This window comes from Atractosteus spatula, chromosome 14, assembly GCF_055471065.1.
Source record: "Atractosteus spatula isolate fAtrSpa1 chromosome 14, fAtrSpa1.hap1, whole genome shotgun sequence".
NCBI classification, from domain to species: Eukaryota; Metazoa; Chordata; class Actinopteri; order Semionotiformes; family Lepisosteidae; genus Atractosteus; species Atractosteus spatula.
In genome coordinates, this window is record NC_142719.1 from 31,371,371 (window position 1) to 31,510,432 (window position 139,062).

The 139,062-nt window shown below is 53.2% G+C and overlaps 8 protein-coding genes, 2 long non-coding RNA genes and 1 other non-coding gene across 20 annotated transcripts in view; 7 read left to right on the top strand and 4 right to left on the bottom strand.

Moving 5' to 3' along the window:
- The first annotated feature begins 7,453 nt into the window (after positions 1–7,453).
- Positions 7,454–25,436, top strand: cdc23 (CDC23 (cell division cycle 23, yeast, homolog)). 3 transcript variants are annotated; one of them, XM_088932091.1, is made up of 16 exons: positions 7,454–7,638; positions 8,108–8,180; positions 8,433–8,570; positions 9,458–9,500; positions 9,609–9,714; positions 11,510–11,642; positions 20,441–20,618; positions 20,809–20,906; positions 21,111–21,192; positions 21,330–21,483; positions 22,331–22,450; positions 22,530–22,605; positions 23,115–23,176; positions 23,694–23,772; positions 24,008–24,127; positions 24,514–25,436. In XM_088932091.1, exons 2-16 carry the CDS (start codon positions 8,145–8,147, stop codon positions 24,679–24,681), a joined length of 1,593 nt encoding a protein of 530 aa, XP_088788217.1. In that variant the 5' UTR covers positions 7,454–7,638; positions 8,108–8,144; the 3' UTR covers positions 24,682–25,436. The 3 variants fall into 3 exon arrangements, with proteins under 3 accessions (XP_088788217.1, XP_088788215.1, XP_088788216.1); XM_088932089.1 differs by having other exon boundaries at positions 7,460–7,607; XM_088932090.1 differs by having other exon boundaries at positions 7,468–7,767.
- A 286-nt stretch (positions 25,437–25,722) lies between these two features.
- On the bottom strand, positions 25,723–38,668 carry kif20a (kinesin family member 20A). The gene is made up of 19 exons (XM_088932092.1): positions 38,598–38,668; positions 35,901–36,067; positions 35,011–35,100; positions 34,798–34,917; positions 34,033–34,171; positions 33,769–33,944; positions 33,011–33,116; positions 32,330–32,536; positions 31,610–31,721; positions 31,147–31,221; positions 30,842–30,985; positions 30,088–30,256; positions 29,684–29,854; positions 29,463–29,602; positions 29,165–29,267; positions 28,776–28,965; positions 28,598–28,689; positions 27,684–27,821; positions 25,723–27,173 (listed from the first exon to the last, which is right to left on the bottom strand). The coding sequence occupies exons 2-19, from the start codon at positions 36,057–36,059 to the stop codon at positions 26,844–26,846; spliced, it is 2,661 nt and encodes an 886-aa protein (XP_088788218.1). The 5' UTR covers positions 36,060–36,067; positions 38,598–38,668; the 3' UTR covers positions 25,723–26,843.
- A 1,323-nt stretch (positions 38,669–39,991) lies between these two features.
- Positions 39,992–40,064, bottom strand: trnaa-agc (transfer RNA alanine (anticodon AGC)). The gene has a single exon. It is a non-coding gene; the product is annotated as a tRNA-Ala (tRNA).
- A 249-nt stretch (positions 40,065–40,313) lies between these two features.
- Positions 40,314–57,528, top strand: brd8a (bromodomain containing 8a). 8 transcript variants are annotated; one of them, XM_088931574.1, is made up of 23 exons: positions 40,318–40,358; positions 41,367–41,463; positions 41,775–41,844; positions 41,944–41,993; positions 42,273–42,395; positions 42,613–42,693; positions 42,869–42,933; positions 43,426–43,562; positions 43,702–43,893; positions 45,364–45,469; positions 46,970–47,143; positions 47,369–47,529; positions 48,072–48,506; positions 49,108–49,201; positions 49,513–49,559; positions 49,846–50,153; positions 51,595–51,687; positions 52,312–52,380; positions 52,559–52,736; positions 53,562–53,666; positions 54,268–54,312; positions 55,402–55,564; positions 56,258–57,518. In XM_088931574.1, exons 1-23 carry the CDS (start codon positions 40,340–40,342, stop codon positions 56,290–56,292), a joined length of 2,847 nt encoding a protein of 948 aa, XP_088787700.1. In that variant the 5' UTR covers positions 40,318–40,339; the 3' UTR covers positions 56,293–57,518. The 8 variants fall into 8 exon arrangements, with proteins under 8 accessions (XP_088787695.1, XP_088787692.1, XP_088787700.1 ...); XM_088931569.1 differs by lacking the exon at positions 55,402–55,564 and having other exon boundaries at positions 40,314–40,358; positions 49,948–50,153; positions 56,258–57,528; XM_088931566.1 differs by lacking the exon at positions 55,402–55,564 and having other exon boundaries at positions 40,316–40,358; positions 56,258–57,528.
- Positions 57,529–58,298: 770 nt separating this feature from the next.
- On the top strand, positions 58,299–65,180 carry nhp2 (NHP2 ribonucleoprotein homolog (yeast)). Its single transcript, XM_088933315.1, has 4 exons — positions 58,299–58,586; positions 59,084–59,153; positions 61,492–61,597; positions 64,418–65,180. The coding sequence occupies exons 1-4, from the start codon at positions 58,439–58,441 to the stop codon at positions 64,541–64,543; spliced, it is 450 nt and encodes a 149-aa protein (XP_088789441.1). The 5' UTR covers positions 58,299–58,438; the 3' UTR covers positions 64,544–65,180.
- A 2,796-nt stretch (positions 65,181–67,976) lies between these two features.
- On the top strand, positions 67,977–72,494 carry LOC148821094 (uncharacterized). The gene is made up of 3 exons (XR_016094147.1): positions 67,977–68,734; positions 70,848–71,294; positions 72,140–72,494. It is a non-coding gene; the product is annotated as an uncharacterized LOC148821094 (long non-coding RNA).
- A 12,109-nt stretch (positions 72,495–84,603) lies between these two features.
- Positions 84,604–88,081, bottom strand: foxi3a (forkhead box I3a). Its single transcript, XM_088932025.1, has 2 exons — positions 86,739–88,081; positions 84,604–85,993 (listed from the first exon to the last, which is right to left on the bottom strand). The coding sequence occupies exons 1-2, from the start codon at positions 87,316–87,318 to the stop codon at positions 85,410–85,412; spliced, it is 1,164 nt and encodes a 387-aa protein (XP_088788151.1). The 5' UTR covers positions 87,319–88,081; the 3' UTR covers positions 84,604–85,409.
- Positions 88,082–93,693: 5,612 nt separating this feature from the next.
- On the top strand, positions 93,694–94,472 carry syce3 (synaptonemal complex central element protein 3). The gene is made up of 2 exons (XM_088933520.1): positions 93,694–93,802; positions 94,267–94,472. The coding sequence occupies exons 1-2, from the start codon at positions 93,694–93,696 to the stop codon at positions 94,470–94,472; spliced, it is 315 nt and encodes a 104-aa protein (XP_088789646.1).
- A 483-nt stretch (positions 94,473–94,955) lies between these two features.
- LOC148821097 (uncharacterized) lies at positions 94,956–96,698 on the top strand. Its single transcript, XR_016094134.1, has 3 exons — positions 94,956–95,002; positions 95,088–95,175; positions 96,467–96,698. It is a non-coding gene; the product is annotated as an uncharacterized LOC148821097 (long non-coding RNA).
- A 461-nt stretch (positions 96,699–97,159) lies between these two features.
- lcp2a (lymphocyte cytosolic protein 2a) lies at positions 97,160–119,518 on the bottom strand. Its single transcript, XM_088932240.1, has 22 exons — positions 118,785–119,518; positions 113,017–113,079; positions 112,340–112,386; positions 110,444–110,509; positions 109,077–109,105; positions 108,597–108,643; positions 107,829–108,027; positions 107,293–107,393; positions 106,731–106,794; positions 106,165–106,281; positions 105,820–105,836; positions 105,344–105,363; positions 104,075–104,188; positions 103,795–103,822; positions 103,099–103,111; positions 102,514–102,625; positions 101,555–101,620; positions 100,260–100,300; positions 99,594–99,709; positions 98,223–98,297; positions 97,957–98,112; positions 97,160–97,743 (listed from the first exon to the last, which is right to left on the bottom strand). The coding sequence occupies exons 1-22, from the start codon at positions 118,860–118,862 to the stop codon at positions 97,618–97,620; spliced, it is 1,695 nt and encodes a 564-aa protein (XP_088788366.1). The 5' UTR covers positions 118,863–119,518; the 3' UTR covers positions 97,160–97,617.
- A 1,905-nt stretch (positions 119,519–121,423) lies between these two features.
- Positions 121,424–139,062, top strand: part of LOC148821099 (putative ammonium transporter 1) — a 19,724-nt gene continuing 2,085 nt past the window's right edge. The window contains exons 1-9 of the mRNA XM_088931641.1: positions 121,424–121,490; positions 122,236–122,325; positions 129,422–129,643; positions 130,637–130,719; positions 132,359–132,484; positions 134,633–134,857; positions 137,679–137,817; positions 138,391–138,470; positions 138,743–138,872. Coding sequence (XP_088787767.1) covers positions 121,424–121,490; positions 122,236–122,325; positions 129,422–129,643; positions 130,637–130,719; positions 132,359–132,484; positions 134,633–134,857; positions 137,679–137,817; positions 138,391–138,470; positions 138,743–138,872 — 1,162 coding nt within the window. The remainder of the gene's footprint in view (positions 121,491–122,235; positions 122,326–129,421; positions 129,644–130,636; positions 130,720–132,358; positions 132,485–134,632; positions 134,858–137,678; positions 137,818–138,390; positions 138,471–138,742; positions 138,873–139,062) is intronic.

Consider the following 139,062-nt stretch of genomic DNA (forward strand, 5'->3'; position numbering starts at 1 on the left):
TCTGCAAAGATCAAGCAGTCGGCACCTTGGGTTTTTATTTTAATTTGATATTTCCTCTGAATGAGCCATATGGAGCTCTGACTGATCAGTCTGCAGGCATTTTCAAACAATTCGCTCGCTTTCGTCCAAGTTTAACAAGAAAAACACATTCAAATGACAATAAAAAATTGATGAATTCAACTTATTCACAGATTCGTGGTTTATGAAACCATCAAAGTCAAAGGCCCCCTCTTCCCCACGCGGCAGTGAGATGGGCTGTTTGCAATGACCCACTTTCCTCACGGAGACGGGAGGCGGAGAACGGAAGCATGTGGCGATGATGGCGTGGAGACAGGAAGGAAGAGAACAGGCCCACCGTGGGAAAGATCCGTCCATTATCCAGAGGCTGCTTATTCCCGGTGAGCTGGAGCCCTTCCAGGGAAAACAGGGCGCAAGGTGGGACCGTCTGTCAGGCGATACCTGGGACAGGCCGGAAACGCCAACGAGCCCACCGGAGCATCTGGGAAGAACCCATGGGACACAGGACCATACAAACTCCACACAGAAGGACACCAGGTCACAATCAAACCCGGGACCCAGGAGCCGTGAGCTGGCAGTGCTACCTCATTGCGGCGCAGGCTGGTACTTGTGCCCCGGTCCCAGTTTCCAGCGCCAGCGCAGAGCCCAGGTGGGCCCGTGAGAGAAATAATCTTAACGAGACCAGAATCAGTAGCTGGCCTTAATTAGGAGATGACATCAGCCGCTGCACAGCTGAGCGCCCACAGCTGAGACCCGCTGCTCTGATCCCTGTGGGGGGGGGAGGGGCAGGGGGGCGTGGGGGTAGTGATTTTGGGAGATGTAGACCAGGTTAGTAACAGGCTGGGCTGTACAGGCACAGATACACACATATTTACACAAGCAGACACACTCACTCAAACACAAAGATACACACACACAGACCCTCACGTTCACTCACACAAAGTCACACTTGCAGAAACACACTCACACAGACACACACTCACACAAGTGCCCCTGTACTGTATGGACCCTTGCCCATGCCCGCTCTCCTCAGACACACCCTCCAGTCCTGTGCCATCAGTCGCCTGGCTGCTCTGGAGCTCTCTGGCACCGCCTGGAGGCACGAGCCCTGCTCTGAGAACAGAGGCAGCAGTGTGGAGTGATGGTCGGAGCTCCGGGCTTATATCCAGGAAGGGGTTTGCAGGTTCAAATCCTACATGGGGGCACAGCTGTTGCACCCTTGACCAAGGTCCTCGCTCAGACTGCCCCAGTAAAATGCCCAGCTGCACAGCTGTAAATCACTGTGGATAAAGACAAATTAAGTGTTAACAATGATATGAACAGTAATTCATTCATTCTGTTAATGGCATGCTGCTAACAGGGGAACCCAGACTGGCTTGTACTAGTGACATCCGGCCCAAGGGGCTCTGTCTGTGCTACAGGCAAACCTCTGCACCAGCTGATCCGCTGGGATTCCTGGAGCGGGCAGCGCTGACTTTCTGCGGATCAGTGTGGACTGGAGCAGATCGCAGGTCACCCGCAGGACCGATCCCAGGCCGTCTGGACAGAGCTAGGCTCGGAGAGGGAGGGAGGCCGCATGTGATCAGATCTGGTCAGCAGGGTGCTGAGTGGAGATCCCCTGTGTGTGTGTTTAGTGCGGGTTTGCACCCGTGTCTGTGTAAGGCTGTACATGCGCGCAGATCTGTGTCGTGTGTGTGTGTGTGTGTGTGTGAGCAAGCAGGCCCGTGGGGAGGGGGTGTGTGTGTGTGTGAGCAGACCCGTGGGGAGGGAGGGTGTGTGTGTGTGAGCAGGCCCATGCGGAGGGGGTGTGTGAGAGTGGGGAGTGATGAGCCGGGTGAGATATTTATTGCTCTGCGAGGAGTGATGAGCTGGGAGCAGGCAGGGGGAGGAGAGGGCGGCTGTGCCAGTGGAGCTGTCACCGTGCTCTCAGGCTCCTGGGTAATGTTCCCTCTCCAGGGCCGGCAGGGGAGAGGCGGGGAGCTGTAATGGTGTGTTGTTCTTATTAATTGCACAGTTGTAATAAATGACTCTGTGCTGGCAGTCCGCGCCCGCCGCTCTCTCGCCGCGAGCTGCGCGCTCTTGAGCTCCCTCACTAGAGCGTCAGAAAGAGGCGCCTCCTCCGTGAATCAGCTTGCTCTGACACGCGGCCTCCGCGACACTTAAAACCACCGCTCTGCCTCGAGAGTCCGCCCAGGTCCGCAGCCGTGTTTCTTAAAGGGCTTGATCGAGTCCTCCCCTGCTGGGTGTCGGGGTGCAAGGCTGAGTGAGAGGAGGTGACCTCTCCTCTGGTCCCTCTTGCTGTTTTACACATTTTGTCCACCTGCGCATCATGGCTGTTCCAGTTCACAGGTTTTACTCTCAGTCCTTGTTTTAGTGCATGAGCGCACAGTGCCCTCTGGTGGCGGAGGGACGTCATTGCGCCGGTGCAGAGCCTGTTCTCACGCACTGCACCCTGAGACCCACGCCTGCAAGGGAGAGGGAGGGACTGAAGAGCTGCTTCCCCAGTGTGAACAACAGCACAGTCACAGGGGAGTGTCACCGACAGGCTGGAGGAACTCAATCTCCGCAGCCTTGAACAACAGCGAAGACTTCGAGGGGACCCGATACAAGTGTTCAAAATCCCCAAAGACACTGACAGAGTCACCAGAGGACTTCTTCAGAGCCAACAGTGAAACACTAACCAGAGGACACCAGTGGAAACTCCAGGGAAGAGTATTTAACACAGAGAACAGGAGGCACTTCTTTACACAAAGGGTGGTGGGAGTGTGGAACAAGCTTCCTAGCCCCATAGCCCTGGTTGAAGCTGGATGGGCTAGCCAGCTCCTCTAGTCTGTGACTTGTCTGCTGTTCCTCCTCTGAAGTTCTTACTTCAGTCCTGTTTGCATGTCAGGAGCAGGACCAGAGCCCCGACACCTGCAGCTTCTCTGCAGCCTTGGGGTCCCCATGGGAGGAGGTTGTGGGCTTTCCAGGAGGGGGGGGGGTATCTGTCTCCCACACGCTCCCCACTTTTCCCTCTCGCCTGCACTGTCTGGACTCATCTGTTCCCCAGCCCCCCCACTCTGCTTCAAGCACACAGCCCACAGGGAACCCTGTCAGCGCCTGTGCACCCCCACTTTCCCAGCCCCCCTCGGGGAGGACCACCGCGCTAACAGACCACCGGAAGACAGGAGACGGGGGGGGGTCAGAGGGTTGAGCTCAGCTAATGAGAAACAGCTGAAATCCTGATTAACCTCGTTAATCAGCAGCGGACTGACAGCTCAGGAAAGAGGGAGGGGAAACGGAGAGACAGACTGAGGGAGAAGCTCAGTAACGTGTCCTGGTTTACATGTTTACATGTTGTATGTAAATGTCCTGTAACAGGTGTGTAAATGTTCTGTGTATTGTATCTGTCTTGGCAGCACTGTAATTCATCAGTCATCGGAGGAACAGAGAGAGACAGAGGGGTACAGAGAGAGGGGAGATACAGAGAGAGAGTGGGGTACAGTGGGAGAGTGGGGGTACAGTGAGAGAGGGGGGTACAGAGAGAGGGGAGCTACAAAGAGAGAGTGGGGGTACGGTGAGAGAGGGGGGTACAGAGAGAGGGGGAGTATACAGAAAGGGAGAGGGAGAAAAAGGAAATGAGAGAGCAGACACACAAATACTTTTTCTTCTGAGATGTACTGTAAATCCTTTTTACTAAAAACTTCAGAAGAGCAATAAAACTCTTACCTCATCCCTCGGAAACATCAGTCTTCAGAGTGTAGTGGGGGCAGACAGAGAGAGAGGAGAGAAGCTCTGTGACTTTAAATTGGACTTTATTAAGACAGAAAAAAGATGAAAACAGAGAGGAAAGAGAGACACAGGCTAACCAGTGACCACAGCCTGGCCATAGAAACTGGACACAGACAGACCTGACTGTCCAGAGAGGACAGGCTCAGTGACCACAGCCTGGCCATAGAAACTGGACACAGACAGACCTGACTGTCCAGAGAGGACAGGCTCAGTGACCACAGCCTGGCCGTAGAAACTGGACCCAGACAGACCTGACTGCCCAGAGAGGACAGGCTCAGTGACCACAGCCTGGCTGTAGAAACTGGACACAGACAGACCTGACTGTCCAGAGAGGACAGGCTCAGTGACCACAGCCTGGCCATAGAAACTGGACACAGACAGACCTGGCTGTCCAGAGAGGACAGGCTGTACTCTTAATGCCAGCAGGGAGAAGCAGAGACAAAGATGCACTTTCTGCTGCTCTGTGAGGAATACTCTGGGATCAGACAAACATTCTTCCCTAAAATAACAAATCTAATCCCAGAATTCCCACTCCTGCCAGAACCAGAACAGCTTCTGTTCCTACTGGGAGAGGAAACTCAATAGAGCTGCAGCCCAGCGTGTGATGTCCTGGCACAGCCTGATGAACAGAGAGAGAGAGTCTCTTTCATAATATGTTTTATGTGGGACATGTATAATATTAGTATGTTTTGCTGTAAGTGTGGTGTTCATTTGTATCTGCTCTGGCAACACTATAACTCTTGAATTTCTGGAGGGGAGAGGGGCAGAGAGGATGAGAGAGAGTGTGAGAGGGAGAGAGGGAGAGAGATATCAGTGCAGGGTCAGGCTGAGATCAGCGCTCACAGCAAGCAGGAGGTGAGACTGGTGAATTTTGAGCCGGAGGCCCCAGTGCAGCAGGCAGCTGTGTTGTCTTTAGGGAGCAGACAGGAGCTGGGGCACACTGAACCAGTAGACAGACTGCCAGTGACCCTGCTAGGCCCCAGGAGTGACACATCTCGGATTCTTTCTCCTCTTCCTGTGTGCTTTCACTCGGCTTGAAATAAAACTGTTGGCTCAGCTGCATTTACTCCACATCTCAAGGGCTGAAGAGATTAAGTTCCTTCAGCCCCTCGTTGGTTTTTCAGCAAGAGCCCCGACTGCGTTAAAAGCATTTCATTGCCGACAACCACCGCTGTATGCGCTATTGTTGTGCACCTGATAAATAAACCTTGATTGATTGATTGACTCACATGATGCAGCCCAGGGGCAGCCTGGTGCTGCATTAGTTACCATTGCTGCCTTACAGCGCTGGGTGCTGTCTGTGTGGAGTTCGTATGTTCTCCCCGTGTTTGTGTGGCTTTCCTCTGGGTGCTCTGGTTTCCTTCCACAGTCCAAAGACAAACTGGTAAGGTACTGGCTTCTGGGAAAACTGGCCCAGGTGTGTGTGTGTCTGCCCAGTGTTGGACCGGTGTCCTGTGCAGGGTGTATCCTGCCTTGTGCCTGGTGCCTTTCAGGATAGGCTCCAGCTTCCCCATGATCCTGGATTTGGTATTTGGAAAATTCATGGATGGGTGAATTGCTATTCATACTCTTTTTAATGGACACGGAAGAATTTCTGAAAACTGCAGCATCAATCTGTCGGTCTGCCCAGTCGTGGAACTTGCATTCGGCACACAAACGGCATGTCCTGGACACCTCCCCCTGCCTTGCAAACGACAACACTGACTTTTAAATCTTTTCCCGGACGCTTCTGGAAAAGTATCAGAACCACCACAGATCACATGAGTATGCAGTTCATGGAAATTCTATGGAGTTCAGTTAATTCCTGAAAGCGAATTCACAGACGTTAAGCGGAGCAACTGGAGCTAAATCCTTCTCATGCCTGAAGTGTGGTAAACAGCGCCCCCTGCTGCCTGACTTATGTATGTTCCTCGAGAATCCTCACCCGCAGGGAGCAGCAGGGAATTGGAGGCCAGCTGATCACAGGGCTGGGGCTTTGCACTTTTACTGTTTTACTTTTACGCTTTACTGTTTAACAGGGGAACAGCCCCCTGTGTGTCTAACACAGACGTGCAATTGAGCAAGGGTGTGTTTGAGAAAGGTGGGGGGAGGCAGGGGCCCCCCCCGTGGAGCCGCTGCAGGGGACGCAGAGGACATGAGGGCGGGTCAGGAGAGCCGGGAGGGAAGAGGATGTCAGCTCTGTCACAGAGCAGTGCATCCAATGTACAACACCAGCGCAGCACAGTCAGCTCTAAGCCACGCCGGAGAGGTACGAGGACCGAGACCGGGCTGGCCGGGTTTCACGCAGAAGAGGTACGAGGACCGAGACCAGGCCGGCCGGGTTTCACGCCGAAGAGGTACGAGGACCGAGACCGGGCTGGCTGGGTTTCACGCAGAAGAGGTACGAGGACCGAGACCGATCCGGCTGGGTTTCATATTGAAGAGGTACGAGGACCTAGACAGGGCTGGCTGGGTTTCACGCAGAAGAGGTACGAGGACCGAGACCGATCCGGCTGGGTTTCATATTGAAGAGGTACGAGGACCTAGACAGGGCCGGCCGGGTTTCACACTGAAGAGGTACGAGGACCGAGACCGGGCCGGCCGGGTTTCATACTGAAGAGGTACGAGGACCGAGACCGGGCCGGCCGGGTTTCACACTGAAGAGGTACGAGGACCGAGACCGGGCCGGCCGGGTTTCACACAGGAGAGGTACGAGCTCTTAAAACCAGTCAGTGGAGCTCTGGTAAAGAAAGGATACTGCTCATAAGAGTAGGATCTTTGGGGGCTCACCAAGTTGTGTTCAGATACTGGGAGAAACCCATGCACAGACAGGGGTCTGATCTTGGACAAACAATACAGACCATTGGGTCTTACTGTGGTCACAACTCAAGCTATGGTTAAATACAGTGCGAATGGATTAATTTTGATTGGCGATATTAATGTCTCTAGGGAATAGGCAGATCCTGTTTAAGCAACATGACAATGATAGACGTTAGTGTTGCTGAATGAGAGCCTCAGATCAGTTGTTTAAAACTTTACTCAGAGGGTGGTGGGAGTGTGGAACAAGCTGCCCAGTAAAATTGGCTTCTTTCAAGAAACAGCTGGATGAGACCCTCGGACTCAGATTTAAAACACAGAAGCTGTCTGAAACAAGCTGCCCAGCCATGTCATTGAGGACACATCTCAAGGAATCTTCAACAAACAGCTGGATCAATAGACACTCGTGTATCTATAAGCTGTTATCTATATAGCAGCGACCAAATGAGTGCACTGGGTCGAAAGGCTGAGTTCTCGTTTAGAGTTTTCTGATGGTCTTATTAGCACTCAATTCAATTTTTAATTCAAACAGCTTTATTGGCATGACCAATGAATTAGAGTGCAGCCAAAGCAAACACAATTAACAAAACATCTACAGGCATTTACAACACAAACACATCATAAGGCTTTTACGTAAAACATCGAGCATTATTAAGAGATAGGCTCACTGTTCCTCAGGCTGTACCAGGAGTTCACTTTCTAGGCTGCCAGTGCAAGCGAGTTCCTTCCCCCCTCTGATTCTGATCTGATTCTGGCAGGTGTACAGTACTCCTTCACCAACATGGCGGCACGCTGACTTCATTTGTCGTTGCTGCGTGGTGATTGGACACTCCCCGACGAGGGACGGCCTATCGCAGTCTGCGTTGCTGGGACGTGGCGGGCTCGCGGGTAGTGGAACAGTGTGTTTATGGAAAGATGGAGACGCTGAGCTGCGATTTCAACGATTTAGTGAAGATAAAGAAGGACCTGATCGCCGTGGTCGCCCTGTGCCGGGAGAGAGGGCTGGCGCACAGCGTGAAATGGTGAAGGCGGTTCGGCCGGGGTGTCTGTGAGGTGACGGAGGGGCTCCGGCACTGGTCGTTATTGCGGCATGTTATTATTTTATTTCCACGTTCTTTCCGTGAGCGGAACTAGAGCCAAGGAAAGTGCCAGTTTGTTCTGCGAGGTTGTGTGGAGGCAGAGGTGGGCTTGTGTCGCGTCCTGTTGCTGTTTGCATAAACTGTTCTTGTTTCCAGTCGGAAGTCGAGGCTACATCTTGTTGCCTCCGAACAGAGCTCATGCACTTAACTTATTCTCTTCTCGTTTCTGTTCCTTAAGAGCTGTTGGAAAAAGAGCGTGAATCAGTGGTCCGTTTTGCTGTTTGCCTTGCTGCTTTCTGTTCGTGGTCTGTCACTCGGGTCTTCTCAAGCAAAGACCTGGAGACAATTACTGACCAGCAGCGACCCTGGAATCTCTTCCTTCTTCTCCTCCTCCTGTCTGTCTTCCGGACCCTGACACTGCTGTCTGTCTCTGTGGGTTTCAGGGCGTCGGAGCTGGCCTTTGCCCTGAGCCCCCTCCCCATGAGTGAGCTGCCCCCACCGCCCCCCTTCACAGAGGTGGGTCTCTATGTGCGTCTCTCTCTGTGTCTGTCTGACTGTGTGTGCGTCTCTCTCTGTGTCTGTCTGACTGTGTGTGCGTCTCTCTCTGTGTGCGTCTCTCTCTGTGTCTCTCTGACTGACAGTTTGTGTGTGTCTCTCTCTGATTGACTGTGTGCGCGTCTCTCTCTGTGACATGTCCCCTGTGGTCGTGCTCTCTGTCCGTGGCCCCGGGTCCCTGGTTTCATCAGTGGCGCTGTCTCCTCTCTGCAGGAGGACGCCCAGGACCTGGACACCTACGCCCTGGCCAAGTCCTACTTCGACCTGAAGGAGTATGACCGCGCCGCCTACTTCCTGCGCGGCTGCCGCAGCCAGAAGGCCTACTTCCTGTACATGTACTCCCGCTACCTGGTGAGGCGGAGCGCCCTCCTTCTGGCTCCTGCCCTTATCGCGGGATTGAGATTGGGATTGAGCCCTAGGGTTGAAAGATGGGGGCAAGGACAGGAGACGGAGCAGCTCCTGGCTGTGTGTTTATCCTGTGTCCAGGAGCTGAAGGACAGGAGACGGAGCAGCTCCTGGCTGTGTGTTTATCCTGTGTCCAGGAGCTGAAGGACAGGAGACGGAGCAGCTCCTGGCTGTGTGTTTATCTTGTGTCCAGGAGCTGAAGGACAGGAGACGGAGCAGCTCCTGGCTGTGTGTTTATCCTGTGTCCAGGGGCTGAAGGACAGGGGACGGAGCAGCTCCTGGCTGTGTGTTTATCCTGTGCCCTGGGGCTGATAGACGGGAGCAGGGATAGGAGACGGAGCAGCTCCTGGCTGTGTGTTTATCCTGTGCCCTGGGGCTGATAGACGGGAGCAGGGATAGGAGACGGAGCAGCTCCTGGCTGTGTGTTTATCCTGTGCCCTGGGGCTGATAGACGGGAGCAGGGATAGGAGACGGAGCAGCTCCTGGCTTTGTGTTTATTCTGCACCTGGGGGTGACAGACGGGAGCAGGGATAGGAGCTGTGTGTGCCGCAGGCAGTAGAATCTCAGGCACAGTGGGGCAATCAGGAAGTCTCCGATGCAGCTGCCCCCCTGCTGCAGTTTCTGAGCTCTCCCTGTGCTGTGTATCCATTCCTGTGGCCTGTATCCATAGGGAGAAGCCGCTGGTAATGTGGCACCTGCGCAGAGCCCGTCTCTCGCAGGTACAGACGGCCTGCGCTATCCTGACTGCACCGACAGGCAGGAGGAAGCCAGCCTCTCGGGGCCGTGAGGGAGGGTCCTCTAATACAGTCCAGCTGTCTCTTCTTTCTCCGCAGTCCGGGGAGAAGAAGAAGGACGACGAGACCGTGGACAGTCTGGGTGAGGGGATCCGCCGCTGTGCCTCCCTCTGCCGTGTCCGGCTTGGCTGGTGTGGTGGCCCCCGGCTCAAGGCTGCGTGTGTGTGTGTGTGTGTGCTGTGATTCGCAGGGCCGCTGGAGAAGGGTCAGGTGCGGAACGAGGTCCTCAGGGAGCTGCGAGTGGAGCTGAGCAAGAAACACAGAGCAGGAGAGCTGGACGGGTTCACTCTGTACCTGTGAGTAACACTGTACTACTGTAATACCGTGCAGCAGTAACACTGTAGCTCAGAGGAACAGCAGGAGAGCTGGACGGGTTCACTCTGTACCTGTGAGTAACACTGTACTACTGTAATACTGTGCAGCAGTGACACTGTAGCTCAGAGGAACAGCAGGAGAGCTGGACGGGTTCACTCTGTACCTGTGAGTAACACTGTACTACTGTAATACTGTGCAGCAGTGACACTGTAGCTCAGAGGAACAGCAGGAGAGCTGGACGGGTTCACTCTGTACCTGTGAGTAACACCGTACTACTGTAATACTGTGCAGCAGTGACACTGTAGCTCAGAGGAACAGCAGGAGAGCTGGACGGGTTCACACTGTACCTGTGAGTAACACTGTACTACTGTAATACTGTGCAGCAGTGACACTGTAGCTCAGAGGAACAGCAGGAGAGCTGGACGGGTTCACACTGTACCTGTGAGTAACACTGTACTACTGTAATACTGTGCAGCAGTGACACTGTAGCTCAGAGGAACAGCAGGAGAGCTGGACGGGTTCACACTGTACCTGTGAGTAACACTGTACTACTGTAATACTGTGCAGCAGTGACACTGTAGCTCAGAGGAACAGCAGGAGAGCTGGACGGGTTCACACTGTACCTGTGAGTAACACTGTACTACTGTAATACTGTGCAGCAGTGACACTGTAGCTCAGAGGAACAGCAGGAGAGCTGGACGGGTTCACTCTGTACCTGTGAGTAACACTGTACTACTGTAATACTGTGCAGCAGTGACACTGTAGCTCAGAGGAACAGCAGGAGAGCTGGACGGGTTCACTCTGTACCTGTGAGTAACACTGTACTACTGTAATACTGTGCAGCAGTGACACTGTAGCTCAGAGGAACAGCAGGAGAGCTGGACGGGTTCACACTGTACCTGTGAGTAACACTGTACTACTGTAATACTGTGTAGCAGTGACACTGTAGCTCAGAGGAACAGCAGGAGAGCTGGACGGGTTCACACTGTACCTGTGAGTAACACTGTACTACTGTAATACCGTGCAGCAGTGACACTGTAGCTCAGAGGAACAGCAGGAGAGCTGGACGGGTTCACACTGTACCTGTGAGTAACACTGTACTACTGTAATACCGTGCAGCAGTGACACTGTAGCTCAGAGGAACAGCAGGAGAGCTGGACGGGTTCACATACCTGTGAGTAACACTGTACTACTGTAATACTGTGCAGCAGTGACACTGTAGCTCAGACGAACAGCAGGAGAGCTTGAGGGGTTCACTCTGTACCTGTGAGTAACACCGTACTACTGTAATACTGTGCAGCAGTGACACTGTAGCTCAGACGAACAGCAGGAGAGCTGGACGGGTTCACACTGTACCTGTGAGTAACACTGTACTACTGTAATACTGTGCAGCAGTGACACTGTAGCTCAGAGGAACAGCAGGAGAGCTGGACGGGTTCACTCTGTACCTGTGAGTAACACTGTACTACTGTAATACTGTGCAGCAGTGACACTGTAGCTCAGAGGAACAGCAGGAGAGCTGGACGGGTTCACACTGTACCTGTGAGTAACACTGTACTACTGTAATACTGTGCAGCAGTGACACTTTAGCTCAGAGAAGCAGCAGGTGAGCTGGACAGGTTCACACTACTACGCTGTCCTGCTGTAATACTGTGGAGCAGGTACTGTGTACACAGTGATTACTGGCTGATATTGATTCCCTGTGATCCTCTGTAAGTAGGTATTCTCTGTGCACAGGGATTACAGGGTCATGTTGATAATTGTCCCTCTCTGCAGGTATGGGGTGGTTCTGCGGAAGCTGGATCTGCTGAAGGAGGCTGTGGAGGTGTTTGTGGAGGCAACTCACTGTCTCCCTCTGCACTGGGGCGCCTGGCTGGAGCTGTGCAACCTCGTCACCAGCATAGAGATGGTACATTACTGGAGCACACTCGGACTGCAGTACACACACTGGCACAGTCCTGCAGCACACTCAGACTGTAATACACACACTGGCACAGTCCTGCAGCACACTCAGACTGTAATACACACCCTGGCACAGTCCTGCAGCACACTCGGACTGTAATACACACCCTGGCACAGTCCTGCAGCACACTCGGACTGTAATACACACACTGGCACAGTCCTGCAGCACACTCGGACTGTAATACACACCCTGGCACAGTCCTGCAGCACACTCGGACTGTAATACACACCCTGGCACAGTCCTGCAGCACACTCGGACTGTAATACACACCCTGGCACAGTCCTGCAGCACACTCGGACTGTAATACACACACTGGCACAGTCCTGCAGCACACTCGGACTGTAATACACACCCTGGCACAGTCCTGCAGCACACTCAGACTGTAATACACACACTGGCACAGTCCTGCAGCACACTCGGACTGCAATACACACCCTGACGCGGTCCTGCAGCACACTCAGACTGTAATACACACCCTGACGCGGTCCTGCAGCACACTCGGACTGTAATACACACCCTGGCACAGTCCTGCAGCACACTCGGACTGTAATACACACCCCGGCGCGGTCCTGCAGCACACTCAGACTGTAATACACACACTGGCGCAGTCCTGCAGCACACTCAGACTGTAATACACACACTGGCGCGGTCCTGCAGCACACTCAGACTGTAATACACACCCTGGAACAGTCCTGCAGCACACTCAGACTGTAATACACACACTGGCACAGTCCTGCAGCACACTCAGACTGTAATACACACCCTGGCACAGTCCTGCAGCACACTCGGACTGTAATACACACCCTGGCACAGTCCTGCAGCACACTCGGACTGTAATACACACCCTGGCACAGTCCTGCAGCACACTCGGACTGCAATACACACCCCGGCGCGGTCCTGCAGCACACTCAGACTGTAATACACACCCCGGCGCGGTCCTGCAGCACACTCAGACTGTAATACACACCCTGGAACAGTCCTGCAGCACACTCAGACTGTAATACACACACTGGCACAGTCCTGCAGCACACTCAGACTGTAATACACACCCTGGCACAGTCCTGCAGCACACTCGGACTGTAATACACACCCTGGCACAGTCCTGCAGCACACTCGGACTGTAATACACACCCTGGCACAGTCCTGCAGCACACTCAGACTGTAATACACACCCTGACTGTAATACACACCCTGGCACAGTCCTGCAGCACACTCGGACTGTAATACACACCCTGGCACAGTCCTGCAGCACACTCAGACTGTAATACACACACTGGCGCAGTCCTGCAGCACACTCGGACTGCAATACACACCCTGGCACAGTCCTGCAGCACACTCGGACTGTAATACACACCCTGGCACAGTCCTGCAGCACACTCAGACTGTAATACACACCCTGACTGTAATACAACCCTGGCACAGTCCTGCAGCACACTCAGACTGTAATACACACCCTGGCACAGTCCTGCAGCACACTCGGACTGTAATACACACCCTGGCACGGTCCTGCAGCACACTCAGACTGTAATACACACCCCGGCGCGGTCCTGCAGCACACTCAGACTGTAATACACACACTGGCACAGTCCTGCAGCACACTCGGACTGTAATACACACACTGGCACAGTCCTGCAGCACACTCGGACTGTAATACACACCCTGGCACAGTCCTGCAGCACACTCGGACTGTAATACACACCCTGGCACAGTCCTGCAGCACACTCGGACTGTAATACACACCCTGACACAGTCCTGCAGCACACTCGGACTGTAATACACACCCTGACACAGTCCTGCAGCACACTCGGACTGTAATACACACACTGGCACAGTCCTGCAGCACACTCGGACTGTAATACACACCCCGGCACAGTCCTGCAGCACACTCGGACTGTAATACACACCCTGGCGTGGTCCTGCAGCACACTCGGACTGTAATACACACCCCGACACAGTCCTGCAGCACACTCGGACTGTAATACACACCCCGACACAGTCCTGCAGCACACTCGGACTGTAATACACACCCCGACACGGTCCTGCAGCACACTCGGACTGCAATACACACCCCGGCACGGTCCTGCAGCACACTCGGACTGTAATACACACCCCGGCACGGTCCTGCAGCACACTCGGACTGTAATACACACCCTGGCACGGTCCTGCAGCACACTCGGACTGCAATACACACACTGGCACGGTCCTGCAGCACACCCTGACTGTAATACACACACTGGCACAGTCCTGCAGCACACTCGGACTGTAATACACACCCTGGCACAGTCCTGCAGCACACTCGGACTGTAATACACACCCTGGCACAGTCCTGCAGCACACTCGGACTGTAATACACACCCTGGCACAGTCCTGCAGCACACTCGGACTGCAATACACACACTGGCACAGTCCTGCAGCACACTCAGACTGTAATACACACCCTGGCACGGTCCTGCAGCACACTCGGACTGTAATACACACCCTGGCACAGTCCTGCAGCACACTCGGACTGTAATACACACCCTGACTGTAATACACACCCTGGCACAGTCCTGCAGCACACTCAGACTGTAATACACACCCCGGCACGGTCCTGCAGCACACTCAGACTGTAATACACACACTGGCACAGTCCTGCAGCACACTCGGACTGTAATACACACACTGGCACAGTCCTGCAGCACACTCAGACTGTAATACACACCCTGGCACAGTCCTGCAGCACACTCGGACTGTAATACACACCCTGGCACAGTCCTGCAGCACACTCGGACTGTAATACACACCCCGGCACAGTCCTGCAGCACACTCGGACTGTAATACACACCCCGGCACGGTCCTGCAGCACACTCGGACTGTAATACACACCCCGGCACGGTCCTGCAGCACACTCGGACTGTAATACACACACTGGCACGGTCCTGCAGCACACTCGGACTGTAATACACACCCTGGCACGGTCCTGCAGCACACTCGGACTGTAATACACACACTGGCACGGTCCTGCAGCACACTCGGACTGTAATACACACCCCGGCACGGTCCTGCAGCACACTCGGACTGTAATACACACCCCGGCACGGTCCTGCAGCACACTCGGACTGTAATACACACCCCGGCACGGTCCTGCAGCACACTCGGACTGTAATACACACCCCGGCACGGTCCTGCAGCACACTCGGACTGTAATACACACCCTGGCGCGGTCCTGCAGCACACTCGGACTGCAATACACACCCTGGCGCGGTCCTGCAGCACACTCGGACTGTAATACACACCCTGGCACGGTCCTGCAGCACACTCGGACTGTAATACACACCCTGGCACGGTCCTGCAGCACACTCAGACTGTAATACACACCCTGGCACGGTCCTGCAGCACACTCAGACTGTAATACACACCCCGGCACAGTCCTGCAGCACACTCAGACTGTAATACACACCCCGGCACAGTCCTGCAGCACACTCAGACTGTAATACACACCCCGGCACAGTCCTGCAGCACACTCAGACTGTAATACACACCCCGGCGCGGTCCTGCAGCACACTCAGACTGTAATACACACCCCGGCGCGGTCCTGCAGCACACTCAGACTGTAATACACACCCCGGCGCGGTCCTGCAGCACACTCAGACTGTAATACACACCCTGTCACAGTCCTGCAGCACACTCAGACTGTAATACACACCCCGGCGCGGTCCTGCAGCACACTCAGACTGTAATACACACCCTGGCACAGTCCTGCAGCACACTCAGACTGTAATACACACCCTGGCACGGTCCTGCAGCACACTCGGACTGTAATACACACCCTGGCGCGGTCCTGCAGCACACTCGGACTGTAATACACACCCTGGCACAGTCCTGCAGCACACTCGGACTGTAATACACACCCCGGCGCGGTCCTGCAGCACACTCAGACTGTAATACACACACTGGCACAGTCCTGCAGCACACTCGGACTGTAATACACACCCTGGCACAGTCCTGCAGCACACCCTGACTGTAATACACACCCTGACGTGGTCCTGCAGCACACCCTGACTGTAATACACACCCTGGCACAGTCCTGCAGCACACTCAGACTGTAATACACACTCTGGCACAGTCCTGCAGCACACTCAGACTGTAATACACACACTGGCACAGTCCTGCAGCACACTCGGACTGTAATACACACCCTGGCACAGTCCTGCAGCACACTCGGACTGTAATACACACCCTGGCACAGTCCTGCAGCACACTCAGACTGTAATACACACCCTGACTGTAATACACACCCTGGCACAGTCCTGCAGCACACTCAGACTGTAATACACACCCTGGCACAGTCCTGCAGCACACTCAGACTGTAATACACACCCTGACGTGGTCCTGTAGCACACTCGGACTGCAATACACACCCTGGCACAGTCCTGCAGCACACTCGGACTGTAATACACACACTGGCACAGTCCTGCAGCACACTCGGACTGTAATACACACCCTGGCACAGTCCTGCAGCACACTCAGACTGTAATACACACCCTGACGTGGTCCTGTAGCACACTCGGACTGCAATACACACCCTGGCACAGTCCTGCAGCACACTCGGACTGTAATACACACACTGGCACAGTCCTGCAGCACACTCGGACTGTAATACACACCCTGGCACGGTCCTGCAGCACACTCGGACTGTAATACACACCCTGGCACGGTCCTGCAGCACACTCGGACTGTAATACTCACCCTGGCACGGTCCTGCAGCACACTCGGACTGTAATACACACACTGGCACGGTCCTGCAGCACACTCGGACTGTAATACACACCCTGGCACGGTCCTGCAGCACACTCGGACTGTAATACACACCATGGCACAGTCCTGCAGCACACTCGGACTGTAATACACACCCTGGCACAGTCCTGCAGCACACTCGGACTGCAATACACACCCTGGCACAGTCCTGCAGCACACTCGGACTGCAATACACACCCTGGCACAGTCCTGCAGCACACTCGGACTGCAATACACACCCTGGCACAGTCCTGCAGCACACTCGGACTGCAATACACACCCTGGCACAGTCCTGCAGCACACTCGGACTGCAATACACACCCTGGCACAGTCCTGCAGCACACTCGGACTGCAATACACACCCCGACGTGGTCCTGCAGCACACTCGGACTGTAATACACACCCCGGCACGGTCCTGCAGCACACTCGGACTGTAATACACACCCCGGCACGGTCCTGCAGCACACTCGGACTGTAATACACACCCTGGCACGGTCCTGCAGCACACTCGGACTGTAATACACACCCTGGCACGGTCCTGCAGCACACTCGGACTGTAATACACACCCTGGCACGGTCCTGCAGCACACTCGGACTGTAATACACACACTGGCACGGTCCTGCAGCACACCCTGACTGTAATACACACCCTGGGACGGTCCTGCAGCACACTCGGACTGTAATACACACCCTGGGACGGTCCTGCAGCACACTCGGACTGTAATACACACCCTGGCACGGTCCTGCAGCACACTCGGACTGTAATACACACCCTGGCACGGTCCTGCAGCACACTCGGACTGCAGTACACACACTGGCACGGTCCTGCAGCACACTCGGACTGTAATACACACCCTGGCACAGTCCTGCAGCACACCCTGACTGTAATACACACACTGGCGCGGTCCTGCAGCACACTCGGACTGTAATACACACCCTGGCACAGTCCTGCAGCACACTCGGACTGTAATACACACCCTGGCACAGTCCTGCAGCACACTCAGACTGTAATACACACCCTGACGTGGTCCTGCAGCACACTCAGACTGTAATACACACCCTGACTGTAATACACACACTGGCACAGTCCTGCAGCACACTCGGACTGTAATACACACACTGGCACAGTCCTGCAGCACACTCGGACTGTAATACACACACTGGCACAGTCCTGCAGCACACTCGGACTGTAATACACACACTGGCACAGTCCTGCAGCACACTCGGACTGTAATACACACACTGGCACAGTCCTGCAGCACACTCGGACTGTAATACACACCCTGGCGCGGTCCTGCAGCACACTCAGACTGTAATACACACCCTGACTGTAATACACACACTGGCACAGTCCTGCAGCACACTCGGACTGTAATACACACCCCGGCACAGTCCTGCAGCACACTCAGACTGTAATACACACCCTGGCACGGTCCTGCAGCACACTCGGACTGTAATACACACCCTGGCGCGGTCCTGCAGCACACTCGGACTGTAATACACACACTGGCACAGTCCTGCAGCACACTCGGACTGTAATACACACCCTGGCACAGTCCTGCAGCACACTCGGACTGTAATACACACCCTGACTGTAATACACACCCTGACTGTAATACACACACTGGCACAGTCCTGCAGCACACTCGGACTGTAATACACACCCTGGCACAGTCCTGCAGCACACTCGGACTGTAATACACACACTGGCACAGTCCTGCAGCACACTCGGACTGCAATACACACCCTGGCACAGTCCTGCAGCACACTCGGACTGTAATACACACACTGGCACAGTCCTGCAGCACACTCGGACTGTAATACACACCCTGGCGCGGTCCTGCAGCACACTCAGACTGTAATACACACCCTGACTGTAATACACACACTGGCACAGTCCTGCAGCACACTCGGACTGTAATACACACACTGGCACAGTCCTGCAGCACACTCGGACTGTAATACACACCCTGGCACGGTCCTGCAGCACACTCGGACTGTAATACACACCCTGGCACAGTCCTGCAGCACACTCGGACTGTAATACACACCCTGGCACGGTCCTGCAGCACACTCGGACTGTAATACACACCCTGGCACGGTCCTGCAGCACACTCGGACTGTAATACACACCCTGGCACAGTCCTGCAGCACACTCGGACTGTAATACACACCCTGGCACGGTCCTGCAGCACACTCGGACTGTAATACACACCCTGGCACGGTCCTGCAGCACACTCGGACTGTAATACACACCCTGGCACAGTCCTGCAGCACACTCGGACTGTAATACACACCCTGACTGTAATACACACCCTGACTGTAATACACACACTGGCACAGTCCTGCAGCACACTCGGACTGTAATACACACCCTGGCACAGTCCTGCAGCACACTCGGACTGTAATACACACACTGGCACAGTCCTGCAGCACACTCGGACTGTAATACACACACTGGCACAGTCCTGCAGCACACTCGGACTGTAATACACACACTGGCACAGTCCTGCAGCACACTCAGACTGTAATACACACCCTGGCGCGGTCCTGCAGCACACCCTGACTGTAATACACACCCTGACTGTAATACACACCCTGGCACAGTCCTGCAGCACACTCGGACTGTAATACACACCCTGGCACAGTCCTGCAGCACACTCGGACTGTAATACACACACTGGCACAGTCCTGCAGCACACTCGGACTGTAATACACACCCTGGCACAGTCCTGCAGCACACTCGGACTGCAATACACACCCTGGCACAGTCCTGCAGCACACTCGGACTGTAATACACACCCTGGCACAGTCCTGCAGCACACTCGGACTGTAATACACACCCTGGCACAGTCCTGCAGCACACTCAGACTGTAATACACACCCTGGCGCGGTCCTGCAGCACACTCAGACTGTAATACACACCCTGACTGTAATACACACCCTGACTGTAATACACACACTGGCACAGTCCTGCAGCACACTCGGACTGTAATACACACCCTGGCACAGTCCTGCAGCACACTCGGACTGTAATACACACACTGGCACAGTCCTGCAGCACACTCGGACTGTAATACACACACTGGCACAGTCCTGCAGCACACTCGGACTGTAATACACACCCTGGCACAGTCCTGCAGCACACTCGGACTGCAATACACACCCTGGCACAGTCCTGCAGCACACTCGGACTGTAATACACACCCTGGCGCGGTCCTGCAGCACACTCGGACTGTAATACACACCCTGGCACAGTCCTGCAGCACACTCAGACTGTAATACACACACTGGCACAGTCCTGCAGCACACTCGGACTGTAATACACACCCTGGCGCAGTCCTGTAGCACACTCGGACTGCAATACACACCCTGGCACGGTCCTGCAGCACACTCGGACTGTAATACACACCCTGGCGCGGTCCTGCAGCACACTCGGACTGTAATACACACCCTGGCGCGGTCCTGCAGCACACTCGGACTGTAATACACACCCTGGCGCGGTCCTGCAGCACACTCGGACTGTAATACACACCCTGGCACGGTCCTGCAGCACACTCGGACTGCAATACACACACTGGCACGGTCCTGCAGCACACTCGGACTGTAATACACACCCTGGCACAGTCCTGCAGCACACTCGGACTGTAATACACACCCTGGCACAGTCCTGCAGCACACTCGGACTGTAATACACACCCTGGCACAGTCCTGCAGCACACTCGGACTGTAATACACACCCTGGCACAGTCCTGCAGCACACTCGGACTGTAGTAATAGTAGTGGTGCACTCTGATACAGTAGTCATGTGGTAGTGATGCACTCTTGATAAAGTAGTCATGTGGTTGTGGTGCACTCTAATACAGTGGGTATATGGTAGTGGTGCACTCTTGATATAGTAGTCATGTGGTAGTGGTGCACACTGAAACAGTAGCCATGTAATGCACACTCCCTGGTTCCCTCTGCAGCTGAAGACCCTCTCTCTCCCAGACTGCTGGATCAAGGACTTCTTCCTGGCCCACATGTACACAGAGCTGCAGATGATCACAGAGGCCCTGCAGAAATACCAGAGCCTGATTGACATCGGCTTCTCCAAGAGCACCTACATCATCTCCCAGATCGCCGTTGCCTACCACAACATCCGTGGTAAGGACTGTGAGCGCTCGCCCTCTCCCTCGCTCCGCCTCTCTCCTCTTCTCACTCCCTGATAGTTAATCTGTTCATCTGTGTGAGCTCCTGTCTGTCTGTCTCCTCTCACACATACCGACCAGGCTCTGTCTGTGTTTAATGTCTAGTTCATCTGTGTGAGCCCCTGTCTGTCTGTCTCCTCTCCCAGATATTGACCAAGCGCTGTCTGTGTTCAATGAGCTGAGAGAGCAGGACCCCTATCGCATCGAGAACATGGACACCTTCTCCAACCTGCTGTACGTCAGGGTGAGGCTCCTTAGCGTTCAGTTTTATTTTTCCTTACAGCCTCATCACTTTTAACACCAGACTCTACTGTCTGCAGCATGAAAGACCAGAATGTGCCCCGCGGGGGCTCCTCTCCCTGCCCCGGTGTTGTTGTCGTTACTGTTATTAATTGCTTTCACTGTCAGGGTCGGAACCTTCTTATCCTTCTCTTTTCCCTTCTGCCAGAGTATGAAACCAGAGCTGAGCTATCTGGCTCACAACCTGTGTGAGATCGACAAGTACCGTGTGGAGACCTGCTGTGTCATCGGTGAGTGTGCTCCAGAGAACACCCAGGGCTGGTCTGGACAGGTGTGAGGGAGAGAGGGCAAGGTTCACTGTAGCCCTGCACACGGGTCTAGGTGGTGGGATTCATTGAGGGTCCTGACAGTGCTCTCTTGCTCTCAGGTAACTACTACAGTCTGCGCTCACAGCATGAAAAGGCTGCGCTGTACTTCCAGAGAGCACTGAAGTTGAACCCACGCTGCCTGGGTGCCTGGACACTCATGGGTCATGAGTACATGGAGATGAAGAACACGTCTGCAGCCATACAGGCCTACAGGTAATACACACCTGGAGTCCAGGTAATACACTACAGCACACCTCTAATACAGGTAATACACACGTACAGGTAATATACTACAGCACACCTCTAATACAGGTAATAGACACCTGGAGTACAGGTAATATACTACAGCACACCTCTAATACAGGTAATACACACCTGGAGTACAGGTAATACTGTACAGCACACCTCTAATACAGGTAATACACACCTGGAGTACAGGTAATATACTACAGCACACCTCTAATACAGGTAATACACACCTGGAGTACAGGTAATACTGTACAGCACACCTCTAATACAGGTAATACACACCTTCAGTACAGGTAATATACTACAGCACACCTCTAATACAGGTAATATACACCTGCAGTACAGGTAATATACTACAGCACACCTCTAATACAGGTAATACACACCTGGTGTCCAGGTAATACTGTACAGCACACCTATAAAACAGACCCACATATCACACATGTTACTTAACAGATAGAACTCTGCACACATCTGTGTGGAGTTTGAATGTTCTTCCCATGTTCACTTGGCTTTCCTCCAGGTGCTCCCTCAGTCTGAAGACATGCTTGTAGGTTAATTGGCTTCTGGAAAAATTAGCCCTGGTGTGAGAGTGCACGGGTCTGTGTCTGTGTGTGTGCCCTGCGATGGACTGGCGTCCCATCCAGGGTGTTCCCAGGCTTGCTCCTGTTGCCTGCTGGGATAGGCTCCAGCTACCCTGCGACCCTGCGCTGCATGAGGTGATTAGAAGAGGGGTGGCTGGGTGGATAGCTCCCCTGTCCTGAGGGTGACGTCAGTGCGCACCTGTACAACGGCGTGCTGATTTTTGCAGGCATGCGATCGAGGTGAACAAGAGGGATTACCGGGCCTGGTATGGGCTGGGACAGACCTACGAGATCCTCAAGATGCCCTTCTACTGCCTGTACTACTACCGCCGAGCGCACCAGCTGAGGTCAGTCTGCGCGCCCGTGTGGGCCGGCCGCCTCGCGCCCTGTAACTCTGCGTCCTGTCACAGTGCGTCTGTCCCGCAGGCCCAACGACTCGCGGATGCTGGTGGCGCTGGGGGAGTGCTACGAGAAGCTGTCGCAGCACGTGGAGGCCAAGAAGGTACTGGGCCGTGTGTTCGACCAGGCGGTGGCGCTGTGCTGGGGTTTACAGGCAGGAGCGCTGCTCGCTCCAGAGTCAGTGGGACAGCCCTGGGGAGGTCTGTGTCCCAGTGGCATGATGGGGTGTGCAGGTTTCAGACTGTGTTTACAGGCAGGAGCGCTCACTCCAGAGTCAGTGGGACAGCCCTGGGGAGGTCTGTGTCCCAGTGGCATGATGGGGTGTGCAGGTTTCAGACTGTGTTTACGGGCAGGAGCACTGCTCTCTCCAGAGTCAGTGGGACAGCCCTGGGGAGGTCTGTGTCCCAGTGGCATGATGGGGTGTGCAGGTTTCAGACTGTGTTTACAGGCAGGAGCACTGCTCTCTCCAGAGTCAGTGGGACAGCCCTGGGGGAGGTCTGTGAGGTCTGTGTCCCAGTGGCACGATGGGGTGTGCAGGTTTCAGACTGTGGCTGCAGTCTGGAGCTCATTGCTAGCGGTGGTGGTAACGTGTTTCTGTACTCTGTGTGCCAGTGTTACTGGAGGGCGCACTCGGTGGGAGACGTGGAGAGGATGGCCCTGCTCAAGCTGGCTAAGTGAGTACCTGTCCGTCACGCCCCGTCTCTGCCTGTGTCTCCTTGTCGTAGTCTTCGTCTGCACCCTTGTCTCTCCGTCTTCCCGAGCTTTCATCCTGCGTGGTACAGTACATGGAGGGGTGTGTCTACTGCACATGTGTCTGCGACAAGGCGTTTGTTCCACTGAACACAGTGTTGCACTACAGTGTACAATACAGCTGCAGTACAGTGCAGTGTGCGTCTGCAGTGCGGTGTGTGCGTGGTACGATGTGCAGTGTGTGTGGTGCAGTTCAGTGTGTGCATGTGGTACGATGTTCAGTGTGTGCGTGTGGTACAATGTGCGGTGTGTTCAGTTCGGTGTGTGCGTGTGGTACGATGTGCAGTGTGTGCGTGTGGTACAATGTGCGGTGTGTTCAGTTCGGTGTGTGCGTGTGGTACGATGTGCAGTGTGTGCGTGTGGTACAATGTGCGGTGTGTTCAGTTCGGTGTGTGCGTGTGGTACGATGTGCAGTGTGCACTACATTGTGGCTTTTTTCAGGCTTCATGAGCAGCTGAACGAGTCTGACCAGGCAGCTCAGTGCTACGTCATTTACATCCAGGATATCTTCTCCTGTGGGGTGAGTCTGCGCTGCCTATTTCCTGCACAACCACACGTGCTGCACGGTACGGCATTTGTGCACAGCTGTACAACTGCACAACCCTTCTTCACAGCTAATACACGCCTACTGCACAGTATAAGCACACAAAGCAATGCAATGCAGTTTTGAATGCACGTTTTCATTAGATGATCAGATCACAATTGCTGCGTGAGGACAATGTCCTAACCTGTCACTACGCATTTCCTTTCCGTAGGAGCAGCTGGAGCATGTGGAGCTGAGCACGGCGTTCAGGTATCTGGGCCAGTACTACTTCAAGAACAAGCGCTACGACGAGGCCTCTCTCTGTGCCCAGCGCTGTTGCGACTACAATGACGTGAGTCAGCCTGCGACCCGTGTCCTTCCCAGCATTCCTCAGAGTCGCGCGCAGTGTCCAGTCCATGGGGACTGTGTCAGCAGAATGGACTTAATGGGCATCACCCATGTCCGTATCGTAATGACCAGCATCTTCCTAGTCTGAAATCTCACACGATGCCGTGTGATAGATATTCACGCTGTGGCCGGTGTGTCGCGGTGCAGTGTGGTAAATATTTTATACCGCGGCCAGTGTGTCGTGGTGCTGTGTGCTAAACATTGCCTGTTTTGGCAGTAGCTGTGATATTTAAGTAGTGGTGGCTTCTGGCTGGCTGCAGCTCAGATTAAACTAACGACCCGTGTCACGTAATTGTGTGTAATTAACAGCCGTGATGTCATTTTCCCCAGGCCCGGGAGGATGGGAAGGCACTCCTGCGCCAGATCTCTCAGGTCAGAGGTCAGGGCGAGGCCCCGTCCTCTGACCTCCCTCTGCCATTTGTCTTCGGGCCACTGTCCAACAACAACACCCCTGTCCGAAGAGTGTCTCCCCTCAACCTATCCTCCGTCACCCCCTGATGGCATGACGGTATCCTCCGCCTCCCCCCCACTCCCCCCCCCCCAGCGACACCCCCACATAGCAGTGCCCCCTGGGGTGCCTGTGATGAGCCAGGCTGTGCCCTTGGTGGCTTAGGCCCCGTCTTTCCTCCCCATGTGTTTTCTGCTGTTGTGCTGGTCCTCTGTGGGGGCAGCAGCCAGGCCTACCCGAACAGCCCCCCGTCCTTCCAGTAAAGCCCCTCTGGACAGCTGTGGCGCTGGGGGCCGGCGCTTTCACTGGCTTCTCCCAGCTTTTACCAAGAAGAGTACAGCCACTCACAACTGCAACAGCCTGGTGTGCTTCTTCCCCTGAAGTACTGATCCTCTGAGGCACTCCTTCCTTCAGGTCAGGATGAGGTTCTGGATCAGAACACAGCCCCGATCTCCCACCTGCGGCCGGGACTTGAACACGGCCCCGATCTCCAGACTGCGGCCTGGATCAGAACACAGACTCTGAGTGGAGCAGATCTATTTAGGACTTGTAACCTGGGGCTGGAGCCCCTCTGTGCCCATCGACTGCCTAAACAACCACCGGGCTCCAGATCACTTCTGTAATTAAGGAGTAGCTGGAGAAAAGACTTGTAATGGGCAGGAGTCCGGGGGCCAAGCTTAACCACTGCTCCCATTTTAGTCTGTCCTTGTTCTCACACAGCAGTGCCAATTAACCAGGTAAAGTCATGGGGTCTTCCCATAATCACAGTTCAGTTGTGGACATTAAAAAAAAAAATATTTAGTGATTTTCTGAATTTCAGGATGTCTGTTTTTTTTCTTCTAATATTAACTTTACACCCAAGAGGCACTGGTTGGGGAAACGGGAGATCATGACAGAGATAAAAAAAGCACCAGTGCTTACTGAGCTGATGTTCAGTGCAGGCTCTGAGATACCAGTCCCAGCTGCCAGGAGAATCAGCAAGGCTGGATTCCTGCTGCTCTCCCCCTGCACGAGAATGTGAGTAGAGAACACCCTCCTGCTCACAGGGTGGACGGGGTGTCACACTGAGTAACAAAGGCACAACATCAGGGTGAGGGTTTGCACTCTCATTGTTTTATTTGCAGTTAGAATATTGCACAACGCCGTGAACATGCATAGGAGAACAGAACACAGCTGGAGCCGCCTCCCCCAGCAGGCGAACCAGACACTGGTGTAGACATGTCACACACACACGTATACAGAACAGCACAATACTGGTGCAGAGCATTTATAGACACTGCAGCAACACCAGCCCTCCACATCCTGCTCCCTGCTAGGCTGCACCAGAACTCTGGACCCACAGAGAAAACACAACCCTTAACTCAGGTATCATTCAAGCTGGCCTGCATTAATATCTTGCCTTCAGTTGGACACTGATCAATGGTGTCAGATCTCACCCATATGGCCATCACCATGCTGGTGCTACACAGGGCCCAGGCTCACAGACGCAAGCGCTAGCTGGTCACCATGGCGATGTGCTGGGGTCAGCCGGATCTGTCCGTTAGTGTTCGGAATCTACCCAGTCCCCTTCTCGACAGCAAACCCACATGACTCCCCAACATCCCACAGCTGGAGGGACAAGTGTGCCTGCAGAGGTCCACAGTATTAAAAAAAAAATACATAAAAAACACCAATAAAAAGAGGAGCAGGTACATAAAAACTCCCATAAAAATAAAGCTACAAATGTGATATAAAAGTGTATAAAAGATACCGTCTTATTAAATTGCAAAGGCTGTGCTCTGTGTAACAAGACCTGCCCAAAAAAAGAGCTGAATTGTCCAGTTATGCCCACAGTCCCTAGCCTGTGCCCAGCTTGCATGCCCCAGCTGCAGTGCTGTGGGGTTGGAGCCTGCTCATTTCTGTGCCAGGTTGTGTGCTGGCACAGCTCTGGAGAAGAATCCTGAATGGTTTCCTCTCGGAATACAAGCAGGGATCTTCGGGGGTCCCTGGCCGAAGTCGTTTGGCGATCACCAGGCACCTGCGTCTGGGTTAATTAAGCGCAGCGAGAGCTGCCTGGCAAGGAAGGGAACCCAGAGGAGCCGAAACTCAAGCCCCCGCATGCAGGAGGGGGCCTGCAGGCACTCGGGCCTCATGGGAGCAGAGAGGTTTGGACTGGCGGGACTGGTGGAAGAAGGGATCAGAACCAGAACTGGAAGGCGTCCGGCCCGGGGCTTCACAGCTTCAAACGGTACTTGCTGGGGGTGGCCAGGGTGGGCGTCTGCTGGCGCGAGCGCAGGATGCAGCTGTAGGGCGTGCTGGGGGTTTGGGGTGTGGGGGTGTTGCGCTTGTGGAACAGGCCGTGCAGCAGGGGCCGCTTCTGGGGGCGCACGTTCTCCAGGTCTGCCACCCCACAACCCCTCCTCTTGCAGGAGCTCGCAGTACCAGAGGCAGCCAGAGGGGGGTACTGTCCACTGCGCTGGAGCTCTGCCAGGCTCTCAGCTTTCCTCTTGAGGTCCATCTTGACCAGGAGCATGTTGTTCTGCAGGTCCGCCAGCGTCTGATCCTGCAAAGAGAGATGGGGGGACAGCAGGTCAGTACGACACCAAGTACAGGACAGTAGAACAGTGTATAGTGGAGAGACACACACTCCAGTACAGTACAGTGTATAGTCCAGTGTGAGAGAGAGAGAGAGACAGACACACACTCCAGTACAGTACAGTGTATAGTCCAGTGTGAGAGAGAGAGAGACACAGACATTCCAGTACAGGACAGTGTATAGTCAAGTGTGAGAGAGAGACACACTCCAGTACGGGATAGTAGGACAGTGTCTAGTCCAGTGTGAGACGGAGAGAGACACACTCCAGTGTGGGACAACAGGACAGTGTCTAGTCCAGTGTGAGAGAGAGACACTCCAGTATGGGACAGTAGGACAGTGTCTAGTCCAGTGTGAGACAGAGAGAGAGACACTCCAGTGTGGGACAACAGGACAGTGTCTAGTCCAGTGTGAGAGAGAGAGACACTCCAGTATGGGACAGTAGGACAGTGTCTAGTCCAGCCAGGTCAGGTAGAGTACCTGTTTGGCCAAGATGCTGTCGCAGGCCTCCAGTGCGAGTCTCAGCTTCTCTCCAGCCGTGTTGTGACAGCAGGCTCTCTCTGCGGACTGCAGTCCTGTCCCCAGCGTGGACAGCTCCTGGCGCAGCAGCCGGACATTCTGCAAGCACAGCACAGTCCACACCGCTGCCGGACACTGCGGTCAGCACCACACAGTCCACACCCGTCACACCGCTGGCGGACACAGCGGTCAGCACTGCACAGTCCACACCCGTCACACCGCTGCCGGACACAGCGGTCAGCACAGCACAGTCCACACCGCTGCCGGACACTGCAGTCAGCACCACACAGTCCACACCCGTCACACCGCTTCTCTCCAGCCGTGTTGTGACAGCAGGCTCTCTCTGCGGACTGCAGTCCTGTCCCCAGCGTGGACAGCTCCTGGCGCAGCAGCCGGACATTCTGCAAGCACAGCACAGTCCACACCGCTGCCGGACACTGCGGTCAGCACCACACAGTCCACACCCGTCACACCGCTGGCGGACACAGCGGTCAGCACTGCACAGTCCACACCCGTCACACCGCTGCCGGACACAGCGGTCAGCACAGCACAGTCCACACCGCTGCCGGACACTGCAGTCAGCACCACACAGTCCACACCCGTCACACCGCTGCCGGACACAGCGGTCAGCACCGCACAGTCCACACCCGTCACACCGCTGCCGGACACAGCGGTCAGCACAGCACAGTCCACACCCGTCACACCGCTGCCGGACACAGCGGTTAGCACAGCACAGTCCACACCGCTGCCGGACACTGCAGTCAGCACCACACAGTCCACACCCGTCACACCGCTGCCGGACACAGCGGTCAGCACCGCACAGTCCACACCCGTCACACCGCTGCCGGACACAGCGGACCCTAGCCCTCGCTCACCCTCTGGCTCTCCTCCAGCTTCCTGTCCACCCTGGCGGTCAGCGTGGTCTCGGTGGGGGCCAGCCGGACCAGGTCGTGGTACTGCTGCAGCTCTGGGGAGAGAGGGCGCACCCGTGGGTCAGTCACCCAGTCGGCCAGGCCGCGGCTCCGAGCCCCCCCCCCGCCGGCCCCCCCTCACCCTTCGTCTTCTGCTCCAGCTCGGCCCGGCTCTGCTCCAGCTCGGCCTGCAGGCGGCGCTGCTCCGGCCCCTGGGAGGCCAGGCGCTGGGAGCGCCGCAGCGCCAGGGGGGGCGGGCTGGGGGCCGGGGGCTCCTTCTTCTCCGCCTCCTGCAGGGCTGCGGTGATCTCCTCGATCTGCTCGTCCCGCTCCTGAGAGAGAGAGGGAGGGACTCAGTCGTGCTCTGCTTTATTCACCTGTCTTTCTCCTTTAGATTCCACTGCACCCCCCAGTCGAGAGAAGGGCCCCCACTGCACCCCCCAGTCCAGAGAGCACCAGGTCTCCCACCACACCCCCACACTGGAGAGTGCCTCCTCCACCCAGGCTGGAACCCGAGCTCGGAGAGCTCACCTGGATCTCCCGGCTGTAGTATCTCTTCAGAGACTCCTGCAGGTTCTGGATCTTGTCCTCGTACTGCTCCTCCAGCAGCTCGCGCTCGCTCTGCAGCGTCTCGCTGTGCGGATAGGGGAGCGTCAGGGCAGGGGGCCGCGGGCTGCCAGCCCCCCGGTCACTACACGCAAAAAGTGGTCCCCAACACTCCAGTCTCCCCCACTCTCCCTGTACCCAAAGTCCTCCCCTCTCCCCCCTCCCTCAAATCCTCCTCTCTCCCCCCTCTCCCTCCACCTGAAGTCCTCCCCTCTCCTGGTACCTGAAGTCCTCCTCCCTGCGGTTCAGGAGCTCCATCATCTCGGACACCACCTGCTCCCGGATGTTGGCCTCCAGCGCAGCCCTCTCTCTCCTCTCGCCCAGCAGCGTCTGCTTCAGCACCTCCACCGCGCGCAGCAGCGCCTGCAGCCCAGGGACAGAGCGTCAGGGAGGGCCTGCGGATACGCGCCAGCACAGGCGAGGACAGGCGAGGCGGACACTGACCTTCGTGTCGAACATAGCGATCTCCTCCTCCTCCTCCTCGCTCTCCTCTTCCGTCGCCCCGCCCTCCTCCTCCTCCTCCTCGCATTTGCTCTCATTGATCTTCATCCCGTGCTCCCTCAGCAGCGACTGGATGTAGGCCACTCTGGTCCTGGTGGGGGGGGCGTGGACAAGCTGGAGGAGAGAAACAAGGTATGCCACATATATGGGCAAGAGGGGAACTACACTGGACCAAAATGAAAAGTCTGTCCACGTCTGGGTTTAACGGTGCATTGTGGGAAAGAAGGGAGGATGGGAAGGAGCTCATACAAGACGGAAGATGGATGGCCAGGCAGAGGAGGGAGACGAGGGAGGAGAGGTGGAACGAGGGGTAAAGGGGCTTGAGATAGGCAGAGGGCGAGCCCCACCTGCGTCGCGATGGCGGAGAACTTCAGCGCCTGCAGCGTCTCATCGTAGGTGGAGGCGCAGGGGTTGATGTTGACGATCATGCAGGAGCGCCCACGGCCGCAGAAGAAGGACTGGAAGACGCGGGTCAGCTTGCTGTCTCGGAACGGGACCACCTTCGGGGGCTTCGACCTGCAGCGGGCAGAGGCACAGGAGAGAGTCAGAGCGAGAGAGAGCGAGAGAGTCAGCCATCAGCCACATGGGGAGGGAGAGGGAGAGGGAGAGGGAGAACTGAGCTCAACAAAGAGCCCTGTGAGCCAGCTGGTTCTGAAGCTCACTGGCCCGAGCCACACCGACACCAGCCAGCCTCAGGACAGCACTGCTAGAGCATCACAACTCAACCACATCACAGCACAGATCAAACAGCAATCTCTCACACACTGGGACACACACACAAACTGGAATGCTACAGAACCCTAAATAGACAATACACACTAGTCGAATATCTAACCAAGATAAATAACAGCAAACAGAAACAGAACCCTCAGGCTCAGTGACCTCAGCCTGGCCATAGAAACTGGACACAGACAGACCTGACTGTCCAGAGAGGACAGTAGATTTTTTTTATGTCAATTGTATTTGTTTTGCTTTGGCAACACTGATTGTGCTCATCAGTCATGCCAATAAAGAACCTTGGATTGAATTGAATAGAGAGGAGGAGGGACAGGAGAGAGAGGGGTAGAGAGGAGGAGGAGGAGGGACAGGAGAGAGGGGTACCTGTGGGCCTGGTTGTGCCGCAGGGCGGCGATGCAGCGCCCCAGTGTGTGCAGGGAGGTGTTGATGTTGTTGGCCTCCTTCATCCTCTCCCCACAGCGCTGCTCCTTACAGCGCTCCGACCCCGCCAGGTCACACAGGGACAGCCTGGGGACAGAGCAGGACAGGTCAGGCTGGCAGTGTGGGACAGATCAGGGCAGGACAGGTCAGGGCGGGCTGGCAATGTGGGACAGGGCAGGACAGGTCAGGCTGGCAGAGTGCGGCGACACCAGCCGCGATCGCGATCGCGAGAGGTGAGCGACACTCACTCGCTGATCCGCGCTCCCTGTCCGTCCGGGGCGTCCGGGTTGATGTGCAGGATCCGGATGGAGAAGATGCTGTGACTGCAGAGGGACAGACAGTCAGCGAGAGAGGCCAGGTGCTGCGCAGTCTAGAACTCCCCCCCCCCCGAACACCGGACTGGACCGGGCCAGCTCCCCTACTCCCCTCTCCCACGCTGAACTGGGCCGAACTGAGCCACCTCCCCTCCCCCACACCGGACCAGACTGGGCCGAGCTGAGCCCACTCCCCCGCTGGACTGGACCGGGCCAGCTCCCCTACTCCCCTCTCCCACGCTGAACTGGGCCGAACTGAGCCACCTCCCCTACTCCCTTCCCCCACACCGGACCAGACTGGGCCGAGCTGAGCCCACTCCCCCCCTGGACTGGACCAGACCGGACCGAGCAGCCTCTTTCTCCCCCTCCCCCACGAGACCGGGCCGGGCCCCAGTACCTGCGGCTGGAGGCCTGGTTCAGGTGGGTGCTGGCGAAGCTCTGGTTCCTGCGGCCCACCTGCAGCACGCGCCACGCCTCCTCCGCGCTGCGCACGTTCACCCAGGTCAGGTCTGAGACACACGGACAGAGAGCCAATCAGAGCGCCGGCACGGTGACCATCCACCAATCAGGAGCAGCCTCCCATCTGCCACGCTGGCACCGCATACAGTCAACACAGACACACAGCCTGGACACTCTGGGCATCAAAAAACACAAAGACCTCAAAGGCACCAGGCCATTCAGCCCATCTGGCAGTTTATCGACAAATCGTAGCTTCATTTCAGCCAGGCTCTTCCTGGAACTCAGTGGTAAGGCCTCAACAGCCTGGCTGGGATGGCTGTTCCAGACACCCGCAGCTCTCTAGGTACAGAGGCGCTTCCTCCTCTCCGTCCTAAACAGATTCCCTCTACTTTTCCAGCAGTGGCTCTTCAGCAGAGCCCTGATCCCTCGCCCTCCGCCTTCTGCGCTCCTCCTGCAAGCTGCCTCTTTCTGAAACGCCACCCTTTCCTTCGCTCTGCCCTGCCCCCCCCAAACTGTACGTCCACCCTCACCCCCGTGACTGCGGCACCCTCAGACTGACGCAGGGAGGGCCTTTCCTGCCCCAAACAGGACCAGCTTGCTGCCTGCCCCCCCCCCCCACCCCGATCCCAGCTGTCAGTGCTGCTCAGCGCCCCCGCACCCTTGACGTAGGGGTTCCCGTGGCGGTCGTCGCACAGCCTCAGGGTGGCCCTCTTGCGGAGCTGGCCGGGCGGCGTGTTGAGCAGGTCGTACAGGAACTCGTTGTAGATCTCGAAGAAGGAGACCCAGACGGAGTACCGCACGCCCTCGGCGCCGGCGCTGCTGTCCAGGGACAGGCCGTCGAAGTCCAGACAGACGCTGTCCGGCTCTGGAGAGAGGAGAGAATCAGAAAGTGCGGAAAGGGCCATCTGACATGAGTAGCTGCTGCCTGCAGAATTAAGGGTGGTGCCGTTTCCCTAGTGGGCTAGAAGACACTGAGAAGGTGGGGTTCGGTCCGCCCTGGTCAGTGCTGGGAAGGTTGGGGAGACCTCAGAGGAGCACCAGGTTAGTCAGTGGAACAGTAGGTGGCGCTCTTTGCCCATGTGGAATGGGATGAGTTTCCAGTCTCTTGCCCCAGTTTGAGCACTGGGTACATTGAGCTGCAAGAGACTTGTACAAGAATCAGAATGACACAAGCTCCCATTGCCAGCTTCCAAACTAAGAGGCACATCTAAACGAGGGTGCCCATATCCCCCTAACCTGGGCCCTAGGTGCCTTCAGGAGGGGGGTCCCCTCACAGAAAATGGGGGTGAGGTCTTTTTCCGAGGGGACACAGTGCGTCACTAGGGCTGCCCTCACTCACCGTCCAGCCGGGTGGCACTGCAGCTGTTGGCAGAGAGGCTACCGATGCCGCTGTCGTAACTGGTCACCCCTCGAACCCGGGACCGCTGGGGTGTCTGGCATTCATCCTAGGAGGGAAGAGACAGTGTAAGGCCCTGGCTCGCTCGTGGTATCCACACCCAGGACAGCTGTGAGCACGCCGTGGCAACGGCTCACACCCGATCGTGCCAGTGGGCAGCAAAGCCCACACCCCAGAAACCACATGATCCCCCATAGCTCCGCCCATACCACCCACTTGTCCCCCCCAGAACCCCACCCCTGCCACCCACATGCCACACCCAGAACCCCACCCCTGTCACCCACATGCCACACCCCAGAAACCATGTGACCCGCCCATAGCTCTGCCCATACCCCCCACTTGTCCCACCCAGAACCCCACCCCTGTCACCCACATGCCACACCCAGAACCCCACCCCTGTCACCCACATGCCACACCCCAGAAACCATGTGACCCGCCCATAGCTCTGCCCATACCCCCCACTTGTCCCACCCAGAACCCCACCCCTGTCACCCACATGCCACACCCCAGAAACCATGTGACCCGCCCATACCCCCCACTTGTCCCACCCAGAACCCCACCCCTGCCACCCACATGCCACACCCCAGAAACCATGTGACCCGCCCATAGCTCCGCCCATACCCCCCACTTGTCCCACCCAGAACCCCACCCCTGCCACCCACCTACCCCCTCCTACTCCCCCTGCGCCCCACCCCCCTCACCTCCTGCAGCAGGGCTGCGCGCCTCAGCTCCTCGATCCGCACCTCGGCGCTGTCCAGCCAGCGCACCTGCTGGCACAGGACCGGCTTCAGGTCCAGGGAGGGGTACAGCCGGCCCTGCAGGCTGCCGAACACGGTCGCCAGGGAGCGGGGCAGCAGCCCGCCGTCGCTGCCCACACCTGGGGGAGGGAGAGAGGCCGTTACCGCCGTTACCGCAGGGGACCCCCGCAGGTCCACCCCCCCCAGGCGCCCCGCCGGGCCTCTCACCCTGGACTGTGTAGGTCTTGCCGGAGTTGGTGACCCCGTAGGTGTAGACCAGCCAGCTCTCGCCCCTCAGCACATCCCTCACCGTCTCCCTCATCGTGTGCTCGAAGAACTCCTTCTGGCTCGTGTCGGGACGGCAGATCTGCACCGTGCAGAGCAGGAGGCCGTCACTGCCCGCCCCTGCCCCTCTCCCCGCCACCCCCGGCGTCCCCGCGCCTCACCTGCGTGAAGGTGAACCTGTGCACGGCCTGGCCCTGCCCCTGCCCCTCTCCCCCCACCCCCGGCGTCCCCGCGCCTCACCTGCGTGAAGGTGAACCTGTACACGGCCTGGCCCTGCCCCTGCCCCTCTCCCCCCACCCCCGGCGTCCCCGCGCCTCACCTGCGTGAAGGTGAACCTGTACACGGCCTGGCCCTGCCCCTGCCCCTCTCCCCCCACCCCCGGCGTCCCCGCGCCTCACCTGCGTGAAAGTGAACCTGTGCACGGCCTGGCCCTGCCCCTGCCCCTCTCCCCCCACCCCCGGCGTCCCCGCGCCTCACCTGCGTGAAAGTGAACCTGTGCACGGCCTGGCCCTGCCCCTGCCCCTCTCCCCCCACCCCCGGCGTCCCCGTGCCTCACCTGCGTGAAAGTGAACCTGTGCACAGCCTGGCCCTGCCCCTGCCCCTCTCCCCCCACCCCCGTCGTCCCCACGCCTCACCTGCGTGAAGGTGACCCTGTGCACGGCCCACCCCCGCCCCTCTCCCCCCACCCCCGGCGTCCCCGCGCCTCACCTGCGTGAAGGTGAACCTGTGCACGGCCTGGCCCACGCCCCGCTCCGTGTTCCTCATGGCGGCGGAGTCCTGGGGGGCCCGCAGGAGCAGGGTGTCCTCGCCCTCCACGCTCACGCAGCACTGGGGAGGGGGAGAGGGTTCGCACCCGTTTCAAACACACAGAGAGGGAGCAGAAACCCCCCACCCAGAACCCCTGGCCGGCCGGCGGCTGACCTGGTCTTCCCCTCGCTCCCGCTCCGCTTCTGTCAGCGGCCGGATCCGCAGGAACACCTTCACCTTCTCCACGCCGGCGTCCGCGCTCAGCTGGGGACCAGGAAGAGGACCAGGTTTTAATACTCACCTGCGTGTGTGCGTGTGTGCGTGTGTGCGTGTTAATTTAGTCGATGGAAATCTAGACGAAAATGTTCCCTGACAACCTGTTTTTTGGTTTTAGTTAATGAAGTTGAGAGGCTCATGAAAATAGCCCGCAATGACGATGACGAGGACTAAATCGCTTTGCATTTTTGAGTGCAATTGACCAAAACTCATAACGGCAGCGAAGTTCGTCCGTTTGCACTTTTACTTTCTGTCTGGCATATGGCTGGCTAACACTGGTGTCAGGATTAGAGAGAGGGAGAGAGAGAAAGAGCGCCTGAGATGAGGAGGAGGGAGCATGCCCAGGAGCAAGAGAGTGGGGGGAGAGTGCGTGCGTGCCGCAAGCATGCCAGAGAGAGTGCACGCACAGTAGAGCGAGTGCAGGTGAGAGGGGAAAGCAAAACAGCATACACCACGAGTGTGCGAGAGAGTGCACGAGAGCAGGAGAGCGTGCTCTGAGTGTGCAAGAGCACGCCCAGGAGCAAAAGAGAGGGAGAGTTCACACGAGGGCAGGAGAGCGTGATGTGAGTGTGCGAGAGAGCACACCCAGGAGCAAGAGAGAGGGAGAGTTCACACGAGAGCAGGAGAGCGTGCTCTGAGTGTGCGAGAGAGGGAGAGTTCACACGAGAGCAGGAGAGCGTGCTCTGAGTGTGCGAGAGAGGGAGAGTTCACACGAGAGCGTGCACACGCTGCGAGGGGTTTGATATCCCAGTACGGCTCCGCCTGCGCTGCCCCGTCACCTGTCTCACCGGCGCGGGGGCGTCCGCTCCAGGGGAGATGACGGACAGCTCGGCAAGGCGATGACCCCCTCTCTGCCCGCCGCCGGTCTCGGCCGCCGTCGACTCGAACACCGCAGCCTCCTCCTCGTCCGACAGCAGGCCGCGCGGTGAGGCCCCATAAGTCGCCATGACAACCACTGCGAAAGCAGCAGACAGCCTCAGGTTAGAGGGGTGACACCTAACCATCTCCCAGACCCACTACACCTGCAGCCACTGCCCACTGAAGGGACACACACCCACACCCACTCACACAACCTCTCGGTCCCTGAGCCCCCTACACCTGCAGCCACTGCCCACTGAAGGGACAGACACCCACACCCACTCACACACCCCTCGGTCCCTGAGCCCCCTACTTCTGCAGCCACTGCCCACTGAACGGACACACACTGGTCCATGTACCCACAAACAGCAGGGAGACTGAAGCTATTTTTAAATAAATGAAAATCAGCAGTATAACAACAGAGCAGACAGCTAGTGATGATTTTACAATAAAGCTAATAACTCCAGGCTTTACAGTGCTGTCAGTCACAGTCCCAGTGCACAGCAGTCTGATCCACTCCAGGCTTTACAGTGCTGTCAGTCTGACTCCCAGTGCACAGCAGTACGAGTCTCACGCCAACAAGTTTCGCTCCAACAAATAGGAATAATAGCAAAGCATCAGTCCAGAAAAATAGCTCTAAACCTCTGGCTCAAACTCCGAGCTTCTATTGTTTACTGGGTCCTGTTTGTGTTCCATCAGTAGCACATAAGGAGGCGAGAGACCTGATTCTCCATAGGCAATTAGCAGAACTCTTCCAAATAAGTCGCTCAGGCACAGAAAGGGCACAAAACGGAGGCAAGTCATCACAGAGCAAGAAATCTTACTTATGCTTCAGATCAATGTTAACACCTACTACAACTACGCCAGACAAGTGTCTCTGCGAGACTCTCAGAAAAGGTGAGTCTTGTTCAGCTGGGCAGAGCTACAACAGTAACAGACAGCACCCAGCATGGGATACATGGGGTCTCGGTAGATGCATAACCCCACTGCTGGCAGCAGGTATTCATGGATGTGTTGGGATTGGGAACTGGTCAATGGGCAGGGCGCTCAGGATGGCGGATGTAATCAGTGCAGCACCACAGGGATCTGTACCGGGACCCCTGCTCTTCAGAACTCACAAGTATTTGCCCAGTCCTGAATGCTGTCTAAATCTTTAGAATCCTCCGAGTTCTCAAGTTTAATTCCTCGTTGTTACAGTCCGTCTATCGGCTTTTCAAAACCTTATGAAAACTCCTGTGTCCAATTTCGAAAAGGAATTAGATTAATGAATGGACTACAGAGGGCGCAAGGCCCCGCAGGAGCCCAGTTAGAGGTCTGGGACAGTGTCACGGGGGTCAAGTGCAGGTAGGTGTTTGAGAAAGCTGGAAGGAGCCATCAGCCTGCAGGGCACAGGGCTGCCTCACTGAACACAGACCAGCTTCAGAGCTGCCTCCCTCTCTCTCAGCAATGGAGGTAAATTCCACAGGTAACTGCTAATCCCAGCGAGAGAGCTGGACACGGGGGTAAAACAGAAACTCCAAGGGGACAAGCTCGTCCCACACCCCCTCTACACAAAGAGAGCCCTAGAACAAGCTGCCCGGCCAGTCAGGACAGGAGGCACGTCTGTACACAAAGAGTGGTGGGGGTGATGTACAAGCTGTCCCGCCACGTTGTGGAAGCCGGTACCCTGGTTTCTTACAAGAAACAGCTGATCACTGATCCCGGGATCAATTAGCTACTATCGATCAAAGCGGTCAGACGGGCTCTCCTCTCGGTTGTTAGACCTGCGCGGTCTGGAGTGAAAAACCGCATCAGACCCGGGACTCTCCGGGTCCAGGAATTAACACCAGTGTTGGTATTGCGGTGCTGCAGGTTGTTCCTAAGTTGCAAGCCTGTGAGTGAAGCTGTTCGAGTGTGAAGCACTCGCGATTCCCGGAAGCTCACTTTCACGAGGATAAACAAGTCAGGCGAGCACGCCTCCCCCCCCCCACGAGAAAGGAAACCCTTCCAGGGATAGTCTGTGGAGAACCCGGCCGTTTCAAACCAGTTCCGCGGGTGGACAACCCACTCAGACCGGCCACGGCACTCTCTCTGCGGACGAGCAGGCTGGTTCAATTTCAATGCCGAGAAGCGAAGAACATGCTGACCCGCGGTCAGACGCACGCGTCCTTTTAAAAAGTGTTTTTGCCTACCTCGCAGTCTGATCCTCTCGATTCTGTTCTATAACCGCTTCAATGCAGGGCTTTCTTTAGTCAGTTCACATAAGCCATGCAATAAAAACTGTAAGTACACAATATACAATCATATTTAGAAATAATAGGAACACTGGGGTGTTTATAGCAGCTGTATCTTACCAGGTGGAAAGTCTGTTTACGGCAGAAAGAGCGCACGCAGTCGGAGGGACCTACAGATTAATTTACGCGACCACACTGTCCGCAGTTATTTTAAGGTTTCGCTCTCGTGGTCTTTTTTAAATTTACTGAGGTTTACTGGCGTGACCGACGAATTACTGTTGTAATACTTCATACAGTAACAGCAATCGTGTGTATGTCTTCGAGCGGCGTTTTCTCAATATGAGATTACCCACATTCATTAACGAGAGAAAACACGCAACCTAATTTAGTTCAAAGACAAAACAAAACACTAACCTTCTTTAAATACAAACGCAGGTTTTTCCGTAAAGTTCTGACGTCTTCTGACTGCGTGTCCTCTCTAGAAGTTTAAATAGAGGCACATTAAAAGTCCTATAAACCCTTTCCTCTGTCGACTAAACTAAAATTAACAACCGCGCTGAACTAAGAACTCTGGGACCAGCGCTCGGCCCCTCAACAAACCGATTCAAACGTCGCGCCCCGGAGGGATAGCCAATCACCTTCCGAGTGCCGCCCGCAGCCGCCCAATGGCAGCGCTCGGAATGCGAGGGCCGCGGCTCCAGCCAATCGGGCGGCACGCTGAACCCTCGCCCAAGGCGCAGGCGGAGAAAGGGCGCGGCGGCGTGCCTCTGTGAAGGAGAAATAGAGTGCAGCCAATGGAAACTGGCTCCATGTTGGCTCAAAAAAAGAAGCACAGTAACGAGCTGAGCCAACATGGCGATCTACCACAGCTGGTGGGTGCTCGTTCCCACTTCAGCTTACTGATTATAGCATGGTACGGCTCCACGGCCGAAACGTTGTGTTTTTCTTCTCTTTTCAGCACGGAATAAACCTTTAGTTGTTCCTTTGCATCACTACAGAGTAGCCTCTAAGAGCTACGTCTTCTTGTTCACATCGGCTTTGTTACCACATGAGTAGATATTTTACTTATCTACTTGAATAAACCTGCTGTGTGAATTTATTTGAGAGAAGCCAGCATTTCTCGCCCCTTACAAATATGTTATTCTTCCTGTGCTAATAGATTATCTAAACAGCATGCCATCTTTAGACAGCCGTGCAAATTCGTTTAGTGTGTGGGCAAGTACCTCTTTCCCTCGGGGACTGAACAATAAATGTGAACAGTATTCACTTCGGCGGTACTAAAGAAGCACTGATGTGAACCCACATCGATTTGATAAACATCTGGACCGCCTGTCCCACACAAACGGCACATTGTTGGCAGCTGAGGGGCCGCAGGGCACAGCGGGTCACGTGGTTCGGCCGGTCGGGAGTTTGCACTTCCCAGCACGGCCGCCAGGAGTCGCTGTTGTCGCTCCCCGTCTGTGCCGCGTCTTGCCTTGATGGCGCTGATCAGCGGGCGAAGTTTGTCCCGGCTCGTCGTGTTAGGAAAGGCGCCTTTGATTGTGGGACACTAGGGCCTGCAAATAGACGCCTGTTAGAAGTGTAAACTCAAATTAACGTAGGAAGAGGTATCCAAATATAGGACACAGCTTAGAAGTATGTAGTATTATAGAAACAAATATAGGTAGTAATGTAAAACACCTAATCGTGTAGACACGCGAACACGGATGATACTGTAGAAGGTTGAATGTAGATGATTTTGCAGAATTACAGTATATAACGCCCCAGAAATGCAAATATAGGTGATACTGCAGTGTAGAAAAAGTCTTTGGAGGATGCGGGCATCGATCCCGCTACCTCTCGCATGCTAAGCGAGCGCTCTACCATTTGAGCTAATCCCCCTTTCTTATTGGACCAGACCTGAAGTCTGTATATAAACTGTAACTACTACAGTACAGTTTACATAAACAAAGACTTTAGAAAGTACAATATTCCCACCTTATTTGTATTTCTATACATAAAGTGTATTTTCCATGAGCGATGTATAAATTGGTCATACTGTACATGTCCCTCCAAAGCCAAAGACTTCATTTCCCAGGCAGCATCGGGGCTAGAAAAGCACTTTGACCTGGAAGTCCAAGTGCTCAGTGGCGGTGTGGGAGGGGAAAGGAGTCAAGATGGCGGGCGGCATAGGGAGTAGGTGTTGTTTATATTTTAATTGTGTCTTTGTACTTTTATCAGTGTTTCGGAGTTGTTTCTGTGTTTTTGTGTGTCTGTTCTGCGCGATGAACGGATGTTTCTCCTTACTCCTTATGTAAGGTTACCGTGACTTTCCCCAGAAATAAGTGGTATTCTGGTAACGGACGGACGGTTTTTAACGTAACATTAGGAGGAACGTAACGCAGACACAAAGACTGTAGTTCAGGATTTGGCCCGGGGTGTATGAGAGCGTCTCAGTTTTCGGTCTGTGTGTCATACAGAGTCTGAACCTGAAAGAAAGTTAAGAGAAACCACGCTGGTAGCTGTACTAACGCTTGATAGCGGCTGTCTGTTACTGGCTACGACACCGCCAGGCGTACGCGTATCACTTGTGTGTTTATTACTGAACACTCCCCACGTTTTTGGTACCATTTAGTACTAACTATCCATGATCGGTAGCCGGGTAAATATCCTTTAGAAATATTCTCGCCGTGGCCGGTTGAATATCTTTTAGACCAGTGGTCCCCTGTCCTGTAGAGAATATTCCTAGAGCCCGAACACTTGCTGCCTTTTATTCCAGCCAGCTCTCAGGTACACGGTCCAGCTCTTAACTGACTTTGAACCAGGTTTGACTCGGGCTGTTTGTTCTCAGCAGGCGGCATGGTGGCACAGTTGTTATCATTTCCTCAGCGTCAGTGACTCCTTTTGTGATTAAAGAGACAGGTTTCAGTGTCTGGTACAGTGAGAGGGAGACTGTCATTTCGCTGTCACACATACAGTTTATCTGTTTTAATATGACCTTTCTCTCTCTCCCTCCTCTCCTGTCTTCTCTCTGCCCTGTCCCCTGTCCTCTCCCTCCTCTCCTGTCTTCTCTCTGCTCTGTCCCCTGTCCTCTCCCTCCTCTCCTATCCTCTCTCTGCCCTGTCCCCTGTCCTCTCCTATCTTCTCTCTTCCCTGTCCCCGGTCCTCTCCCTCCTCTCCTGTCTTCTCCCCGACTTTCTCCAGAGCACAAGCTGATGTCGCTGGGCCCCACAGAGCCCTGGTCTGTGAGGGAGAAGCTGTGTTTGGCCTCGTCTGTGATGAGGAGTGGAGACCAGAACTGGTAAGAGGGGCTCTTTCTTCCTGTCTCTCTGTCCGGCGCTCCTGGCTGCCAGACAGTTTCCCTCCAGAACTGTCCCCTCTTGCTCCTCTCCCTTCTCTCTCCTTTGCCTGTGTCCCCGTCTCTCTCCTCTCATTCTCTCAGTTTCCATCTGTCCCCCCTCTCCTCTCCGTCCGTCTCCATGTCTCTCCTCATCCTCTCTCTCTCCCAGCCTATCAGATTCAAAGAGCTTCACTGGCGTGACCGATCAGCTGCAGTGTTCACAAGGCAGGTACAGTTAACTGCACAGTAACAGATACATCTCCCTCTGCCAGGGTGTCGGTCAGCAGAGCCATCAAGCCCTTCGCAGAGGCAGGCCGCCCTCCGGACTGGTTCTCACAGAAGGTAGGAGACACAGTGATGCTCGTTCTCATGTGGTGTGTCCTCGACCTCTTCAGCGCCATGACGGTAGTGTTTTTCCTCCTTCCTGTCTGTCTCTCTCAGCACTGTGCCTCCCAGTACTCAGAGCTGCTGGAGACCACAGAGACGCCCAAGTGAGTGCAGCTCCCCATTCCTTGTTCTTATATTGTGTTGTGTCTCTGGTGTGAGCAGGTGGGGTGGGGGAGAGAGAATGCAGTGTTGTGCTGTTGTGTTGTGTCTCGGGTGTGAACAGGGTGAGGTGGTGGGAGAGAGTGCGTTGTTGTGTTGTGTCTGGTGTGTGAGCAGGGTGAGGTGGGGGAGAGAGAGTGCAGTGTTGTGCTGTTGTGTTGTGTCTCGGGGGAGGTGGTGGGGAGACAGTGTAGGAGTGTTGTGTAATGTTGTGTCTCTCTCAGGCGGAAGAGGGGAGAGAAGGGTGAGGTGGTGGAGACTGTGGAGGACGTGATTGTGCGCAGACTGACAGCAGAGAGGATAGATGAGCTCAAGAGGCTGATCAAAGACACTCAGGAACTGCACAGGTACTATTTTGTCCTGTTACTCTATCCTGTGTCCTACAGTATTGTCCTGGTAACCTGAACTGTTGTGTAATGTTACTCTACACTGTTTCCTACAGTATTGTCCTGGTAGCCTGTGCTGTTGTGTACTGTTACTCTACCCTGTGTCCCTGTATGGTGTGCTGTGTTGTAACCTAATGGCCCTCACTGTAGTCCACTCTTACTGCGTCTCTCCCTGCAGGAAGCTGAAGAAGGAGGCAGAACTAATCCAGGCTGGACATCTGGACAACAAGCTGGAGGAGCTGTGGGGGGAGATCGTCCTGTGAGTCTGTCCATCTCCCAGTGTCTGTGAAAGGCTGCCTGTCTTTCTGTGTACTTGCCTGGGTCTCATTGTCTGTGCGTCTGGCTCAGGAGATGTCTGTGATTTGATGTGTGGTTGTAGCGCGGTCGGCAGGTGGTGGCGGCGTTGCTGATGCGGTTACTGTTCCCGCCTCCAGGAAGAAGAAACAGGACGAGGAAGAGGCGGAGCTGAAGCGGAAGGCCACAGATGCAGCCTATCAGGGTACAGTACAGGGACACGCCCACTGTCACTCCTGCTACAGCAGGGGACCCCAGTCCTGGTCCTGCTGGTGATGTAGAGCTCATCCCTGCTGGTTTCCAGCCCAGCGCTCAGTTGCTCAGCTGAACCGTTAGTCGACTTAGGATCAAATTAAACCGCTTGAACGTGTTCAACTCTTAAACATGCTGGAGAGTTCATTTTCTCCTTTGCATTTCATAAGTAAGATCAAATCCCAAACGTCTGAGTATATATAAAAAAAGCCTTTCCAGCGTTCTGCTCGAGTGTCTGGTTGGTTCAGTGAAGCTTCAGTGAAGTGATTAAGCCGGGCTGGAATGAGAGCCAGCAGGAACGTGGGCCAGCAGGACCGGGATTGGGATGGCTGACCCGCCAGCCAGCACCTGCCCCAACTATCCTCAGACCTCTGCCAACCTGGAATAGGAGGCGCTCGGTCCTCCTCTCCCTGACTCCTGTCTCCACCTCTGTGTGTGTCTGCAGCCCGGCAGGCAGTGAAGAACACCCCTAAGCGCGTCCCCAGCGTGACGGTTCGCTCTCCGCTGGGCTCCAGCTCCCCAGGCCTGGACTTTCCCATGGCCGACCCCCCCCAGCCGGCCCCCGAGGAGGCCGGTGCCAGCGTGAGTCTGTCCCCTGCCCCCTTCCTCCTGTCTCTCTCACCCGCGCCCCCTCTCTCTTTCCCTGTTTCCCCTCCTCTTCTTGCATTCTGTCTCCAGATATGATTACAACTGCTAATCCTGCCTCCCTGCCCCCCCACAGACCCCTGGGGCGCCGGTCTTCATGCCCCTGACAGAGTCAGCAGGCCCCGGGCCCCTGGAGCCCAGCCTGGGGCCTCTCCTAGATGACTCCCCGCAGAAGAAGGTCCTGGGGCAGAAGGTCACCCCGCCCCCCTCCCCCCTGCTCTCCGAGCTGCTGAAGAAAGGCAGCCTGTTGCCAACCAGCCCCAGACTGGTGAGTGGTGTGGGGAGGTGGGATAGAGGCAGTCGTGATGCTTTCAGGATCCCGAATAATCCCGAATCAGGGCTCCGTCCAAACATTTCTGTTCCTAACGAGTAGAGAAACACAAGCAAGAGGACCCCAGTGCAAACTACAGCAGGCGCATTGAAAATAGGAGGCACTTCTTTACATAAAGGATAGTGGGGGTGTGGAACAAGTTGCCAAGCCACGTGGTTGAAGCTGATATGCTGTTCTAACAAGAAACAGCTGGATGAGATCCTCCAGTCAGAACAGGAAGCACTTCTTTACACAAATGGAGATGAGGGTGTGGAACGAGTTGGATAGGATAGTCAGATCAAATTTCTACTGAGTAACTACAGTAGCTTGGTAGTTAACTACAAGCAAACAGGCTGGGTGAGGGATCTGGCCATCATCTCTTCTGTAATCTTTATGTATATAATCAGTGCCTTCACAGGGCCTGTCAGAGCTGCTCTCTGTAGCATCAAAGAAAGACAGCATTTTTGACTGTTTTTTTTAAAGAAAGTATTCATGTTTTGGAAATTGATTAAATGATAGGTTTGTCATTTTGTTTAATTAATGATACACTCTCTCATGTCTCTGGCTGGTGCGTGAGCTCTGAATGACCTCACGGGTGGAGGAGTGGACTGGGCGCAGGTAATGGGGGGGATTCTGCCTGCCAAATGTCACGCCTGGTGAACAGATATGTCCCAGTTTTCAAGAGAATAGCACGTTCGTGCCATTCGTTTCTGGGAGGCCGGACCTCAGGTGGACTGGGCATTAGTGGAGCTCAGTCCTCTGTGAAGATGAGCCAGGCTTGTGTGTTGACCGCCCTGATGGACATCAGTAAGTGTGGCACAGATCTGCTAACTGTAGAGTACAGCTGACCACCGACAGGGAGGTTCTAGTGTGAACATTTGGGCAGGAGTGTCTGGTCCCCACCAAAACCCCACCTGTAGTGATCAAGAGCAACTTGAGGGCTGGGCGCTATATTGATCAAGTCCTGGGACTCGCACAATGGCCCAGGGTAGGAGAGAGTCCCACAACACAACATCTTTAACCTGACACAAAGCATGAGTCACAGAACCTACAGCTTGAGCTGATTCCAGCAGGAGCCACGCGCTGCCATTTTCACAGCAGGGAGCCCCTGCTGATCATCACTGCTGTGACATGATAACCTGCCATGCCTGTTCAATAGCACCTGGTACAAAAGACTGATTTTCCTGATAATAATAGTAAATGTGCTGTAGGCACGAGCGATACTTTTCTTCTGATGCTCAGTCTCGTCTGCCTCCTGTCTGAGCTCCTGGAGGAGGGCTAGTGGCAGAACATGGCTGGCGAGTGAGGAGGTGAGCGAGGAAGAGGAGGAGTGGGTCGACGGGGAAGATTGAAGAGGGTCACTAGCGCAGGCTGGCGGTCCTGCTCTCTCTGTTCTTGGTGGGATATTACCATGTGCTCGTTCCGCAGGTGGGGGACGGAGACGTACCTGCGGGTCACATGACTGGAGCAGGTGTGCATGGGGCAGAGCTTCAGCACAGCGGTCCCGCTATCCCAGCATCCCAGGCAGCCACAGGTAACCACGCCAACGACGCCATTCCTTCACAGCTGGTACACCCGAGCTCCACACACTGCTGTCCACACTAAATCTACACCATCAGAATTTTGGAAACCTTGATTCTAAAAGTGCAAAGTCCAATTCAGCAGTGTGATGCAGAATTACATGATAAACATGTCAGCAATTAAAAAGGTCAACCTTGAAATGTGTGATCCAGGCCAGAATCTGTTTTAGCATAATACAGAAGACGTGGCTCCAACGACCCACAGCGACGCGATGATTTCAGACAATACTCAGCTAACTCCAACCAAGAAAATACCGCTTTAAAATCCCACCAAATCAGCCGTTCACCATCTGGTTGGGGTCAGAACCTGTTTCTCCACAAAAGAGCACAGAACAGACTATGCTCCCACAAAGCTGTCAGTGAGAGCTGTCTCTTCTCCGGTCAGTGCTGACTCTGCTGTGATCCTGCAGTGCTGTAAGTGAGAGCTGTCTCTTCTCCGGTCAGTGCTGACTCTACTGTGATCCTGCAGTGCTGTCAGGGAGAGCTGTCTCTCCTCCGGTCAGTGCTGACTCTACTGTGATCCTGCAGTGCTGTCAGTGAGAGCTGTCTCTCCTCCGGTCAGTGCTGACTCTACTGTGATCCTGCAGTGCTGTCAGTGAGAGCTGTCTCTCCTCCGGTCAGTGCTGACTCTACTGTGATCCTGCAGTGCTGTCAGGGAGAGCTGTCTCTCCTCCGGTCAATGCTGACTCTACTGTGATCCTGCAGTGCTGTCAGGGAGAGCTGTCTCTCCTCCGGTCAGTGCTGACTCTACTGTGATCCTGCAGTGCTGTCAGTGAGAGCTGTCTCTCCTCCGGTCAGTGCTGACTCTACTGTGATCCTGCAGTGCTGTCAGGGAGAGCTGTCTCTCCTCCGGTCAGTGCTGACTCTACTGTGATCCTGCAGTGCTGTCAGGGAGAGCTGTCTCTCCTCCAGTCAGTGCTGACTCTACTGTGATCCTGCAGTGCTGTCAGGGAGAGCTGTCTCTCCTCCGGTCAGTGCTGACTCTACTGTGATCCTGCAGTGCTGTCAGTGAGAGCTGTCTCTCCTCCGGTCAGTGCTGACTCTACTGTGATCCTGCAGTGCTGTCAGTGAGAGCTGTCTCTCCTCCGGTCAGTGCTGACTCTACTGTGATCCTGCAGTGCTGTCAGTGAGAGCTGTCTCTCCTCCGGTCAGTGCTGACTCTACTGTGATCCTGCAGTGCTGTCAGTGAGAGCTGTCTCTCCTCCGGTCAGTGCTGACTCTACTGTGATCCTGCAGTGCTGTCAGAGAGAGCTGTCTCTCCTCCGGTCAGTGCTGACTCTGCTGTGATCCAGCCAACCTCCTGGTTGCTGAGACTGCTGTCATTGTGCCTGCGCGCCATCTTGCTCTTCTGCATGCTAACTAGAATCACTGCTGTCTTGTGTAGCTGTGTTGTTGTGTCAGTTGCGTGTGTGTGTGTTGCTGGCCTGCTGACTGCTTGCTCTGCTCTGTGTCAGGTGCTCCCACGCTGTCTCGGCTGCTGGAGGCCGGCCCCACCCACTTCACCGTGCAGCTCGGCTCCACCCTGCCCACCAGCGCCGAGCCCCCCGGCGCTGCCAGCGCTGTGCCCTCGCTGCCGCAGCCGGACCCCTCCGCCCACCTTGCGGACGCCCCCGAGATGCGCGCCACAGGTCTCCGTCAGCCTTGTCTGGGTGCCTGCTCCCTGTGTCTTTCCCTGTCTCCCCCATCTGTCTGTCCGTCTGCGCCCTCCCTCTGTTTCTGGCGTGGACCGGGCTCAGGGCTCGACGAGTTACTCGCTGTCCCAGTTTGGCTGTCGGGGTGCCCGTCCCCGAACGGGCCTCAGCGGAGGCCAGGCCGGGGCAGTGCCAGTGACGGCATGTATTGTGTGGGTGCAGGTGCTGACGAGGGGGCCAGTGGGCAGCTCCAGGGCAGCCCCACCCCGGGCGAGGTCAAGGGCGAGCTGGGCGAGGAGGAGGACCTGGTGGCCGTGTCCTACATGGGGGACGAGCTGGACCTGGAGACGGTGGGGGACATCATCGCCATCATCGAGGAGAAGGTGGGTGAGGAGGTCCTGCGTGCTTGCTCTGAGATGTAATGGAGTCGGGCTGCATGGAGACAAACTCACACTTTCTTCCCATTGCTTCCCCTTTCCCTTCTTTTCTGTTCTCCTGCTGTCTTTCTCCGCCCTCTCCTCTTTTGCCTCTTTCGTCGGCTTAAACTTCTTCTGCTCTTCCCTGCCCTCCTCTCTTGCCCTGCTCTCCTCTCCTCCTCTCCTGTCCTGACCTGCTCTCCTATCCTGCCTTGCTCTCCTCTCCTCCTCTCCTGCCCTGCCCTCCTCTCCTGACTTGCTCTCCTCTCCTGCCCTCCTTTCCTGTCCTGCCCTGCCCTGCCCTGCTCTCCTCTCCTCCTCTCCTGCTCTCCTCTCCTCCTCTCCTGCCCTGCCCTCCTCTCCTGCCTTGCTCTCTTCTTCTCCTCTCCTCTCCTCTCCTCTCCTCTCCTCTCCTGCCCTTCCCTGCTCTCCTCTCCTCATGCCCTGCTCTCCTCTCCTCCTGCCCTGCTCTCCTCTTCTCCTGCCCTGCTCTCCTCTCCTTTCTCCAGGTTGATGACAATGCTGAGGCCCTGGATGCTGCAGCAGTGGAGGCGGCCCTGTCTCTGTGTGAAGAGGCTGCTGACTCCCACTCCCTCTCAGGCCCCTGGGAGCCCTCCTTCAAGGCCCCCGACCCTGCCACGGCGCCCCCCGTTGGGCCTTCCGTGCACAGCAGCTTGGAGGTCAAGAAAGAGCTGATTGAGGAGGAGGTGGGAAGGGAGGCAGGGGCTGGGAGCAGGACGCTCAGCTCTCCCCCTCCCTCGCAGATAGCCCAGCCTCCTCCAGCTCAGGACAGCACGGCCTCCACCACAGCCCCCTCTCTCCCTCTGCCTCCCCCTGTCACCCCTGATAATCCCCTCGCCTCCTCTGTTGTCTCGGGCAGCGACCCAGAGACACTTCACAGAGCTGAGAGCCAGGAGGCAGCCGAGCGTCTCGTCAGAGAGGAGGTAAAGAATATCTCTCCACCCTGTCTGATCATATTTCTACGCACTGAACGGCCCTGTCCTGTCCTGTGCTGTCTGGAGCGCACTGCTACACACTGAACAGCCCTGTCCTGTCCTGTGCTGTCTGGAGCACACTCCTACACACTGAACAGCCCTTTCCTGTGCTGTCTGGATACACTGCTACACACTGAACGGCCCTGTCCTGTCCTGTGCTGTCTGGAGCACACTACTACACACAGAACAGCCCTTTCCTGTGCTGTCTGGATACACTGCTACACACTGAAATGCCCTGTCCTGTCCTGTGCTGTGTGCAGCACACTGCTACACACTGAACAGCCCTGTACTGTGCTGTCTGGAGCACACTGCTACACACTGAATAACCCTGTGCTGTGCTGTCTGGAGCACACTGCTACACACTGAACAGCCCTGTGCTGTGCTGTCTGGAGCACACTGCTACACACTGAACAGCCCTGTGCTGTACTCTCTGGAGCACACTGCTACACACTAAATAACCCTGTGCTGTGCTGTCTGGAGCACACTGCTACACACTGAACAGCCCTGTGCTGTAGCATCGTGTTGAATGGTCTGTCTGTCTGTTCCACAGGTCTCTCCCAGAGCCCATTCCCCCATAGTCAACATCAAGTGTGAGAGTGAGGACTGGACACAGCCTGGACCCGAGACACACTCCCACTGTGCAGGTGAGTGTAGGACTCTTGACACACTGGCACAGTCTGCGACCTGCTTACGGACACTTAGATACCGTGTCTGACGCAGAATCCCTAGCACAGTCACAGGCACAGCAAAACTTTGGGGTTACACAGCGTCTGACACGGTGATACCCCTGGGGTTACACAGCGTCTGACACAGAGACACCCCTGGGGCTACACAGCGTCTGACACCCCTGGAGCTAAAACAGTGTCTAACTCGTCTCAGAAGCACACTGACAGGACTGACCACCATCCTCTGTCCCCCACTGTGTGAACATGAACGCTGTGTTTGTCTCTCGTAGAAACTGTGACAGAGGACAGCTCGGCATCTGGAAAGGAGCATGCAAAAGTAATGCACTCTTCCTCCATCTATTCCTCCCTCTTCCATCTCCCCATTCCTCTATCTCATTCTCCTCCTCCATTTCTTTATCCTCCTTTCTCTTCATCCCTCTATTGCTTCATAGTTCCATTGCCTATCCCTCCATCTCCTCATCCCTCCATCTCATCCTCTTCCTCCTCTCTTCATTCTTCCTTTGCCCATCCCTCCATCTCATCCTCCCCCTACTCCATCTATTCGTTCTTTCATTGCTCATCTCTCCATTTGATCTCCCCATCCCTGTTTCCCCAATTGCCAGAGTCCTCATCCATCCATCTCCCCTCATCGTCGTACTCCTCATTCCTCGGCCCCTGTCCTGACTTGGCCGCCTCTCACGCGTGGCTCTCGCTCTCCTGTGCAGGAGGTGAAGGAGGAGGATGGCGGGAGTGAGGCCGAGGGCAGCGTGTCAGAGATGAAGGAGAGTGAGGGCGGGGAGGCGTACCTGTCGGAGGCGGAGATGGAGCGGGCGGAAGGCGAGAGCGAGGATGGCTACAGTGTCCACAACACCTCGCTGCAGCTGCACACGACAGCGGACTCCATCCCCAGCAGCCCGGCCTCCTCTCAGTTGTGAGTCATTGTCTCTCCTTCTCCTCTTCACTGCACGGTCACTGTCTCTCCCTGATACTGTGCAGTCAGTTCCTGCACACGTGCTCTGTCTCTGCCTGGCTGACACGCACTGTCAGGTCCTGACTCTGTGCTCTGACACTCTGCTCTTCCACACACTGTCAGGACCTGAGTCTGTGTTCTGACACTGTGCTCTTCCACACACTGTCAGGACCTGAGTCTGTGCTCTGACACTCTGCTCTTCCACACACTGTCAGGACCTGAGTCTGTGCTCTGACACTCTGCTCTTCCACACACTGTCAGGACTTGAGTCTGTGTTCTGACACTGTGCTCTTCCACACACTGTCAGGACCTGACACTGTGCTCTTCCACACACTGTCAGGACCTGACACTGTGCTCTTCCACACACTGTCAGGACCTGACACTGTGCTCTTCCACACACTGTCAGGACCTGACACTGTGCTCTTCCACACACTGTCAGGACCTGAGTCTGTGTTCTGACACTCTGCTCTTCCACACACTGTCAGGACCTGAGTCTGTGCTCTGACACTCTGCTCTTCCACACACTGTCAGGACCTGAGTCTGTGCTCTGACACTCTGCTCTTCCACACACTGTCAGGACCTGAGTCTGTGTTCTGACACTGTGCTCTTCCACACACTGTCAGGACCTGACACTGTGCTCTTCCACACACTGTCAGGACCTGACACTGTGCTCTTCCACACACTGTCAGGACCTGACACTGTGCTCTTCCACACACTGTCAGGACCTGAGTCTGTGTTCTGACACTGCTCTTCCACACACTGTCAGGACCTGAGTCTGTGTTCTGACACTGTGCTCTTCCACACACTGTCAGGACCTGACACTGTGCTCTTCCACACACTGTCAGGACCTGACACTGTGCTCTTCCACACACTGTCAGGACCTGACACTGTGCTCTTCCACACACTGTCAGGACCTGACACTGTGCTCTGACACTCTGCTCTTCCACACACTGTTAGGACCTGAGTCTGTGCTCTGACACTGTGCTCTTCCACACACTGATAGCTCCCGACTGTGGTCTGAAATGTGCTCTTCCACACACTGTCAGATCCTGATTCTGGGCACACGGTTAGTCCCTGACCCTGTTCACATGCTCTGTCGCGCTTTGACACTGTGTTCTGACACACACTATTAGTTCTTGACTCTGTACATACGCTCTGTCACTCCCTGACTCTGGGTTCTGACACTGTGCTCTTCAACACATTGATAGTTCCTGGCTGTGTGCTCTGACACACACCATCAGTGACACGCTCTGACACGTGCTGTTAGTTCCTGATGACTAGTAGCTGAAGATTTAAAATTGTTAGATTTTATTTTTATTCTTCTAATTCATATTTTTCCCATAGTTGAATTTTTAGATGTATCTCTCATATCTGCTAACCTCTGCAAATATCCCTCTCTCAGTTCCATGTGCAGTGAGGATCAGGAGGCAATCCAGGCCCAGAAAATCTGGAAGAAATCCATCATGCTGGTGTGGCGAGCTGCAGCCAATCACAGGTGAGCGCTGTCTCTTGTGTCCACCCTCTGCTGTACTGGGACTGTCCGACTGCACTGGGACTGTAGCTCCTATTGTAACAGGACTGTCCGACTGCACTGGAACTGTAGCTCCTATTGTATCAGGACTGTTCTACTGTACTGGGACTGTAGCCCCTATTGTAACGGGACTGTTCTACTGAACTGGGACTGTAGCCCCTATTGTAACAGGACTGTTCTACTGTACTGGGACTGTAGCCCCTATTGTAACAGGACTGTTCTACTGTACTGGACTGTAGCTCCTATTGTAACAGGACTGTTCTACTGTACTGGGACTGTAGCTCCTATTGTAACAGGACTGTTCTACTGTACTGGGACTGTAGCTCCTATTGTAACAGAACTGTTCTACTGTACTGGGACTGTAGCTCTTATTGTAACAGGACAGTTCTACTGCACTGGGACTGTAGCTCCTATTGTAACAGGACTGTTCTACTGTACTGGGACTGTAGCTCCTATTGTAACAGGACTGTTCTACTGTACTGGACTGTAGCTCCTATTGTAACAGGACTGTTCTACTGCACTGGGACTGCTGCCTCTATTGTAGCTGTTTCCACTTTGAGTGATTTCTGTGTATTTCTCCATGCCCAGGTATGCCAACGTGTTTCTCCAGCCTGTGACGGATGACATTGCGCCAGGATACCACAGCATTGTGCACAGGTTGGTCCGGCTGACTGCCTGTTACCTGGGAGGAGAGTGAAAACAGTTGCTTAGTGGGGAGAGGAGACAAATGCTGTGTGAATATGAGATTGACCACTGCATGTGAACGAATGCACTGAGAGCATTCGTTGTTGGTGTTCCTGAATGTGAATGCACGCGTGTCTTTCTCTGTCTCCAGACCGATGGACCTGTCCACGATCAAGAAGAACATCGAAAACGGGCTCATCCGGACCACGGCCGAGTTCCAGCGGGACATCATGCTGATGTTCCAGAACGCGGTGATGTACAACAGCTCCGACCACGACGTCTACCATATGGCGCTGGAGATGCAGAGGGACGTGCTGGAGCAGATACAGGTACACGGTGACCCCAGAGAGGTCACAGGTCACGGGGGCCCTTTGGCCCCTCTTGTCAGTGTGGCCATTAGGAGCTCGTTAATCTAAGAATCTCATCCAGCTCTGTCTTGCATGAAGCCAGGTGTCGGCTTCAACCACATGGCCTGGCAGCTTGCCCCACCCTCCCACCTCCCATGGTGTAAAATAGTGCCTCCTGTTCTCAGTGTTAAATGCTCCTCTGGTTCGCGTTTCACTGTTGATTCTGGAGAAGACCTCTGGTCTAACTGCGCCCATGAGGATTGTGAAGACTTGTATCGGGTCCTCCTGCAGTCTTCTCTGCTCAAGACTAAAGAAGTTTCAGCCTGTCACTCCCTTAAAACTGGGATCGCACCTGGGTGGTCTTCTCTGCAGTCGTTCCAGAGGAGAAAGTTTTTGCAATGTGGAGACTATTATTTTACAGTGTATTCAGGAGGCGTGCTGAGCAAATATTTATATCACACTTTTGTGTTCATTTAAAAATGCATTTGAAGTGACCAAATAAAAGTCACTGTAGAGGGGAAGGGGGGGGTTACAAGTGTTGTGGGGGACATGATTCTGGGGGGACTGAAGTAGTGGTACAGGGGATAAGACCCTTATATAGCAATTTCCTAACGTCTCCTACCTGACCAGTGACAGATTGAGAGTGCTGCCTCGTGCTGTGTCCCAGTGCTTCTGCTCTCTCTGCCTGCCCCTATCTCTCCCCTCTTCCTCTGTCTGTCCATCCCCTCCTCTCTCTGCCTGCCCCCATCTCTCCCCTCTTCCTCTCTCCTTCCCTGCATGATCGGCCTTGCCCTCTGTCTCGTGCAGCAATTCCTGGCCACTCAGCTGATCATGCAGACCTCGGAGTCGGGGATCAGCGCCAAGAGCCTGAGAGGGCGGGACTCCACGCGGAAGCAGGACTCATCCGACAAGGTGAGCGCGGAAGACGAGAGAACGGCCACATCTGTGTGTATGTGCATACACGAGTGTTCCCATGCAGCGCTTTAAATTTGCGTTTCCCATTCATCCGGTTTCCGAGCCCCGAAGTCCGAATGGCCGAGTCCCCCCCTGTGGCTTGTGGCCGTGTGTGTCCGTCGGCCCAGTCTGGCCCACGCGGTGATCTGCACTGAGGCCCGTCCACACTCACCGCTGCCGTGCGGGCAGTGCCCCACACATTTCACGCCGCACTGCCCTCCATCCCAGGCATCTTCCCCTCCTCCTCATCCCCCTTGCCATCAGCACACCCCCATGCATGGATTCTCCGGCCCTGCGGGATGTCCCCCTTCCCTGTCGGGAGCGACGAGGGGGACCTTCGGTCTGCATGCCCGTTGGTGCTCTGCCTGTGGGACGTCAGGACGCGTCACTGTGTCACCAGGCGTGTCGGTTTGCGTCAGTGCATCAGGGTGTTTTCAGTGTGTGTCCTTGTGTGTATCATTGTCTCACTGCGTTTCAGTGAGTATCCATGTGTTCCAGCGTGTGTGTGTGCTGTATCAGTGTATTTCCAGCTCTGACTGTGTCGTTTGTCCTCTCACAGGACAGTGTGCCCATGGCCTCTCCTGCCTTCCTTCTCTCTCTCTTTGTAAGTATCACTCTGTATGCACAGCCCATTGTACTGACTGCAGCCTTCAGTGTGATACAACACAGCGCAGAGACCGTTTCCCCGACACAGCGCAGCACAGAGCCCTTCCCTCTCGCACAGCGCGGCGCAGAGCCCTTCCCTCTCGCACAGTGCGGCGCAGAGCCCTTCCCTCTCGCACAGTGCGGCGCAGAGCCCTTCCCTCTCGCACAGCGCGCCGCAGTGCCCATTGCCCCGTAGAGCCCGTTGCCCCGACACAGCGCGGCACAGAACCTTCCCTCTCGCACAGCGCGGCGCAGAGCCCGTCTCCCCAACACAGCGCGGCGCAGAGCCCATTGCCCCAAAGAGCCCGTTGCCCTGACACAGCACGGCGCAGAGCCCGTTGCCCCAAAGAGCCCGTCTCCCCAACACAGCGCGGCGCAGAGCCCGTCGCCCCGACACCAGTAAGAGTCTGTACTCCAGCTGTGTGTCTCTGTACAGAGTCTCCAGTAAGAGTCTGTACTCCAGCTGTGTGTCTATACAGAGTCTCCAGTAAGAGTCTGTACTCCAGCTGTGTGTCTCTGTACAGAGTCTCCAGGAAGAGTCTGTACTCCAGCTGTGTGTCTCTGTACAGAGTCTCCAGTAAGAGTCTGTACTCCAGCTGTGTGTCTCTGTACAGAGTCTCCAGGAAGAGTCTGTACTCCAGCTGTGTGTCTCTGTACAGAGTCTCCAGGAAGAGTCTGTACTCCAGCTGTGTGTCTCTGTACAGAGTCTCCAGGAAGAGTCTGTACTCCAGCTGTGTGTCTCTGTACAGAGTCTCCAGTAAGAGTCTGTACTCCAGCTGTGTGTCTCTGTACAGAGTCTCCAGGAAGAGTCTGTACTCCAGCTGTGTCTCTCTGTACAGAGTCTCCAGTAAGAGTCTGTACTCCAGCTGTGTGTCTCTGTACAGAGTCTCCAGTAAGAGTTTGTACTCCAGCTGTGTGTCTCTGTACAGTCTCCAGTAAGAGTCTGTAATCCAGCTATACGTACATATGGCGTAGGTATTAGAGGAAGATCGACAAACATTCCCTGACCATCCTTCCCTCCTGTTTGTGTTCTGTTTACCCGGGTCAGTGTCCCTGGAAGAGACGGGGGTCATTAGATCCGTCTCTGTGGAAAGGCAGGGTAGAGGTGGGACAGAGCAGGAGCTCTGCCTTGATCAGAAAGAGGGACAGACAGCAGGCAGGGCAGCAGCAGTCTTCAGGACAGGGTCAGCACAGACAGAGGGGCAGGAGAGGTATGTACCTCCAGTCGGAGAGCCAGTCAGTTAGGATAGGAAACCTTCATACTTATGAACATGTATGGCCTGTAAAAGCCATCCACTTTAAACTTCTTCTTATTATGGAATTTGGACATTACACAGTCACAAAAAACAACTCCAAAAACATTTTCTGTCATTAAAGCACTTGATGTGGCTGAGTCTCTAGTCTCTTTTGGGTTGGTGCTCCACAGCTTTGGGGTACAGCGACACGAGGCCCTGCACCCACAGAGTGGTGACGCGTAAGGGTCACACGGTTAACCCAAGTCAGCCGAGCAAAGGTCAGGTGGAGGGTAGTGAACGGATCCGGGGGAGACCAGGCATGTGAAGCCTTGAATATAAGCAGAGGGATCTCGAAATCAGTTCAAAACCTGACAGGAAGCCGGTGCAGGGATTCCAGGAGAGGAGTGGTGTGATCACTTGCACATGGCAAGGCTAAATGCCAGATTCCGCACATAATGCGAGTAAGTTTTAGAGAGTCCTGCAAGTGGCGTGTTGCTGCTCTCACTCCTTGACAAGCCAGCGTGTCAGTCGATCAGTCTAGGTCCGGGTGTGAGGGACTCAGACATCATGTGAATTTCAGCTGGTCACTGTTTCAGCCCTTGTGCACCGCAGGGTGGCAAAGCCGTTCAGACAGCAGGCTCAGATTTCCTTCTTCTCTGCCCTGTTCAGGACGGAGGAACCAGGGGCCGGAGGTGTGCCATTGAAGCTGACATGAAAATGAAGAAATGAGAGTGGGCGGGGAGGAGAGAGAGGCGGAGGGGCGCCGGCGGGCCGTTCGAACAGTGTTGCTCTGGGGGAGAACGCTCCTCGCACGAGTCTCTCTGCCCCCCTCTCGCTCTCCTCTGGCCTGGGCCCCGACTGGGACATGCAGTTTTCTCTCCAATTCCCTGTTTCGCTTTGTTTTTTAAGTGACTTATTTTTGTTTCTTCCTCTCTGTCCCCTTGCTCCTTCACTCTCTCCCGGGACATCTCCCTGACTGACTCCCTCCATTCCTTGCTCTGTCCCGGGACGTCTCCCTGCTCCCTACCTCGCTCTGTCCCAGGACATCTCCTCCCTGACTGACTCCCTCCACTCCTCGCTCTGTCCCGGGACATCTCCTCCCTGACTCCCTCCACTCCTCGCTCTGTCCCGGGACATCTCCTCCCTGACTCCCTCCACTCCTCGCTCTGTCCCGGGACATCTCCTCCCTGACTCCCTCCACTCCTCGCTCTGTCCCGGGACATCTCCTCCCTGACTCCCTCCACTCCTCGCTCTGTCCCAGGACATCTCCTCCCTGACTGACTCCCTTTACTCCTCGCTCTGTCCCAGGACGTCTCCCTGCTCCCTACCTCGCTCTGTCCCAGGACATCTTCTCCCTGACTGACTCCCTCCACTCCTCGCTCTGTCCCAGGACGTCTCCCTGCTCCCTACCTCGCTCTGTCCCAGGACGTCTCCCTGCTCCCTACCTCGCTCTGTCCCAGGACATCTCCTCCCTGACTGACTCCCTCCACTCCTCGCTCTGTCCCAGGACTTCTCCCTGCTCCCTACCTCGCTCTGTCCCAGGACATCTCCTCCCTGACTGACTCCCTCCACTCCTCGTTCTGTCCCAGGACATCTCCTCCCTGACTGACTCCCTCCACTCCTCGCTCTGTCCTGGGACGTCTCCCTGCTCCCTCCCTCGCTCTGTCCCAGGACATCTACTCCCTCACTGACTTCCCTCCACTCCTCGCTCTGTCCCAGGACATCTCCCTGCTCCCTCCCTCGCTCTGTCCCGGGATGTCTCCTCCCTCTGTTGTGTTGTTGTTGTGTGATTGTAGGAGTGCAGAGAAATTTGTCCTGTTGGCACAAGTGTGTGCACAGACCATACTGCCCTTGTGTACATATTTTCAATTTTCATTTTTTTTTTGCTAATGTACTACTGAATGTTGTAATAAAGAAATATTAAAAATGTTCTTTCTATATGACCTGTGTGGTTTGAGCTGTCCCATGTGAGAGCTAGGATCTGGTACTCCTATTGTAACAGGACTGTTCTACTGTACTGGACTGTAGCTCCTATTGTAACAGGACTGTTCTACTGCACTGGGACTGTAGCTCCTATTGTAACAGGACTGTTCTACTGTACTGGGACTGTAGCTCCTATTGTAACAGGACTGTTCTACTGCACTGGGACTGTAGCCCCTATTGTAACAGGACTGTTCTACTGCACTGGACTGTAGCTCCTATTGTAACAGGACTGTTCTACTGCACTGGGACTGTAGCTCCTATTGTAACAGGACTGTTCTACTGCACTGGACTGTAGCTCCTATTGTAACAGGACTGTTCTACTGCACTGGGACTGTAGCTCCTATTGTAACAAGACTGTTCTACTGCAATGGGACTGTAGCTCCTATTGTAACAGGACTGTTCTCCTGTACTGGACTGTAGCTTCTATTGTAACAGGACTGTTCTACTGTACTGGACTGTAGCTCCTATTGTAACAGGACTGTTCTCCTGTACTGGGACTGTAGCTCCTATTGTAACAAAACTGTTCACTGTACTAAGACTGGGCACTGGAACTGTAGCCCCTGTCATAACGTGTTCTGCTGTACAGGGACTGTAAATGTAATTGTAAAACGCTATGGTAAAAGCTGTTCAGTGAATGGTTCACCTCGAGAAAGTCTGTTTCATGTTCAATACTCCTCCGTAGCACCAGAGGGCGCGAGTATCCCTCGGGCCACATGGCGAGTTACAAATCAAGCAGGAAAGGGAAGTGACGTCACGGATTCAGTATCCACACGTGTTGTGTCTGTAGACCGCGTCTCTAAAGCCAGAAGGCTGAATTTCGGGCGCAATTCACGCGAGTAAAAGAATAAGCAGAAGAAATTTAAAAAAATGACCAAAGCGAAAAAGGAGAAGGCGGAGGAGGAGAGCGGCAGCACGGAGAACACGTATCAGGACCTCATCGCCAATATCAACGCCATTGCCCAGCCGCTGGCGTCTCGGAAGCTCACGAAGAAACTGTACAAGTGCGTCAAGAAGGGTAGGAGCACTGCCGCCTTACTGCTGCTGTTAACACGAGTGTGGACGCCTCTCTCCGGGCCGAGACGGGGTACCGTGCACGTCGGAGTTAATGCGCTGTTCATTAAAGCTGTGCTGCATGTCTCTCCATAAACAGCTACTGGCGATAAGGAGCAGACTGGTTATTTTGCTCGCTTTTCGATGCCCTCTCCTTTCTCTCTCCCTCCCCAACTCTTCTCCGTCTTCCCCTCTTTTCTCTCCCCCCTCTCATTCCTCCTACATTCAAACAGCTTTATTGGCGGGGCCGATGAGTTACAGTGATGCCAAAGCACATACAACTAACACGTTTACAGACATTTAAATACGGAGTATCATTGAGAGACGGGATCACTGTCTGTTCCTCAGGCTGTGCCAGGAGATCACACGCTGGGCTGCAGCTCTATTGAGTTTCCTCTCCCAGTAGCAGCGGAAGCTACAATTGTGTAATTCAAGAGTATTTACTCTCTCACTCTATCCCAGCCTCCAAGCAGAAGCAGATCCGTAGAGGGGTGAAGGAGGTCCAGAAGTTCATCAACAAGGGGGAGAAGGGGTGAGTCAGAGGCGACTTTGGTGTGAGTGTGTCAGGTTGCATCAGTTGTGTTGCTGTGTGTGTGGGTCAGGTGGGGAGTGTTGCCGTGCAGGACTGTGGTGATGATGTGTGTGTGGGTCAGGTGGAGAGTGTTGTTGTGCAGGACTGTGGTGATGCTGTGTGTGTGGGTCAGGTGGGGAGTGTTGCCGTGCAGGACTGTGGTGATGCTGTGTGTGTGGGTCAGGTGGGGAGTGTTGCCGTGCAGGACTGTGGTGATGCTGTGTGTGTGGGTCAGGTGGAGAGTGTTGTTGTGCAGGACTGTGGTGATGCTGTGTGTGTGGGTCAGGTGGGGAGTGTTGTTGTGCAGGACTGTGGTGATGTTGTGTGTGTGGGTCAGGTGGGGAGTGTTGCCGTGCAGGACTGTGGTGATGCTGTGTGTGGGTCAGGTGGGGGGTGTTGTACAGGACTGTGGTGATGCTGTGTGTGTGGGTCAGGTGGGGAGTGTTGCCGTGCAGGACTGTGGTGATGCTGTGTGTGGGTCAGGTGGGGGGTGTTGTACAGGACTGTGGTGATGCTGTGTGTGGGTCAGGTGGGGGGTGTTGTTGTACAGGACTGTGGTGATGCTGTGTGTGTGGGTCAGGTGGGGAGTGTTGCCGTGCAGGACTGTGGTGATGCCGTGTGTGTGGGTCAGGTGGGGAGTGTTGCTGTGCAGGACTGTGGTGATGCCGTGTGTGTGGGTCAGGTGGGGGGTGTTGTACAGGACTGTGGTGATGCTGTGTGTGTGGGTCAGGTGGGGGGTGTTGTTGTGCAGGACTGTGGTGATGCTGTGTGTGTGGGTCAGGTGGGGAGTGTTGCCGTGCAGGACTGTGGTGATGCTGTGTGTGTGGGTCAGGTGGGGAGTGTTGCCGTGCAGGACTGTGGTGATGCTGTGTGTGGGTCAGGTGGGGGGTGTTGTACAGGACTGTGGTGATGCTGTGTGTGTGGGTCAGGTGGGGAGTGTTGCCGTGCAGGACTGTGGTGATGCTGTGTGTGTGGGTCAGGTGGGGAGTGTTGCTGTGCAGGACTGTGGTGATGCTGTGTGTGTGGGTCAGGTGGGGAGTGTTGTTGTGCAGGACTGTGGTGATGCTGTGTGTGTGGGTCAGGTGGGGAGTGTTGCTGTGCAGGACTGTGGTGATGCTGTGTGTGTGGGTCAGGTGGGGAGTGTTGCTGTGCAGGACTGTGGTGATGCTATGTGTGTGGGTCAGGTGGGGAGTGTTGCTGTGCAGGACTGTGGTGATGCTGTGTGTGTGGGTCAGGTGGGGGGTGTTGTACAGGACTGTGGTGATGCTGTGTGTGTGGGTCAGGTGGGGAGTGTTGTTGTGCAGGACTGTGGTGATGCTGTGTGTGTGGGTCAGGTGGGGAGTGTTGCCGTACAGGACTGTGGTGATGCTGTGTGTGGGTCAGGTGGGGGGTGTTGTACAGGACTGTGGCGATGCCGTGTGTGTGGGTCAGGTGGGGGGTGTTGTTGTGCAGGACTGTGGTGATGCCGTGTGTGTGGGTCAGGTGGGGAGTGTTGCCGTGCAGGACTGTGGTGATGCGGTGTGTGTGGGTCAGGTGGGGAGTGTTGCCGTGTGCAGGACTGTGGTGATGCCGTGTGTGTGGGTCAGGTGGGGAGTGTTGCCATGTGCAGGACTGTGGTGATGCGGTGTGTGTGGGTCAGGTGGGGAGTGTTGCCGTGTGCAGGACTGTGGTGATGCCGTGTGTGTGGGTCAGGTGGGGAGTGTTGCCATGTGCAGGACTGTGGTGATGCCGTGTGTGTGGGTCAGGTGGGGAGTGTTGCCGTGTGCAGGACTGTGGTGATGCCGTGTGTGGGTCAGGTGGGGAGTGTTGCCGTGTGCAGGACTGTGGTGATGCCGTGTGTGTGGGTCAGGTGGGGAGTGTTGCCGTGCAGGACTGTGGTGATGCCGTGTGTGTGGGTCAGGTGGGGAGTGTTGCCGTGCAGGACTGTGGTGATGCCGTGTGTGTGGGTCAGGTGGGGAGTGTTGCTGTGCAGGACTGTGGTGATGCTGTGTGTGTGGGTCAGGTGGGGAGTGTTGCTGTGCAGGACTGTGGTGATGCTGTGTGTGGGTCAGGTGGGGGGTGTTGTACAGGACTGTGGTGATGCCGTGTGTGTGGGTCAGGTGGGGAGTGTTGCTGTGCAGGACTGTGGTGATGCCGTGTGTGTGGGTCGGGTGGGGAGTGTTGTTGTGCAGGACTGTGGTGATGCTGTGTGTGTGGGTCAGGTGGGGAGTGTTGCTGTGCAGGACTGTGGTGATGCTGTGTGTGTGGTTCAGGTGGAGAGTGAGTGATGCTGTGTTCCTGACTTCTTGTCACTGTGCAGGATTGTGGTGTTGGCTGGGGACACACTGCCTATCGATGTGTACTGTCACATCCCTGTCATGTGTGAGGACCGCAGCCTGCCCTACGCCTACGTCCCTTCTAAAGTGGTGAGAATCCCTCGTTATGCCATCATTACACCCTCCTCAACGCAGTCCTCCAGATTGTACCATCTGTATGGTTCTAGTGTTGAAGCCAACACTAAATGCTGCAGATAGTCCCTGAGGAGTCCAGTACACTGACACAGCCCAGTCACAGGCTCTAGACTCTTCTAGTTCCTGTGGAGTCCAGTACACTGACACTGCCCAGTCACAGGCTCTAGACTCTTCTAGTCCCTGTGGAGTCCAGCACACTGACACAGACCAGTCACAGGGCTCTAGACTCTTCTAGTCCCTGTGGAGTCCAGGACACTGACACAGCCCAGTCACAGGCTCTAGACTCTTCTAGTCCCTGTGGAGTCCAGTACACTGACACAGCCCAGTCACAGGCTCTAGACTCTTCTAGTCCCTGTGGAGTCCAGTACACTGACACAGCCCAGTCACAGGGCTCTAGACTCTTCCAGTCCCTGTGGAGTCCAGTTCACTGACACAGCCCAGTCACAGGCTCTAGACTCTTCTAGTCCCTGTGGAGTCCAGGACACTGACACGGCCCAGTCACAGGCTCTAGACTCTTCTAGTCCCTGTGGAGTCCAGTACACTGACACAGCCCAGTCACAGGCTCTAGACTCTTCTAGTCCCTGTGGAGTCCAGCACACTGACACAGCCCAGTCACAGGCTCTAGACTCTTCCAGTCCCTGTGGAGTCCAGTACACTGACACAGACCAGTCACAGGGCTCTAGACTCTTCCAGTCCCTCTGGAGTCCAGTACACTGAAGCGGCCCAGTCACAGGCTCTAGACTCTTCTAGTCCCTGTGGAGTCCAGTACACTGACACAGCCCAGTCACAGGCTCTAGACTCTTCCAGTACACTGACACAGCCCAGTCACAGGCTCTAGACTCTTCTAGTCCCTGTGGAGTCCAGTACACTGACACAGCCCAGTCACAGGCTCTAGACTCTTCTAGTCCCTGTGGAGTCCAGTACACTGACACAGCCCAGTCACAGGCTCTAGACTCTTCCAGTACACTGACACAGCCCAGTCACAGGCTCTAGACTCTTCTAGTCCCTGTGGAGTCCAGTACACTGACATAGCCCAGTCACAGGGCTCTAGACTCTTCCAGTCCCTGTGGAGTCCAGTACACTGACACAGCCCAGTCACAGGCTCTAGACTCTTCCAGTACACTGACACAGCCCAGTCACAGGCTCTAGACTCTTCTAGTCCCTGTGGAGTCCAGTACACTGACACAGCCCAGTCACAGGCTCTAGACTCTTCTAGTCCCTGTGGAGTCCAGTACACTGACACAGCCCAGTCACAGGCTCTAGACTCTTCCAGTACACTGACACAGCCCAGTCACAGGCTCTAGACTCTTCTAGTCCCTGTGGAGTCCAGTACACTGACATAGCCCAGTCACAGGGCTCTAGACTCTTCCAGTCCCTGTGGAGTCCAGTACACTGACACAGACCAGTCACAGGGCTCTAGACTCTTCTAGTCCCTGTGGAGTCCAGGACACTGACACAGCCCAGTCACAGGCTCTAGACTCTTCTAGTCCCTGTGGAGTCCAGGACACTGACACAGCCCAGTCACAGGCTCTAGACTCTTCCAGTCCCTGTGGAGTCCAGTACACTGACACAGCCCAGTCACAGGGCTCTAGACTCTTCCAGTCCCTGTGGAGTCCAGGACACTGACACAGCCCAGTCACAGGCTCTAGACTCTTCTAGTCCCTGTGGAGTCCAGGACACTGACACAGCCCAGTCACAGGCTCTAGACTCTTCTAGTCCCTGTGGAGTCCAGTACACTGACACAGCCCAGTCACAGGGCTCTAGACTCTTCCAGTCCCTGTGGAGTCCAGTACACTGACACAGCCCAGTCACAGGGCTCTAGACTCTTCCAGTCCCTGTGGAGTCCAGTTCACTGACACAGCCCAGTCACAGGCTCTAGACTCTTCTAGTCCCTGTGGAGTCCAGGACACTGACACGGCCCAGTCACAGGCTCTAGACTCTTCTAGTCCCTGTGGAGTCCAGTACACTGACACAGCCCAGTCACAGGGCTCTAGACTCTTCCAGTCCCTGTGGAGTCCAGGACACTGACACAGCCCAGTCACAGGGCTCTAGACTCTTCTAGTCCCTGTGGAGTCCAGGACACTGACACAGCCCAGTCACAGGCTCTAGACTCTTCTAGTCCCTGTGGAGTCCAGGACACTGACACAGCCCAGTCACAGGCTCTAGACTCTTCCAGTACACTGACACAGCCCGGTCACAGGGCTCTAGACTCTTCCAGTCCCTGTGGAGTCCAGGACACTGACACAGCCCAGTCACAGGCTCTAGACTCTTCCAGTACACTGACACAGCCCAGTCACAGGGCTCTAGACTCTTCCGGTCCCTGTGGAGTCCAGTACACTGACACAGCCCAGTCACAGGGCTCTAGACTCTTCTAGTCCCTGTGGAGTCCAGGACACTGACACGGCCCAGTCACAGGCTCTAGACTCTTCTAGTCCCTGTGGAGTCCAGGACACTGACACAGCCCAGTCACAGGCTCTAGACTCTTCTAGTCCCTGTGGAGTCCAGGACACTGACACGGCCCAGTCACGGGGCTCTAGACTCTTCAAGTCCCTGTGGAGTCCAGGACACTGACACAGCCCAGTCACAGGCTCTAGACTCTTCTAGTCCCTGTGGAGTCCAGGACACTGACACAGCCCAGTCACAGGCTCTAGACTCTTCTAGTCCCTGTGGAGTCCAGGACACTGACACAGCCCAGTCACAGGCTCTAGACTCTTCCAGTCCCTGTGGAGCCCAGGACACTTGTGGGTATTCAAGCCTGTGTTTCTCTCTCTGCAGGATCTGGGCACCTCAGCTGGCTCCAAGCGCCCAACCTGTGTGATAATGATCAAACCCCACGAGGACTACCAGGAGGCCTATGACGAGTGCCTGGAGGAGGTGACCTCTCTTCCTGCGCCTCTCTGACCGCGCCACACCCCTCAGTAGCCTGCCCGGGACACGCCCTGCCCCCCCCCCCCCTCCCTTCCCCTAGCTGTTGCGATTCGGTCCAGGTTCTCTCTGTGAGACAGTGGTTTGTGCACAGAGACCACAGCTGTGGCACAACACCAAGCACGCGAAGGAGCAGACCCCAACACTGCAGCGGTGTCCTGTGTGCTTTTCACAGGGCCTGACAAGGATGCTCTTGAGGAGTGCGGAAAGCCAGACCGTTCGCGTTATCACCAGTCTTATAAAATTCCTGTCCCCTGCGCGTGGCTGGCTGGTGGTGAACAGCAGCAGCATCTCCCACCTCTTTCTGTCCCCTTTTCCTTCTCCATTCCGGGCGGGATGCCTGTCTGTGCCTGTCCCGGTGCAGCCGGGTGCAGGGCTCCGTTCCCGGACCGGAATCCAGGCATGAAGCTCCTTCGGGATTCAAGTTCTGTAACTGGACACTCAGAGCAATAGGAACTTCAGTACCCTTCTGCACTCTGCTGGCCGCTATGAGGAACTGCGGCTCTGCCCCCCTGTATGTGTGTTCATGAGCAAGTGTTGGACAGCATTTAACCGTTTCCTAACTTTTTTAAAATTCCTTCCTGCACAATAAAGATCCAGTGTTTAGTCTTTGTACTGTTGTTGAAGACTTGGTGTTTATTTTGACTCTGCTGCTGAAGCCATAACCAATGTTAGGGTATAAAGTTAAAAATAAGGTCTCTTGCAACATTGGAAGAAGTAAAGGTTTATTCCAATGCTGCAAAGAGAAGAAAGAAAACACAACGTTTCGGCTGTGGAGTCTTCTTCAGGTGTGAGAGAGACAGGGCAGTCAGCAAAGATAATAAAGCACAGGAAAACACAAGCCAGGAGAGAGGAGGAGGCGGGAGCAGAGGGGAGGCAGAGTGGCCACTCAGGTGGTGCGAGGTCGAGAGAGAGGTGAGGAGAGGGGTGGAAGAAAACAAGTCTGTTGTTGAGAGAAGGGGGAAGTGTGAGCCAAGTTTCAGGATCATTTTAGTTTCTGATGTCTTTCTGCGATGGGAGTCAAGAAACCCTTTTGAGAACGCAGACGGAGAGATTAGAGTGGTCATGGCTGTCTGAGGTGAAATGAGAAACTATGGGCTTGGAGAGATTTTAATCTTCGCAGCCCTAACGTCCTCTGAAGCGGTCTCCGAGTCTCTTTCCGGTTTCCCCAGTGTAGACGGCTGGGCATTTACTGCAAGAGATACAGTAAATGAGGTTGCTGGAGGTACAAGATGTCATCCGAGTGATCAGGAATTGTCCTGAGGTGGAACTGCGCCACCCGGGCCCAAGAAAGTTCTGGGGAAAAAATCCAGCACTGAGCTTAAATATTGTCTAAGTAGTTTGTGGATGCTAACCCTAACCCTACCTCGGGTGTCAACTGAGCATTTCTGCGATCCATATCTGAGCCTCTCTGGGCATCGGATTTTGCCTTGTTCCCCAAACCTAAAGGTAAGAGTGGGAAACGATCAAGACTGTTGATCAAAGCTCTTCAGTTATGCTTGGTGACAATTTTTAACCCAAACGACTCAGTTTCGGGATACAACTACCGTGCGGTGTCCTGCACAAACCCAGGCCCCAGAGAGTTTCTGAAAAACAAATGTGAAAATGAGTGTGGTGTTATTTATGTACTTGCAGGTGATACAGCGAGCTCTGTTGCAGGGGAAAATGCAGCCTACGCATGCTGACGCGGCTAACTACCTGAACTACTCTTGCAGCATTTATGCTTTTTCCACTAGCACACAAGGATCGTGAATGTCAAATTGCACTTGTTTTTAAGAAAAAACACGCATGTTTTGTCTATTTCCTCTTCTAATCCATTATTAGTCAGAAATCCAGTTTTAATGCATGATCATTCTAAGGGTCTCATCCAGCTGTTTCTCAGAATCTGTTCAGGGTATCTGCTTTAATAACATGGTTGGACATCTTGTTCCACACTCCCACCACTCTCTGTGTAAAGAAGAGCCTCCTGTTCTGACTGGAGGATCTCATCCAGCTGATTGCTGAAGGAAGCCAGGCTATCAGCTTCAACATCTTGTTCCACACTCCCACCACTCTCTGTGTAAAGAAGAGCCTCCTGTTCTGACTGGAGGATCTCATCCAGCTGATTGCTGAAGGAAGCCAGGCTATCAGCTTCAACATCTTGTTCCACACTCCCACCACTCTCTGTGTAAAGAAGAGCCTCCTGGTCTGACTGGAGGATCTCATCCAGCTGATTGCTGAGGGAAGCCAGGCTATCAGCTTCAACATCTTGTTCCACACTCCCACCACTCTCTGTGTAAAGAAGAGCCTCCTGTTCTGACTGGAGGATCTCATCCAGCTGATTGCTGAGGGAAGCCAGGCTATCAGCTACAACATCTTGTTCCACACTCCCACCACTCTCTGTGTAAAGAAGAGCCTCCTGTTCTGACTGGAGGATCTCATCCAGCTGATTGCTGAGGGAAGCCAGGCTATCAGCTTCAACATCTTGTTCCACACTCCCACCGTCCATTAAACCAGGTTAATTCTGTAAAATCTCGGTTGATGCCCAGTTTAACCAGCTACATTCAGTTGAGTGAGAACGTTTTTGTAAAACTGAAAACACAACACATTAGTATAGCAGGCCCTTTAATGCAGCCTCGGAGAAGCAACTTGCCCAATGGTACAACATGCTTCAGCCTGGGGTTCGAGCCTGGGACCCTCTGGACCAGAGGCTCGAGCACTGACCCCTGGTGCAGTCTGCTAGTCACGCTGGGGTCACTGCGTGAGCAGGACTGTTCTGGCTTGAGAAACTGTCACAGGACAGGTGGACCGGTGGAAACCGGCAAATGAAAAGAGGAGACGTGGGGTCTTAATGTACATTAAGGGCTTCTGTAAAATGAGCTGCACTGCGGGAGCCTCCCGTGAGCATTCCTGGTCACTCGGCAGCAGGTGGTGCAGTTCCAGTTTTCTACCACTGGGTGGCAGTGGCGTCCCACCTGCAAGCAAGCACCGCCTGTTTGCGCTCACCGGCCATGTCCGTCCACAAGAGGGCGCTGTTCTTCTGAATTCCCCTGAAAAAGGTTTGATTTTTTTTTTTAAAGCAGCCGCCTTTTCTCAACATCTTGCCTGCACTCTCCTTATATCACTCTGTGGCTCTGCTTTTCTGTCTCCTTGGTTCTGCCTGTGCCCAGGCTCCTGTATTTAGTGAAGAAACACCCAGTGTTAGCTGTTGAAACTGATAAACAGTTGGTACCACTGACACTGCCAGCATCCAGCTGGCTTCTGTGTCCCATTCGGCACAGCTCTCCTCATCCACACCAAGGCCAGGGCTGTGAAAATTGTTTATTCGATGTTGACATCTCAAATATTTTATGGTCAAATAGGATTTTTTCTTGTTTGTTGTGTTTTTCCCTCAATCTTGTATATAAGCCCGAGAGAGAGTGGGCTCTGCAGCGCAGATCTGCTCAGGAAAGGGAGAGCAGGGACTGGAGTCGGACTGGAGGGTCTGCTGGGATTCCCTTTCGGAAAACCCTGGAGTCCGGCGTGGCTGGAAAACTGGGGATTCTCCTCCCCTCGGGAATCTGGGCGTCCACCAGGGGTTCGATCCGGGGACGCCTCCTGTGCTGTGTTCCCCTGAACTGGGACCGCCTGGGGAGAGTTCAGAGGTCATGCCCTGCTGTCTCCATGGGCCTGTGGACTCCGACAGGACAGGACTGCAGCCAGCTCGTGCCAGACATCTGGAAACCCCCAGGACAGTTTGTTCAGGTGTTCCTCATTCCTAGCTCTTCCTGTGACCTTCCGGATTCGGGCTGTCTGCTGAGGTGAGCTGAGCAGAGGTCACGCAGCAGGGCTGAGGAGGAGCCGGATCTTCCCAGGCCTGAGGTGGGATTCCAGACAGTTTTCCGGGATGTTCACTCATCCCAGTCGCCAGCAGCGGAGGGGTTCTCCGGGTCCTTGTGGGTGGGCAGTGACCGACAGAGGGGTCTCAGATCATGGGGTGACAAATGGTGTTTGTTGTATCTCCCCCTCCTGTGTGCAGGAGACCCCCCCCCCCTGGGGCTCCCCAGAAACCCCTCCTCAATGAGAGGTGCAGGTTTTATGCAGAAATGACAGGCCTGCCAGCCTGCACTGGGAGAGCTTGACTGTCCAGCCAGGGGACCCTGCAGGACTGCGCTGCTCCAGCTCGCAGAGAGGCGGAGGAGGAGACTGGTGAGTGTCTGCCCAGGGCGAGAGACAGCGAAGAGCAACAGACCTGACAGGCTCAGTGACCATAGAAACTGGACACAGACAGACCTGACTGTCCAGAGAGGACAGGCTCAGTGACCACAGCCTGGCCATGGAAACTGGACACAGACAGACCTGACTGTCCAGAGAGGACAGGCTCAGTGACCACAGCCTGGCCATAGAAACTGGACACAGACAGACCTGACTGTCCAGAGAGGATAGGCTCAGTGACCACAGCCTGGCCATAGAAACTGGACACAGACAGACTTGGCTGTCCAGAGAGGACAGGCTCAGTGACCACAGCCTGGCCATAGAAACTGGACACAGACAGACCTGACTGTCCGGAGATGACAGGCTCAGTGACCACAGCCTGGCCATAGAAACTGGACACAGACAGACCTGACTGTCCAGAGAGGACAGGCTCAGTGACCACAGCCTGGCCATAGAAACTGGACACAGACAGACCTGACTGTCCAGAGAGGACAGGCTCAGTGACCACAGCCTGGCCATAGAAACTGGACACAGACAGACCTGACTGTCCAGAGAGGACAGGCTCAGTGACCACAGCCTGGCCATAGAAACTGGACACAGACAGACCTGACTGTCCAGAGAGGACAGGCTCAGTGACCACAGCCTGGCCATAGAAACGGAGACAGACAGACCTGACTGTCCAGAGAGGACAGGCTCAGTGACCACAGCCTGGCCATAGAAACTGGACACAGACAGACCTGACTGTCCAGAGAGGACAGGCTCAGTGACCACAGCCTGGCCATAGAAACGGAGACAGAGATGCACATTCTGCTGCTCTGTGAGAAACTCTGTAATCAGACAAACATTCTTCCCTAAAATAACAAATCTAATCCCAGAATTCCCACACCTGCCAGAATCAGAACAGCTTCTGATCCTACTGGGAGAGTGAGAGGAGAGGAGAGAGGACGGGAGCTGTGCGTGCTCTCGGGGGCAGCCTGGCTGTCCCTGACGCGCTCGGTTGCGTGTGTCTGTGTTTACACACAACGCGGCGTGTGGTCAGGGCCAAGCCCAGGGCCCCCGGTCTGCCTGTCGCATGGCCTGACGTCTAAGCTCCGCTCAGTTTACTAAACACAGTGCGGGCGAGCTGGGGTTGGAGGGGAGTGTTGGGTAAACAGCTCGGCGCGAGCAGCGTGTGTTTGTGTTTTGGGTTGGCGGCCCAGCCTCTACCAGGAACTCGCTCCTCTTTCTCCGAGGAGAAACACTGGGAGGAGCAGGACCGACTGGAGGGCTTGTCTCCGCTGGTGCCAGCCAGAACGACACGGGGCCTCCTCTCCCCTGTCTCCGGAGGTCAAGGGCGCAGAAGAGAACCCAGATCCAACACCAGAGTCAAAAGGGTTCATTTTAATACTGGAGTCAGGGCTCTAGTTAAGAGAAAAGGGTTCATATTTAATACTGGAGTCAGGGCTCTAGTTTAGAGAAAAGGGTTCATATTTAATACTGGAGTCAGGGCTCTAGTTAAGAGAAAAGAGTTCATATTTAATACTGGAGTCAGGGCTCTAGTTAAGAGAAAAGAGTTCATATTTAATACTGGAGTCAGGGCTCTAGTTAAGAGAAAAGGGTTCATATTTAATACTGGAGTCAGGGCTCTAGTTAAGAGAAAAGGGTTCATATTTAATACTGGAGTCAGGGCTCTAGTTTAGAGAAAATGGTTCATATTTAATACTGGAGTCAGGGCTCTAGTTTAGAGAAAAGGGTTCATATTTAATACTGGAGTCAGGGCTCTAGTTTAGAGAAAAGGGTTCATATTTAATACTGGAGTCAGGGCTCTAGTTTAGAGAAAAGGGTTCATATTTAATACTGGAGTCATGGCTCTAGTTTAGAGAAAAGAGTTCATATTTAATACTGGAGTCAGGGCTCTAGTTTAGAGAAAAGGGTTCATATTTAATACTGGAGTCAGGGCTCTAGTTAACAGAAAAGGGGGCTTTGAGTAACACAGAAGGGGCTGTGCACAGCCGGGCCCGGTCCATGTGTATCAGAAATCTGACAGCTCCAGAACCCCTTTCGAACAGCCTGAGCTGCAGGGGCAACCCAGGAGCTGCCTGTGCTCTCTCCTCTCTTCCCATCTCAGCTCCTCCTGCAGGAGGCGTCCAAGACAGAGTGGGACCCCTGGACTAGTTCTGTTGCCTTGCACTGGGGGAAAGCTGTTTTTGGGTGTCTTGGAAGAGGCTCACTGCAGCTGATCTGGGAGGAGGTGCGCTGCCCCCCAGGTCACCCTGGACCCGGGTTCGAGTCCCAGCTGGCCCTGCCTCGGGGTGCGAGTGTCCCCCCTGAGTCCTGTGCTCAGCCCCGGACCCTGCACGCCCTCTGGACTAGAGCCCTGGCAGAGCCCGGCACTCTGATTACATCTCCGCACAGGGCCTTTAAAGTTAATGACCCTCCCCAGCCAGGGGCCTCCGCTGAGCCAGGCCAGGTTCCAGGCAGCGCAGTTCGGCGGGAACGGGCCCGGGTCCAGACGCGCCTCCGGCACTAGAACCGCGCTCTCCCAGGCAGATCGGAGCGCCTCTCTCTCTGCCAGGTACATCGCTCTCCCTGTGCTCACACACCGTGGTCACACTATGTTCACCCTCAGCTTTACTGCGCTGGTCTGTGCTTCTACCCTGATCTCACTGGGCTTTACTACACTGTACTGTGCTTCTACCCTGATCTCATGGGCTGTACTGCACTGTACTGTGCTTCTACCCTGATCTCACTGGGCTTTACTGCGCTGTACTGTGCTTCTACCCTGATCTCACTGGGCTTTACTGCACTGTACTGTGTTTTTACTCTGATATCACTGGGCTGTACTGCACTATTCTGTGCTTCTACCCTGATCTCACTGGGCATTATTGCGCTGTACTGTGCTTCTACCCTGATCTCATGGGCTTTACTGCGCTGGTCTGTGCTTCTACCCTGATCTCACTGGGCTTTACTGCGCTGTACTGTGCTTCTACCCTGATCTCACTGGGCTTTACTGCACTGTACTGTGTTTTTACTCTGATATCACTGGGCTGTACTGCACTATTCTGTGCTTCTACCCTGATCTCACTGGGCTTTACTGCGCTGTACTGTGCTTCTACCCTGATCTCACTGGGCATTATTGCACTGTACTGTGCTTTTATCTGATCTCACCTTGATCTCACTGGACAGTCCGTCAGCTCTGCTCATGCAGTGCCAGCAGGCTGCCCTCCCTGTGACACTCCAGCAGGACAGAGCAGAGCAGTGTGGAGACGCCTGTGGGGGGTGTAGTAGTGTAGAGATCTGAGAGATAGCAGGAATCCCAAGATGTTAATGTACCCACAGCAGCAAAGACCGTAGAGAGAGCGATAATCGACACAGCAATAATACCAATCGACTCCTCCATCTTCTATCCACTCTATCCAGTACAGGGTCGCGTGGGAGCCGGAGTCAGTCCCAGCAAGCAACGGGCACAAAGCAGTCCACCATTACAATAATAATAAGTATTAGAATAATAATAATTAACAGGAGGATGTGCTCCAGATCAGAGAATAGAATATTTAGCACTCTCCAGGAGTGAGAGCCTCAACCCAGGGAGCAGGAGAGCGGAGATCACCTCACACCACAGCCTGGGGCTCCCTGAGGGACCCCGTTACCCTGGGTGTCCTGGGCACCACCCCAGCCTGTCCAGGAACCCCAGAGCAGAGCAGGGGGGTGTCTGCCAGGCCGGGGGGCACACGGCCCTGATTGTGTCACCGAATAAAGGAGAAACCTTCCTGGAGCTCCTCCGTGTTCATTCTTGAGTCCTGTGTGTGTGTGTGTGTGGGGGGGGTGTTTGAGGGGTGCTGGTGGATTGATCCCCAGTGGGCATCGTGTCTCGGGCTCTGGCGCCGCGTTGTTACCCCACCTCGGCGGATTCTGGACCCGCGGACAAGCCGTGCAGGGCTGTTCCCTGAGGCTCAGAGCCCCCCTCCGCTGCGCCGCTGGTCAGGTCTGGGAGCGACGCACTGTGAGCTACAGTGTGGACCAAGCAGATTCAATGAACACATCTCCAGACACTGACGGTACAGCCACCTGTCTCCCCTCCTCTCTCTCCTCTCACCACTCAAATTCACATTCAGCTTCAAAGAGTTTTAAAGCAAATAGAATCAACACAAAATCTACAGACATTTACAGCTCCAACATATTATGCAAGATTTACATACAGCACGTAGAGCAGTATTGAGAGACGGGCTCACTGTCTTCCTCAGGCTGTGCCAGGAGATCACACGCTGGGCTGCAGCTCTATTGAGTTTCCTCTCCCAGTAGGAACAGAAGCTGATTCTGGCAGGAATGGGAATTCTGGGATTAGATTTTCCAGATCCCAGATTCCCAGATTAGATGGGTTATTTTAGGGAGGAGTGTTTGTGTAATTCCAGAGTATTTCTCACAGTGCAGCAGAAAGTGTATCTCTGTCTCTGCTTCTCCCTGCTGGCAGTGAGAACACAGGCTGTCCTCTCTGGACAGTCAGGTCTGTCTGTGTCCAGTTTCTATGGCCAGGCTGTGGTCACTGAGCCTGTCCTCTCTGGACAGTCAGGTCTGTCTGTGTCCAGTTTCTATGGCCAGGCTGTGGTCACTGAGCCTGTCCTCTCTGGACAGCCAGGTCTGTCTGTGTCCAGTTTCTATGGCCAGGCTGTGGGCACTGAGCCTGTCCTCTCTGGACAGTCAGGTCTGTCTGTGTCCAGTTTCTATGGCCAGGCTGTGGTCACTGAGCCTGTGCTTCATCAGGGTCTGTTTCTCTTTGCTGTTTCTTGGTCTGGTATTGTCTGATTGTCTGATTGACAGCAATCAGGTTTGTATGGTGTTTCTGTGTGTGTGAGGTAGTGTTGTGTGTTTGTCCCAGTGGGTAAGGTAGTGGTGTGTGTGTGTCCCAGTGTGTGAGGTAGTGGTGTGTGTGTGTGTGTGTGTGGGTGAGGTAGTGGTGTGTGTGTGTGTCCCAGTGTGTGAGGTAGTGGTGTGTGTGTGTGTATGTCCCAGTGGGTGAGGTAGTGGTGTGTGTGTCCCAGTGGGTGAGGTAGTGGTGTGTGTGTGTCCCAGGGGGTGAGGTAGTGGTGTTTGGCTTGTGCTTTGATTTGGTTGACTTTGCCTTTCTCTCCTCTCTCTCTCCTCTCTCCCCTCTCTCTCGTCTATCCTCTCTCCTCTCTCCCCTCTCTCCCCTCTCTCCTCTCTTTCTCGTCTCTTTCTCCTCTGTCTCTCTCCTCTCTCTCCTCTCTCCCCTCTCTCTTGTCTCTTTCTCCTCTGTCTCTCTCCTCTCTCCCCTCTCTCCTCTCTCTCTTGTCTCTTTCTCCTCTGTCTCTCTTCTCTCTCCTCTCTCCTCTCTCTCTGAAGGTTTCCTCCTGCTGCTGAGGAGCAGGAAGTGGGGAGGCTGCAGGCCCTGAGCTGGCGTGCCGTGTGCTTCAGATGGAGGTGATAAAGCTGTTGATATTCACAACAGAGGGCCAGGTGGGGGGGGCAGGTGATGGGGTTCTGGGGGATGGCACGCCTCTCGCTGTGTTTTGGGCTGGCGCAGACCGCCGCTGTGTTTACCCTGTCAACAGCGGCCTGCCGCCTCACGCCCCGGGCACACTCCACCTGCAGTCCCGTTATTCCCAAGCCATTCCCGAGTCCCGAGAGGGCAGGGCACCCACGCCTGGGGTTGACTCACCGGGGCGGGTGACCTGGCCGTCTGACCCAGGCTGAGAGGGGGCGCCTCCACCCCAACTAAACGAAATGAGCTGCAGGGACACAGCTCCACAGCTCCGGGCGTTCAGAGCATTGTGGGTAACCGGAGGGGCGGCTGTCCTGAGACCACACTGCCACTACAACTACTGTCCTGAGACCACACTGTCACTACAACTACTACTGCCACTACAACTACTGTCCTGAGACCACACTGCCACTACAACTACTACTGCCACTACAACTACTGTCCTGAGACCACACTGCCACTACAACTACTGTCCTGAGACCACACTGTCACTACAACTACTACTGCCACTACAACTACTGTCCTGAGACCACACTGCCACTACAACTACTGTCCTGAGACCACACTGTCACTACAACTACTACTGCCACTACAACTACTGTCCTGAGACCACACTGCCACTACAACTACTACTGCCACTACAACTACTGTCCTGAGACCACACTGCCACTACAACTACTGTCCTGAGACCACACTGCCACTACAACTACTACTGCCACTACAATTACTGTCCTGACACCACACTGCCACTACAACTACTACAACTACTGTCCTGAGACCACACTGCCACTACAACTACTGTCCTGAGACCACACTGTCACTACAACTACTACTGCCACTACAACTACTGTCCTGAGACCACACTGCCACTACAACTACTACTGCCACTACAACTACTGTCCTGAAACCACACTGCCACTACAACTACTGTCCTGAGACCACACTGCCACTACAACTACTGTCCTGAGACCACACTGTCACTACAACTACTACTGCCACTACAACTACTGTCCTGAGACCACACTGCCACTACAACTACTACTGCCACTACAACTACTGTCCTGAGACCACACTGCCACTACAACTACTGTCCTGAGACCACACTGCCACTATAACTACTACTGCTTCAGGAAGCAGGGGTCTGTCTGTCTCCCCTGTCTGTGTCTGTCTGCTCCTGTCTCTTCCTGTCTCTTTTTGTCTCTCGCCTCTCTGTCTGTGTTTGTCTCCCCGTCTTCTCCTGTCTCTCTGTCTCTCTCGGGCTCAGCCCGTCTCTCCTGTCTCCTCCTGTCTCTTTCTGTCTCTGGCCTCTCTGTCTGTCTCTGTCTTCTCCTGTCTCCTCTGTCTCTCCCTGTTCCCCGTCTCTCCTGTCTCCCCCTCGCTCTCTCTGTCTCTCTCTTTTCCCCGTCTCTCACTCTCTGACAGTCAGTCTGTGACATTCTGTGACACTCTGACACTCTGACTCTCTGACTCTCTGACACTTTGACACTCTGACTCTGTGACACTCTGACACTCTGACTCTCTGACTCTCTGACACTCTGACACTCTGATTCTGTGACACTATGACTCTCTGACTCTGTGACACTCTGACACTGACTCTGTGACACTCTGATATTCTGACTCTGTGTCACTCTGACACTCTGACTCTGTGACGCTCTGATATTCTGACTCTGTGACACTCTGACTCTGTGACACTCTGACACTCTGACTCTGTGACACTCTGACATGCTGACTCTCTGACTCTCTGACACTCTGACTCTGTGACGCTCTGATATTCTGACTCTCTGACTCTGTGACACTCTGACACTCTGACTCTGTGACGCTCTGATATTCTGACTCTGTGCCCCAGTGACCCTGTGACTCTGACTCTCCAGAACCCACGCTGTCTGGGTGAAGGCAGTTCGGTGGGAGCAGGTGTATGGCAGGCTGCCATGGCCCTGAGAGCAGGTGTACCTGTAGATTGATTGATTGCAATCGCACCGAGTTGAGCAATATTCCCAGCGCCTCGGGCTGTGGCGCTCTGCCCCTGACATGCCGGCCTCATGATTGATCATGTTTTTCTTTTCAGAAAAGAAAGTGAGCGCAGTGTGTGTGTTTATAAATCCATTACATTCAGCCCCACTCCCTGGGGCATTCGGTGTCTGTGTCTTTATCCTGCTCCTTCAGAGGACTGACAAACTCGCCTCATCGAGGACAAAACGATGTTTCCATAGAGGGACAGAGCAGAGTGCAGCTGAGGATGTGAAAGAACAGGAGGCACAGACGCACAGCTTGTCTCTCTCGCTGTGCCTCAGAGTCCAGACGTGAAGTTTTTCATTTCTCTTCAGTGTGTCGTGTTTGTGTCAGAGCGTGTGTCAGTGTAGGTGTACCCGTGTGAGTCAGAGTGTGTGTCTGTGTGTGTTTGTCAGAGCGTATGGCAGTGTGTGTGTCTGTGTGAGTCCGTGTGTGTGTCTTTGTGGGTCTGTGTGTGTCACAGTGTGTCTCTGTGTGAGTCTCTGTGTGTTTGTCAGAGCGTGTGGGTCTGTGTGTGTTTGTGTCAGACTGTGTATCAATGTGTGTCTGTGTGTATTTGTCAGAGCATGTCTCAGTGTGTGTGTGTGTGTGTGTGTCTGTGTCAGTGTGTGAGTCTGTGTGTGTTTGTCAGTGTGTGTGCATGTGTCACTGTCAGTGTGGGCCAGCGTGCTCACGTGCCTGTGTGTGCGTGTGATATCAGGCTCAAACACTCTACAACTCCCAGCCAGCAGCCCACTGAAGCTCAGCAGGTGTGAGCCTGGTCAGTACCTGGATGGGAGACCACCTGGGAAAAACTAAGGCTGCTGCTGGAAGAGGTGTAAGTGAGACCAGTAGGGGGCGATCACCCTGCGGTCTGTGTGGGTCCTAATGCCCCAGTATAGTGACAAGGACACAATACTGTAAAAAAGGCGCCATCTGTCAGATGAGATGTAAAACTGAGGTCCTGACTCTGTGGTCATTAAAAATCCCAGGGCGTTTCTCAAAAAAAGTGTAACCCCAGCTTCCTGGCCAAATTTCCCCCTGGCCTTTACCCATCATGGCCTCCTGATAATCCCCATCTCTGAGCTGGCTTCATCACTCTGCTCTCCTCCCCACTGAGAGCTGGTGTGTGGTGAGAGTACTGGAGCATCATCCAGGTGGGGCTGCACACTGGTGGTGGTGGAGGGGATCCCCCTTACCTGTAGAGCACCTTGAGTGCAGTGTCCAAGAAAGTGGTATGTAAGTCTGAGGATATTATTATGTGGCAGAGTGCCTGCGAGCAGGTGCATGTGTGTGCGTGTGTGTCGGTGTGTGTTGAGCAATGCAGGGAGCTGTGTGTGGCAGTCTGGTGTCAGCAGGCTTGCCTCAGGCAATGTGTGTCCTCTCCATCTCTCACAACCTGCAGTGACTTGTCTTCGCTCCATGGGACAGATTACCTCTGCGTACATAAACGTCTGTCTATTACAACAGCTTACAGCTTAAATTTCCGGTTAGGATTGGAGATAAAAATTGGTCTTTCATTCAAACGGGGACCAACTGTCAATCCGCAGGAGAGCTCTGATAAGACTGAGCTGCTGCAGTCTGGGGGCCCAGGGCAGGAGAGACACACGTGTGAGGGACAGGGGGACAGGGAGAGGGAGAGAGAAGGACAGAGGGACAGAGGAGAGAGGGAGAGGGAGAGAGAAGGACAGAGGGGTGAGGGACAGGGAGAAGGAGAGAGACAGAGGGACAGAGGGAGAGGGATAGGGGGAGAGAAAGACAGAGGGGTGAGGGACAGGGGGAAGGAGAGAGGGAGAAAGAGAGAGAAGGACAGACAGATAGAGGTATAGAGGAAAAGAGAGGTGGGGAGAGAGGGAGAGAGGGAAGGCACAGTCATCCTTGAGCCAGAATCTAGGAGAGAGGCTGGAAAGACACATCAAGATTTTACAGCATGCTTCACTGAACACCAATGGAAAAAACACCAAGAGACAGTGAATTAGAAAACCACTGGTTACCATCTGTCAGCGCCTGATCCTATCAATGCAGTGAGCTGCCTCTCACCTTGACTGAGTGTGCTCTTTCCCCAACTGCTCAGATCACCTCTTTAGGTAATTAATTTCACATACAGTGTCTCACACACAAGAGAGGATCCACTTCATCCCCACTCCCATTTAACACCTGCAGCCCCACGACACACAGATCAGGGGAGGAGAGAGAAACTGTACAAGACCAGAGTGGGGTTCAGTCCTCCTGCAGCCTCACAGCACACAGATCAGGGGAGGAGAGAGAAACTGGACAAGACCAGAGTGGGGTTCAGTCCTCCTGCAGCCCCACGACACACAGATCAGGGGAGGAGAGAGAAACTGTACAAGACCAGAGTGGGGTTCAGTCCTCCTGCAGCCCCACGACACACAGATCAGGGGAGGAGAGAGAAGCTGCTTCACAAGGTGTATTAAAACTCCACTGCACCTCCAACATGCCTGTTCTTGCTGTCAGCTAGTACTCAAGTTTCACGCAGACTTTCACTAGCACTGCAGGGAAGAGGACATCAAAGATCTTATTTGACTGCTCCTTCTTCCCTACAATTACAATTAGCCAGGAGGGGAATTTCTGTCGTGCCCTTTGTGAAACAGACCCCTAACATATAAACAGACCAACCTGGGCCTTGGCCCCTGACCCTTAACCTTTGCCCTTTGTAACTTGATTATTGACTGTTGGAACACAGGTGCAGCCACCACACACAGCTGCCATTCCCGACACGATACGAAGCACTTAACGGACCTGCCCCCAGACTCTCGCGCAGAGACCGATGTCCCAGCGGGCACAGAGTCGCAGCAGACGAGGACAGGGTGTTGCAAGGAGGGAACACAAAGTAAGGGACATGCCAAGCTGGGAGAGGCTGCTTGTGAGACTGGGTGAGGTGTGGGGTTGACACATCGTGGTCATCTGCCGGACACTGAGGAAGCGAGGAAACAGGCCAGCAGAGAGAGGACGCAGGGTCAACAGCGCAGGATCCAAACCAAGTCAAACCCTGTCAAAACTGTGTCACACTCCAGCAAGACCTCACTGAGAGCCGAGGACAGTTGAAGCCGATAGCCTGGCTTCTTTCTAGAAACAGCAGGATGAGATCTGGGATCAATGAGCTAGCAGCAACCCCAAAGGCAGGGCCAGGCAGATCTGGGGGGGCCACAGCTCCAGTCCTGGAGGGGCACAGGAGGTGACCAGTGGAGTTGACCCCTCAAATTCATTTTCAGCTCCAGATAAGTCACAGATTTCTAGCTGCTGAAGAGTATTTCTCAGTGAGGTGACAGCTCTGACAGCCTGTCACAGTGAAAACTTTATTAAAGCTCTTGCCTTTTACATCCCCAGTAAGCTGAGTCATAGTTTACTGCCAGTCAGTTACCTAGACCATGGAGTCTGGGACAAGACAGGAAGCAGCACAATTCTTCTGCCCCTGTGCATTCACCCCTGCTGTCTCAATAAAAGCATCAGCAAGCTGGGGGTGCTTGGGCACACAAAGCACCCACAGAACTGGTACCTGTGGAGAACTAGTTAATGTCTCTGGGAGGTGGGAGGAAACACATGGGCACAGAGAGGACATGCAGACTGCACACAGATCTGCCACACCATGTGGTGGGTTCATGCATGTGGGCTGCTCTTCAGTCAAGCCACACTCTCATGATCATGACTAAGTTCAGAGACAGAGACAGAGACAGAGACAGGCAGAAAGACACACAGACAGACAATCAGGCAGGACAGATGCACAGTCAGAGACACACAGACAGTCAGAGACAGGTAGGCAGACAGACACACAGACAGTCAAACAGAGACAGGCAGGGACAGACAGACACACAGACAGACAATCAGACAGGACAGATGCACAGTCAGACACACACAGACAGTCAAACAGAGACAGGCAGGGACAGACAGACACAGACAGACAATCAGACAGGACAGATGCACAGTCAGACACACACAGACAGTCAAACAGAGACAGGCAGACAGTACAGATGCGCAGTCAGACACACACAGACAGTCAAACAGAGACAGGCAGGGACGGACACACACAGACAGTCAGAGACAGATTGGCAGACAGAGACAGGCAGGGACAGACAGACACACAGACAGTCAAACAGAGACAGGCACGGAGATAGACACACACCAGACGGAGTCACACATTGGTGTAAAGGACTGGGTCTGCTGTATGTGCAGTCATGTCTCTATAAGTTCTTCTGAAAGGCTCTGAGCACTGATACTCCCCACACTGGCAAGATGGACTGTATTGTTGACCTTCAAGAAAAAACTCAGCTCGATTTACATTGAGCGCTTTTCCAAAGCTGTGTGTGTTTGTGTGCACGGTCTTTAACTCTGCGGTTTCGGAGAGAGCTGGCAGGCCTCAGAGGGGATAAGGGCTGTGCTGACAGGGCGTCTTCCCTGGACAGGTTCAGACAGGACTGGGGCTCCTGTCACTGTCACTCTGCACATAGGGGCTGGAGGAGCAGGACAGATTCAGCCAGCATGTGTCTGTGTCCCTCTCTTTCTCTCCTTGTCTCCCTCTCTTCCAGCTCTGCCTGTTTCTCCCGGTTTCTATGGCCAGGCTGTGGTCACTGAGCCTGTCCTCTCTGGACAGTCACTTCTGTCTGTGTCCAGTTTCTATGGCCAGGCTGTGGTCACTGAGCCTGTCCTCTCTGGGCAGTCAGGTCTGTCTGTGTCCAGTTTCTATGTTCAGGCTGTGGTCACTGAACCTGTCCTCTCTGGGCAGTCAGGTCTGTCAGTGTCACCCAGTTGTGGATTAGGGAAGCAGTGGGCACAGAGGATATTCCCCGAGGAAAGCCCAGGGTGGGACAGAGGCGGTTTGGCTCCAGAGCTAGATGACTTAGTGCTAACCCCACACCCTGGAACCGTCACTACTGCTGAGCTCGGCTCAGAGACGGTGCAGCTAAGCTGTGTAATTTGACTGTCAGTTGAGCTGTTTATTGCTGTTAAGGTTTTGCAGACAGAATGGGATTAATGTGCTGAGTCCTGAGGTATTGGGTATCAACTAGAGCCATTAGAGAGCTGGCAGGAGACATGACTGCTGACAGACTCTGTGAAGGTGTACATGTGTGAGAGATTTCACGCATGCAGTGATATACACACACTGACACACACTCACACACACTGACACACTTGTGAGATACACTGACACTGACACAAGCTCACACTCACTGACACAGACACAAGCTCACACTCACACTCACACTGACACACTGACACACTGACACACTGACACTGACACAGACACAAGCTCACACTCACACTGACCCACCCTGACACAAGCTCACACTCACACTCACACTGACACAAGCTCACACCCATTGACACACTGACACACACACAAGCTCACACTCACACTGATACACACTGACACTGACACAAGCTCACACTCACACTGACACTGACACAAGCTCACACTGACACACACTGACACAAGCTCACACTCACACTGACACGGACACTGACACAAGCTCACACTCACAGTGACACACTGACACTGACACAAGCTCACACGCACACTGACACACACTGACACTGACACAAGCTCACACTCACACTGACACTCACACTCACACTGACACAAGCTCACACACTGACACTGACACAAGCTCACACTCACACTGACACAGACACACACGGACACAGACACAAGCTCACGCTCACACTCACAGTGACACACACTGACACTGACACAAGCTCACACTCACACTGACACTGACACAAGCTCACACTCACACTGACACTCACACTCACACTGACACACTGACACTGACACAAGCTCACACTCACACTGACACTCACACTGACACAGACACACACGGACACAGACACAAGCTCACGCTCACACTCACACTGACACTGACACAAGCTCACACTGACACTGACACAAGCTCACAGTCACACTGACACACACAGGTCTGCCCATTGGTTTCCATTCTGTGTCAGCACACTGGTCCCTGCTCAGATCTACAGGTCCACACTGACACACACTCTCTCACCACACAGGGACAGACACGCACCTGGCAAACCCTAACGAGCCCTATCGTGCCGGTACACCACTGCAGTACAAAATAGCGTTACAGGGAACAAGACAGCCTGCAGGGCTGTGGCCCCAGGAAACATCCACATTCCCTGGAAGTTTCCTGCAGTTCCATCAGAATTGTTTTTCTGGGAAAGGAGCCATGCAGGATCTTCCCTGTGGAGTTTCTGAGGCTCTCCAGCTGTATGTGTGCAGGCCTGGGGTTTGACTCCTGTCTGCCCCACCCTCTGCTCAAATCCCAACAGTCTTCTGGGCTGTGTTACTGTGTACATGACCTCTGCTGCGAGCTGGGGCTCTGACCACACCTGTCCTTTTACTGTGCTTTAGCTTTATCAGGGTCTATACTGCGCTGTACTGTGCTTCTACCCAGATCTCACTGAGCTTCACTGCACTGCACTGTGCTTTTACCCTGATCTCACTGTGCTTTACTGCGAAGTACTGTGCTTTTACCCTGATCTCACTGAGCTTCACTGCGCTGTACTGTGCTTTTACCCCGATCTCACTGGGCCTTACTGCGCTGTACTGTGCTTTTACCCAGATCTCACTGGGCTTTACTGCACTGTTCTGTGTTTTAACCCTGATCTTAGTCTGCTTACTGTACTGTGCTTTCAGCGTACCTGACAGGCACAGGGAAGGCTTGTCTAAATCTTGAGCTGTCAGTATGTTAAAGGGACTATGGGTTGTGTGAGATAAGGTCACAGCTCTGTAGGTGGTGAGATGCCAGACTGGCATCACAGACAGTCCCTCTGTACTGGGCCTGGCATCACGGACAGTCCCTCTGGACTGGGCCTGGCATCACAGAGAGCCCTCTGGACTGGGCCTGGCATCACGGACAGTCCCTCTGGACTGGACCTGGCATCACGGACAGTCCCTCTGGACTGGGCCTGGCATCACGGAGAGCCCCCTGGACTGGCATGGCATCATGTCGGTGCCCAGACCTGTAAGCTTCTTGTGAGCAGGGAGAACAGACAGGGGCATTGTTTGGGGGTAAATACCCAGACACCCCTAGGGCATCAGAGCACTGCCTTGCCCTCTGACCTTTCATCTGAGAGATGGCTTTGCAGGGGGGCAGGCGGAGCACTCTGGCCTGGGGGAGGAATGCTTCCCTCTCTCCCTCGCTCCCTCATGCAGCCCCTCCAGTGCCGCGAGCTGAGAGCTCACGCCCAGCACTGCCCCCGGACCAGCGGATCCAGTTCCCAGTTCCCAGGACAGACCCAGGTGACAGAGCCCTGAGTTAGCACTCATGGGGGCTCAGAAACGGCTCTTCTTGTTTTCCCACCCTGTGTCTCGGAGGAAGTTGTCCGAATCACTGCTGTCAGCAGCTCCCTCTCGTCACCTCACACTTGAGTCAGCACTCTCTGTGACCCCTGGCAAAGGGCGGGGCGTCTCCCAGGATCCTGCTGCTTGCCTGGGCTCAAACGAGAGACCCACCTGGGGGGGGGGGGAGACCTAGAGAGAGAGGAGCAGAAGGAGAGTCCTCACTCAGCTCCAGTGAGAGGCAGGAAAACAGACTGAAACAGACCACAGCTCAGGTCTGTCTGTGTCCAGTTTCTGTGTCCAGGCTGTGGTCACTGAGCCTGTCCTCTCTGGACAGTCAGGTCTGTCTGTGTCCAGTTTCTATGGCCAGGCTGTGGTCACTGAGCCTGTCCTCTCTGGACAGTCAGGTCTGTCTGTGTCCAGTTTCTATGGCCAGGCTGCGGTCACTGAGCCTGTCCTCTCTGGACAGTCAGGTCTGTCTGTGTCCAGTTTCTATGGCCAGGCTGTGGTCACTGAGCCTGTACTTCATCAGAATCTGTTTCTCTTTGCTGTCTCTTCATGCCAATAAACTTAGAATTCAGATGCTGTTTATTGTCATGACTGATGCTGTCAGGACAATAACTCAGCAGAATATTTCCTGTCGTTTACAACAGGAAACTTCCTACTGTGAGACCCTCAGCTCTGGTGCCGCGCACCCGTGTTGACACCGTACACACACACGCGGACAGGGGGCACAGTGTCCGACACAAGCCTGAGTGTGCTGGCAGCCCACCTAGGGATTCTAGGGTGGTTCCTGCATCAACAGACGCCGTGCAAAATGACATGGAGATTAAAGGAGAAATGGCAATTTTGGGGTTCATCCCTGACCTGGTTCTCTGCAAAAAAAAGCATGCCTCCTGCTCCTCTCAGGCACTAAACGTTAATACGAATTAAAGTGGAGCTGTGAGGCGCTAAATTGTGATCAAACCCATGACTGGGACCTGTGATCGGTCCAGACAGCAGTCCCCTTGTCTGCAGTCTACAGAGAGGGCGCAGCCCACTGAGGGTTACAGTGAGAGACTCAGTCACCCCAACACACACACATTGTTTTAAAAAACGTTTTTTATTACAAAAAAGCATCAAACCCATTTTGCCCAGGAAAAGGTCAGCCTTTACACAGGCTTGGAAATACATCACAAGCACAAACTGCTGTACAGGACTAGAATAAGGCACTGGGGTTAGAGGTCACTCACAAGCCCTGCCCCCCACCCTCAGAAATGTAATGTGTCTTCACAGTACACGGCCATTGTGTAATTGTAATTTTTATTCTGATTCCCACTTCCCCACTGCAAAGAGGAGTTGGAAAAACTTCACAAAGAAACCATTGACAAATCAGATACACAATCACACACACTTCAGCTGTTCTTGCAAAGCTTTCGTTTCACTTTGACTGACGAGGAAATGAAGAAACTGGCGATTTTACAACGAGAGAGTGGCTTAAATGAGTCCGAGCCACCTCTGCGTCTTCGGTCGCCGTTGCGTTACCGCAGAGCTCCAGGGAGCGACTGACGGCTGGTTTCCGCCGGACTAACCGGTGAGCTGTCCTGCCGGCGCGGAGGGATGACGTCGGCGAGCGTCTAAACACACCGGCGCTCTCTCTCTCTGGACGGGTCGCTGGAAGAGAACGCGGTGCGGGCCGAGCCGGTGGAGCCCCCGGCTGTGAGAGTCCGGCGGCGAGGGGGGCTGAGTCCCCGTTCCCCCGCTCCGGACGTGACCCCTGGGTGAACTTGCCCAATTCTGTGCACGCCCCCCAAGATGTCATTGCCTGAACACATAGAGTCGCGCCAGATGACAATGAGCACTCCCCACCCTCCCTTTGCCTGCCGGTGAGTCTGTCTGTGCCTCTCTCCCTACACCTCGGAGCCCTCCCGGGGGTACAGCAAGCCCCCGGCCCCCCCCAGGCTGGGGTAGAAGTGGCTGTTGAGCTGGCTGAGCACGGAGCTGCTGTAGCCCATCGAGGAGGGCGAGGAGGTAAGGGGGGGAGGTGGGGGCAGGGGGGCGCTCCAGTCTGGGAGAGGGGGCAGGCAGCTGGGGGAGTAGGGGCTGAAGCTCCTGGGGGCCTGGTTGGACCTGGGGGGCCCCTCTGCCCCTGCCAGCCCCAGGGGCAGGGCTCGGCTCACGGGGTCTCCACCCGTGCCTGCTCCGGCGCCGGCCCCTGCCGTCACGGTGGACATTCCCGACAGGAAGCTGCTGAGGCAGGGCGAGGGGCCCGAGGAGGAAGGGGAGGGGCCTCTCTCGGGGGTCGCCCCCGGGTCGGCGATGTCGATGAGGCTGCTGGGCGCCTTGGGGCTGCTCTCCCCCGACTCCGAGCCCAGAGAGCCCCCGGAACTCTCGCTCTGCGCCATGTCGGACTTCCTCTTCCTCTTGCGGCGGAAGTTGCCGTTGTCGAACATCTTCTCGCAGTTGGGGTCCAGAGTCCAGTAGTTGCCCTTGCCTGCAGAGAGAGGAGAGAGCAGGCGGCGGGTGAGCGCTCAGTGACCACAGCCAGGAGAGCGCAGTGTTAGGACAGCTGAGAAAACCTGCAGTCAAGGGAAAAGAGTGCTTCCTCCTCCTCTTCCTACCCCTGTCTCTCAAGAGACCAGTTCAAAAGTGCACTTAGCACAGTGAAAGCAAAGTGCACTTAACACAGTGAGAGAGCAAAGTGCACTTAACACAGAGCAAAGTGCAGTTAGTGCAGTGAGAGTACAGCACAATAAGAGCACAGATCAGTGAGATCACAGCACAGTGAGAGTGGGGGGTGGGGTGCACAGCATAGTACAGTACGTTACATCACAGTGAGAGCACAGCACAGCGAGAGCGCAGCACAGCAAGAGTATAGCACAGCGAGAGTATAGCACAGTGAAAGTACAGCACAGCGAGAGTATAGCATAGCACAGCGAGAGTGCAGCACAGCGAGAGTGCAGCACAGCGAGAGTATAGCACAGCGAGAGTATAGCACAGTGAAAGTACAGCACAGCGAGAGTATAGCATAGCACAGCAAGAGTATAGCACAGCGAGAGCGCAGCACAGCGAGAGTACAGCACGGCGAAAGTACAGCACAGCGAGAGTACAGCACAGTGAGAGTACAGCACAGCACAGCGAGAGTATAGCACAGCACAGCCAGACTGGGGAAGAAGCCAGTAAATGCTCTGACACTGTGCTGAGGTGCCCCGTGGCGAGAGTCTGTGCTCTGGGCTGACCTGGGTCGTCCTCGTCGCGCGGCACCTTCTTGAAGCAGTCGTTGAGGGACAGGTTGTGGCGGATGGAGTTCTGCCAGCCCGCCTTGCTCTTGTTGTAGAAGGGGAAGTTGTCCGCCACGTACTGGTAGATCTGGCTGAGCGTCAGGCGGCGGTCGGGGGCGCCGTGGATCGCCATGGCGATGAGCGCGGAGTAGGAGTAGGGGGGCCTCACCAGCTTCATCAGGTCCTCCTGAGAGGGCAGGGAGAACCAGCCCAGGTCTCCCGGCGGGCCGCCCCCGGCCAGGTACGAGCGCTGCATGCCGTAGTGCTGTGGCATGAAGGGGCCTGGCGGTGCTGAGCCCGACAGGTAGGGGGTGCTGTTCAGGCCCGAGCTGTTGAACCACAGGTAAGGGTTCGGGGAGCCCGTGGCGTAGTCCCCCAGGTCATAGGAGGATGGGGGTCCGCGCGGCGGGCTGGGCAGGCTGGGGGGGTGGTAGTACCCCTCCCCATACAGGCTGATCTCGGGGGGCTCCTGGCCCAGGCTGGGGAACTGGGGGCTGCAGCGTGGGGGCGACTGGCCTGGGGGGTTGAATGAAGTCATTGTCCTGAAAGTCCCTCCCCCTTCTGGGTCTCTTCTCTCCGTTTCTCTGTCTTCAGGTACCGGTGTACCTCTGTTAATCTCTCCCAGCAGGTGAGATGTGCAGACTGTCTCTGTTTCTCTGTCTCCCTCTGTCCCTCTGTCCCAGCGGAGGGGCTGCAGTCTCTCTGTCCCTCTGTCCCAGCCGAGGGGCTGCAGTCTCTCTGTCCCTCTGTCCCAGCCGAGGGGCTGCAGTCTCCCTGTCTCTGTGTCCCAGCGAAGGGGCTGCAGTCTCTCTGTCTCTGTGTCCCAGCGAAGGGGCTGCAGTCTCTCTGTCTCTCTGTCCCTCTGTCCCAGCGGAGGGGCTGCAGTCTCTCTGTCCCTCTGTCCCAGCCGAGGGGCTGCAGTCTCCCTGTCTCTGTGTCCCAGCGAAGGGGCTGCAGTCTCTCTGTCTCTCTGTCCCTCTGTCCCAGCGGAGGGGCTGCAGTCTCTCTGTCCCTCTGTCCCAGCAGAGGGCTGCAGTCTCTCTGTTTCCCAGTAGGGCTCTGCAGTGTCCTTCTGTCCCAGGAGAGATCTGCAGAGTCTCTGTGTCCCAGGAGAGATCTGTTGAGTCTCTGTGTCCCAGGAGAGATCTGTAGAGTCTCTGTGTCCCAGTAGGGATCTGTAGTCTCTTGTTTCCCAGGAGAGATGTGTAGAGTCTCTGTGTCCCAGCGGAGGGGCTGCAGTTTCTGTTTCTCTCTGCCTCTGTGTCCGGCACAGGTGCAGCAGGTGTATCACTCGCTCTGTCTCCTGCCTACCTGGGCCCTTTATACCCGCCTGCCCCCACCCCCGCCCCGCCCCCGGCTGCTGTCACAGACTGTTGTTTTAGAAGCCAGTTCCTGCTCTGCGCCGCGAGCTCTGGAGCCCTGGGGGGATCTTCCACTGGGACACTCTCTCTCTCTCTCTCCCTGTGCTCATGTGGCCGTGGAGAGCACTCCCGGTCGCGCTCGCAGGGCGCCCCGCGGGCTGATGGGCAGTGGTTGCTATTGGAGACGGGGATGGGTGTGGTCGGGGGGGGGGTGTGGATCGCCATGGCGATGAGCGAGCGAGGAGCAGGAGTATAGTGGGGGGGTCCCCTGAAACTCCCCCTCGTACCCAGAAATCCATCAGAGCCTCCTCAGGTTGCAGGTCCACAAGGTCGACAGGCGCACAGGGGGCTGGGCCGGGCCAGGCTGGGCCTGTTCGATCTGCCCCTGGCCTGCGCGGCTCGTGCTGGAGGTTCGTGTTTGAAGCGGGTGGGGAGGCTGTGTTTGTTTACCTGGGCCTGGAGGCAGGCTCTGAGCCGCGCGGCGCCTGGGGCCGGTTCTCTCCTCGCCGAGCTGCTCCTCCCTTACCGCCTCCTGACCGCGTTTTCACCCTGGAGTCGCTCCGCCTGGCCCGGACCGCCATTACTGATATAGGGATTGTTTCCACCTTCAACCACATGTCTGGGCAGCTCGTTCCACACTCCCACCCCCGCTTTGTGTAAAGAAGGGCCTCCTGTCCTGGCTGGAGGGTCTCATCCAGCTGCTTCTTGTAAGACACAAGTGTATTGGCTTCAGCCACATGTCTGGGCAGCTCGCTCCACGCTCCCACCGCCCTGTGTGTACAGATGTGTCCAGAGCTCTTGCCCTTAGTCTGCGTTGCACTTGTTCCTGTGACAGCCCACAGAGAGCCCCCTGACAGCGAGCCAGCCAGGAAGGTCTCTCTGCGTCGGGACCTCAGGAAACTCGGCTCTGGTCCGGTCAGCAGACCCAGGTTGGCAGAGGAGACCCCAGTGGGGGGATTAGCCGCAGAGGAATTCAGGAAGAGCTCCGTGGATTCGTGGTTGAGAGGGTTAGTGCAGGTGTGTGCAGGGGACGTGCGCTCAGGCAGCAGACGGGCATGCCGAGCTGGGAGAGGTGTGGGGTTCACACATCGGGGGCAACTGCAGAGACTGGACACAGGGTCAACAGTGCAGAAGGCAAAGTCGCTCTCAGAAAGAAAGACGATGTTTTGTTACTGTTGCTGTATTTAATTTTGAGAGAGGGGGAGTTTATTCGACATCCAGTTTGTACATGAACAGTACGGTGGCTTTCTTATTCGTGGACCTTATTGCTGCTGTTGTCACTGTAATTAAAAACACGATAAGAGCAACATTTCATGCAGCATAACGATTCCCACCAGAATAATTTAATTCGGTAAACTAGCAACATCCCGCCGTCTAAGAGGTCCCCCTATTATGAGAAACATACGGTATATGTAAAAGGTCCTGATAAAAAGAGCGACCTTCTCTTCCGAGCACAGGTGCCGCACGCTCCTGTTCCCGATGAGCCCGGAGTGAGGACGCGCTTAGCCCGCCGGGAGGAGCTGCTCCGTCCTGTTCGCGCTCAAACCGCCGAACTGCGCGCGGCGGCGGCGGCGGCGGCGGGGGGGGGGCTCGGTCACCCTAATTCGGAGAGCCCCAACCCGGCCCGTCTTACAGGACACCCTAAATCTGAGAGCGCCAACCCAGCCCGTCTTACAGGACACCCTAAATCTGAGAGCCCCAACCCGGCCCGTCTTACAGGACACCCTAAAATACAGAGCCCCAACCCAGCCGGTCTTACAGGTCACCCTAAATAGAAGAGCTTGAACCCCGGTCTTGGAACCTGTTCCTAAAAACAGTCACCATCTATGAAGTATTACTGAATCAAGGCACGTGATCTGACCAGTTGAGAACACTGGTCCCCGTGCCGCCGAGCACTGGGATGTCAGTCCTACTGTACCTGACCTGTCAGCGACTGAGACTGACCGCTGACTCGCTGCCCTCACGGGAACGGCTCCGGGTCTCTCCGCCCGGCCCGCTCCTGTGCGCAGCGACCTGTCGCCGTATTAAGAGCTGGCGGGCCACCTGCGGCCCCCCAACACGAGGAGCCAGTCTAAGCCCCTCCATCAGTCAGTGCGTCCCCGGTGAAGGAGGACTGACTCACGGGCTGTGGAGTTACAGGGGCTCAGGGCGATTGTAGTCAAACGGCAGACCCGGGCGGTGTGTGCGATGGTCTGTCGGAGTGGCGCTCCAGGACTGCATGTGTCTGTTGCGTAATGTTACATTTAACTTAATGTCAGGTTTATTTGTACGGTTTGCATGTCTTTGCTTGTGTGGACAACATCGCTGCTTATAATCGAAACAAGTCCACGAGAATCCAGACAACAGTTTAATTGCTTCGTGCTGTTGTAGTGCAGCGAGGAGGCGGACGGCATTCAAGCGCGCAGTGCATTACAAGTCGAGAAGGAGGCAACATGCTTAATTAACACCAATTACCGGGCAGGCTTCAAGAGCGAGCGGAGCGGCGTCGTGCACGATTTACTGGCGTTTTTCATCCAAAACGGGGCCCCCTGCCTTCCTGACCACATCAGAGGCGCCGCGCCCCCTGCCTGCCCTGTCTGCCGAGCTCCGGATCCGCCGCGGGCGCCCTGGGCCGCGGCGAGGCGCCACAGCGCCGCCCGGTGGGCGCCGGCCGCCACTGCAGGAGCGCGCTCGGGCAAACGGGAGGCGTGCCGGGGTCAGCGCGGGAATGCCCAAACCACTTCTCCGAAACACGAATAATGGTGACCCCATCCCTTGCCCGAATTAGATTATGACAAAAACAAAGTTTCCAGAAAGAGCTCTAGAAACAGATATTATAGCAGAACGCGACTGTGAGGATGTGTGGCACAATTGTATAAACGTACAGTTGTACCAATAGTATAGAGTACGACAGTGAATCTGTCTCGCCCTTTGTCGCATAGCGGCGGTTGTTTGTATTAATCTAACCGTCTCGGGAAATAAGAGTAAAATCTCGAGTTTAAACAGTCAAGATGACGATGGCAGCTGATAACCCAGGCTTGCGTGGAGGTGCTTTACGGGGCGGCGGTGTTTCCGACGGGAGGCGGGTCCCGGGACAGCCCCGCACCGAGCGCGTGCCACCCCGGCGCGGGGGCAGCGGGCAGCGGGCAGCGCGGGCAGCGCGCGCAGCGGCGGTTGGCTGTCGGCGGCCCGCAGGAGGACTCGCAGCGCAGCCGAGGTAAAGCTCACCGGCTACCGCAGCGTTTATGACACCAATACTCTCCGTCTATCGAGTGGACTTGTTTCTCCCGACAGGGGTGGTGTTTGTGACGGGGTGGACACCTTCTCCGACAGACTGGGCGGTTACGTTAAAGACGCCACTTCCGCAGTGACGCGCAGTATCGGTGTCCACTGACAGACACGTCTGAACCAGATAATTCGGGAAAAGGGCATAAACAGGAGGGTTTCACGTCTCTTTGTCCCGAATCCCGCTGTCCTAGGTGGTGTCCGTTCGCACAGTACGACTGAACTAACTGTAACATCGAGCTTCACACATTGCAGACTGGCTATGGGTCCCACAGGTAGGGGATGGTGAGCAGGAGGGCCACACTGTGACCCTGTATGTGCTCAGAGCCAGACCCACAATACTCTCGGCACACCTACCTCTGTCTAAAATTGCAATTCGATCTGTGCCTGTAGGGGCGGTGCGGTGGCTCTGTGGCTCAGGATCTGCGCCTGTGGCTGGAAGGTTGTTGGTTTGTACCCTGCGGGCAGCACAGGAATCCTACTCCCTTGGGCCCCTGAGCGAGGCCCTTAACCCCAACTGCTCCAGGGGCGCTGTATAAATGGCTGACCCTGCGCTCTGACCCCCAGCTTCTCTCCCTGTCTGTGTGTCTCATGGAGAGCAAGTTGGGGTCTGCGAAAAGACAAATTCCTAATACAAGAAAATGTATATGGGTAATAAAGTGATCTTATCTTATCTAATTTAATGAAAACTCTCTCTCCCCAGTGTTGAACAGTGTGCATGTACAGTTAGTCTGTATTCCCTACAACACATGCCTTGTCTGCACGTCTGCAAGTGAGAGCCAAGGAAGTGTCAGTGATTGGTGACACCCCCCTTTCCGTGAGGTGCCCCCTGATTCAGCAGGCGTTGTCCTACAGCAGGGAGTGACAAGCTGGGGCATCCGACTCTGGGCTCAGGGCAGAGCATAGAGGGAAGAGCTACGCTTTACTTCTGCCGACTGACAGTAACAGCGCCACAGTGATGCTGCCTTCAGCTCTCGTCACTGTAGAAGCCCTCCTGGGCTGTCGCCTAGCAGGCCTGGTGAGATCAGGACACCCCGTGCCCTTCTGTTCTGAGAACACCGCTGGCACCTAGATGCGGTCGCCCAGCCTGTTCTGGTGAGAGCAGCTCAGCCTGGCCACTCTCAACATTTCAGAGCAATGCGTGTTGGCGGCCACCAGCAGTGCAGGGTCAGCAGCCATCACTGTAAAAAAGGCTGTGTTGCTTTTTTTCTTTTACAACAGGTCTCTTTTATCAGTCAAATGAAATTTTATTGCTGCTTCTCAGGCTGACATTCCTTCTTGAATTATGGATGCACTGCCTGCAAGTAAAAGTACATCTTTTTCTTTTATTACTGGAATAATATGTTGAAGTACTGTTAAGTTAACTTTGCTTGCATGTTTGCATCATCAGTGGAAAATCTGTTTTTCTTTTAGAATTTCAATATTTGGACACCAACTGAGTCCTGAATAGCTTCACAGCACGATACACATGATCTACCTTACCCAGGTAGAATAAGGACATAAAATACCCCTGTAAGCAAAGCTTCGGGCAGGAATGCTCATAAAGTTTAATGTAGTAAGTGTTTTGCAGTGGCACCCTGTCCCTCTGTGTGCTCGCTCGGGATTTGTGGAGGTTTTCCTACACAAGTCTCAGAGCAATGCCTACTGGACTGGCGCCTGCGAGTTGTGGTTTGTGCTCAGTCGTGTGACTGGCTTCCTGTCCAGGGCTCATCATTTCTATTGCTTCCAGCAGCAGCTCCAGCTTGCCATGGCCTTACTAGGAATAACCAGCTTTGCAGTTATTTCAAACAGACATCAGTCGAAACATTTTTGGTGTTTAAAAATATCAGGAAGGCTTTTTATTTTAAGGGTGGCTCAGTGGTGCAGAGGCTAGAATTGCTGCCTCACAGTACTATGGCCCCGGGTTACTATCTGTGTGGAGGTGGTATGTTTGTGAGGGTTTCCCCCACAGTCCAAAGACATGCTGGCAGGTTGATTGGCTTCTTGGGGAGAATACCCAGGTGTCAGCGTGTGTCTGTCTGTCCAGGGTGTGCCTTGCTCCCCTGTGAGCCCGTACTGGATGAAGTGGTTAGATAATGGATGTGGAGGTGTTGCACTTCCCCTGTTGCTGTGTTTGTTAAGACAGCCAGTAGGCACAGTACAAATTTCCCCCCTCCGATTGCGGCTTCTCCTCTCCTGTGTGTCTGGAACGGGGCACATGTCCCGGTCAGCGTCTCTGCGATCGGCGGGTGTGCAGGTCTTTCTGCGATTCTGACCGTTCCTGTCGTCTGTCGCTGGTGTGTCCTTAGATGGGAGACTCTCCACCAGGTAGTCAGCACCATGAGGAAACAGAGCAGACCCTGGAGGAGCTGCAGGAGGAGCTAGAGAAACTGATAGAGGATTTGGAAAATGTATCAGGTACATCAGCGTGTTGGCAGCGTTCTGCGCAATTACAGATCTCCAGGCTGTGTTTAGTAAATATTTACTCTGAGTATGTGGCTAGGAACTGTGCTTAAAAGCACTTAGGGTCCTGATAGCATTAATCTGCGTCTGTGATCTTGGCCTGGATCAGTGACATTGAATTGAACTGCTCCCAGCCCTGGGCTGCTCCTGCTGACTTCAAACTGCCTCTTACAGCCCAATACTGACTGATAACTTATCGATACCGTACAGAATGTCTTTGTGTTTTGACAATGAATAATAAGTCCCGGAACATTACCTCCTCTATTTTCAAGAACGTTCTTTAGCAGCTGAAAAGGGTCTTTGAGGGACCTGTAGATAGAGGTCACCTTGACTCCTCTGCTCTGGCCTGGGGGGGCTTCAGGGGGGAGCGAGGGGCAGGCCGCGCTGAGCGAAGTGACGGTGTCTCCCCTGTGCCGCAGTGGAGCTGACCTGGATGACCTATGACATGGTGGTGTTGCGCACTGCCCCCGAGCCGGTGGAGGGTCTGAGGAGGCTGAAGGAGGAGGCTCTGAAATGCTGCGCCACGCTGGGCGTGCTCTGGCAGGAGGATGTGGGAGAGCTGCCACAGCCCGGGGCGCCAGGACCAGACCTCACCTGCGCGCCCGCGCCGCCCTTTCCCGTCTAGCCACCGTCTAGCCCTAGTCTCTGTGGTAGAGACATAGATTTCAACTGCGGTTCGGACTGCTTTCCTTTGTTGTTTGGAGATTTAGGTCAAGACAGACACTGGCATATTTTGTTATATTTTTTGTTCAATAAATATTTCAAGATCAGTCCCCTCTCTCTGATTCTCCTTCAGTCGATCTGCCTGGGTAAAACAGAAGAATACAGGTCTGGGTTTTAACTGTGTGGTGCTGCTTGACCTGTGAGCGTGTGTGTGTGTGGGGCACAGTATTACACAGTCTGTTCCAGCTGTCACTCTGAACGTAACTGCTTTCTGAGCTGGGGCCAAGAAAACACAATACAAATGCAGATTGCAGCAGTCTTAAAATTTCCACTCATCTCATTCTCAAGAGGCACAGCTTTCCAACTGATGCCGCACGCACTTGTGAGAGCAGTTCTGTTTCTGCTGTAAATACCGGTGTTATAATCATTTCACGTGCTCATTTCCATTGCGTACAGAAGCTCATGGCGTGGCGTGTGGAGGCAGGAGAGCCGGTGAGGACAGCAGCGCACTGGCAGAGGCTGACGCCGTGCTCGCTGCTCCTCATGCACAGTGACAGGGAGCACTGCTCTGTTTCAGATGGAGAGAGCCGAGACGGAGCCCGCCAGCCTGGACAAGATCATACAGAACCTGGTCGCGATGTCCGACTTCCTGGATAAACTTGCAGGTATGGTACACTTCCATCAGTCCTGTGCTCCAGGATTACCATGATAATTAGATGCAAGAAGAAGTTCATTCCAGACTGAAAAGTACAAGAAGAAAAAGCACAACCTTCCCGCTGCGGAGCTTGTCCGGGTTGTGTCTCCCGCACAGGGGAAGCAACTCGCCCGCACACTGACACAGCTCCCCGCTCTGACAGCCACAATTCAGTTTCGTTTCTGAGCCCACTTCAAGAGACTCAGAAGCACTGTTGAGCTATTTGGGGTTTTTTTACCTCTTGAAATCCGATGTTTTATTAAAAATATATGTATTCTGCTGTGTGCAGGGCGTCTCCCCTGTCTTGCATTGTTAACTCATGTTTACACTAAATCAGGCTTGCACAGACACTTACCCTGCAGTTCCAAACAGTTCAGCCCTGACTTGGCACAGGATAGCTGCTGTTGCCCTCTGACGTAACAGGGCCTTCAAGGCAGGATTCATTCGAGGTTAATTCAATTAAGAAGGTTCGGTAAATTAAAATACATTCAGAGATGTCTACCAATGCCCACAGCTAAGGGATTAGACATCCATTGCAGAAACATTACTTCCTGATGCTGCAGCACACACTGAGAAATGTATGACAATTCTTCTATTCCATGTCACAGCAGGAGAAAAGGCATGACAGGGTTGTCATATGTACAAAATCTGCATAATGATGAGCGGGTTTTAATGGCCCAGGTCAGTACAGAACTCAGTGTGTTCGCTGAGTCCTAAAATAAGCAGAGGAAGGGAGATTGACACTACTGACCTGAGCCAGGCAGGTCACCTCTGCCGGTGACTGGAGAACCTTCTCCTCTGCTAGATTGGCTGCATTTAAGTTTTTGCTTCTCAGTTCTGTTTTTTAGCAGCCAGAGTATGGTTGTAAAACTGGCCTTCTTTCACAAATAGCACAGCTGCTATCCAAAATGGATGGTCTGTCTGTGGGAATATGCAGGCCCGGGACAGGATGAGTGCAAACACTGTACACTGGAGGCCATCTTTAATGTCCTATACATGCACCCGAGGCAATACAGAAAGCACAGCTTCACCGGCTCTCCCTGTTAGTAAGCACAAAATGAGTTCTTGGCTCTCATGTTCTGATGTTCATGTTCTCTTGTGCTGAGAGCCAGGAACTCATTAGTTCCTTGGTATTGTACTGTAAAAACTGTACAGACTGACTGGCACTCACTTTCCAGATACCTTCAGGCCCCTGGCACTGACAGCGTGTTTTACTCAGACAGCTTTCGGGTCTGTTCTGTTAATAAACTGCCCATTTCCAGTGAAGACCCAGCTGCTGCAGTGCAACCTGACGGTGTGCTTTGGACACCCTGACCAGACCGAGATGCTGTGGACGGGCAAGGAGGAGGTGAAACCAGCAAATACAGCCCCCCAGCCGGAGGAGTGAGGATAGACTCCAGCACAGCCCACTGCCACCCGGAGCCACAGCACTCTGTGTGCAGACCTGCCCGTGTGGGGCATCTCTTGAAAATAATAAAAGATTCTGAATGTTTTTTCAATGCTTATGCTTTTGTAACTGGATTCAATGTTTTCTTTGAATTTGACCTGTTTTGTCTACACAGTAATTCTATGCACAACGGAAGCTATAACGTTTATTTTATATCGGTATAAACAATCATTGGAAAGTGATGTTCAGGGATCTGCTGGATTAAATTGACATAACATCTAGCCTAAACCAGAGTACACACTAACAACTCCATACTCCTCATGTTCATGATGCCTTGTGCATCTGCAGGGGTCTGACAGAGGTGGGTGTGGAAAGGGTCATGGGATTTGGAAATCATACCCTGTTTTGTGTGAACCCTGATTTTAGTTTCCTGGGGAGCTGTACTTTTCCAATAGGCGGTCGAGTTCCTGGTCTCGGGGCCACCTTATTGCCTGCCTTGTCCCGAAGATCAAAACATGACAGGCCAGCCAGCGGGCCCCGAAACTGACTCAGAGGAACACGGTGAGTGTGAAACCACAGTTATTTTTATTTTTTTGTAAAATGTATATGAATTAAATAAAATTAAAAAATAAGGCAGGATACAGGATTATTTGGAAAGTGGGAATACACTATAACTTCACTAGAAAAGCTCTTACAGCGCATGTTGAACACCCTTTCGCAGTTTTCACACTTGGCACAGAAAGGCAGACGGGTGCTGACAGGATTAGCTGTGTGCTGGAGACATGGATCTGACAGGTGAAGTGAACAGAGCCCGGCAGCCTGCTACTCAAGCACATATTAAGGCATCTCATAAGAATCCGTTTGAGTTTGTAACGTGTGAAACAGTACGGCATCCTCGTGTCAAACCATTCCTCTGCTACAGAGAATCACGCAGTGTCACTGCAGGGCTTTGAGATGATGGTGAGCACGGAGCAGCACAAGGGTGATGTGTCCCGACGCCAGCATGCTCCTGGGGCGGCCAGCGGGTCAGTACCCAGCCGGGTATGTCAGCAGGCACTGTCTCTGGTGCCCCGAGCTGCGGTCCTTCCCGTCGATCAGGAGCAGAGGGGTCTGCTGGTGGTGCTGGATGATCTCGCTCACTGATGTGAAGTTCTGTGGGAGCAGACAGATGTGTGAACAGGTGACAGTTCTCAGTACTGTAGAGAACAGTGTGTCCAGTGTCACAGTCTCGGGGTCTGTCCCTGTCCAGTGTGTCCGGTGTCACAGTCTGGGGGTCTGTCCCTGTCCAGTGTGTCCAGTGTCACAGTCTGGGGGTCTGTCCCTGTCCAGTGTGTCCAGTATCACAGTCTCGGGGTCTGTCCCTACCTCCTTGCCCTTCAGTCCAGTGCCCAGGAGGAAGACGTCCGCCTCACGATGGTAGCGGATCTGGATGTTGAAGACCTTGTTCTGGTACAGGACCATGAGCACGTAGGGCTGAGAGGGGGAGCGCTTTGAGCTGTCCCGCACTAGGTACGTGCCGTCCTGAAGCAGCGAGAGAGAGGTCACTAAATACAGATCGATGGATAGTTGAGTGCAGTGCTGAAATGTGAACTGTGTCCTGTAGAGTGTGCAGGACAGGGAGGAGATTTCACCTGGTTGACTCTCCTCAGACAGGCCTCTGCCTCTTGCCGGGTAATCTGAGCCACGTACCACTGGGGGTCCAGGTCCTGTGTACAAACACACAGAAGGTTGGACAGACAGACACTGGTCACACAGGTAGACAGGCACTGATTACACCATTAGACAGCCTTGAGCCCGGTGCTCAGCTATTTAGTGAGACATCAAAAGTATTTGTGGTAGTCAGTGAGTCAGCTATGCTGTGTGTTTTAGCTGTCCCTGTTTCTACTGCTGTTGTTCATGTACATAAGCATTGTGATACAGCCTGTCTGTCATGGTACCAGCTCAGGACTGGGCCATGGGCTCTCAGTCTAGAAACAGGCGAGTGACTGGATCGAAGGAACAGAGCAATCTAGACATGATTAATATACATTCTGTCCTGTCAATGAGGAAACGGGTACTGCTTGCACTATTTTTATGGTTGTATTGATTTAATTCTGCCCGTCACAAAAGGCAGCTAATAGCTTACACTGACCTGGTGAAGATTTATGGAAAGATTTATGATTTATGGTATAAAACCATTTTCAGCAATAGCTTCCCTGGTGATTGTCTTGTTTTTTTACTGTGCAGCGACAGAAAGCCGAAGAGGGCCTGCTGGGGTGAGGTAACTCGGAACTGCAGCCTCACCTTGTGGCCACGAGCAGGTATTACAGTGCCATTAGTATGAAGTACAGGGCTCAGACTACAGGACAGAAAGGACAGGCTGTGCAATATGCACATTATTCATACGTGTTTCTCCAGAAGAGCCCAGCACGAAGCTTTAACTCCTGTGTGCTCCGATACAGAAAGATCCCAATGAAAGGCCAAGACACAGGCTACTCTCCAGCAATTCAGAGCCCAGCGGAGATTCATAATTCCATTAAGACAGAAGAGCGTGCCGGAATTTGAGCGCTATTTCTGAGGTCCGAAGTGTTATGTTATTATGGAAGACAGCATGTTCAAGGCAGGGTAGGTGACATCCATCCATCTCCTTACCACTTTGTCCAATTCAAGGTTACAGCCTATCCCAGCAAGCAGTGGGTGCTAGACTGAGCACTATTCATCACAGGGCAGACAGACACAGATACCGACACCTGGACCAGTTCTCCCAGAAGCCAGTTAACCCACCAGCATATCTTTGGACTGTGGGAGGAAACCCACACAAACACAGGGAGAACACACAGACTCCACACAGAATGTACCCCAGGGCACCAGCGCTGCCTGGTAGCCGTGCTAACCACTGCGCCACCATGCTGCCACTAAAATCATTACAGCTGATCCTGGACTTCCCCCTCGCAGAACGACGCCACCTTGCGACAGGACTGAGAAAGGCACACACCGCATGCATGGCGCCCAGTGCTCTGTACCTGCTCGTCGTCCATCGTGGGCTCCGAGGTCACGGGTGGTCTCTGGGGCTGGGGAGGGGGCAGGGGCGGTCTGATGTCAGAGGAGCCCCGGGAGTGAGACCGGTGGATATTCACAGCTTTCGAAACACAGACCAGCGTGAGAATACAGTAGCTCCGTCCATCAGGCGGAGAGACACAAGGTCAGTCGATCGGTTTTATTCCTATATTCCTTTCAGTCAGTCCAGAGCATTCTCAACTGCTCTACTTCACTGTACTTCACCTCACTGTATAAACATGTACAGTAATCAGAAACACACTAAAACCACTGAAAGAAATTAAAGAATGAATTAAAGGTAACTGAAAACACGGGGAAGATTTAAAGTCATCAGCAGGGGGTGTCCTATCAATGCAGGCAGCTGCGTACTGGCTGATGTTTCCAGCGCCAGGCACTGACGTCTCACCGACCGTCACTTGACACTCGGGACATCTGCTGGAGGTCAAAGGTGTCTCACTCGAGCGCACCGAGCTCCTGCCCTGGTGCTGCAGGGCTCACAGGCCTCTCCAGCGCTTATCTGGGCTGGTTCAGGAGCTGACACCTGGGCTGTAACTCAGGCCAGTTCCACCGCTGTGCAAATGGGACCCTGATGAGCCTTGTGGCCCCAGGCTCTGACCTGGGTCGGTACCTACCTGTCTGTAGCCTGGAGGGCAGAGAGCCGGTGGGGTTTAGCCTGGAAGACAGAGGGGGGGCACAGGCATGTATGAGATCTCTCACAACCTAACTGGTCTGCAGTTTCTTAAGAGAGCCGCTAGAGGGCAGCACATTCCTAACAATAACAAAAAACCTCTAGAGATCAGTGTTTTCTTTCAGTTTTCATAAAATCATCATTACCTTCCAGCTGGGAAATGTGTACGCATGTAGCAACTGCTAAAAACATCAAATTCCATAAACAGAAACAGTTTCAGTTGCTCTTGACTGCTAGATGAGTGTTAGACTTTCTGTGTCTGTGAGAGTGCAATTGTTGTTTCCATCTAAATGTAATTGTTTTTTTTGAAAGAGCAGATTAATATACCTGCATAACTCTGCATGTGTTGCTAAATCTCGTCATGTCTGTTCTGTTAGTTTGTGTTTGTTATGTACTTTTTTCACAGATAACGGAAATTTTGAAAAGTTCTTTTTTTCAGTTTCAAAATGTCAAGAGGGGAAATTTTGTTAGGAACTACGATGATTCACTGCGAAACAGGCCTGTAGTGTACAGAGCAATAGGCTATAGGCCTGTACTGTACAGACCAGTGTAATACAGGCCTGTACTGTACAGAGCAGAGGAATACTGGCCTGTACTGTACAGAGTAGTGTAATACAGGCCTGAAGTGTACAGACCAGTATAATACAGGCCTGTACTGTATAGAGCAGAGGAATACTAGCCTGTACTGTACAGAGTAGTGTAATACAGGCCTGAAATGTACAGACCAGTGTAATACAGGCCTGTACTGTATAGAGCAGAGGGATACTGGCCTGTACTGTACAGAGTAGTGTAATACAGGCCTGAAGTGTACAGACCAGTATAATACAGGCCTGTACTGTATAGAGCAGAGGAATACTAGCCTGTACTGTACAGAGTAGTGTAATACGGCCTGAAATGTACAGACCAGTGTAATACAGGCCTGTACTGTATAGAGCAGAGGGATACTGGCCTGTACTGTACAGAGTAGTGTAATATAGGCCTGTACTGTATAGAGCAGAGGAATACTGGCCTGTACTGTACAGAGTAGTGTAATATAGGCCTGTACTGTATAGAGCAGAGGAATGCTGGCCTGTACTGTACAGAGTAGTGTAATATAGGCCATATTATGCTGCAGGAGTGGAAATGAGACCCAGTTGCTCAGAGATCTGTGAAAATTAAGACAACTTATAAGAGCAGAAAACAAAAACTGTTTTCAGAATGGTGCTGACTCAGTGCCGAGGAAGTGAAACAGGGTCCCACCTGCAGGAGAGCAGTGTGGGATTTCCCTTGCTCATCTTGTTTTGCTGAGCCAAGCAGTTCTCAGGCCTAAAAAGCAGAACAAACGTGTTTTACAGAGGCTGGGCTCATGCGCACACCAGGCATGCCAGTGCTATTTACATCTGCACCCCTGCACAGCGACGGGTTCAGAGGGCTTTCCAACGCCAGGCCCGGAGAGACGCCTCCTTGTGGAATGGAGCGGTGCTGCGCTGTGTTTCCCGGTCAGCTAGCACTTTCTGCTGAGACTGCAGTCAGAACTATAACCAACAAGCCACTTTACTGCTCCAAAGGCAGTCCAGCGAGAGATTTACAGGGCCCGTATCTCGTGTCTCTGAGCATAGACGCGTGCAGGAGAGGGGAAGCAGGGACTGGACCTGCGTTTAGAAAGAAACTTGCTTGGCAGGAGAGTAGCCACGAGTGATGATGGTCTCACTCTTCCTCTTCCTGTCTGCGTCACGACAAGGCCTCAGGCCAGCAGGTTATAGGGATCACCATTACATCGCCAGTTTCTGAAGACCGGGGACACGTACTGTATGCAGAGACTAATAAAGTGGTGAAATGTCGTGATCTGCGGTCCCTTCAGCCCGCAAGGACTGGAGGTTTTTTAGTTTAGCCTGAGTAAGTATCGTAGCTGGCCGCCGAGGAGTGTTTCGAAACAGGTGGCCGGTGAGACTAACTGGACAGGGCCTCAGCAGGGGCAGGGCTGGGGGCAGTTAGTCCAGGACAGCAGAGAGGTGTGGGGGCTGTGGTACATCAGTGCTGTGTGAACAAGCACAACTTCTCAGTCTCAGCCCTTAAACCTCAGTGTCCTGCAGACGCACTGGTTTCTGATTTTACTGAGTGTGTGCGGGGTGTGCAGATGCTAATATCAATACTATTATGACTACTGTCTCAGTACTAGAGTGCCCGTGTGGTGCCGTCATTACACTGGGGTGCCATACCCGTCAGAGACTGGGGGTCTGGGCATACGAGGACCCCTCTGCATTGGGAAGGTGTTGGAGTTGGAAGCAGCGCCCCCTCCAGGCTGGGGCAGGGGTGGCCTCAAAATTGGAGCTGCGGAGGAGAAAGGGAGACGGGAAAAGAGCGATGACAGAGTGAACCCAGATCAACCAGTCAATGTGCGAGGAGAGAGAAACTGTACCAGAGTGGGGTTCAGTCCTCCTGCAGCCCCACGACACACAGATCAGGGGAGGAGAGAGGAACTGGACAAGACCAGAGTGGGGTTCAGCCAGGACAGGGGGGTGATAACCTCTACTTTAATGAACAGCCATGGGATCTGTAATTACCCCCAGTTTAATGAAGGAAACGAAATCCAACAAAACCCATTAAAATACAAAAACTGGAGATTTTTAATATTTTTTATATAATTTAAGATTGAAAATTCAAAAACTGAAAATTAAGACTACATAAAAAAATATGCAAATGAAAACTGAATAAATTAAATACCCGATATTGTATAGTTTAGTGTGAATAAACTGAAATACTTGCTGGATCCTAAAGGTGCAGAGTTTAGAGCTGGTACTTACTGTCATCCAGTGTCTGAAAACGGAAACAGAAAAAGTCAGATGAGAGGCAGAAGGAAAACACCGATACTACAGCCGACTGTACTGCATTATTGTGCACAAAGCTCACATTACAGCCGACTGTACTGCGTTACCATGCACAGAGCTCACACTACAGCCGACTGTACTGCGTTACCGTGCACAGAGCTCACACTACAGCCGACTGTACTGCGTTACCGTGCACAGAGCTCACACTACAGCCGACTGTACTGCGTTACCGTGCACAAAGCTCACACTACAGCCGACTGTACTGCGTTACCGTGCACAGAGCTCACACTACAGCCGACTGTACTGCGTTACCGTGCACAGAGCTCACACTACAGCCGACTGTACTGCGTTACCGTGCACAGAGCTCACACTACAGCTGACTGTACTGCGTTACCGTGCACAGAGCTCACACTACAGCTGACTGTACTGCATTACTGTGCACTGAGCTCACACTACACCTGACAAAACAAAATTACTGTGCTCAGAATACACACTGGAGTATTTTAATCAGCATGTAAAGATGTATATGATAATACCAGGCCAAAGCAATGTGCTCTGAGAGTTCCACCATCCCCTCTCCTATTGGACAGTTGACTCAGATCATTACTATTACTGTCTTGCTATAAACCCTTAAAGAACCACGAATGTCTCAGATGTACGGGGAAGACTTACATCTTCTCTCTGGTCCAGTCCAGTGGGTCTGGAAGGGAGAGACACAGAGTACATTAGTGCTGGACAGAGAAAGAGACACAGAGGTGTACATTAGCGTTGGACATCGAGGGAGAGACACAGAGGTGTACACGAGTGTTGGACAGAGAGGGAGAGACACAGAGGTGTACACGAGTGTTGGACAGAGAGAGTCCATCAGTTCCGAACAGGGGGATAGAGGGAGAGGTATGAATACAGAGAAATACAGGGCGCTCTCCATCATGATAGGCTGTAGGGGGCGCACCTGGGAGCCATAGGACGTCGGCTCAGGGAGGGTCCAGAAGGTCCATTTCTTTCGACAGGGAGGGGGGGTTTGGCCTGTCTCTGGGTGTCAGGGGGCTTCTCTGCTGCCGGGGGTCTTGGAGAAAGAAGCACAGTCATAACACTGTCCTGAACTGGGCAGCAGGGGAGAGGACAGCATTCTGACACTGGTGTGCTAGATGGGGGGTTAAAACTATAGGGAGAGAAGGGAGGAGACAGAGAGAGGAAATTTGGGAGTTCCTGAGCTGGCAGTGAAGGCGCTGAGGGAGAAGGCACTCAGGGCTTTCTACACAATAAGGAGGCTTTTCAACATCAACCCACCAACAAGAATCTGGCTCCAAATATTTGAAAGTGTGATCCAACCCATTGCCCTATATGGCAGTGAAGAGTGGGGTCCCCTCACAGACCAGGATCACACTCAATAGGACAACATCCCACAGAAACTCTGCACATGGAGATCTGCAGAAACTTCCTCCATGTGCAGAGAAAAACACCTAACAATGCATGCAGGGCCGAATGAGATCAATACCCACCATTTATAAACATACAGAAGAGAGTATTAAAGTATTGGCTACACTTAAAAAACAGCGACCAAAATTCCTACCACCACAAGGCCCTGCAGAGCCAAGAGCTGAGCCCAACAAAGAGCCTAAACAAAACAAATACAATTAACGTAAAATAAAAATCTATAGATATTTACAGATGTTGACAATAAAGTCACAATCATTGTCCCCCAGTAGTGCTCCATATGTTTATAGGTAAATATCTTATGATGTGTCTGTATTGTATTGTAAATGAATGTCTGTAGATTTTTTTATGTGAATTGTGTTTGTTTTGCTTTGGCAACACTGATTTTGCTCTTTGGTCATGCCAATCAAGCATCTTGAATTGAATTGAGAGGGAGAGAGAAGCAGGGAGCAGGAGGGAGGAAAGGAGAGGAAAGAGGGGGGAAGGAGAGACAGGGCAGGCAGAGCAGAGTGGGGCGGGGAGCCTGTGTTGAAGAGAGGAAGTACAGGCTGGGTTTGAGAGGATGGGGAGCCATGAGAGGGGCACACAGAGCCTTGAGGGTCAAGGGTCGTTTGGCCAGCAAGAGTCCCTGCCTCCTGCTCAGGGTGCGCCCCGAATCAGAACCAGCGCTGCGCCCCGGGACAGCCGTGCACCCTGCCGCCTCTGTCGGCGCACATTCCACAGTAAGGGACCTTTTTTGGACGGGAAAGTAACTCTGGCTGGGCCAGCGGAACCGATCCCTTACCTTCGGGGCGGCGTCACAGTCTGTGGAGAGAGAGAGAGGGGCGTCAGTGACGATACCGCACTCTGTTTCTCTGCGGGGTGACACATGCAGTCACCCCACAGTGAGGCCCGTCTGGGGCCTCATTTTAAACCGGAATTCACTGCGTGTCGAGTTGGGATCTATTTACACGGGACAGCATGAAGTAAAGCAAACACATCGCCGCAAAGGAGACAGCCGATCGGCCCCTGAAGCAGGGACCTGGGAAACTGACAGCTCAACACAGACGCTCAACACAGGTCGACGCTCAACACAGACGTGGCCAGGCGGCTGCTGCAGGCGCCAACAGACCAGGTCTTTGGGCTTCAGCTGACGAGGGGGCTCTTAAAGGGTTGTGAAGGGAGACGAGAAGACGAGATCTGGAAAAATGTTGACCCCAGCCCAAGTGAGACAGGCAAGACAGCACAAAGACGAGAGAGACAGTGGAACACGAATCTCACCCTGTCTTGTTTTCTTGCTGCAAGGAAGAGAAAAAGAGAAAAGGCGAGTCACATACTGACTAGTATTAGAGTATGTTAGAATAAATGTCAAGATTTAAACCACGAGTGCTCATGTTATGATCGTTTTGTGATGCATGCAGTGCAATAGATCACAATCCTAGTCCGCAGCAGTCTGATCCACTCCAGGCTTTACAGTGTTTTACAGCCCTATATTCAAAAACCTTAGAGTTTAAATGCTTCAAGGAAGCCAAGGGTGTGTTAGTGCCCAAGTCTTGGAATAGAGATGTGTGTCGGCGCTGTGTCCCTGATGGACTAGCCGGCGGGCAGAGTGGGTGGAGGAGGTACCTGGGATGGGGGACTCTTTGCTAGCGCCAGGGATCCCTGGCAGCCCAGGCAGGCCCCTCTCCAGAGTCGTGGGCTTCTTACTGCGGTCAACCGAGGGGGCAGCATGGCCTGACAGAGCTGCAGGCAGAAGGGCACAGTGCATGATGGAGGGTCACAGACACAGTGATACACACATGGGCACACACACTGATACATACACACTGGCACACAGGCACAGTGCGTGATGGAGGGTCACAGACACAGTCATACACACATGGGCACACACACTGATACATACACACACTGGCACACAGGCACAGTGCGTGATGGAGGGTCACTGACACACAATGATGCACACATGGGCACACACACTGATACATACATACACTGGCACAATGAGTGTTTGAAGGTCACAGGGATACACACACACTGGTACACACACTGAAACATGCTCACTAATGAACACCCTCAAACGCATATGTACTGGTATACACACGGATGCTCACTGACACGCAGAAAGCAGACACATAAATCCTCCCTGAGAAACCATCAGTCAGACAGCTGGCTGGACAGAAATAGGTACTCACGTTTGTTTGGGGGTCTGAATGGTGCCTGGGGAGACTCTTCGCGTCTTGGGGGAGGTGGGCCCATCTACACAGAAAGAGAGGTTTATGACATGCTGACCAATAGGACACTGAAGGACATGAACACACACTGAAGCTGAGACCCACACATACGTACAGAGAAGGATATAAAATCCTCAAAGACACTAACACACTCAACTTCATGACTTCTTCAGAACCAACAGTGAAACGTGAACCAGAGGACACCAGTGGAAATTATAGGGAAGAGCCCTTAAAACTGAGAACGGGGTGCACTTTACACAAAGGGTAGTGGGAGTGTGGAACAAGCTGCCCAGACATGCTGTTGAAGCCGATACCCTGGTTTCTTTCAAGAAACAGCTGAATGAGGTCCTCCAGTTATGACAGGAGGCATTTTTTTGGATTAATTAACCAATTGAGCTGGACTAACTGATTGGCCAATAGTTTGTAACCTTTGTGATGTACTTACAATTCAGTGAGACAGTGGGTGAGAAAGTACAGTAATAGAGATACAGAAATAAATACAGAGAGGAGTATAGGGACTCACAGTGCGGTTGTTGAACCCAGGCAAGGTTGGGCCAGGACGCTGTGGGGGGGCAGGCGGTTGACTTGGGGGTGTCTTCATTGATGTGCCACGAGACTGGTTATCTGCAGACACGACACCACAGCTGACACACAGCAGGTATAGTAGTCTGTACACTGTGAAGGCAGTACAGTCCCTGTGTAGAGTGTGTGTACACTGTACCTGTATACAGGTAACACTGTGAAGGCAGTACAGTCCCTGTGTAGATTGTGTGTGCACTGTACCTGTATACAGGTAACACTGTGAAGGCAGTACAGTCCCTATGTAGAGTGTGTGTACCGTACCTGTATACAGGTAACACTGTGAAGGCAGTACAGTCCCTATGTAGAGTGTGTGTACCGTACCTGTATACAGGTAACACTCTGAAGGCAGTACAGTCCCTGTGTAGAGTGTGTGTACTGTACCTGTATACAGGTAACACTGTGAAGGCAGTACAGTCCCTGTGTAGAGTGTGTGTACTGTACTTGTATATTGGTAATACTGTGAAGCTTGTACTGTACCTATGTAGACAGAGTTGTTATTAATGGGCTTGGCTGGGAAGATCTTGTTAGGCTGATCATCAGGGGGCTCAGAGGGAGGGGGTTCATAGTCGTTGTCACTCTCCCCCCCCTCGGGCCCTCCCTCTGTTGGGGATTCATAATCACCCCCACTACCAACATCATCCTCTGCGTCTGGACTCTCGTAGTCATCACTGTCCTCCTAGAAGGACAGACACACAGGCAGGGTTATAAGATCACTTTTATTGGCCATATACAATTTCTTGTATTAGGATTTTGTCTTTTCACAGACCCCAACTTGCTCTCCATGAGACACACAGACAGGGAGAGAAGCTGGGGGTCAGAGCGCAGGGTCAGCCATTTATACAGCGCCCCTGGAGCAGTTGGGGTTAAGGGCCTTGCTTAGGGGCCCAACGGAGTAGGATTCCTGTTCTGGCCGGGGGTTACGAACCGACCAGCCACAGGCGCAGATCCTGAGCCACAGAGGCACCGCACCGTTAGAGAGAGACACTGAGAAGGAGCAGCAGACAGAGACAGGCAGAAAGGCAGAGTAAACCCAGAGACAGACAGGGCTCAGACAGACACAGGGGAGAATGACCACAATAATGACAGTCCAGTCCAGGGCTCAGACAGAGGGACAGAGAGGGACTGACCACAAGAACAGCAGCCCAGGGTTCAGACAGAAGGACAGAAAGAGACTGACCACAGGAACCAATGACTCAGACAGAGAAAACAGCCTTGTAGCTACAGTGACCTAACAGCTCTACTTACAAACTCCTCTGAGTCCCAGCCTTGATCATTGTCCTGAGGGAATTCTACTGAGAGAGGATAGAAAGGTGGGGACAGAGTAAGGTGACATTTATTATCAACAGAGAAGCACCCAGAAAACTGCACAGACATGAGGCTAACATAGCCAGACAGACTGCAACTTAGAGACATAAATACTGTAGTTAGACAGGCAGATACCTGACAGATACTGCGGATGGACAGATAGACAGACACATAGTGTAGTTAGAGAGAGAGACAGATACTGTAGTTAGAGAGAGAGACAGATCCAGCTGATGGACTGAAATCATATCATGCTCTTCCAGAGTCATTCTCCTGATTGGACCTTGCAAGCATACAGACTTTCCAACAGGCCAGGACACATCGAGCACAGGCTCCTGAGCAGGGAGGACACCAGCCCCACAGGACAGTCCTCCTGGGAGAGGGGGGCACTGGCACACACCGAACTGGCAGCATGTCCCATACCTTGTTCTTTGATCCTGAGAGGTGCCTGCCTGTGAGAGAGAGGAAGAATGACAGTGGGGTCACTGACTTTCCAAATCAAACTGCTCCCTCGTGGGATTTCTCGATCACCCTGTCAGCCTGCTGAACCTCTGCCTGCATCCCTAGCCAGGGCTCCAGTGAACCTCTGCCTGCATCCCCAGGAACCCCAGCCAGGGCTTCAGTGAACCACAGCCAGCGTCCCAGCACACACCAACCAGCATCCCAGCACACACCAGCCAGCGTCCCAGCACACACCAGCCAGCGTCCCAGCACACACCAACCAGGGCTCCAGTGAACCTCAGCCAGCGTCCCAGCACACACCAACCAGCATCCCAGCACACACCAACCAGCATCCCAGCACACACCAGCCAGGGCTCCAGTGAACCTCAGCCAGTGTCCCAGCAAACACCAACCAGCATCCCAGCACACACCAGCCAGGGCTCCAGTGAACCTCAGCCAGCGTCCCAGCAAACACCAACCAGCATCCTAGCACACACCAACCAGCATCCCAGCACATACCAGCCAGGGCTCCAGTAAACCTCAGCCAGCGTCCCAGCGAACCCCAGCCAGGGCTCCAGTGAACCTCAGCCAGCGTCCCAGCAAACACCAGCCAGGGCTCCAGCGAACCTCAGCCAGCGTCCCAGCGAACCCTAGCCACAGCTCCAGTGAACCTCAGCCAGCATCCCAGCACACACCAACCAGCGTCCCAGCACACACCAACCAGGGCTCCAGCAAACCTCAGCCAGCGTCGCAGCAAACCCCAGCCAGGGCTCCACTGAACCTCAGCCAGTGTCCCAGCGAAACCCAACTAGCGTTCCATTGAACCTCAGCCAGTGTCCCAGCGGACACTAGCCAGCGTCCCAGTGAACCCCAGCTAGTTTAATCAAATATTTAACTATTATTATGTGCCTGTCTTTCCATATTTCTGCACAACCCATATGTGATAGTCTCTATACTGTACACAGCTATATAGGACAGATCTCTATGCTATACACATGCTACTGTATATATGACATGTTTCTATACTGTATACATCTCTATATTGTACACAGCTATATATAACTTATCTCTCTATATTGAAAAAAATCTATATATGACATGGCTCTATACCGTACACAAGCTGCTGTATATGACACCTTTTCTTTACTGTACATCTCTATACTGTACACAAGCTATTGTATATATGACACATTTCTATAATTTACACGTCTCCATATTGTACACTGCTATATATGACTTATCTCTATACTGAACATAATCTATTTATGACACGTCTCCAAACTGTACATAATCTATATACGTGATACGGGTGGTAACTAATGGACAGTAACTGGTAACTGGTAACTCACTTCTTGTGGAAAAGACCCCTCTTCTCCTCCTTCTTGTTGATGTCATGACACAGTCGGCTGATCATCCTGGAAAGAAACAAAGACCCTGAGCACAGAACCTGCACACACTCTGCGTGCACGCCCTGTGTCCAGCCTAGAGACAGAGTAGTATGTCCCAGGCTCTCTGAAGGACAAGAGATTGAGAGCACACCCTGTGTCCAGCTCAGAGAAAGAGAAGCTTGTCACAGGTTCTCTGAAGGACAGGAGACAAAGAGACACACCCTGTGTCCAGCCCAGAGACAGTGAAGCTTGTCCCAGGCTCTCTGAAGGACAGGAGACTGAAAGTACACCCTGTGTCCAGCCCAGAGACAGAGACGATTGTCCCAGGCTCTCTAGAGGGCAGAAGACGGAGAGACACACCCTGTGTTCACCCCAGAGACAGAGAAGCTTGTCACCGGCTCTCTGGAGGGCAGGGGACCTGATGTCAGAGGTGACAGACAGAGGCCACACTGCACGTCCCTCTGGCCTACTCTCAGAGGATGTGGTCACACTGGGCCCTCTTCTGTGGATGACGCATTGTCCCACGCGCTGTCTCTCAGATTCCACTTCGAAATCTGCCGCACTGTTACGACTGAACTAAAACTGCTGCAGATAGAAAATTCTCTCTCCCTCTGATCCCTACTAGTGTTCATCTGACCATCTCAACATACACACACACAAACTCAAACTCGGATACACAAAGATACACACAAGTACACAAGAAAGAAACACAAAGATACACACACAGACAGAAAGGTCCTTGCTGCTTTGCTCTGTTCAGTTTAGATTTTCCTGTGTATCATGTATGTTTCATATGTATTCATGTATAAGTGTACAGATACATATGACACTCTCCAGTGACTGTGTGTGTGTGTGTGTGTGTGTGTGTACAGGTACCCATGACACTCTCCTGTGATCGCCCCACTGACAGTTGTGCCACGGTCTGTATTTTTCAGCTGTGACTCCTGCTCTTCTTGCGTCAGTGCTTCTGAGAGTGTGAGGGGGTGGGCCCTGTCTCTGATGACTCCTTTGGTCTTGCAGGGGGGGGGGGATCTTGGGTGATGAGGCAGGTTGCGAGGGGGCAGACACACGTGATGTTTCCATGTGAGCTGGACGGCGTAAGAGACCAGCCTCACTTCCTCCATAAGTGTCCTGGGACCTAGTTCCTTGGTGAAGGCCTGGCCACTGTCAGACGGACACTCTGTATTTCTACTGTTGGTCACTCCAGGGCACACTGGACAACATGTCATGGAATCACTACAACCCAAAATAACTCCACAGGGATACATCTCTCCTGGTTTCCTCTTCTGTGGGGAATCCGAGCAGAAGCTAACATTGACAACCCTCACTCCACTTCGCGGGCTTCTTCTTTCTTGATGGATCAACCCTGGTCCTGAAAACCCAATAGCAGGGAGACGGCAGCAGTTTCACCAGATCTGATTGGGCTGAACCAGTCCTTGGACCCTTGTCTCTTAACTGTGCCTGTGATCAGGAGTTCTGACCTGATCGGTTGGACTAGCACGACTGTCCAGACTGAGGAGTGTCCCCTCAGGGATCTGTCCTCAGGGAATCTATCTCAGTGCAGTACCATATTGCTAAAGATTGAAAGGAAGGAAGGAAGGAGAGGAATGACTGAGAGCAAGAGAAGGAAGAGATAGTGACATAGAAAGGGGAGAGAATAGAAGACAATGAAGATGGAGGCAGGCAAGTTGACAGCCTTGGGTGAGAAGGAGGAGAGAGAAAGGAGAGAGGACTGAGGGCAGAGAGACAGGAAAGAACATACAGGATGTGTTGCTGTGGCACTGTGCCAGTGCGAGGCTGTGAGCAGACATACTGACAGGCCTGTACAGAGAGGGGATGCCTCAGAGAAATACTCACGGTGCATGCAGCTTGGGGAACTTCTGCAGGTCGTTCTCCGACATTTCCTAAAAAACAGCAGGAAAATATAGTCAGTCAGTGCATCCCGCATCAACAATAAAGGCTCAGTAAGGCCCCTTGACCTCAAGAGGAATAATCCATGTCTATAGAGGTGATATGTACTGTAGATAACAGGATAGGTGCATGTAACAGAGTTGACATGTGCTGTGGGAGACAAGATAGGACCATATCTACAGAGTGTACATGTACTGTAGATAATAGGATAGGACCATGTCTACAGAGGTGATACGTAGGTGACAGGATAGGACCATGTCTACAGATGTGACATGTACTGTGTATGACAGGATAGGGCTGTGTCTACAGAGGTGTTATGTAGGTGATAGGATCGTGTCTACAGAGGTTAAAACAAAGTGGCCGTAAATGTTAACTTTGGGATCATTGCATTTCTTTTAGAATCTGGACCAAATTATGTTCTTTGGTATGGTTAGTTAATTACACAGACTTAATTGTTACAATACTACCTTAATTATTCTAAGTGAAGACTGTAAAATAGGCTGAGAACTTATATAATGACAGTAAGACGCTTCAGCTGGACTCACACAAACAGAATAAATAAAATATAACTCAATCACACAGAGCAGATAGTTATGATTCAACATGAATAGTAGTTTACTCACCAAGAATCTAGGACCATTTATACTGTGCTTCTTGACCACTCTGTCACAGTCCTTCAAGTCCATCTGTGGAGACAGGAGTGGGACATCAGTACGAAAATCTCCAACTGTCACATCACTGTCTAGGAGACCTGTCTACACTGGTCTTCTCTGTCAGATCCTTCTCAATGCTCTCCTGCAGCCTGTACCCCATTGTCTCTCTGTCAGACCCCTTTCACCCCCTCTCCTGCAGTCTGTACCCCACTGTCTCTCTGTCCGACCCCTCAATGTTCTCCTGCAGCCTGTACCTCACTGTCTCTCTGTCCGGCCCCTCAGTCCTCTCCTGCAGTCTGTACCCCATTGTCTCTCTATCAGACCCCTCAATCCTCTCCTGCAGCCTGTACCCCACTGTCTCTATCAGACCCCTCAATCCTCTCCTGCAGCCTGTACCCCACTGTCTCTGTCTGACCCCTCAGTCCTCTCCTGCAGCCTGTACCCCACTGTCTCTCTGTCAGACCCCTTTCACCCCCTCTCCTGCAGCCTGTACCCCACTGTCTCTATCAGACCCCTCAGTCCTCTCCTGCAGCCTGTACCCCACTGTCTCTCTGTCAGACCCCTTTCACCCCCTCTCCTACAGCCTGTACCCCACTGTCTCTATCAGACCCCTCAATCCTCTTCTGCAGCCTGTACCCCACTGTCTCTCTGTCAGACCCCTTTCACCCCCTCTCCTGCAGCCTGTACCCCACTGTCTCTCTGTCCGACCCCTCAGTCCTCTCCTGCAGTCTGTACCCCATTGTTTCTCTGTCAGACCCCTTTCACCCCCTCTCCTGCAGCCTGTACCCCACTGGCTCTCTATCAGACCCCTCAATCCTTTCCTGCAGTCTGTACCCCACTGTCTCTCTGTCCGACCCCTTTCACCCCCTCTCCTGCAGCCTGTACCCCACCGTCTCCCTCTTAGTCCTCTCACACCACTTCTCCTGAGGTCTGTGCTAGTTTAGGTTTGATGGGGACTCACTCTCTCCCCTCAGTGACGAACACTGCAGTTACCTCCTGTATCTGTCGCAAGCTGCACGTCTCCAGCATTATTCTCCATTATTCTCCAGCAGCTTCTCTGCAGAGCTATGTGGTGAATAATGGGTTTCTGCTGCACCACAACCTCCCCAATTCCTACCCGTCTGGAGGAGCTCCTACCATCATAGAGCTGAGCACCAAAGTATTCATTTATAAAGTATTAAAGTGATTACTACCACAGGGGTGTGAAAATCTAGTCTGAGCCAGGATTGCAAAGATTTTCTCGGCACAATCTAAATCTTCATTACTGCAGCTATGTAGAGCAATCTCGACAGGCTTCCCTGAAGAGATGAACAGGATATATTTTTATTAATATTTCTAATTAAAAAAACTATTAAGTGGTTTCAAAACTGAGATTCTGTCGCTTACTGAAAAAGAAGATGTGTACATTTTATTTTGCTCTGGTATCAGAGACCCAGTTTAAGCTGGCAGCTCTGAATCATTGGGACAGAAGCAGGTCCTGCTTTAACCTGCTGGGAGCTCTGAGCTCTGAGTTGTACTGGACTGGACCGGACCTACTTGGGTTTGGTTGACCTATATTGGACTGGACTGGACCTATCTGTGCTTGGTTATATTTGACTGGATTGGACCTATCTCAGCTGGGTTGTATTTGACTGGACTGGACCAAGCTGGGATGGTTGTATTTGAGTTGAATAGACCTAGCTGAGCTGGGTTGTATTGGACTGGACTGGACCTAGCTGGTTTGGGTTGTACTGGACTGGATTGGACCTAGCTGGGCTGGGTTGTATTCGACTGGACTGGACCCAGTTGGGCTGGGTTTTATTGGACTGGACTGGACATAGCTTGGCTGTGTTGTTTTTGACTGGATTGGACCTAGCCGGGCTGGGTTGTTTTTGACTAGACTGGACCTAGATGGGTTGGGTTGTATTGGCCTGGTCTGGACCTGGCTGGGCTGGGTTGTGTTTAACTGGACTGGACCTAGCTGGGTTGGTTTAGGCTGGTGTGAGCTGCAATGGACTGCATAGTCATGGTTTTGTCTACACCAGACCTGACTGTAGGCTGCACTGGAACAGAGGGTGCAGCACTCCTATGAACAGGTGCAGCAGCACTTACTTCACAGCTGCGCTGCAGGGTATCCGAGCAGTGGCCTGACATATACCCTGCTGGGTGCTGGAGGAAGCACTGCAGGGCGCGTGGTACCTGCTGTGGTCTGGCCCTGTCTGCGCTGCTCTTTTAATCTTATTCGCCAATGCTCTGTCTCCGCCCGACACACTTCCTGCCCCAGGGCTGGGCGCGTCAGCAGTGGCCTTGCTATGATTTTCCATGCGTCACCAAAGCGGGCGCCCAGCTGGAACTGGCTGACATTAAGAGCGGATCGGACTTTGGGAGTCTTCCTGTCTGCCACAGTAGAACAGTCTGCATGTTGGCCTCAGATTTCACAGAACATAACCATGAATTTAATGGGCAGTGGATTCCCCTTCTCTATCTTCTTCTCCCATATCTCTAAAATCTACACCATGACTTCATTGGGCTAGGCCGTTTCTCTTTATTTTATCCCACACATGATTTGAACCCACAACCCTGCTGTCTGACAGACAAGGTTCTGAGGATCACTCCTCACTGCTATAACCACACTGTCCTGCAGCACACTTTCCTAATGGAGGTGACTGTGTGAGTTCAGGAGTCTAAGTCCTGAGCATTACTCCTCACTGCTATAACCACACTGTCCTGCAGCACACTTTCCTAATGGAGGTGACTGTGTGAGTTCAGGAGTCTAAGTCCTGAGCATTACTCCTCATAGCTATGACCACACTGTCCTGCAGCACACTTTCCTAATTGAGGTGACTGTGTGAGTTCAGGAGTCTAAGTCCTGAGCATTACTCCTCACTGCTATGAATATACTCTACAGCACAATCTCCGAATGGAGGTGAAGGTGTGAATTCAGGAGTGTGAGCACTGCTCCACACTGCTATGACCACGCTCTAAAACACACTCACCTAATGAAGATGAAGGCTCTGCACAACCAAGAGAGGAGAGAGAGAGAACAGAGGTTTGAGGGTAGAGAGAGAAGACAGAGAGGCAGGGGAGAGAGTGAGAGGGTGTACTGGTACAGTCAGAGCTCTGAGTCAGGGTGCTGTGGGCTGTTGGCCACACTGGGGGGTGGGGGTGGGGGTGGGGGGGGGTCCTGGCTGCAGCTATTCCTCCTACAGGCTTCTTTCTGGAGCTCAGTTTGTCATAGCACCATGTGTGCCAAGAACCTCAACACTGGACTGAACTCAGGTTCAAGGACACCCTGCCCGCAAAGGTACGCCCACAGGTCAGTCTGTGCTCTTACTTAAGAGTAAGTTCCATCCATTCCCTGACTCAGTGGGAAGGTGGCACTCATATTTGTTAGTGCACCTAGTGAAGGGCCGAGATAAACTCCACTGGTCAGTGAGGGGCTGAGCCAACACACTGGAGACGACGTTAACTCACGGTAGACAACGCTAACACACTGCAGACAACGCCAACACATTGTAGACAATGCCAAGACACTGGAGACAATGTTAACACTTTTGACAAAGCGAACTCACTGGAGACAATGCCAATTTACTGCAGACAACATTAACTCACTGTAAACAACGCTAACTGTAGACAACGCTAACTCACTGGAGACAACGCTAACACAGTAGACAACGCCAACACACTGGAGACAATGCTAAAACTTTTGACAAAGTTAACTCACTGGAGACAATGCCAATTTACTGCAGACAACATTAACTCACTGTAAACAACGCTAACTCACTGTAGACAATATTAACACACTGTAGACAATGCTTAATTCACTGTACGCAATGCTAACTCACTGTAGGCAATGATAATTCACTGACGGGTGATACTAACACACTGCAGGTAATGCTAACTCATTCACTGAAGGCTATGCTGACTCAGAAGATAATGCTGACTCACTGAAGACAATGCTCACAAACTGCAAACAATGCTAACACACTAGAGACAATGCCTACTTGCTGTGGGAAATGCTAACTCATTGTGGGCAATACTAACATACTGTAGGTAATGCTAACACATTGTAGACAACTTTAACTCACTGCAGACAACGCTAGCATGCAACAGACAACGCTAAGGTAGTAGACAACACTAACACATTGTAGACAACGCTAAGGTAGCAGACAACACTAACACACTGTAGACAACGCTAAGGTAGCAGACAACACTAACACATTGCAGACAATGCCAGCTCACTGGAGAACACATTAATTCACTGTACACAATGCTAATGCAGTCGACAACACTAACATGGTGTAGATAACTCACTGCAGACAATGCCAATACAGTAGACATCACAAACTCACTGGAGACAACGCCAACTCACTGGAGACAACGGCAACACACTGGAGACAACGGCGATTTACTGCAGACAACATTAGCTCACTGTAAACAACGCTAACTCACTGTAGACAATATTAACACACTGTAGACAATGCTTAATTCACCGTACGCAATGCTAACGCACTGTAGGCAATGATAATTCACTGACGGGTGATACTAACACACTGCAGGTAATGCTAACTCATTCACTGAAGGCTATGCTGACTCAGAAGATAATGCTGACTCACTGAAGACAATGCTCACAAACTGCAAACAATGCTAACACACTAGAGACAATGCCTACTTGCTGTGGGAAATGCTAACTCATTGTGGGCAATACTAACATACTGTAGGTAATGCTAACACATTGTAGACAACGCTAGCATGCAACAGACAACGCTAAGGTAGCGGACAACACTAACACATTGTAGACAACGCTAAGGTAGTAGACAACACTAACACACTGTAGACAACGCTAGCATGCAACAGACAACGCTAAGGTAGCAGACAACACTAACACATTGCAGACAATGCCAGCTCACTGGAGACAACATTAATTCACTGTACACAATGCTAATGCAGTCGACAACGCTAACATGGTGTAGTTAACTCACTGCAGACAATGCCAATACAGTAGACATCACAAACTCACTGGAGACAACGCCAACTCACTGGAGACAACGCTAAGGTAGCAGACAACACTAAAACATTGCAGACAATGCCAGCTCACTGGAGAACACATTAATTCACTGTACACAGTGCTAATGCAGTCGACAACGCTAACATGGTGTAGTTAACTCACTGCAGACAATGCCAATACAGTAGACATCAAAAACTCACTGGAGACAACGCCAACTCACTGGAGACATCACAAACTCACTGGAAACAACGCTAAATCAAAGTAGACATCACAAACTCACTGGAGACAACGCCAACACACTGGAGACAACGCTAAATCAAAGTAGACATCACAAACTCACAGTAGACAACGCCAACACACTGGAGACAACGCCAACACACTGGAGACAACGCCAACACACTGCGGGCGCTGCTAACTGGAGACAACTCTAACTCACTGGAGACAACTCTAACTCACTGCAAGCGACGCTGCTAACTCACTGGAGACAATGCTACCATAACGACATTACAACCCAAGTGGACGGAGCAGCTGACCACAAGAGGCGGGTTTTCCCCAGGAAGGGAGCGATCTGGATCATCGTTCTCTCCCATGAAAAAACCAAGCGCAGAGACACTGACTCCCCCAGGCCCAGGAGCTGGGCCGAGCGCGAGAGCTGAGGGCCACGGGCCCGGTCTCGCGTGTCGAAGCCCGGGACAGCCCGCACCAAACCCGACAGGGCCGGGCTGGGCCGGGCCGGGCCTGACGCACTCACCGACTTGAGGTACTCTGCCAGCTTGTTGGCGTTCCAGCCCAGGACTTCAGTCCGGCTAGGGAGCTGGTCGAAACTCATGCTGCTCCCCTCAAGTAGCGAGATATTCCGCTCTGAATCCGAGTCGCTTGAAGACGAAGAAGACGAAAACGGGCAACGAGCGAGCCTGGGCCGACCGCGTCCTCCTGCCCGGTTACCTCCTGCTCGGCATGCTGGATGGAGAGGGCCCCGAGAAAATGGCTCCCGCGGCTTCGCTGCTACGCCCTGAGCTCTGGCGTCGCCGTGCTGCGGAGGAAGTGAGGTACCCGAAGAGAGAGAGAGAGAGATGGCCTGCACGCACCGTGCAGCAGAACGAGCCTGCACCAAACAGCTCACAACAAGAGAGAGAAAGAGAGAGAGAGAGAGACAGGAAGGAAGCGCTCAAGACTGAACGAATGCTGACATCTTCCTCTTGCGAAACCAGGGCTGTCAACCTCGGATGGGGGGTCTGGGGGGAGGGGGAGAAAACAGCCCCTTCTTGCTGCACAGACTGAGACGACGCGGACGGCACAAAAGCAAGGCTTTTCGAAGAAACACAAATGGCGTCATTCACTACTTCCTCCTGAGTTTCTTGAAAAATCCTCCGGCCGACAAGCGAGTGGTGCGGCGTGGGGGGTTTGTCAATTAAAACCCAGCCCTCGTTAAGGAGCCCATTGGACCACAGGCCCCGTCTCTGAGCACAGTCTCTGAGCCTGTGTAGGACCCCTCAGGCCGTCAGGGAGAACTATCTGGTGCACATTCCTGCCTGACGCAACACAGCGGGCAAGACTGCAGGAGGAACTGCCCCGTCCCCCTGTGCTGCAACAGGGCTGCAGCCCTCGTCTCTTCTCAGAAACTGGTGGCTGCACTTTCTGCATGTGCTGCTGTGACGGTGATATTGCTAAGACTAAAAAAAAAAACCATGTTTAACAACCATTCGTGAAAAGGCTCCCTCGCATGTACTGTATAGAGCTTCACACACAGGAGGGGACCCACTTCAACACCACAGAACTGCAGAACCACCTGGGTGACACTGTTCTGCACCTGCAGCCCCACAGCACACAGATCAGGGGAGGAGAGAGAAATTGTACAAGACCAGAGTGGGGTTCAGTCCTCCTGCAGCCCCACAGCACACAGATCAGGGGAGGAGAGAGAAACTGTACAAGACCAGAGTGGGGCTCAGTCCTCCTGCAGCCCCACAGCACACAGATCAGGGGAGGAGAGAGAAACTGTACAAGACCAGAGTGGGGCTCAGTCCTCCTGCAGCCCCACAGCACACAGATCAGGGGAGGAGAGAGAAACTGTACAAGACCAGAGTGGGGTTCAGTCCTCCTGCAGCCCCACGACACACAGATCAGGGGAGGAGAGAGAAACTGTACAAGACCAGAGTGGGGTTCAGTCCTCCTGCAGCCCCACAGCACACAGATCAGGGGAGGAGAGAGAAACTGGACAAGACCAGAGTGGGGTTCAGTCCTCCTGCAGCCCCACGACACACAGATCAGGGGAGGAGAGAGAAACTGTACAAGACCAGAGTGGGGTTCAGTCCTCCTGCAGCCCCACAGCACACAGATCAGGGGAGGAGAGAGAAACTGTACAAGACCAGAGTGGGGTTCAGTCCTCCTGCAGCCCCACGACACACAGATCAGGGGAGGAGAGAGAAACTGTACAAGACCAGAGTGGGGTTCAGTCCTCCTGCAGCCCCACAGCACACAGATCAGGGGAGGAGAGAGAAACTGGACAAGACCAGAGTGGGGTTCAGTCCTCCTGCAGCCCCACAGCACACAGATCAGGGGAGGAGAGAGAAACTGTACGAGACCAGAGTGGGGAGGACAGACTGAGACAGCTGTTACTCTCATTGCTTGTTTGTGTCGCGGCACGGAGAACTGCCTGTGAGTGCAGTCAGCCGCCCTACCCCCTACAGGCGGCCTGGGCTGCTGGCCCTCTCCTCTGCGGACTCTTACAGCACATATCGACAGCGCTTCGGCGTTCATGCACGGCGATCAGTAGGCATTGCCTTTTCATAGGAGATAAACTATTAGAATTTAACAGTTGTAAAAGAAGTATCTTGTCTTTTGGAATTTGTAAACAAACGGGCCAAATTGACTTCAATAGTTTGTCTGCTTTCTATGTTTCTTCTGGTTTCCATCTCTGTGAGACGGCCAGAGTTGAATTCATGTTGACATTCCCATAATTCGTCTCTGTTCTCTAGATGGAAAAAAATTCTCGCACTTGTCTGTAGCTTTACTGTAGTTCCTGTTGCTTTTTGGATGTTTTTGGATGTCCATTTTTGTAGAAACGAAATTCAAGAAATGGGAGCGTGATTGTATTTGTATTATGTAGGTTCGCCATCATGAATGTACAGTTTTTTTTAAAATAAAAAACTATAATAAATTTTACTTTGAAACTCATTTTCTACGTCGTGACTCTTACCTCGATGGACTTCGCGCGTGGACGGCCGGCGGAAGTGCGGCCGTTAGCGGTCTCGAGCGGCGGGGGCGGTTGACGGACGGATGTTAGCGCTGATGTGGCGCGTAGCCGCAGAGAGGCGACTCATTAACACAATTGATTAATTAATTAATTTCAGGTCACCGGCTGTGTACGAGGTTCCCGTGTGCTGGTGGAAAATGTGCGCCGTGGATCTGGAGTCGGTCAATGACGTGTTCACCGTGCTGTGCGGCGTGTGGGTGCTGTGTAAGTAGAGTGGCTCCTGGGAGAAGCTCTCCCACCAGACGCCAGTTGGCCAACGTTTTATTGAAAACGATAAAGTATAAAACCTGTTCCAGCTTCTTCAGCCAGAGAGGTGCGCTTGAAGGTCTTAGAGACTGGTAACCCAGAGGACATTTTTGGCATTTCTTTGTTAAAAAGGCCGGGTTACCGCGACGGAGTGTCCCGCGTTGTTCTGTAACGGAATCCCTTTTTAAAATAATTGTCCAAGTAGCGCTTCATGTTCAATCAGATGAAGTGCGCGTATTTCAAATAAAAGAGCTTAAATGCAACTTACCCACGATAAATGCTGTACCTGGTTTTCGAACAGCTCCTATAAAATGACTTAGCAAGGAGTAATTAGCCCTAATTATTAGATTAGTGGTAGAAGATTGGTGGTTTTACTCGTGTTGGGTCTGTAACTACCACGTCTTTTAGTACTGTTATTGTACTAAAACGATCGGTAAAACAAAACGACCTTTAAGAGTTTCGTACTTTACAGCGATGTAAGGATATATTTCAGTATAGTCCGGGAGGGCTGCAGAGTCTGGACATTATTCCCAGTCATCTATTCCTGACTAAAATCAGGCTGCAAAGGGGTTTAACATGACAAGTCTTAACTGCTGCTGCTCTTGGGGAGACTTAGACTTACACCTGCCTTCCTGGATCAGGGCAGCCCTACGATATCTTTTCCTCAAACACCTATTTTTGTGTTTTATTTCCCTCTTCACAGTCTTTAAGTTTGGATTTGCGTTTGTGGAAGCTGGGAAGACAGATCCTCACCACACTGCAAATGTGTTCCTAAAAAACACAGCAGATACCTGTGAGTACAGTTTGATCACTTGGGCACTGTGTCACAGTGTCTCTGTCCCTTTGCGTCCCTCGCTCTCACACAGACACAGGGCTGAGTCCAACATGTTCCTAAACAGTGTCTTGAGGTATCCAAATAACGTGGAAAAAAAATCTGGAAAGTATTGAGTGCATATATCAGAATGCTTGAGAAATTAACCAATTGTGTTTTGCTCTTTTTAGTTTTTGCTGAGATTTATTGTAACATATCTTAATGTGTAGTGTACACTTCGTCAATTAAAAAAGTCTGCATTACTGTATTTTGCAATTTCAGAGCATCGGACACATTGTAAAGTCTGAAGGTGACAAGGTTGTGCAGTGTTTAGCATTGCTGTCTTGCACAGCTGAGGCCCTGAGTTCAATCCCAGACCTGAGGAGTTTGTATGTTATCCCTGTGCTTCTGTGGGGTTTCCTTCAGGTGCTCTGCTTTTCTCCCATATTCCAAAGACATGCTGGTAGGTTAATTGGGTTCTGGGAAAACAGGCCATGGTGTGAGTGTCTGTGTGTACCCTGCGATGGACTGGCGTCCTGTTCAGTGTGTACCTTCCTTTTGCCTGTTGCTTGCAGGGATAGCCTCCAGTTCCTCCACAACCCTGAATTAGATGAAGAAGCTGGAAAAAGGAGAGATAGAAAGGATCTGAATACGTCTGCAAGGCATAATCGATTTAAAGATCACATCCAGCTGTTTCTTGAAAGTGGTGCAGGATGTCAGCTTCAGTAGTATGGGTGGGAAGCTTGTTCCACACTCCTACCTCCCTTTGTGTATAGAGTTCTTTAGGGTCTCATCCAGGTGTTTATTGAAAGAAACCCAGGTATAAGCTTTAATAACATGGCTGGGTAGCTTTTGCCACACTCCCAGCTCCCTTTGTTTAAAGAAGTTCCTCCTGTTCTCAGTGTTAAATACCACGGATGTCCTCTAGTTGGCGTTTCACTATTGATTCTGAAGAAGTCCAGTGGGTTGACTGTATCAGTGTCTTTGAAGATTTGGAAAGCGTGTATGGATTCAGTTCTTCAGCCTGTCAGTGTGGGTCTGACAGGCTGTCTGTCTCATCGTATCATTGAGTGTATGTGTTCTGGTAACCAGAATTGTACATGGTTTTCTAAATGAATCCTAACAAATTCGCTGTACAGTTTTGACACAACATCCCTTGATGGGAACTCTAAGATTTTATAATCTTTTACAACTCTAAGATTTTACTACCTCTGTTTGCCTTTTTTACTGCTTCCCCATATGGGCTGGAAGATGGTGTCAGTATAAACAGGGTCTTCTTCATAAGTAGTTTCTTCTGTCTCAATGTGTTGTACTGTATCCTTTTTGTATTTCTGTTTTTACAATTTGCATACAGAACCCTGAACTTGTGTACATTACATATCATCTGGCAGCAGATTTCTCAGTCCTGAATTTGATCTAAATCTTTGTGAATTTTATTTGTGTCTACAATGAAAATGGCTTTTAATGGTGTTCTCTGCATTCTGGTCTAGTTTGCTAACTATAGCAGAATGTAGACAGTTGGTATAAATTCGGCTGAGCAGTGGTCCTAGTACAGATCTCTGAAGTGAATATTGTATGGTCTGTGTGAGTCCATTGCTGCTGTTTCTTGTTCTTTTATCTAACAAGTTGATCAGGCAAGACCTTCCTTTTCTAGACAAATGTTAGCTATTCCCTGGGATATTGTTTCCTTACATACAGTGTGATCCTCTAGTTCAGTTGTGATAATTGTTTCCTTTACTTTACATGTAATAGACATTGGTGTTGCTCTTCTGTTATTACGAGCTTCAGTTTTCTCGCCTTTTTTATGGAAGGGTACTACATGATTAACTCTCCAGTCCCTGGGTGTTACACCTGTCTGGTGACTGTTGGAACAGTTGTGCCAACGGCTTCTGAATCACATCTCTTGTTTCCTTGGATACAGTTGGTGAGATACCATCTGTCCCTGGGGATGCATTAATCTTGATTGGTTCTACTTCCCCAAATCCTCCTGCCTCTTCTATGGTAGTAATATTTAATACAGTACTTTTTTCCTACTCCTGCCTGGGGCATGTTGCTGACTTCTTTCTTTGTGAACTCCTGAGTGAAACACTGGTTTGGTGCATCAGCCATTTCCCTTGCGTTGTCTAGAATTCTGAGAAGGATGTTTAAATCATCCTTCCCAGCCATCTTAAAGAATGGAAAAACAGATGCAGTGTGTGGGTAGTTGTAAAGTCACCTAAGTCCAGCAGAATGTTCTTTTCTAGAGGAGTCTGTTTCTCGTCAGAAAAGTGATCACTGGCCCAGTCTCCTCAAGCAGATCAGCCTTATTAAAAACTGGGAAACAAATGTGCTTGTTAAGATCACTCGATGCTTTAGGCTGGAACTGTAAAGAGCTTTGTAAGGAGTGTAGTTAGAGCAGTGTTGAATCTACAGGACATCAGGAGAAATCACAAAGTAATCACCAAGTTAAAAAACACAGGCTTTCGTCCTGACTTCAATTCTCTTGTGTCCTCTGCCCCGCTGAGCTGTAGAACCTACCAGGACACTCCTGGCTGTGCAGTAATGAGTCTCAGCTGAGAGCTCTGAAAGGGAGCTTTACAGAATTGTACACAAATGTATATCTTCTCTGATTTATTCTACCTAATCTTGAACTTCACAGCTACACTTGAGAGCGAAGCTTAAAGCCTGTTTTTGCAGATCAGTGTGACATTTGATATAGCTTGTAGAACAATCAAGTCCAGCATTCTCATTTAGTCTGGTGCTGGGTGGTGGGATAGCTGTCAGAAATAGATTGAAACTAATAGAAGGCTTTTGTGCTACATTTCCTCCACATGCTCCCTGTGTGGCAAACCGCAGTTTGTATTACTGCTCTTTATCTGATGGACCCCTTACATTGAAACTGGTGTCTCTGTGCAGTAAATAACTCCCCTTTATTTTCACAAGCTTGCTGTGTCCCTAGGGTTCAGTCAGTATGATTATAAATCAGCTTAAGTGTTAATTTTTACTCAGCACTTGGGGCACGTGCAGTATTTAACGATGTATCTCCTTCGGTTTTGCAATAAATCAGTATTTTACCATCAGTCTTGCTATTTAAAATAAACCTGCAATGGAAGATCTGTGAAATTCAGAGCGCCTTTGGGCTTTCTTTGGAAACGATACCCGCTGTAGGCGACCGTTTACTAAGTAGCTGTTCCTGCACAGCGCAGACACCCCCAGTCGATCTGTTTCCTGGCATCAAAGTGCACGGCGAGAAACGACAAGCTATTCATAGCAAGCAGTTGCTTGGTTTCAGGGCTCGGGGATGGAATGACATCTTCAACTAACAATTAACAAAAAAGTTAAAAATAGGCCCTGTTGCCTGCTGGCAGTTAAACCTTACTTCAGTGTTCGGCAGTCTTTCGGTGGGTGGGTGGGGGCTCATATCAGGCCCAGAATACCCCCCCAACTGGCGTGTGGGAGTGTGTGCACATCGTGTGTTTGTGATCACGTCTCGATTGCACACCAGTTTCCACTTCCTGGTCTCGCTGTTCCACTGCGCTGCAGCCTTCAGTGAAGCAGGGCTTCAAAGAGGTCTGATCCTTCCTGCCAGAGCCAAGAATGTGCCTGCTGTGTGCAGTAACTCCTGAGGCCAGAGCCCTGATCACAGCACTGGTGTCCCTCTCTCACTGCTCCTGCTGTGTGCAGTAACTCAGTGCAGTCTCCTGAGGCCAGAGCCCTGATCACTGCACTGGTGTCCCTCTCTCACTGCTCCTGCTGTGTGCAGTAACTCAGTGCAGTCTCCTGAGGCCAGAGCCCTGATCACAGAGCCTGTGTCCCTCTCTCACTGCTCCTGCTGTGTGCAGTAACTCAGTGTAGTCTCCTGAGGCCAGAGCCCTGATCACAGAGCCTGTGTCCCTCTCTCACTGCTCCTGCTGTGTGCAGTAACTCAGTGCAGTCTCCTGAGGCCAGAGCCCTGATCACAGAGCCTGTGTCCCTCTCTCACTGCTCCTGCTGTGTGCAGTAACTCAGTGCAGTCTCCTGAGGCCAGAGCCCTGATCACAGAGCCTGTGTCCCTCTCTCACTGCTCCTGCTGTGTGCAGTAACTCAGTGCAGTCTCCTGAGGCCAGAGTCTGCAGCCCTGATCAGAGTGCCTGCATGCTGCCTGGACTGCAAGATAAACCTCCCAAGCAGGACTTTGAAATGTTTAGAACCTCCCTTTACTGAGTGAAGGGAGACTGAAGTGGCCATCTGGTATCATTCAAGCATGTTCTCAGCAACTTACCCATCACTCCTGACGGACCTCGTTTGGTTTAATTAAATAAAATTTAACATTTAACTGTGTTGCATTGAGTGTATTTAGTTTTATTTCACATCGTGTTTTGTTTTTATTGTAATCTGAATGATTATTCTAAACATTTTTTCAATAGTTTGGAAACTTAGACTGGAAATGAAATGAAAATCACCTCACTAAGCACCTCTTGGAGTAACTCCCCCCATTTCTGTCAGGGGAGAAAGCAGCTTTTCTGTCGGGAAAAGAAGACAAGTAGAGCACCTTCTCGACAGCATTGACCTGAGGTTACTCAAGAGGTGGTCTTTCTGGAAGGGGGGGCTCATGTTTTTTCATAACTCCTCCTATCTCAGTTGTTGTTTGCCTCAATGTTGCCTCCCTTGCAGGCGGAGACAGGAGCTCTGTCACTCTCCTTTCTCCCCCTTGACTCACAGGACCTCTTCCCCTCTCTCAACCCCAGGCCATGTTCTAGTCCTCACTTCTGTGATGTAGAGCAAGTGGGGACTTCAAGTGCGCGAGCACTTGAGTATCCTCGTTCCTCCTCTCTGTTCACCCCTTCACCCTCTCCCCCCCGTAAGAAGTCCATTTTCCTAAACACCAGTAAAAGTCACAGATCTTCACTGGGTGTAGTAACAGTTTGAAAGCAGGAATTATCAGTGGGTGGAGTTGGGTGTTGTGTCCTGCTCTTCTCCCACAGCTCAGCTCCAGGACCTACAGGGCACAAGTATTCAGAACCCTGAAGAGTTGATGAAAGTGAGCCCAGCAGGAAACAACGTCTGGCGCAGACAAGCCAGGGCAACTGGCTCTCTTTCTTTTTCTCTCTTGTGCCCTGTCTTGTGCTTCTGCGGTGCGGGAGTGCCCTGGATGTCCTGTAGTGCTCTGACCTGCACGAGGAGGCCCTTGGGAGGAAGAGGGTGGTTATTTCACCTGGGCCTAGCGACAGGAGGCGCTTGTAGCAGCTCTTACCCCAGCAGCACTGTGTGGGGATTAATCTGGCAGCTTGAGTGCAGAGGAGTTCAACCCCTTTACTAATTCATGGGATCCTCTTCAGGACTCAGTCCCCCTGCCAGGCTTAGATCTGGGCAGATAGAAAGCCAATGAATAATTGACAGACCTCTTCATTAGAGAGCATGGCTTTAAAATTAAGATAAAAATAACGGGGTCCTGTTTGTGTGTTTGGCAAGAGAACAAACTACAGTATATATCTGCATAATGAAAGGTGATGAAGGCATTTCCTTGTGCTAAATGTGCAGTCAGGGTTTCTAATGAGTAATAAAGTGATGCTCACAACCTATAAATTCAATAGGAAATGACACGCTGCTGCTTGCATTTGGGATTAATATTTATGTGCATTTGATGCTTGCTGTAAAGTGAGTCAGACTGCAGACGTTTTTATCCTGAAATCCCCTTTTTGCATCCTGTGCAAGTCCAGCCTCCTCAGCAGAAGGGATCTTTAGTGGGCTGTAAACCTGCTTACCCTGCCTAGGCAGCTGCAGCACTGCAGGCCTGGCCCTGCACTGGCTTGGAAAGGAAGCAACACAGCAGCCTGACAGTGACATGCTGCTGCAGAGATGCTGATGTGTACACTTCTGCCTGCACAGGCGCAGAAGGTTTTACTCCATTTACAGCCACTGGAGCAGCAAGAAGACGGGCTGAGCCCACAGGGTTTGCTGAAATGTGAAACTTCCAGTTCAGCCTTGCTGCACGGTTAGTTCTGTTCTGCCAGGAGATAGACCCCGACCCCTATGATGTATCCTCAGTTTCCTGCTCCACAGTGCCCCCTGTTGCTAGCTGGGTTCCTGTTGGGACTGGAGGCTGCTTGCTGTGGATGCCGGTGGGGTGTAGTAGGGAGACATCTCTATCTCTAACAGTCCGTTTCACTGTTAAGAGAGTGTGGTGCTGCTGTAGAGGAGCAGCTGGCTTGCAGGAGAGTCACAGTGCCGGGCTGAGCCAGAGATCCAATGTGGATCGCCAGTGATTCCAGCACTGTGTGTGATGACGAAGGGCTTCTGAACGCCCTTCTCGCAATGCCTTGTTGGGGTCTCTCATGAACGCTCACTGTTTGCTAACCTAACCAGTTAGATTTAGATCCTTTGTTTATATACAGTATACACAGTATGATTTTATGTGTATTGTAGGAATCGTAATTGAGTGTTGTTAATTTAATCTACAGTACATATTAGCTGGCTGTGGGTCCACAGTGTTGTCTTGTGTGCTATCGGGTTACAGACCCTGGCTTGCCTCTGGTTTAAATAGGGATGGGACGGAGGTTCAGGCAGTTAGTCTGGCGGTCATGTCTCTGTCTTCGCAGAGTCTCCTTGTCTGCGAGTTACACAGCATGGGTGAATGTATGCCTACTATTTCAAACTGACAGTGGGAAATTGTTTGGCAAAGCTGCAGTTTACTATTTTATTAAAAGTTAGCCCTTTTAGCTAAATCTTTTTTAATTGTATTTGCTGCTTCTACACTATTTGCTGATCCTTTTATTGGTGTCACCTACAGACTTGTCTAGTTTATTAACTGTAGCAGAATCTAGAAAATTAGTATAAATTAGGTGGAACAGTGGTCCTAGTAATAATACATATTCTGCTGTGAAAAAATAAATACACCATATTGTATGGCCTGCATGAGTCCGAACCTGTCATTGCTTATTTGAGTAACTCTAAGAAGTTTGTCAGGCAGGACCTTAATTTCTGAAGCTATGCCGACTGTTCCTTTAGAATAATAATTCCATGTACTTTTAAGAATTGTTTCGGTACCCTTGATGGCTATGGTCCCAGTTTCCCAGGGGAGCCTGTGTGACAGAATGTCTTGTCTCCGGTCTCTTTCTAGTCATCTCCCTGGTGGCCTTCTGGCTCCATGGCTATGCCTTTGCCTTTGGGGAGCACAACAGCTTCATTGGAGGGCAGTTCTTCCTCACGCTGGATGGCACCAACATGGCCCACTTCTTTTTCAACTACGTTCGCTGCGCCGTGGCCACCACTGTGGCCCTGGGGGCAGTCAACGAGAGGACCGAGCCCATAGGGTACCTGATCTCGGGCTACGTCTTTGCAGGTAGGCCTGAGGGGACCAGTGGGTGGATTCACAGGGTTCTGACCAGTCTGAGCCATGAATCTGAGATGTGTCACCTGGTGATGGCCGTGTGTTTGGAATTGCATTGTTGTATTTCCTTCAAGTGATGGGTTGGGTGTTGGCCCTGACTGGGTGAGCCTGAGGGTTTTTGCTAAGCTCGCACCCTGCAGTGCTGCAGTGCCAGACATGTAAGGAGGAAGTAGTTGCTGTTGGACATAGTGCCGGTGGACCTCTGTCTGGAGCAGGATTTCCATTCCGTCTCCTGGGAGTGGCAACTGGGGAGCTGCTGTGTAGGAGGTATGCTCTTTCAAACTATACCTTTACCTGAGGTCCTGACTGTCCACAGAGTAGACTCTGGTGCCGGGTTATGTAACAGCAGGGGCGCTGGCCGCAATGCCAGGAGATGCAGATTGCTTGTAGGAACTCCTGGCTTCCACAAGGCGGGCACCCATGTCCTGCCCTCCCCAGGGGCAGCCTGTTGAGAGCTGAAAGGACAGTGTGTGAACTGACGCCTCCGCTGCAGACATGAAATATTAGACAAACACACTGAAGCCTTTTCCATGAAAAGCATCACCTTTGGTTAATGTAACATTGACTGTTGATAAGTGTGTTAACCTTTTTTTACTACAGTATCACCAGTTTATTTTGGTACACCCACCTGATATGGTATGTAGCACCAGCACTGTTGGTGATTACAAAAAACCCTGAGAGTGCACACAGGGGGCATGATGTAACACCGGCACTGTTCGTGGCTACAAACCCTGAGACCGCACACAGGGAGCATGGTGTAGCACCAGCACTGTTCAAGACTGCCCTGGCTGACTAATCCCTCCGCACTCTTGATGCCTTTGCTTGGGGAACGTGACCTGTGCAGGCTCAAACCTGTCATACAAGGCCAAGTTGCATTTTCGTTTGTGTTTTGTCTTGTTTTTGTGTTTCCCTTGTACCAACATCTTTGTCTTCCCTCTGTGTCAGGGTTTGTGTATCCCATCGCCTGTCACTGGGTCTGGGACCAGCAGGGGATCTTCAGCTCTGGGAACTCAAGCTTCCCAGTTCAGGTCAGGCTCCCCTCTCTCCCCTCCTCCCTGTTCTTCCTACAGCCCGCCTCGCGCTGCCTGCTGGGATTTGTCCTGCCCACTCTGCTTTCGACTTCCATGTTATGTGCTATGTAATTACGGAAATCCGTACAGAAAGGAAGAACGACACAGACTGTCCAGACTGACAATACAGTGACAATCTAGATATATGCTGGAGGTTGAGTATACTGAATACTAAGGAGTAAACCAAATGGTGTAATTTAGCAGATGGAAGTACGCGGTAAACTGCAGTGAGGATTGAGGAGGGATGTGAAGCTGGGGAGTGTCCTGGAACTTTACTGGAATGTCACGGAAAAGAATCAACTATGTAGGAGAGCAGGATACATGCAGGGAATGACGGGTACGGTGAGGGCATCCTGCTCTCCTACATAGCCCTCACCGTACCCATCATTCCCTGCAGGCCCTTCTGCTGAAAGGATAAGCAGCTGTACCATAGCAGACTGCTCCTGAAAGCCTGTTCCCAGGAAGTGTACAGCACAGTGCGGTTAGTGCAGTGAGGAACATAACAGTGAGAAGCTATTGACATCTGCAGCCAGCGTTGTACCCCTGGTGTTTTCAGGAGTCACAGTGGCCATCAGCATGGAGATCATTCTGGAAGCTCATAGTCTGAAGGGGAGCAGCTGCAGAACCACACAGGACAAGTGGATTTGAAGTGAACCTGCAAAGTAATCTTGCAGGTTTTCTACAGCTTTAATGTCCCACTGTCATACATCGGGGGTTTTAAAGTGGAATTTACTTAGTCACTTTACCATGCTTCTTATCACAGCTTGTCACTCTGCTTTAATGCACTTGACTGTTTTACCTGAATACATTCCTATTAGGGAGAGGGAATGGAACTGATTGGGAATGAGATTAGAGGAAAGGGCTGTGTCAGACTGGAAAGGAGGAGTGCAGGCCAGCGATTCTTGGAGATAGCAAACAGTCTTTCCTGGTTATAGAGAAAAACAAAGCAAATCAAAACAGCTGCATCCACTGGGGTACAGGGCACACCCCAGCGTCTCTGCTCTTGGGCATTTTTCTCTGCTAATGCCCAAGAATTCAATTTACAAACATGCATATGCAGGGCCAGCTCCCAGCAGCAGCGAGAGAGAGCCCCTGGGCAGCCAGCAGAAATGTAATTTGGTGTCTCTGTCGGGCCTGTGTGCTTTTGTGTGCGAGATTAACTTCATTTGATTTTATCCCACTCCGTTGCGGGGCTGGTGGAAGTGCTGTGGAGGCAGCGAAGAGAAAATTAAAGGTAGGATATACATGAAAATCTGTCGCGCAGCAGGGGCTTGCACATTCATCTTCTCCAAGCAGGCACAGGTCTGTAATTGCTTTTGCTAGACTGAGTTTTGTTTTAAAAGGCTTGGATTAAATCAAAACATTTGCTTGCCTGCTGGCTGTAACTTCTAAACCTTGTACTAGGTATCAACTCTCAATATAAGTAGGTGCAAGAGGTCTCTGGCCAACATGAAGGTGTTAGGTTTCGTATTCACAGCTGGATGGGTCATAGAGCGTGGTTCAGACAGGACCTGAATTTAGCCGTGTTTAATCATCGCTGGAGTGGGTGTATGTTTGTGTGGGACAGCGGGTGGATCTGTCTCTGGTGTACTTGCAGGACTTCGCTGGAAGTGGCGTGCTGTTCCTGCTGGGCGGTTCAGCAGCGGCCATGTCTCTGCGCGTCATCGGGCCGAGAGCTGGGCGCTGGACCCCCCATTTCAAACAGAGGGAGCACAACCTGTCTGTGAGACTGCCAAGACACCACACAAGAGACGCATGCAGACAGGCGCACAGACTCAGACTGCATAGACGTACCCAGACACCCACACTGGATAGGTGCACACAGAAACATACCGGAGGGATGCAGAAACAGGACAGGTCGGCACAGCTACAGACGCCCAACCACAGACACGGGACAGGTGCGCACAGCTGCAGACACCCAACCACAGACACGGGACAGGTGCGCACAGCTGCAGACACCCAACCACAGACACGGGACAGGTGCGCACAGCTACAGACGCCCAACCACAGACACGGGACAGGTGCGCACAGCTGCAGACGCACAACCACAGACACGGGACAGGTGCGCACAGCTGCAGACGCACAACCACAGACACGGGACAGGTGCGCACAGCTACAGACGCCCAACCACAGACACGGGACAGGTGCGCACAGCTACAGACGCCCAACCACAGACACGGGACAGGTGCGCACAGCTACAGACGCCCAACCACAGACACGGGACAGGTGCGCACAGCTATAGACGCCCAACCACAGACACGGGACAGGTGCGCACAGCTGCAGACGCACAACCACAGACACGGGACAGGTGCGCACAGCTACAGACGCACAACCACAGACACGGGACAGGTGCGCACAGCTACAGACGCACAACCACAGACACGGGACAGGTGCGCACAGCTACAGACGCACAACCACAGACATGGGACAGGTGCGCACAGCTACAGACGCACAACCACAGACAAAACTGCAGACACTGAAATCTAGTGTACGGAGACATGGAACAGATAGTTGCAGTGTGACTAACACAGATAGACACTGATTCAGGCTCGCAGTCTAGACTGACTGTTCACACCCGGACACATCCACTCTCCTGTGGGAAACAGCAGCATTCTGCCAAGTAAGCACACCACCTGAAAGGAGGGGACACAGTCTTGTGGGCGACTTTGTGTCATTGTGCTCACTGGCTTTCTGGTCCCTGGATGATCCAGTCAGCAAAATGGGGCCTGGGCTGCATACAGCTGTGGCTGAATTGTGGACAAAACCAGGAAAAGGTTTGGAAAAGTAAAACAGAACTACATCAGATTTCTAGAGTTAACTTACAGAAGCCTGTGATACATTTCTATGGAAATTAACTCTCCTTCCAAAGAAACTATGTTGTTGAAATGGAATAATATGGAAGAGAGAGATGGAGTCTAGTATTAAGCATTTTGCAGCCATTGAATGTGAGCACAGCCAGGGGCTGTGTACTCCATCAAGCCCTGTTCTGCTGTGTGGAGGCTTTTCCTTACCAGCGCACTGCTAGCTCAGCTTCTGCAGAGTCTGGCAAGAGATCAAGTGCTGCACGGCTGGTTGCACACAGCAGTTTTCTCAGTTCTTTAAACCCAGAACATCTCCTGGCACTGCCCAGCAGTTGATGACTTCCACAGCATTCGCCATTTCTCTCTCTCATGCCTCCTGCAGCCTGGAGGCCAAGCACCAAGGACCTGTGGCTCCTCTAAAATAATGCTGTGTGCTAAAAATGCTGTGTGTCTCCTAGCAACATGTTTATCGTCCCTTTTTGGCATGTGTCACAAGATTTGTGGTGCGCTACACTTGTATACTACGTGCATGGTGAAAGGGGAATTAAAAGTAATTAGAATAAAAAGTGTTCTTAAGCCCTCAGCCCCTGCTGTGACAACGTGTCTCCTGTTCTCGGGACTTTAGAATTATTTTATTACATTGACACTTTTATCCAAAGCCACTTTTTAAAAGTGTACAGTTGGGAATGTTGAGCGAGACTGAGTAAACTACAGTGGCTATCAAAAGTATACGCCCCGCTTGGACTTTGTCACATATTATTGCGTTACAGTATGGAATATAGTATGTATATAATTGGGATTTTCAACCATTGATCGACAAAAAACACTCTGTCCGAGCATAAAAAAAGTGTTTCTTGGCACTCTAGCCAAGTTTTTCCTAATTTAATTCCTCACTCTGTGATGGGTCACAGTCACCTCATCCTACTGCTGTCAGCCAAGTGGGTTAAACCAAATTGACTTTGAGCACTCAGCACACATTAAACAAATATGTTGAATCCTTGGGTGTTATGAGTCCTGGTGAACAAAGAGCTGACCTTTCCTTTGTTGTCCCACTATCGCTGTGCTCCCAGTTGACAGCGCTGGGGTCCTTCATGCAGATGGTGGGCTTCCTGGGCCTGGTGCTGGGCTCTTACTCCAGTGTGGCAGCCCTGAGGGAGGGCCAGATGGCCGCCCTGTGTGTGGTGAACGTGCTGCTCGCGGGGGCCACCGCAGGGCTCTACAGCCTCGTCATCATGCGCATGCACAGGAACTACTACGACCTGGACAACATGCTGCGTGCAGCCATTGCTGGCATGGTGAGAGCACGAGAGGCACTTAGACCGGGAGTCAGCCTAGACCCTGCATCAGCCCTCCAGCCTGCCTGTCTGTGTGTGTGAGTGAGTGCTGTCACTGTATCGGCCCTCCAGCCTGTCTGTGTGTGTGAGTGCTGGTCACTGTATCGGCCCTCCAGCCTGCCTGTCTGTGTGAGTGCTGGTCACTGTATCTGCCCTCCAGCCTGTCTGTCTGTGTGAGTGCTGGTCACTGTATCGGCCCTCCAGCCTGCCTGTCTGTCTGTGTGAGTGCTGGTCACTGTATCGGCCCTCCAGCCTGCCTGTCTGTCTGTGTGAGTGCTGGTCACTGTATCGGCCCTGCAGCCTGTCTGTGTGTGTGAGTGCTGGACACTGTACTGGCCCTCCAGCCTGCCTGTCTGTCTGTGTGTGTGAGTGCTGTCACTGTATCGGCCCTGCAGCCTGTCTGTGTGTGTGAGTGCTGGTCACTGTATCGGCCCTGCAGCCTGTCTGTGTGTGTGAGTGCTGGTCACTGTATCGGCCCTCCAGCCTGTCTGTGTGAGTGAGTGCTGTCACTGTATCGGCCCTCCAGCCTGTCTGTGTGTGTGAGTGCTGGTCACTGTATCGGCCCTCCAGCCTGTCTGTGTGTGTGAGTGCTGTCACTGTATCGGCCCTCCAGCCTGTCTGTGTGTGTGAGTGCTGGTCACTGTATCGGCCCTGCAGCCTGTCTGTGTGTGTGAGTGCTGGTCACTGTATCGGCCCTCCAGCCTGTCTGTCTGTGTGAGTGCTGGTCACTGTATCGGCCCTGCAGCCTGTCTGTGTGTGTGAGTGCTGGTCACTGTATCGGCCCTGCAGCCTGTCTGTCTGTGTGTGTGAGTGCTGGTCACTGTATCGGCCCTCCAGCCTGTCTGTCTGTGTGAGTGCTGGTCACTGTATCGGCCCTCCAGCCTGTCTGTGTGTGTGAGTGCTGGTCACTGTATCGGCCCTCCAGCCTGTCTGTGTGTGTGAGTGCTGGTCACTGTATCGGCCCTCCAGCCTGTCTGTGTGTGTGAGTGTTGGCACTGTATCGGCCCTGCAGCCTGTCTGTCTGTGTGTGTGAGTGCTGGTCACTGTATCGGCCCTCCAGCCTGCCTGTCTGTCTGTGTGAGTGCTGGTCACTGTATCGGCCCTCCAGCCTGTCTGTGTGTGTGAGTGCTGTCACTGTATCGGCCCTCCAGCCTGTCTGTGTGTGTGAGTGCTGGTCACTGTATCTGCCCTCCAGCCTGTCTGTGTGTGTGAGTGCTGGTCACTGTATCGGCCCTGCAGCCTGTCTGTCTGTGTGTGTGAGTGCTGGTCACTGTATCGGCCCTCCAGCCTGTCTGTGTGTGTGAGTGCTGGTCACTGTATCGGCCCTCCAGCCTGTCTGTGTGTGTGAGTGCTGGTCACTGTATCGGCCCTCCAGCCTGTCTGTGTGTGTGAGTGCTGGTCACTGTATCGGCCCTCCAGCCTGTCTGTGTGTGTGAGTGCTGGTCACTGTATCGGCCCTCCAGCCTGTCTGTGTGTGTGAGTGTTGGCACTGTATCGGCCCTGCAGCCTGTCTGTCTGTCTGTGTGTGTGAGTGCTGGTCACTGTATCGGCCCTCCAGCCTGTCTGTCTGTGTGAGTGCTGGTCACTGTATCGGCCCTCCAGCCTGTCTGTGTGTGTGAGTGCTGGTCACTGTATCGGCCCTCCAGCCTGTCTGTGTGTGTGAGTGCTGGTCACTGTATCGGCCCTCCAGCCTGTCTGTGTGTGTGAGTGTTGGCACTGTATCGGCCCTGCAGCCTGTCTGTCTGTGTGTGTGAGTGCTGGTCACTGTATTGGCCCTCCAGCCTGCCTGTCTGTCTGTGTGAGTGCTGGTCACTGTATCGGCCCTCCAGCCTGTCTGTGTGTGTGAGTGCTGGTCACTGTATCAGCCCTGCAGCCTGTCTGTCTGTGTGTGTGAGTGCTGGTCACTGTATCGGCCCTCCAGCCTGTCTGTCTGTGTGAGTGCTGGTCACTGTATCGGCCCTCCAGCCTGTCTGTGTGTGTGAGTGCTGGTCACTGTATCGGCCCTCCAGCCTGTCTGTGTGTGTGAGTGCTGGTCACTGTATCGGCCCTCCAGCCTGTCTGTGTGTGTGAGTGTTGGCACTGTATCGGCCCTGCAGCCTGTCTGTCTGTGTGTGTGAGTGCTGGTCACTGTATCGGCCCTCCAGCCTGCCTGTCTGTCTGTGTGAGTGCTGGTCACTGTATCGGCCCTCCAGCCTGTCTGTGTGTGTGAGTGCTGTCACTGTATCGGCCCTCCAGCCTGTCTGTGTGTGTGAGTGCTGGTCACTGTATCGGCCCTCCAGCCTGTCTGTGTGTGTGAGTGCTGGTCACTGTATCGGCCAGCCAGTGCACTCCCCTGCACTCCAGTTCATTAAGCTCCGTTTCGTTTCTTTAAACCTTTTAGGTATAGTGATAAAAATATAATTTCCGGTGCTATTAGTACCACTGTACTACTGCTGTGGCCTCAGATGCTGCTTATGGTACAGCTGTTACTGCCTGTTCAGGTCTCTGTGTCACAGAGTGTAATGATGTTAACGCGCCATCCTCCCTAGGATCTGGCACCATCAAAGAGAATTTTGTAGCTTGAAAGTGTTATTTTAAGTAGTGCATTTGGAGCATTTTAAAAGGCTTGTTTGCTCCTGTGGATGTCTGAGAAAAGCACATCAACTTTTGGAGGAAGGTGCTCAGCCCTAGACCTTCAGCCTCCGTATAGGGAAACAGTTGCTAGTTGTAATTGTGTGCAGAGGGCCCTGCTCTTCTGCTCCTAGTCTCCCTGCCTCACGGTGGCGCTGTCTGTGCTGGGCAGGTCGCAGTCAGTGCCGGGGCAGACACCTACATCCCCGGATTGGCCATCATGTGCGGAGCCACGACCTCCCTCATCTTCCTCAGTGTGCATTTCCTCATCACCAGGATCCAGGTGGACGACCCCCTGCAGGTCATCCCAGGTCAGAGTCCCTCTCTCCATCCAGGGTGCAGTTTTCAGGCTGTGCTTCTTTCTCTCTGTCTCCTGTCCGGGGGATCTAGGCCCTGGTGAGAGTGCCTATGTGTGTGTAAGCATGTAGGCCTTCTATGCTGCTCCCTCTGCAGTTAATAGCCATGAATTGAAAGCACACTGACACTGCTCTTAACTGCAACAGCCTTGTCATTGAAGCTTCACAAGCCTGTCTGTCCAGTCAACAACGAGCTCCAGCCAGCTCCGTGTGTGCACTGCACCCTCTGTCCTCTCTCGGTCTCTCTGTCTTTGCTCTGTGTCCCTCTGCCTCCCCGGACCATGCCAGCGAAGCTTGTGGAGAGGTCGAAGTGGTGTGTCATTCTGTGGATTGTGACAGTTAAACTACAAGGTTAAAATCAAAAACACATTTACATTGGAAAATAGCAAAACAGGTCAAAGTCATCTCTGTATCATTGTCACCTCCTTTCAGGATCCACTATGCACTAATATTTCCTTGCAGGGCTGTTCCCTGGTCATCCTGTCTCTTCTCTCGTTCCTTCTCATTCCTCCTCTCCCTCTGTTCCAGTTTACCTGACCAGTGGAGCCTGGGGCCTCCTGTACGCGGGCCTGTTCTCAGACCAGGGCGTTCTGGGTGGCAGAGGACAGGTACAGGCACTGGAAAGAATGTGATTTTAAGGCTTTTACTGTGCAGAATACAGGAGCTCTACTGTCCTGAAGTCATAGCATCATCAGCCAGCCACAGTTACCACAGAGCTAAAATAACTGTGGTGTGAGGGGAATTAGCTGTGATGAAGTGCTGGGAGTATGTGTGCTGTGAATCTACTGCGAGTTCATGAATTACTGTAGGAACTAGAAATACGAATTGTCACTACACTGCGATGTACCCATGTGTTTAACACTTCTATTTTTCCCCACAGCAAGGGATTCGCAACAATGGCGTCGCCACGCTGGTGCTGTTCCTGTGGGCGGTGGCCATCATGCACCCCCTGTTCTGCGTCTTTAAGTTCTTCAGGGTGCTGCGGGTGCCTCGCTTCATGGAGAAGCACGGTAAGACGCGGAGCCACCACCTGCGCTGGGCGGCGCAGCTCGGCTCCCGCTGGCCGAGCTCGATGAAGCCCGGCAGCTGCTGGTCCTGGCCGGGCGCCCGGCAGGGCCGCGGCGGGGCTGGCACAGCAGCCGGTCGTCGAGAGCAGCTGGAGCTCTCTTGGTGCGTGGATAACACGCCCAGGGACCCCTG

Excerpts from the sequence above, each read along its gene's own strand:
- cdc23 (XM_088932089.1), top strand. The coding sequence starts at position 7,501 with ATGGAGACGCTGAGCTGCGATTTCAACGATTTAGTGAAGATAAAGAAG. Across the intron at positions 11,643-20,440 it reads TCGTCACCAGCATAGAGATG|CTGAAGACCCTCTCTCTCCC; the intron begins GTACATTACTGG and ends TTCCCTCTGCAG. Across the intron at positions 21,484-22,330 it reads GCAGCCATACAGGCCTACAG|GCATGCGATCGAGGTGAACA; the intron begins GTAATACACACC and ends TGATTTTTGCAG.
- kif20a (XM_088932092.1), bottom strand. The coding sequence starts at position 36,059 with ATGGCGACTTATGGGGCCTCACCGCGCGGCCTGCTGTCGGACGAGGAG. Across the intron at positions 34,172-34,797 it reads ACAGGTTCACCTTCACGCAG|ATCTGCCGTCCCGACACGAG; the intron begins GTGAGGCGCGGG and ends TGCACGGTGCAG. Across the intron at positions 29,268-29,462 it reads CGCAGGGAGGAGGACTTCAG|CGAGACGCTGCAGAGCGAGC; the intron begins GTACCAGGAGAG and ends CTATCCGCACAG.
- brd8a (XM_088931574.1), top strand. Across the intron at positions 41,464-41,774 it reads AGGAGTGGAGACCAGAACTG|GGTGTCGGTCAGCAGAGCCA; the intron begins GTAAGAGGGGCT and ends TCCCTCTGCCAG. Across the intron at positions 53,667-54,267 it reads AGCAGGACTCATCCGACAAG|GACAGTGTGCCCATGGCCTC; the intron begins GTGAGCGCGGAA and ends GTCCTCTCACAG.
- nhp2 (XM_088933315.1), top strand. The coding sequence starts at position 58,439 with ATGACCAAAGCGAAAAAGGAGAAGGCGGAGGAGGAGAGCGGCAGCACG. Across the intron at positions 58,587-59,083 it reads GTACAAGTGCGTCAAGAAGG|CCTCCAAGCAGAAGCAGATC; the intron begins GTAGGAGCACTG and ends ACTCTATCCCAG. Across the intron at positions 59,154-61,491 it reads ATCAACAAGGGGGAGAAGGG|GATTGTGGTGTTGGCTGGGG; the intron begins GTGAGTCAGAGG and ends GTCACTGTGCAG.
- foxi3a (XM_088932025.1), bottom strand. The coding sequence starts at position 87,318 with ATGACTTCATTCAACCCCCCAGGCCAGTCGCCCCCACGCTGCAGCCCC. Across the intron at positions 85,994-86,738 it reads GCGCGACGAGGACGACCCAG|GCAAGGGCAACTACTGGACT; the intron begins GTCAGCCCAGAG and ends CTCTCTCTGCAG.
- syce3 (XM_088933520.1), top strand. The coding sequence starts at position 93,694 with ATGGGAGACTCTCCACCAGGTAGTCAGCACCATGAGGAAACAGAGCAG. Across the intron at positions 93,803-94,266 it reads GGATTTGGAAAATGTATCAG|TGGAGCTGACCTGGATGACC; the intron begins GTACATCAGCGT and ends CCTGTGCCGCAG.
- lcp2a (XM_088932240.1), bottom strand. The coding sequence starts at position 118,862 with ATGAGTTTCGACCAGCTCCCTAGCCGGACTGAAGTCCTGGGCTGGAAC. Across the intron at positions 101,621-102,513 it reads AGACCCCCAGTCTCTGACGG|GCCTGAGAACTGCTTGGCTC; the intron begins GTATGGCACCCC and ends TCTGCTTTTTAG. Across the intron at positions 97,744-97,956 it reads CTGGACTGAAGGGCAAGGAG|AACTTCACATCAGTGAGCGA; the intron begins GTAGGGACAGAC and ends CTGCTCCCACAG.